At 45.9% G+C, this 140,327-nt stretch overlaps 2 protein-coding genes across 2 annotated transcripts in view; one reads left to right on the top strand and one right to left on the bottom strand.

Annotated features, from left to right (window-relative positions):
* CLEC3B (C-type lectin domain family 3 member B) overlaps positions 1-847 on the top strand; it is a 13,986-nt gene extending 13,139 nt beyond the window's left edge. Inside the window, exon 5 of the mRNA XM_038761489.1 lies at positions 408-847. Coding sequence (XP_038617417.1) covers positions 408-808 — 401 coding nt within the window. The 3' untranslated portion in view covers positions 809-847. The remainder of the gene's footprint in view (positions 1-407) is intronic.
* Positions 848-19,009: 18,162 nt separating this feature from the next.
* On the bottom strand, positions 19,010-79,924 carry CDCP1 (CUB domain containing protein 1). The gene is made up of 9 exons (XM_038761488.1): positions 79,795-79,924; positions 54,050-54,256; positions 49,624-49,980; positions 45,773-46,138; positions 36,631-36,852; positions 33,492-33,872; positions 30,664-31,029; positions 24,376-24,463; positions 19,010-21,505 (listed from the first exon to the last, which is right to left on the bottom strand). Exons 1-9 carry the CDS (start codon positions 79,922-79,924, stop codon positions 21,079-21,081), a joined length of 2,544 nt encoding a protein of 847 aa, XP_038617416.1. The 3' UTR covers positions 19,010-21,078.
* Between the last annotated feature and the right edge of the window lie 60,403 nt (positions 79,925-140,327).

The raw sequence follows: 140,327 nt of genomic DNA, 5'->3' as shown, positions 1-140,327 counted from the left end.
GTGTTTTAGCTGATTTTGTTGGCACGGCTTTTTTCCACCACGTTCGTTTTCAAAGGCCTGCAGCTCATCTCTTTCCCCTCTCAGCTCACTCAAACTGGGCGCTGAGGGCAATTTGCCAGCCCAAAAGGACACACTCCCTTTCACGGGCTGTTTTTTGTGGGAGGGGCGATGATGGCGGGACCCGAGGCTAGTGGATTAAGGATCCTAGCTTGGGTCAGGGGCGTGACTGGAGAAGGGGCAAGAGACCTCGGTGTCAGGGATTGGAGGGGCAGAACAGCTGACCAGGGGCCCAACCAAAGCGGGCAAACCCACTGGCACCCCTCCGGGCAAACATTCAGGTCTCTGGAGACTCTGGGCGTCCCAAGTGACCTGAAAAGCGGTCCGCTCCTCTCGCCATTCTCCCGCAGTTTGCCTGAAAGGCACCAAGGTCCACCTGAAGTGCTTCCTGGCCTTCCCCGAGGCCAAGACCTACCACGAGGCCAGCGAGGACTGCATCTCACGGGGCGGCACCCTGAGCACCCCTCAGACCGGCGACGAGAACGATGGTCTCTACGACTACCTGCGCAAGACCGTCGGCAACGAGGGGGAGATCTGGCTCGGCATCAACGACCTGGCCACCGAGGGCAGCTGGGTGGACATGGCAGGCGGCAATATCGGCTACAAGAACTGGGAGACGGAGATCACCACCCAGCCCGACGGAGGGAAGGTGGAGAATTGCGCCGCCATGTCCGGGGTGGCCGTGGGCAAGTGGTTTGACAAGCGCTGCAAAGATAAGCTGCCTTTCATCTGCCAGTTCATGATCGTGTAAGGCTCTGGGGGGTCGGGGTGGGCGGGGTAGAGGCGACGGAGGAGGCTTCAGAAGAGATGATGACGGGGTGGGTAGGGGTGGGAGGGTAGGGGTGGTGCCCAGGATAGGACTGCTGCTGTGGCTACAGGATGGCTACCACGCCCAGCACCAAGATGCTCTCCAACCTCTCCTACCACTCATCTCTACATTTCCTATTTGCAAATAAAGTCTATGCAACTTGGTAACTGGTCGGCCCCGAGGAGATCCATGTTTAGACAGGAAAAGAGAGAGAAAGAGCGAGAAAGAATGCGTGAGTGTATTCACTGTACTAAGCGCTTGGGAAGTACAAGTCGGCAACATATAGAAACGGTCCCTACCCAACATCGGGCTCACAGTCTAGAAGGGTGTGTATCTGTGTGTGTCAGGGGAGAGAGTTCAGTGTGTCTCACTTAAGAGGGACGCATTTTGCTTGAGGGGACCAAAACGTTTTGAGATACAGTCAAGGAATGGGTGTTCTACGGAAGGATAGGAAAAGGAGGCATAAAATGATGAAAACACTTAGAATTTTATCTGAGCTCTTTATCATTTGAACTTCCTAAGGAAACAGTACCACAGCAACAGTCCAGGAAAAGGTAGGGAGGCGATGAGAAGGGGGATGGGGAAAGAGAGACAGGGGGACAGAAAGGGGAAGTGGAAGGGGGTGGGAAAATGAGGGTGTACTCATAAGCCAGCTGCTTCAATCTGGTGAGTTGGCTATGATCGGAGGTAGTTTTTCTACGGCTCCTTACCTGCTCCCTGCTAATTTCCTTGCCACTATTCACCAACCCTCTCCTGGTTGAGACAAGTTTCTGGTCCATTAGGTGTTCTACATCTAGCAATGGCACCAAAGGATGTTGGGAGGGACTACTAATGGTCACCTTCCAGGAGATCTATCCCAATGGGTAGAGATGACTATCTACCTGCCCTTGCTTTCCCTCTAGTCACCAAAATGGCCACCACTCAGGACTCCCTTCTGACCAGCTCATCACCTGCATCAGTCCCGCCCATCAACAGCCCTTGCTACTCCCCTGAGCCAAGGTCAGACCACGGGATTACTCTGCCCCTCACAAGCCCACCCCAAACTGGCTGAAGACTCACCTGTCAGATGCAGGCTCCAGGCTGGGGGGTGGGGGAGACCATCAAGGCCAACATCTCCAAGAGGGCTGCCAGGCCTTTCCCCTCCAAACTTTTGAGACCGGAGAATGGAATCTGCGGGGGGAGAGGAAGCAGAAAGGGAAGAGGATGTCCGGCTCCTTTATTGAAATTTCCTCATTTCTCACCCATATTTCAGTTTCTCCAGAAATCACTCAATATGCCCCCCACCCACCCCCAATAAGCCCCAGTTTCACCCACCTCAGCCCTCAGCAGAGACTGAACTCTGGGGACCACCATTATGTTTCCCACCCCTCCCATATGGCCCTGGCAGGTGGAACTCAGCCCCCATCACCCAAATGGGGCTTGGGTCACCCCGGGCAGAGGAGACAGTTTCGGCCGAAGGCATAATCACAGCCTTTCCCATAGGCCCTAAGGAGCCAAATGAGGACGTGGCCGGTGGCCATCAGCACACCTGGACCCTGCAGACCCTCAATAAGGTAGCCAGGGGCAGGCAGTTGGACCTTGAAATGCTCTGCTGTGCGTGTGCCTGTGTGTTTGAGTGTATGCATGTCTGCACACACATGGAGAACCTCACCAAACCCTTGGCTGAAGAGCCCAGAGAACAGCTTACACTTAGGTCCTGTCAACAGGAGGGAGCAACCTTATTTTGATTGTTGAAAACTCCTTTGCCTCCCATCCCAAACATCGATCAATCCTTGTTCGACTGCTCTTAAGTGTACAAACAACAAGCACTGGTCCGGGGGCTGAAGAGTCCATCCTGTGCCTGGAAGCAAGTGCCTCAGAGGGTCGATTTTACCCATCAACACTCTCACTGGCCATAGGATCCTGACCACATGGGAAAAGGGCTAGAAGTTTAGGTAACTCGCGTGCTTCCCCTTGGTAGATAGGGCAGAACAGAGACTGTGCCAGCCCCCGCCATTTTCTGTCTTTTCTCTGTCCCCCACCACCTCTCTCCCCAAGCCCATAGCCCTAAGGCACGGAACTGAAGAAAACGGACGCTGAAATGGACCTGACCTTCGCGTCTCCCTTCCCTCGCTGGCCTGTGCCAAGCACAGGGAGAGGCCAGCAGAGAAGCGATCCAGCCCCAGCAGCGGCCTGCTCCCTCGAACAAATGGTTGGCTTCCCCGGTTGGCCAGGATTTCTCCCGAGTATGCCGGAGGGCTGGGGTTCTTTTAAGTCAGGAGCTCTGGCAACATTCTTCTCCCAACATTTTTGGACCAAGAGCTCTCCAGGACAGATGGGTTCCATCTGCGAGGAACGGACACCCTCCCTCTCCTTCCCCGTTTGATCCCTCCATGGCACACGAGGAACCAAACACCCCCAGCACAGGAAACAGCTGCTCTCTGTGCGGGTTTCAACCCAAGGACACTGACAAACAACAATTTCTGCCTCGAGCTGGAAACAAGCAGCATGGCCTACTGGAGAGAGCACAGGACGTGGGTTCTAATCCCGGCTCCGCCACTTGTCTGCTGTGTAACCTTGGGCAAGTCACAACTTTTCTGAGCCTCAGTTCTCCCTCCTACTTAGACTGTGAGCCCCAGGTGGGACAGGGACTGTGACCAACCTAATTAACTCGTATCTATCCCAGCACTTAGAACGGTGTTTGACATACAGTGAGAGCTTAAATACCATTAAAAAACAAAACAAGGAGCCAGCAAGTCTGCTTAGACCGGTTCACAGCGATGCTAGAAGTTGTCACGATACTTTCCGTGATGCTTACCTCTGCAGGGCTCAGTCCTTCTGTGAGGAAATAATCCTCTGAGTTTTATACAGGAACCATAACTGGCACCACCTTCCAAGGTAATGGCAGAACTGAAAGACAAACCAGGTGTTCAGGTTCCCAGGGCAGTCTAAGACAGATTTTGGACTTCTGATGGGTCTCCCTGGAGAAGCACGGTGGCCTAGGATTCAGGGCAGGCTCAGAGGGGTGTCGGGGGGGACTAAGGCCTGCACCCATGGGGCTCCCCAGCTCCTCCGATGCCACTTTGATGCCTCCCCTCAGGCGGGCGGGCGGCCCGGCGGAATGCTCCATCCCAGCCCACATCCGGCCCGCGGCCCCCCGGGAACAGCCGGATGTGGATGACAAGACCCGTTGCCCACAGACTGGGCGGAGGAAACGTTCTCTCTCAGTTCATCGTGGCTGACTCACTCACTCTTTCCTCTCAGCCCATTCGCTTCCTCCCCAGATCAACACATACAAAAACCACACAAATCATTCTGCCCTTTGGAGGGAAAGTTGCCCAAGTGAGCATTTTGAGGGATTGCTCTCTCCAGGACTATTCACTGTGGGCAGGGAATGTGTCCGTTTATTGTTCTACTGTACTCTCCCAAGCCCTTGGTACGTGCTCTGCCCACGGTAAGCGCTCGGTAAATACCACTGACTGGGTTGAGACATCAAAAGATTAATAGGGAAAAGCCCCACACTTGAGCAATCCTGAGTGAGCGTGTGATGGATGAGGTAATAATAATAATGATGGCATTTGTGAAGTGCTTACTCTGTGTCAGTCACTGTTCTAAGCATGGGGTGGATACAAGGTGATGAGGTTGTCCCACGTGCGGCTCACAGTCTTAACCCCCATTTTCCAGATGAGGTAACTGAGGCCCAGAGAAGCGAAGTGACTTGCCCGAGGTCACACAGCTGACAACTGGCAGAGCCGGGATTTGAACCCATGACCTCTGACTCCCAAGCCCGGGCTCTTTCCACTGAGTCACCCTGCTTCATGAGATGGTGAGGGTTGGAGGGAAGAGGCCCGGCCTAAGAAGTCATAGCCTCCCAGAAGCTATTAACAGCCACCTGAGGGAGGAATCTTGATGTCAACGCTGTTCAGCCATTCGGGAGTTCGGTCTGAGTAGCTCATTTTGGTGGATCGCGGATAGTCTTCCCCGACTAGGCTCTCATTTCCTCTTCTCCCAGCTGCCTTCTGTGTTGCATTTGAATTTCAATCAATCAGTCACATTGGTTGAGGACTTACTGTATGCACACCACTGTACTAAGCGCTTAGTAGAGCACAATGTGGCTATAAAACAGACATTCCCTGCCCACAACGAGCTTACAGTCTAGAGATCTGCACCCTTTATTCACCCCTCCCTCTTTCCCTCTATCCGTAATTTATCTATATTAATGTCTGTCTCCCCTCTACGCTGTAAACTCGTGGGCAGAGACCGTGTCTACCACCTGTGTTATACTGTACTCTCCCAAGCGCTTAGTATAGTGTTCTGTACACAGTAAGCGCTCAGTAAATATAATTGATTGATTGGTGCAGTTGCCGATCGTCTAAGCTACTCGCTCTCCTTCTCTTCCTCCCACTCCGGTTTGTGTGTGCTGGCACCTGCGCTGTGCCTCCACCTCCAGATAGCAAGAAGGGTCGGAGAAGAGAGGAAATAACTCATCGGAGCAACTCGAAAATGTCTGGTGAGGAAGAAACTGAAAAATCAATTTCTGAATGTGGCTTTTTTGCACTCATGTCATGGGAGTCATTGGCACAGCTCATTCTTCTTGGATTTTGTATAAATTTTGACCCCCTGGCTTTTGTCCCTTCTGTTTTATGAGTATACTAGTAGCATCAGTCTTTATTGAGTTCCCTCTTCCGGCAGTGCAATGTACCAAGAGGACATTTGGACGGTACAAATAAAAACGTGGCACATTCCTGCCCCCAAAGGGCTCTCCTTCCAGTGAAAGGAACACCTGAGCCCACTACTGTTTTGTGGGGTTTATGGTGGAGGCTTCCTTCTCTTTCCTGCTGCTTTCCCCGCCTAGGATCTCTTTGCTTCCCTTCCCCGTGGGAGGCTCTTTTTCTTAGTTATCCTCACACCCCCAAAATAATAACAACAATTATTATCATTAATAACAATAATTGTGGTACTTGTTAAGCACTTATATGTACCAGGCACTATACTAAGCACGGGGGTAGATACATGATAATGGGGTTGGATACAGTCCCTGTCCCACATGGGGCTCACGGCCTTAATCCCCATTTTACAGACGTGGACGGGGAATGTGTCTGTTTGCTGCTGTAGTGTACTTTCCCCGGCGTTTAGTACAGTGACCATAAAACAGACAGTCCCTGCCCACAACGAGCTTACAGTCTAGAGATCTGCATCCTTTATTCACCCCTCCCTCTTTCCCTCTGATCTTATGTACATAGCCTTAATTTATCTATATTAATGTCTGTCTTCCCTCTACGCTGTAAACTCATGGGCAGGGACTGTGTCTACCAACTGTGTTATATTGTACGATATTGTATATTGTATACAGTAAGCGCTCAATAAATGCGATTGAATAAATGAATCGAATGAATGAGGTAACTGAGTCCCAGAGAATGAAGTGACTTGCCCAAGGTCACACAGCAAACAAGTGGCAGAGCTGGGATTAGAAGCCAAATTCTCTGATTCCTGGGAGCAGGCTGTTGCCACTAACCCACGCTAGATCTTCCAGAGAAAATCAATCAATCGTATTTATTGAGCGCTTACTGTGTGCAGAACACTGTACTAAGCGCTTGGGAAGTACAAGTTGGCAACATAGGCGTTGAGAAGCAGCGTTGCCTAGTGGAGATAGAGCCTGAGAGTCAGTAGGAACTGGGTTCTAATCCTAACTCCACCACTTATCTGCTGTTTGAACTTGGGCAAGTCACGACATGGCTCAGTGGAAACAGCCCGGGCTTGGGAGTCAGAGGTCATGGGTTCTAATCCCAGCTCTGCCACTTATCAGCTGTGTGACTTTGGGCAAGTCACTTCACATGTCTGGGCCTCAGTTACCTCATCTGGAAAATGGGGATTAAGACTGCGAGCCCCATGTGGGGTAACCTGATTACCTTGTAATCAGCGCTTAGAACACATAGTAAGCGCTTAACAAATACCAAAATTATTATTATTATTATTATTATTATTATTATTATTATTATTATTAACTTCACTGTGCCTTAATTACCTCATCTGTAAAATGGGAATTAAGATTCTGAGCCCCATGTCGGGCAGGGACTGTGTCCAACCTGATTACCTTGCATCTACCCCAGGACTTAGTGCCTGGCATACAGTAAGCACTTAACAAATATCACAATTATTATTATTATCCCAGCTCTGCCACTTGGCTGATGTATGACCTTGGGCAAATCACTTCACTTTTCTGTGCCTGTTACCTCATCTATAAAATGGGGATTAAGACTGTGAGCCCCATGTGGGACAGGGACTGTATCCAACCCAACTTGCTTGTATCCTCCCCAGTGCTTAGGACAGTGCCTGGCCCATAGCAAGCACTTAACTAATACCATTTAAAAAAATGTGATCCACAACTTAGCTAGACAACAAGGCATAGTTGGATTACCTCTCTCTGTTAGGCATAATAATGATGGCATTTATTAAGCGCTTACTATGTGCAAATCTCTGTTACAAGGAGATCAGGTTGTCCCACGAGGGGGCTCACAGTCTTAATCCCCATTTTACAGATGAGGTAACTGAGGCACAGAGAAGTTACTTAACTTCTCTGTGCCTCAGTTACCTCATCTGTAAAATGGGGATTAAGACTTGCCCAAAGTCACACAGCTGACAATTGGCAGAGGCGGCATTTGAACCCATGACCCCTGACTCCAAAGCCCGGGCTCTTTCCACTGAGCCACGCTGCTTATGCTTCTAGACATAATAAAGGCCCATAATTCCAGGCCGCTGGGCTGAGAATCAGGGGGAAGGCTACCCAGACATTGTACTCTCTCAAGCGTTTAGTACAGTGCCTTGCACACAGTTAGGGCTCAAATAAATAGGATTGAATGAATGAATGACGTTTAAGGGGCAGGATAAAGGTGGAGTTTGCTAGCCAATACCTGCTCTTTCCTTCCCAGGCCACTAGCCAAGCTAGTGCCAAATGTTCTCCGAAGTAATCCAATCCTGAGATCGATCGCGGGATGTGACTGTAGAATATACAGTGGCCCCCCTGGGCTCCTCCTTGCCTTTCACCTAGAGGCACCGGGGAGAGACTGAGTCAATGAAGCGAACACCCTTTCTATCTCCTTTTAGACTGTGAGCCCACTGTTGGGTAGGGACTGTCTCTATATGTTGCCAACTTGTACTTCCCAAGTGCTTAGTACAGTGCTGTGCACACAGTAAGCGCTCAATAAATACGATTGATGATGATCTCCCAGAAACAAGATTGTGGAAGCAACTAAATCTCCCAGAAACAAGATTGTGGAAGCAACTAAATCTCTCAAGGCCTGAAGGGAGGGGGAGCACGTCGTTCCTCTTAAGGCAATCTCATACTTGGAACACGTGAGGGCACTCTGGTTTCACACAACACGAGGTCGCCCCTCGGCCTGGGCATTTCACGCGTGCCAGCTCTGGGCACCCCTGCCCTCTCAAGGCTAAAGCCAGTTTCACCCCTGCACGCAACCCTCCGGCTCGTTCACTAATTGCCTTCTTATAAAAATGATCCCTAATTACCCCGGACACGACGCCCCGAGACAAAGGCGTGACTGATGATGCAGCCTTCGGAATGACGAAACCCCGGTTGAACACCTCGGTCCAAAAAGTAAGTTGGGAAATAGGACGATGCCTCATTTAGTCGCCGGCCTGACCACTAAAGCCTTCCAGAAGAACTGTAGGTGGACTGAGCCTTGTTGTGTGAACTTGGGCAAGTCGCTTCACTCCTCTGTGCCTGTTTCCCAGACTGAGCCCCTTCCTTCCTCTCCCCCTCGTCCCCCTCTCCACCCCCCCATCTTACCTCCTTCCCGTCCCCACAGCACCTGTATATATGTATATATGTTTGTACATATTTTTTTTTACTCTATTTATTTATTTTATTTGTACATATCTATTCTATTTATTTTATTTTGTTAGTATGTTTGGTTTTGTTCTCTGTCTCCCCCTTTTAGACTGTGAGCCCACTGCTGGGGAGGGACTATCTCTATATGTTGCCGATTTGTACTTCCCAAGTGCTTAGTACAGTGCTCTGCGCACAGTAAGCGCTCAATAAATACGATTGATGATGATGATGATGTTTTCTCCTTTGTAAAATGGGGCTATTTGTCACCCCTCCTCCTTAAAATGTGAGTCCCATATGGGTCCGGGACAGAAGCAGCACGTCACGGTGGATAGAGCACGGAAGTGGGAGTCAGAAGGTTATGGGTTCTAATTCCACCTCCGCCACTTGTTTGCTGTGTGACCTTGGGCAAGTCCCTTCACTTCTCTGGGCCTCAGTTCCCTTATCTGCAGAAAGAGAAGCAGCATGGCGGAGTGGGGGTCAGAAGGTTATGGGTTCTAATCCCGCCTCCGCCACTTGTTTGCTGTGTGACCTTGGGCAAGTCCCTTCACTTCTCTGGGCCTCAGTTCCCTTATCTGTAGAAAGAGAAGCAGCATGGCACAGTGGATAGAGCACAGGAGTGGGAGTCGGAAGTCATGGGTTCAAATCCCTGCTCCACCACTTGTCAGCTGTGTGACCTTGGGCAAGTTACTGAGCTTCTCTGTGCCTCAGATCCCTCATCTGTAAAATGGGGATAAAACTGTGAGCCCCACGTGAGACAACCTGATCACCTTGTATCCTCCCCAGCGCTTAGAACAGTGCTGTGCGCATAGTAAGTGCTTAACAAATGCCATCATTATTATTATTAACTTGTATATACCCCAATGCATAGAATAGTGATGCTTAACAAATACCATAATAATCATCATCATTATTAATGATAGCATTTATTAAGCGCTTACTATGTGCAAAGCATTGTTCTAAGCGCTGGGAAGGTTACAAGGTGATCAGGTTGTCCCACGGAGGGCTCACTGTCTTAATCCCCATTTTACAGATGAGGGAACTGAGGCACACAGAAGTTAAGTGACTTGCCCAAGGTCACACAGCTGACAATTGGCAGAGCCGGGATTTGAACCCAGGACCTCTGACTCCCATGCTCTTTCCTACTGAGCCACGCTGCTTCTCACGCTGCTGCTTATTAGGCTGGGAGAAGGAAGGCCAGGAGCAATTTTCAGAAGGGCATTCCAATGGTGATGGGAGACAGAGCCAGGTTGTCTGAGGCTATATTTTGCTGATACCCAAATACCAGAATACCCTTGATCTGGGTGCTAGGAGTGAGCTAATTATGCCTGTTAAGCACTGTGAGCTCCACAGAAGGATGTGCTTTCCGAAAGAAGACGACTTCAGGAAATGCCTCTAACCAATGCCCTTTTCTACCCATCTTGGCAAGGAACATCCCCTCGAGCTCAGGATGGGTTTGCCAGGGCACGCTGGCGTCTAATGCAGCGTCAAGACTTCTTCAGCCCTTCTCGGGGCCAGAGCCGGCCCTTCCGTCGGGCTCACAAAGTAGGAAACGTGACTTCACACGTATTTCTCGGATTCTCCTCTCTGGGACTCGCCCCTGCACTGCTGCGGAATCTCCGCCCAAGGCCCTGACAAAGATAGAAATACTGGGGACAACCAGGCAACTGAGAAACCCGGAACAGCCAAAAATACAGTCAGCAAACATTTGCATCCCGGGCATGCAAGAGGAAAGTGCTAAAATGACTTGCTAGTTTAATCAATAACTGATTTCCCGGGTGTTTGCAGTTGACCATCTGCCCTGCTTTCTGGGGGGACGTTTAATTTTCCAGCCTCCTCTCCTCTCGCCAAAGACCAGACGGGTCTCTGAGGAGACCCAAGTTCTCTGGGCTGCCGTTGGCTTGCTGCCCGCTCCTCTGCCCGTCATCATCCAAACCTCATCGGTTGAGTGCCTTCCGCAATGAACTCAGAAAGAGAAAAGGGTCTTCGGGAGCCTGTAATCCAGCTCACTCTTGCTGGGCTGCCTCAGCAAAAACATCCCGTGGTTTTTCACCTTCTATTATCAGAAGTTTGTTTTCTGCTCCTTTCGACAGCTCCACTTGGATGGAGCAGGGAGACCGGAGAGCGTCCAGTGGGCTGTGCCCCCGGGACAGATGGCAACTTTGAACACCCTTTTTGACCCGGGCTTCTTGAACAACTTAGCCTTAGCTAACCGACCCAGTCTCCTCATCTGTAAAATGGCAACTTTGAACACCCTTTTTGACCCGGGCTTCTTGAACAACTTAGCCTTAGCTCACCGACCCAGTCTCCTCATCTGTAAAAACGGGGTGACCCAGGCGAGGGGAAAAATACTCAAAATGAGCACAGAGTGAACTGACTAGACTCCTTTAGACTGTAAGCTCCCTCTGGGCAGGAATCCTGGGCCTCTGCAATAGGATGTAGTTAAAATGCTACCAGAAACCACGATCTCTCAAGTAGGCAAAAAGCAGACTCAATACCACGCTAGGTCACTGTGAGAAGCAGCATGGCCTAGTGGTTAGAGCACGGGCCCGGGAGACGGGGATCTGGGTTCTAATCTCTGCTCCGCCACTTGTCTGCTGTGTGACTTTGGGCAAGTCACTTCATTTCTCGTTGCCACAGCTATCTCATCTGAAAATGGGATTAGGACTAGGAGCCCCATGTGGGACATGGACTGTCCAACCTGCTTAGCTTGTATCCAGTCCATTGCTTTGCACAGTGCCTGGCACATAGTAAAAGTTTAAATACCATAAAAAAAAATCAAAGCATTAATAGTTTAAGAAGTACGTACTTGCAGCAGGTTGATGATTGCATCTTAAAAATCAATTTCACACTTGGAGAGAAAAATCAAAAGAAAGGTTTTTGTTTACTCGAAAGGGAACACCTCTTATCTGAGAAGCAGTAATGTAACTTCAAAATAAGCCAACCTCCATTCTCACATAGAACACTTTTGACCCATCAACACTTGTCTGACTTTCAAAAACATCCTGTGGTTTTTCCACCTTCTATTATCAGAAGTTTGTTTTCTGCTCCTTTTGACAGCTCCACTTGGATGGAGCAGGGAGACCAAAGAGTGTCCAATGGGCTGTGCCGCCGGGACAGACGACAACTTTGAATACACTTTTTTGACCCAGGCTTCTTGAACAACTTAGCTTCAGCTCACCGACCCAGTCTCCTCATCTGTAAAAACGGGGTGACCCAGGGAGGGGAAAAATACTCAAAATGAGCACAGAGTGAACTGACTAGACTCCTTTAGACTGTAAGCTCCTTTTGGGCAGGGATCGAGTCTACCAACTCTACTGAATTGCGATCTCCCAAATGCTTAGTACAGTGCTCTGCACATGGTAAGCATTCAATTAATATCACTGAGTGATGGAAAACCAGACCTGGCAAGACAGAGTCCTGGAATTGATGATCCCATATTCAGAACATTAATCCTGTAGGCCTATCTTTCATTAGCCCGCTCCTCAGTTGCCAGTGCAATAACCATGATAGCCATGGGCAGCAGTTGCCTGAAGAGGTTTAGGTAAACCGTTCAACAGCATAAAAATACCAGGACCTCAAAGAGAGCCTGCATGGCCAACTTAGGGGAAAAGAGCACCCTTTTTTCCAAGCAAATCTGCCTCCTGACCCATCGCCCACCAGAGGAGAGGCACCCCCGGGCCTGAAGCCCCCACACCACACGGACTCCAGGCCCCTAGCAGCCTCCCCACGACACACCACATCCATAGTGGAGAAACCATGGATGCTGCTCACTTTGAAGAATGGAGAGGCAGGAGGCGTGGAAGGGATGGAAATTCAACCCCTACTTTCGTAATAGGCAACCATTTAAAGAAAGGAAACTGGGGAAGGTTGAAGGATGACCTTCGTATAGCTACCTAGCCATCTGGCTCTACACAAAGCCACTGAATTCACAGTTAAGCATTTTAGACCGACTCACGGCTAAGGATTTTCACATTTCTCTGAGATTTTCTGCTACGTGAAACCTGTCTCTAAAAGATGCAAGTTGAGGCGTAAATTAGGGATTGTCCTGAAGGAGAAGTGGGGCTGTGCTCCTGACAGACGGGACTCCGCACCGTCCAACTCCCACTCAGTACAGGGGAAATTCATTCATTCAGTCGTATGTATTGAGCGCTTACTGTGTACAAAGCACTGTACTAGGCTTTTGGGAGAGTACAATATAACAACAGACACATTCCTAGTCACAACAAGTTCACAGTCTAAAGTGGGAGACAAACATTAATGTAAATCATAAATAAATAAATTACAGATATATACATATGCGTTGAGGGGATGGGAGGGAGGATGAATGAAGGAGCAAGTAAGAGCAGAGCAGAAGGGAGTGGGAGGAGAGGAGGCTTAGTCAGGAAAGGAAGGAACTTTGACATGCACTCAGGAAGCAATATGGCCTAGCAGAAAATCACAAGCCTGGCAGTCACAGGACCTGGGTTTGAATTCTCACTTTGCCACTTGCCTGTTGTGTGACCTTGGGCAAGTCACAACTTCTCTGTGCCTCAGTTTCCTTATCTGTAAAAATGGCTATCCAATACCTGTTTTCCTTGAGCCCCATGTGGGACAGGGACTGTGTCCAACCTGTTTAACTTGTATCTACCTCAGTGCTTAGTAAAGTGCTTGGCACATATCGTAACATGCTTATTACAATCATTACAGACTACTACTGTACAAACAGCAGAGGGTCTCAGTCCCTGCTTTGAGCAGTTTCTCTTTCCCGGAGACACAGTGAGGTTATACGGGTGTGCTTTATGGGTTATTTTTTCAAGTTTGTGGAGAAATGGCAGGGATGCAGCTTTTTCAGATATGTCCCAAGATGAAAGTATCTCCAAATTCTGCTTAATCATAGAGGTGAGGCCTGGGGTGAGCTCTAAGCAGGGAGGAGAGGGAGTTGTGAAACATGACATCCAAAACAGCCTCCTCTCTTCCCACAGTTCCACCCTCCCTCCAGAAACCTATATGAAAGGTAGAACATGGATACTTACACTCTCACTCTCTCTCTTTCTTGTGATTTCTAAAGATGCCATTAAAGGGTGAGCGGTACTGAAAGACATTTGCAGGTCTGGTTTCTAACGAATGAGCTGTCTTGGTGCTCTAGTTTCAGCAAGGGTGGGGCGGCGCCTTGTTCTTATTCAGTAATGTTGCTTTCGGTTTCCTTGGAAATCATGCCATCACAGGTGAAAATATGATTCACTCCAGGTTTGGGGAATGAGCCTTGGGGCTTCCAGGACTTCAGAACTTTGCTTCCGGGAGGGCACGGCGGCTAAAAGGGGGAGACCAGAACACCCCGGTGAGGCTCTCCGTTCCAGGAGGGGCAGGGAATTCTCCACCCATCCACTCCCAGCATCCTTTTCCGACAAAGCCCCTCTTACCCTCCTGAGGCCCCCCAAAAGTGCCATTCCTGAATCAGGTCAATGTTCCCTCCAGCCCAACCTGTTGGGAGGCAGCCAAAGCGGTAATTACTTTCCTTTTGTTCATTAACCAAATGCTTTGAAAGTTTCTAACATCTCTAATTACCCATAATGGACGTATGATCCAGGAAAATGACCCTAACCTTTTATGAGAAGCAGCACGGCATAATGGATAGAGCACGGCCCGGGAATCAGAAGAACCTGGATTCCAATCCTGGCTCTGCCACTCGTCTACTGTGTGACCTTGGGCAAGTCATTTCACTTCTCGGGACCTCTGCTGCCTCATCTGTAAAATGGGGATTAAGACAGAGCCTGTGTGGGACAGCGATTGGGTTCAACCCGATTTTCTTGTAACACCCCAGCGCTTAGTACAGTGCCTGGCACATAGTAAGTGTTTAAACCCAAACCAGGGAAAGAGACAGAGTCTTTACAGTGTCTGTGCAGGGTGTGAGCTGGATATGACATGGGATGGGGAGGAGGAATTCATGTGGCATGTCCCCTTGGAGTGGGGGGAGCCCCTGGAGGACAGGGACAAGGACCATGTCATGGGAAAGGGCTTGAGAAGCTCCCAGCACAGAGATTAGAAGTCCAGCTCTCCTCCAGGGGAGGTTTGGCCCCTCATCAATCACAGAACAATCTGATGGATGATGGGCCCCAACCACGCCGGTCTAAGTCTGAGCTGAAGTCACCCCCGGCCTAAGCAGGACACCGTTGCCCACCCCCACGGGTAGGCTGGCAAGAGCCCTCGTGGTGGGGAAAGGGGCTGAACCCAGAGATCACAAGATCCAGGATGCCAACCTCCTGCCGCACAGGGCTGCGTCCGCATCCGGGGGACGGAGGCGAGAAGCCAGGGTGACTGGCGCCTTCCAGGAAGGAAGAGGAAAAAGATCAACACAGTCCTGGACCTACCTTGGCTCTCCGCAAGCCCCGGTCAGAGTCCAAAATCCATCTGGTCACTGGGAGATCCAAACGTCTGGGGAGACAGTTCTGTCCCAGCTTCCTGCTTGGGTGGAGTTGAAAAGCATCTAGTCTGACAGTGTGGTTCTCCTGATGGAAACCCTCAGAGGTGGGGGAGCTGACAGGCCCAGGCTGCACTCTGTAGAGCAGAACTAGGATGGGCACACAGTCAGAGGAGGAGGAGGAGGGATGAAGGGCTCTGGGCAGCCCCGAGGTGGCTAGCTGCCGTGACTATGTGGCCTCCCACAGAGCGGTCTGGTCTCCCCTCCTCCCAGAGGCCGGTTCCAGCCCAAGTCAGGCCTGGCACATCCCGTGGAGGCCAAGACCCCCTTGAGGGTCCGGGTGCTCTGAGACAGGGCAGAGAAGGGATGAGCCAAGAGAATCTGCCAGGGCCAACATTAGAACTCACAAACTCCTTTGGCTTAGCCACAGTCACTCTCCACGATCCTACCCAAGACGGCAAGTCAGTGTCATGCTTTGTAAAAGCATGGAGCCTTCGGGGTTGCTCGTTCCTCTGTTTGGGACTGGATCTGAAGGGATTTGGAAGGGAAAAGTTAAAAAAACCTGGCTAACCATGGCCCAGGAATGGGCTATTTCCCCAAACCCTGAAATATACTGAATTTACTTCAGGCTGGAAGCAGCAGCAGCTATATACTAAAAATCCCTCTGGCTGCCTGTGGGCTGACTTAGGGCGGGTCCCAGGTTATCGGCTGCCCTTTGGACTCGGACCACTGCAGGACTCAGAGAATAAAGACTTCGTTCAGAGCCCATCTAGACCATTTCAGCCGTCTCCAGGGACCACAGCGGAGCAGACTAATGGCAGGGGCTCAAAGACACCACTTATTAGGCCAAGGTAAAGCTGCTTTTCCACATGGGGAAGCAGCGTCTGGCCCCTCCCTCCTGCTCTGAGCCTCAGATCACTCATCTGTAAAATGCAGATTAAATCCTACCTTTTTTATTATTAATGGTACTTGTTAAGCACTTCCTATGGTCCAGGCACTGCATTATGCACTGGGGTTGATACAAGCTAACCAAGTCGGACACAGTCCATGTCCCACATGGGACTCACTCACAGTCTTAATCGCCATTTTACAGATGAGGTAACTGAGGCACAGAGCAGTGAAGTGACTTGCCCAGGGTCACACAGCAGACAAGTGGTAGAGCCAGGTTTAGAACTCTGTCCCTTCTGATTCCCAAACCCAAGCTCTATCCACTAGGCAATGCTGCTTCTCAGTTACTAAGTACTCCTACTTAGACTGTGAGCCCCATTTGGGGCAGGGCCTTGTCCAACCTGATAACCTTGCATCTGCGCCACTGCTTAAAACAGTGCTAGGCACCTAGTAAGCGCTTAACAAATACCATAACAACAAGCAGCAATGACCCACCTTATTGACCCCCTCAAAGAAATCCAGGCAGGCCTAAGGGACAGCAGCTCGAGGAGAAGGGAGGGATTGAGCTCCTGTTTGTTAATACAGGCCAATGCTTTGTTCCCTTGAAGTAGTTGTTGGAGGAACAGAAGGAGCAACCTGATTAGTATGAATCTATCTCAGCTCTTAGTACAGTGCCTGACATACAGTAAGCATTTAACAAATACCATAAAAAAAATAAAAAGGGGCAGGGGGGGATAGCTAGGAGAGGGAAGGGGAGGAGTAGCATGGATAAGCGTGGGTGGGGGGGTCAATGAAAGCTTAATTACCCAGTGGTTTGGGAAGAGAGTTTACCAGAGCGGCTCCAACACTCACACAAACACGGGCTCTTCTAGCGACGGTCGGGGCGGCGGATCTCAGCTGTCACTGTGGCTCTGGGCTTGGAGGTCTCCCCGCTGCGGGCGGCACCGCACCTAGAAGGGACGAAGCTGACCTCCCGGGCTGGGACTCGGGGGGGGACCAGCGGCCGAGCGGCCCCTTGGCGGGAACCGCGGGTCTCACCTCCTGGCCGGCATCCACAGCTCACAGCGATTCTCAATCCATCAGCGGTATTTACTGAGCACTTACGATATGCAGAGCACTATATTAAGCGCTTCGGAGAGTACAGTACAACAGAATTAGCAAACACTCCCTGCCCGTAACGAGCTTACAGTCTAGGGGAATGAATGAGTGATTGGTGTCGGAGAGATGGGCAAGTTTAGCTGAAGGCCTTGCTCTCTGACCAGGGCTGGCCACTGCCTCATGTCCTTGGGAAAACGGGCTAGAAATGGTTACTGTAGTTTTGCCTCTGAGGGTACTTCTAAGACGTAGCCAGCTTCTCAAATGCAGTCATCTCAGTGGCCGCTTCCCTGTTGGCAGTAAATTTGACCATCTCAGCCAGGTCTGGAGTTTGGCCGGATCAACTTCGGGGCCACACACATCCTCCAGAGGCTTCAACGTCATCAGCCTCGGACGCCCCGGGGAGATGGTTTCTGCTGGTCCTCTCCCTGCACCAGAGGCGGCCCAGGGCCAACACACATCCAGAGAGCCAGACGCCAGTCTCTCCCCTGGGTTTCCAAAGTGGACAACTAACACCTTAATTCAGGGGTGAACGGTCACTCTCCTTAGCTCCTTCCACCCCATCAGGCAGAAGCTTGCTTTAACCAGTGTGAATAAGTAAACGTGTTCTTGCCCAGCCTGGGTGGGCTCTGATGAGCTGGAAGAGCTGTAGAGACGCCTCCACCTTGCTTCTGATCCACTGTCTTGCAGAGACAGGGATGCTCTTGATGCTCTTCAGGTGTGGAGCTTCAACTTGAAAGATCAATAATAATAATAACAATGGTATTTATGAAGCCCTTACTATAATAATAATGATGATGGCATTTATTAAGTGCTTACTATTTGCAAAGCACTGTTCTAAGCGCTGGGGAGGTTACAAGGTGATCAGGTTGTCTCACCGGGGGGGGGGGGGGGGGGTCACAGTCTTAATCCCCATTTTACAGATGAGGTAACTGAGGCCCAGAGAAGCTCAGTGACTTGCCCAAAGTCACACAGCTGACAATTGGCAGAGCCGGCATTTGAACCCATGACCTCTGACTCCAAAGCCCGTGCTCTTTCCACTGAGCCACGCTGCTTCTCTCTGGGTACTATGTACCCAGCCCTGTACTAAGGGCTGGGATAGATACAATACAAGCAGATCACACACAGTCCCTGTCCCTTAAGGAGCTCACAGTTAAAGGGAAATGGAGAATGGGTATTGAATTCCCATTTTACAGATGAGGAAATGGAGGCACAGAGAAGTGAAAAGACTTGCACAAGATCGCACAGGTGTCCTGACTCCCAAGCTTCTGCTCTGTCCACCAGGCCCTGCTGCTTCTCAGTTTTCCGATCCCAATGAATCTCCCATTTCCCTGAAAGGGGCTAGGGCTCCCAGAAATGAATGTGTAGTGGGGCTGGGGTTAAGGAGATGGAGAAGAGAAAGACGGAGAGAAGTGGGAGAGAGAAGTCCGATTAGCTGCTTAGAATAGAAACTTCTCAGGGTTAGACTAGGACCACCTGTGATTTTTTTACCCCTCCTTTAAGTTGTTGAAAATATAGCCTAGTAAATGACACAATGCCTTTGTCACTTTATTTCATTAACAAAAGAGAGAGCTTCTCACACGGCGAGTTGGCGGTGGAATGAGCTTGGACCTGGGAATCAAGTCTTCCCGCCTCCATCGCCTGCCTGCCGTGCGACCTTGAGCAAGTCACTTAACTTCTTGGTGCCTCAGCTATAAGCCCATGTGGGTCAGGGACTGTGTCTGACCTGGTGACCTATCTATCCCAGTGTTTAGTATAGCACTCCGCACATAGTAAATGCTTAACGAATACCACAATTTTTATTATTGTCTGTCAGGCCTTGAGAATCACTCAGAAACTGGGGCCCAGGGAAATCTAGGGAACACAACAGCTGAAACACTCTATCCACCAAAACACACACTTGGTCTGCATGTTTCTTTTTATTAAAAAAACTAAAAGATAAGAAAGGAATAACATGCCACCCTAAAAAACAAGACATATGTTACAGCAAATAAGTTACTTTCTGTCTGAACCCCGGAGATTCATGGGAACAGGACGTGGAGCCAGAACTCGCTCTGCCACAGGAGATAGAAAGAAACACACATATCCTGTAAGGAGAGAGCCTTTCCCCTCTTTAAGAAGGCATCTAGGCCACAAGTAGGACCACCTAATTTGTGGGAAGAGGGGACGTGGGCGTCAGGATCCGGGATCCGGGACCTTAAGAACACGGACTGTCCCCAGGTCCAGGGAGCAGGAGGCCCTGGCATAGGATGGCATCATGCCAAATGGGAAAAAATGATCGCCAACCGCTCTGAAACCCAAACACCCGAACACTTCTGAGTGGGTGCTAGGTAACTTTGCCAGTGTTGGTCAAAGAGTGACAAACAGAACTGTGATAATGTTGACTACCTAACCCAAGATCTACTGCAAATTAATGCATTGATGGTTACTGGAAGGCCATTAAAAAAAAAAGAATTGGCTCCTTTCCTTGGCCAAAGTATGAAGGGAAAAAGTCTGTCTGAACAACATGGGAGCGAGCAGAAATTGGCCGACTGCAGAGTTCTCTTTGTGGAAATAAAACAGGCTCCTGGGAGAAGTCAAGGCAGAGCCTGATTTTCCAGATACCTGACTTATGCTGCCTCTGCTTCTTTATATGTTTTCACAAAGTGCCGACAGAAATACGGACAAGAGGCACCCTTAAAGGCGGATGAGTCCTTCTTGGGGAACAGGGCCAAAGCACACTCAGAGACATTCCACAGGGGACAGGCTGTTTTCTGAAAATGCAATTCAAGTTGGACATCAACATGGAACGAACTGGTTTCGGCAGAACTCACTCTACCCATCACCAATAATCTGAACTGGCTTCAAGGTGGCAGAGAGCCGGAGTTCAGCCACCATGGAGTACACTTTTTTCTCCGCCTGCTGGGTTTTCATCAATCTTGTCCCTTTAGAAATAGGCCACGATAAATCCTTACCCAGTGAAGACTTAAAGACACACTAAAAGACCCACTGGCAAAGACAAGCTGAGTTCCATTTTCTGAAGCTGTCCTTTCAGTAGACATTCAGGCTGAAGCAGTTTCCTTGAGTAACTGGTAGTGCTGGGAGGAAAGTCAGGGAATCAGGTGGGAGAGAGAGAGCGCCAACTCAACATCATGTTTGTCCCTCAAACATTTCATTTTCTTATTTTTAAAGGGGAGGGGGAAAAAGCGTGCCTCCCTTAAGCATGACAGGGTTGGAACAAGCCGCCATCTCTGACACCAAACCAAAGCAAAATAAGAAGTGGAGGGCATTCAGTACATACTTGGGGAGCACAAAAGCCACGGTGACTCTTACATGAGGAATGCGATGAAGGAGTTCTGGAGCAATTTACTCCCAAGGCGATGTGGGACATCTAATCCCACATCTTGCTGCAAACAAGGAAGCCCCAGTCATGTCTCCATCCCAGGAGAGCTGAAATCTTGGCTCTTCAGTATTCCCTTCACCAGAACAATTTGAAGAGTTCTCTCGTCAGATATGCTGCTTTTTCTAGCGTTGTTCACCCTGTGAAGCGGAGGCACCTCCCTGGAAGTTAGCACGTGGAGGGCCAAGCTGCCAGAAGAAAGTTGGGCGGCAGGTTCTCGCCTCTCTCTCTCTCCCCAAGGGAACCAGCGGCTGGCAGGATCACCACTCTCCTGCAGTTCGTCCCTCCTCTGGCTGGGCTCCATCATTCAAGCCTCGGTCCGGGGGCTGCTGCTTTTCCGCCCACAGAGGTTCATGATACAAATCGGGGATGGGCTCTGATGGCCACTTCCCGGGAGAAAATATCTGCAACAGTGGCAGGCACCAACCGACTGGAGTTCTCACAGTTCACTGCGAAAGCCAAAGCTTGAGGTGCTTAAGGGAAAAGGATGAAGCTGCATCCACAAACACACACACTCACAGCCCCTTCGTTGCCTAGAGAATTCTCTCCCCTCGGTTGCCTCCAGGCCCCGCCGGCCCCGCGACATGCCAGGCGGCTCCCTGCCAAGGAGTCTGTGGTCCGGCTCCGTGTCAGTGCTCCGTCGGCTCCCCCTGCTCCTTGATATCCAGCAAGGGCACCGCTGTGTCCCCGTTGACCGTGTGCTCGACGGGCTTGGGATGGGAAAAGGTGTACGGCTCGCTTTCCGAAGCGGGACGGGAGGGAGGATAGTCCTCGGTGCTAGGCCTTTTCGTCCCAGCCCTGGAACAGATGGGAGGCGGGGAGGGGGGCACGTTCCCCGTGGGTCCCTCAAAGGGGCGGTACACGTCCACCTCGGGGACCGAGCCATTGGATCCCTTGAGCAGGTTCCCGTACACCATGGTGTCTTCGATCACCGCGTAAACGTGAGAATCGTTGTCTTTCCGTCTCTTCCGGAATTTCTGGGGGTGCTCGGGTGCCTGGGTGTTGACGTTGCTGTTGTAGATGCCCACGGCGGGGTGCTTATTGAGGTCCTTTTTCCTGTTGGAAGGAGTTGGTGGGGGGAGGAGAAGCAAGCAGACAAGTGAGGAACTTCACTTCATGTCGGAAGGCAACAGTGAGGTCCGGGCCTCGCCCCACCGGAGGCTATGGAGCCATTTGCCCCCCCCCCACGCACCCACCCACCCACCTCAGTGTCCAACCCACAGTCCCTGTTTGAGGGAGACAGCAGCAGTGACATGGTGGGGAGGAAGGTGAAGATGAGGTGGGGGCAGCAACTCACACCTTCCCACATAAACCCCCTTCCAGGACCTCTCTAGGCCCTCCTCTCACCAATCAATCAATCATTCGTATTTATTGAGCGCTTACTGTGTGCAGAGCACTGTACTAAGTGCTTGGGAAGTACAAATTGGCAACATATAGAGACAGTCCCTACCCAACAGTGGGCTCACAGTCTAGAAAGACAAGCTGGGGTCTCGGCTGACACCATACACAGGCCCATCTTTGACCACTGCCAACCCAAGGGCTATCGATATCAACCCCATCCCTCCCGACCAATCCAGCGGGTCAACCTGCACTCAGGGAAGGCTCAGAAATCAGAGGAATACCTTTCCTCAAGAGCAATTTTTACAGAGGAAGCCGAGAGAATACTGAAGCGGGGGTAGGGCAGGGGGAGGGGAAAGTGAGGTGGGAGCTGGTTTTGACTGGAGCATTTTTGGGATGATTCATTCTTCATTGCCTTTGAATGGTCAGGTGTCTGACATTTTGGAGGAAGCTTCTGCCTTAATTTAAATGACAACCAGAACTAGTTTAACTCGCCAGACCACTGAGACTAAAAAAACTTCTGTGAATAAATCCCGACTTGCTTTATATTTTACACTGTGCAAGAGGTCTGAACGGCTGAAGTTCAAGTAACAAAGAGAGAAGAGGCAAAACTAAGGAAAAGGAAGAAGACGACAGCTGACCGGGGCTCAAGAGTAAAATATCCCTTCTAGGACTTGTGCCCTTAAAGCATGTCAACTGGGATGACACCCTGCCTGGAGTGGCTCCTTGGACCTTGCTGAAGTTAGAATAAATTGCCTCTATCTAGTGATTGAAAGGGTGCACCCAGAGACGCCTCAAAGTCCACTCCCCAATGGATGGTGGCAACCCCTTCCTCCTTGGGAGCAAGAAGTCCAAGCTCCACACACTGCCAATGACACGCCCAGTGGCACTGCAAGTTTGCAAAACACCAAGTTGGTTCCACACCCACAGACTTTTTTTTATGGCTTTGGCTAATAATAATAATGGTATTTGTTAAGCACTTACTGTATGCCAGACACTGTACTAAGCGCTGGGGTAGATACAAGTAATTCAGGTTGGACACAGTGCCTGTCACATGGGGCTCACAAACTCAATCCTTATTTTACAGGTGAGGTAACCAAGGTACAGAGAAGTGAAGTGACTTGCCCAAGGTCACACAGCAGACAAGTGGTGGAGCCGGAATTAGATAGAACCCATGGTCTTTGGACTCCAAGGTCTGTGCTCTTACTCTTACTCTGTGTCTATTACTCTATTTATTTATTATTGCTCTATTTATTTATTATTACTCTATTTATTATTACTCTATTTATTTATTACTCTATTTATTTTACTTGTACACATCTATTCTATTTATTTTATTTTGTTAGTATGTTTGGTTTTGTTCTCTGTCTCCCCCTTTTAGACTGTGAGCCCACTGTTGGGTAGGGACTGTCTCTATATGTTGCCAACTTGTACTTCCCAAGCGCTTAGTACAGGGCTCTGCACACAGTAAGCGCTCAATAAATACGACTGATTGATTGATTGCTCTATCAGCTACGCTGTGTTAAGCACTTACTATGTGCCAGCCATTGTTCTGAGCGCTGGGATAGATACAAGCAAATCAGGTTGGACTCAGTCCATGTCCCACGTGGGGCTCACAGTCTCAATCTCCATTTTACAGATGAGGTGGCTGAGGTACAGAGAAGTTAAGTGACTTGTCCAAAGTCACACAGCGGACGAGTGCCGCAGCTGGGACTAGAACCCAGGTCCCTCTGATTCCTAGGCCCATGCTCTGTGAACTAGACCATGCTGCTTCTCCCCTTCAACCCCTGCCAGTTTCTCTAACTGGGGCTGCCACCTATTGCAGGACAGCCCTGATGGACAAACAGCAGGGAAAGCCCAGCAGTCAGACACCTTAGGGACTGTGACAGTCAAAAAGAAGGAGTTTGAAACCATCCTTCAGAAGCAAGTCTGAGTAACCACTCCACTGCAGGACAGGCACATACAACCCAACCGATTCCTCCGAACGCCCGGGAGAATCTGATCCTGGCGTAGGCTCTCAAAGACCAAGACAGAGCTATTTCCCTCGTGTAAAACAGAAGCTGACAATGTGAGATAGTGGGAGACTCACTGACTGACTCATTCAAATGTGAGTTTCCCTCCGTCTGCCTCTAATGAATAATGACCGTATGCTCCCCCAGGTTCGTCTGGTGCTTCTGGGGTGTGGGCTGGAATGTAGGGAATTGAGAACAATCGATCTTTTTGAGGAATTGGAGGAAGACAGCCAGGTGGTGAGGAAGCAACTGTTTTCCAAAGCCACAGGCCGGCTTCACCGTCGACAGCCAGGACAGTGAATGCCTTCAAGTGGCGGGGTTCTGTGCCAGGAGGGCCTTCATATTGATAACTAGTAAATGATTCCCAGGACCCAATCTAAGACTGATAAGCAGTAGCGGGAGGTTGCTGGCTTCTCAGAGTACCAGTTTTTCCCCCTTCCCTGTTCACTCCCCTTCTGAAGTACAAAGTTCAATTTGCAGTGCTCGGCCAGGAAACGAGCCAAGAAAAGACAACCGAGAATCGGGATGGGCGCCGCAACGGGGCCCTTCAGCCACCTAAAAAGGAACTGGACCTACTTCCTCTTGGCGTAGCAGATGACGAGTCCGAGGGCAAACAGCAAGGTGGCCCCGCCGCCGACAGCCGCGAGAATGATGACAGTCAGGTCTGTAAACAGAGACAAAGAAAACAGGAATGGATGCCTTCACCAGGCTCCACCGAATGATAAACTGAGGTCCAACCCGGAGGGGCCCCGAAAAGATCCGCCCCAGGAGCGTGTGCCTGGCTTTTCCTCAGCCACGCTGAACTTGCCTGAACTAACCGGGCCTGGGCCTTGGCCGAGGAGCACGCAGAGAGAAAGGGGAAATGATTCCAAAGCAGAGAAATGAAGGGTGGGGTTTCAGGTTTGCAGAACTCCTTCTACAGGAGAGCAGAGGCAGAGGGAAACTAATTGGAGAGGAACTGATATGCTGAACACGCTTAGGCAAGTCAAAGGAGAAAAAGAAAGATCTAACTTGGCCACTAAGGAAAGCAGAGATGGGAGGAGAGGATTATAGGAAATTAAAGGACAGGAAAGAAGAGGGATTATTAGCTGCATAATAATAATTATTATTATTTCCAGTTATAAGGGAAAGCTGATTAGGGCTTGAGGATGGGATATCTAGGTTTGTGAGGGGCTGTGAGGTTGGAGAAGGAATGTAAGGCCTATGCAGGCCAAGGCTCCTAGGACCCTCAGAGGATAAGAGGATCGGATGTAGAAATTGGTGGGCAGAATGTCTGGGAGTTGGGGATTGTTCTCCTCCAGCTCCATTCATATGACACACAGACTCTTCTCTTGCTAATTCCCAGCTCACACTCTTGGCCCAAGCTCACTCTCCCACCTCAGTCCCCTTGCTCATGCTTTTCCCTCTTGTCTGGAACTTTCTCCTCTTTGGAACTTGTCAGACTACAGCCCTCCCCATCTTTAAATACCATCCCCTTCAGAAAATCTTCCCTGATCAATTCCCAACACCCCTAGACCTAATAATAATAATAATGATGGCATTTATTAAGCACTTCCTATGTGCAAAGCACTGTTCTAAGCACTGGGGAGGTGACAAGGTGATCAGGTTGTCCCAAGGGGGACTCACAGTCTTCATCCCCATTTTGCAGATGAGGTAACTGAGGCACAGAGAAGTTAAGTGATTTGCCCAAAGTCACACAGCTGACAATTGGTGGAGCCAGGATTTGAACCCATGACGACTGACTCCAAAGCCCGGGCTCTTTCCACTGAGCCACACTGCTTCTCTTGACATGTCAACCCATCACCCACTCTCAGCTCTTAAGTTACATACATACTGCAGCACAGCCTACTGGATAGAGCACGGGCTTGGGAGTCAGAAGGATCTGACTCCACCACTTGTCTGCTATGTGACCTTGGGCAAGTCACTTCACTTCTCAACCTCAGTTACCTCATCTGTAAAATGGGGATTGAGACCGTGGGCCCCATGTGGGACAGGGACTGTGTCCAACCTGATTTGTTGTATAATAATAATAATAATGATGGCATTTATTAAGCGCTTACTATGTGCAAAGCACTGTTCTAAGCGCTGGGGAGGTTACAAGGTGATCAGGTTGTCCCCCGGGGGCTCACAGTCAATCCCCATTTTACAGATGAGGTAACTGAGGCCCAGAACTTAGTACAGTACTTGGTACAAAGAAAGCACTTAACAAATGCCACAATTACTACTACATTGTTTTGCATACATTTTATCTATTCATCTTTCCAGACTTCTGGTGCTCCCAGCTTGACCCTTGATCTTCCACCTCCTCCAACTCTTTTATAAATAACATGTTTGCTTTTCTCCCCCATTAGACTGTAAGTTTTTCAAGGGCAGGGATCGTGCCTTTTGTTTCTGTGGCATTCTCCCAAGTGCTTAGTTCTGTGCTCAGCATACAGTACACTGGTAATATCATTGACTGATGGGCCAATCAATTCATTATTAAGCTCCAGGATGTTTGAGTCCCAGGAGGAGAGTTGGGGAAAGGCTAAAAGGGGGATGGTGCAGTGGTTCTGCGGTCCTCACAGTGATCTTCAAGGCTCTCTCCATCACCTCGCTCCCTCCTACCTCACCTCCCTTCTCTCCTTCCCCAGCCCAGCCTGCACCCTCCGCTCCTCTGCCGCTAATCTTCTCACCGGGCCTCGTTCTCGCTTGTCCCGCCGTCGACCCCCGGCCCACGTCCTCCCCCTGGCCTGGAATGCCCTCCCTCCGCACATCCGCCAAGCTAGCTCTCTTCCTCCCCTCAAAGCCCTACTGAGAGCTCACCTCCTCCAGGAGGCCTTCCCACACTGAGCCTCCTCCTTCCTCTCCCCCTCCCCAGCACCTTACCTCCTTCCCCTCCCCACAGCACCTGTATATATGTTTGTATGAATTTATTACCTATTTTATTTGTACATATTTATTCTATTTATTCTATTCTGTTAATATGTTTTGTTTTGTTCTCTGTCTCCCCCTTCTAGACTGTGAGCCCACTGTCGGGTAGGGACCGTCTCTATATGTTGCCAACTTGTACTTCCCAAGAGCTTAGTACAGTGCTCTGCACACAGTAAGTGCTCAATAAATACGATTGAATGAATGAATGAGCTGTGAACCCTTAGAACCCCAGGATCCCCAGCCTTGTCTCACTCCCACAATGGCTCACCATTAAGGCCACATCTCCTCCTAGCTGGCGGAGAGACAAGGGATTGGAATGACTGTGCCAGGCCATGGAATAACCTGCAGGATTTCCTCCCTGTATCCTCCGCTGGGGCAGTTGTCACCACGGACTGTGCCCAACTTCAGCTGGCCTTTCCACAGCCGGCCTTGATGGCCCTGGCCTTCCCTTAGCAAAGGGCGAGGAACCCTTTTTTTTTTATGGTACTTGTTAAGCATTTAGTATGTGCCAGGCCCCGTAATAAGCGCTAGGGTAGATACAAGCTAATCAGGTTGGATTCAGTCCATGTCCCACATGGGGTTCACAGTCTTAATTCCCACTTCACAGATGAGGTAGCTGAGGTGTGGATAAGTTAAGTGACTTGCCCAGCAGAAAAGAGGCGGAGCCAAGATTAGAACCCAGGTCCTTTCAGCTCCCTGGCCAGTGCTCTATTTACCAGACAATGCTGCTTCTCAGTCAGACTGCTTCAACCACCCCATGACACCTTTGGTCTTCAGGTGTCACCTGCACAGTCAGCGCTCAATAAATACCCCCTGAATCCACACATCCACCAAGCTAGCTCTCTTCCTCCCTTCAAAGCTCTGAGAGCTCACCTCCTCCAGGAGGCCTTCCCACACTGAGCCCCCTTTTTCCTCTCCTCCTCCCTATCCCCCCACCCTACCTCCTTGCCCTCCCCACAGCACCTGTATATATATTTGTACAGATTTATTACTCTATTTATTTTACTTGTACCTATTTCCTATTCAATTTATTTTCGTAATGATGTGCATCTAGCTTTATTTCTATTTATTCTGATGACTTGACACCTGTCCACATGTTTTGTTTTGTTGTCTGTCTCCCCCTTCTAGACTGTGAGCCCGTTGTTGGGTACGGACTGTCTCTACATGTTGCCAACTTGTACTTCCCAAGCGCTTAGTCCAGTGCTCTGCACACAGTAAGCGCTCAATAAATACGACTGAATGAATTTATTACTCTATTTATTTTACTTGTACCTATTTCCTATTCAATTTATTTTCGTAATGATGTGCATCTAGCTTTATTTCTATCTATTCTGATGACTTGACACCTGTCCACATGTTTTGTTTTGTCTGTCTCCCCCTTCTAGACTGTGAGCCCGTTGTCGGGTAGGGACCGTCTCTATATGTTGCCAACTTGTACTTCCCAAGCACTTAGTACAGTGCTCTGCACACAATAAGAGCTCAATAAATATGATTGAATGAATGAATGAATCAATCAATAGGATTGAAAGAATGAGATAGGGCTGCTTTGGGGGGTGGGCTGGTGTTTTAATCCCGGCGAGCTAGGCCCAACTTGAGTCCCTGAGAGAGAAAAGCAAGCAGCACTGGAAACACAAGCAACACAAGAAGTGTGAACAGTGCAAGAACCTTGAGCAATGAAGATGCCAGCAGCCTTTCAAGGCCCAGCTATGAGCCCCATGGCCCCAACAAGCCATCACATCACTGAAATGCTGGGATCCCACCAAAGGGCAGCCAGTGACCGCAGCAGCATCCCCGAAAAAGCCACACTTGACCCCTGCTTTCCTCTCCTCCCACAGTGGGCCAAATGGGGTGGGGAGAGATCGCAGAGACAGCAGCACCTGTTCTAATTTCGGAACTGTAGGAAAGATTTGGCTGTGGCTGTAGTGACTACGGGTCTCTGGCAACACTGCCCAAGGGGTAAAGAAGCCTGAAAATGAGTCCTTCAAGCAGCACACTGTGGAGATCTTTTGGTATTTTTCAGTCTCTTTTGGCACTTTTTTAGGGTATCTGTCAAGTGCTTACTATGTGCCAAGCACTGAACTAAGTGCTGGGTAGAAGCACGATAATCGGGTTGAACACAGTCCCAGTTCAGTATAGGATTCACAGTCTTAATCCCCATTATATAGATAATTTAGGCATCGAGAAGTGACTTGGCTAAGGTCACAAAGAAAACATGTGGAAGAACCAAGATTAGAAGCCAGGTATTCTGACTCTCAGGCCCACGATCTTCCCATTAGGCCACGCTGCTAATCTAGTGCTATGTGATGAGTACATTTTATACCTAACCTGAGCCAGATTCTCAACCTGTGAAACTCCATGGACTCTGGCCAACAAATTCTCCAGGAGAGTTTGCCAATCCCCTCCTTAACTACAGATCTCTCCTCCAATTGCGAAACTGCATTTCAGAACAAGGAACTGTCTGGATGCCAGCCATGAAGAGATACAGTCACACTCACAATGACTGCCACTAGTGTGGCCCAGAACCCTAAACAATGTCTGGATTTGGCCCAGTCTCTGTTCTGCTTTGGGTGGGACACTCCTGGGAGGCTCTGGAAGTCACCTGAGCAGAGGCTGTACTCCAGCTCCAGAAATTTTCGATGCTAGTTATGTCACAGAAACTTTAATGGTCTGTTTATGAGCTACAGCTGGGTAACCAGTTGATCAATCCTTACCTAGCCGGTGAAAAGATGTCGTTATGTGCTAAAGGGGAGAGGGAAATCAAACTGCTTCTTTTGCAAAAGGCAACAAAATGAAGAAAGGAAACTGAGGAAGGATGAACTGCTTAGATCTACTCTTCTCTGAACCACTGAATTCACAGTTAACATTTTGGACCAGATCATGGCTAGGGATTTTCACATTTTTGAGACTTTTCTGCTAAATGAAATCTGTCCCTCCCTTTAAAATATGCAGATTGAGGTGCAAATAAGGGATTGTCCCGAACTGTTGTCGCACCAAGGGAGAGGGGAGTTTTGCCCCTCACAGGCAAGACTCTGCACCATCCATCTCCCACTCAGCACTCGACAGCTCCATCTACTCACTTCACTACTACTTTCTCGAAAGACACAAGGAACTAACTGTTCAAAGGCTGTTACCAAAATAGAGCAGGAAGTCTTGAAAGACCTTCCTTTCCCTATCCTATGAATGAAAATCCAAAAAACGAGGAGACTCATATGAAGATGTGAGAGAGTGAAAGTGTATGTGCTCCTAGAGGGGCTGACTGTCGAAACTTCCTAATCCACTGAAGCAACGTGGCCTAGGGGAAAGGGCCTAGGTCTGGGTGCTAATCCTGCCTCAGCCACTCGCCTGCTGTGCGACCTTGGGCAAGTCAGTTAGCTTCTCTGTGCTTCAGTTTCATCATCTGTGATGGGGTTTCAACACCTGTTCTCCCTCCTGCTTAGACCAGGAGCCCCATGTGGGATAGGGACTGTCTGATCTGAGGATCTTATCTCTATCTCAGTGCTTAGTACAGCGCTTGATACACAGTAAGCACTTAAATACCACACACTTCAGTCCATGGCCAAGGGGGGCTTCCGAACAGCCCCCCCAAAAACATCTCTGCATGCTCAGTTTGATCAAACATACCTACGATAAAGGGATTTCTAGATCGCACATAGGATGGATGATTTCCCATTGTGGCTTGGGGAGGTTGGCGATTCCATTCCATCGCTCATGACCTAATGGCAGACCTTGTGGGGGAGGTGGCATGGAAATGTGGCAAGAGATTGGGGGGAGAAGGAAGAGGGGTCAGGCAGAATGTGTTTTATGCCTAATGGCCAGCAGTTTGCAGATTATTTCATGCATGTGAAAATAACCGCATCAGGCTAATGCCAAAAGGAGTGCCCCTCTGCCAGCCCACAGTCCCAGCAGCCTCCCAGCCACACGCCATTCCCGCTGCGAGAACTCCGGGCAACTTACCGGCTTTCCTCGGGGAAAGTGTGACCCAGAACAGCAGATCCAGCTGTTTGCCTTTCATTGGGCTGCAGTTGGAGACGTTGACCCAGAAGCTGTGATAGAGGTCCCGAGGCTTGGGCAGCAACTCGTCCTCCCGGGTGACCATCTCCTCTGCCTTGGGGATCTGCTCTCGGATGATCATGTAAGCCCGACCCGTCTCGCAGGCCACCCCCATCCGCTCCTTGGAGAACTCCAGCCGGGCCACCTGGTTTCTGGGGACGGTGATGTTCCAGGACGCCGAGGCCAGTGGGGGCAGCCCCCGCTCCCAGTTGGGGGTTCTCAGGTAAACTTTACCCTTGGGGTCTGGGATCACGGTGAAAAGCCCCTCGTCTGCAGGAAAGAAGGGAGTAAAATCAAAGTGGGTATTTTGCACCTCCAGAACTTGGGGATATTTGATTCTACCATTCTCCTTCTGGACGGGGACTCAGAGTTGTGCTCAGACCAAAAGCGTGGCCTAGTGGAAAGAGTGGAAGAGATAAAGTTGATTTACCTGTGCTGTGAAGCAACAGCATGGGAAAGAGTCAAAGGCCGACAATCAAGTGATCAAACAATGACCAAAGACAATGGCAGAGGCTCAAGTTTTTACTGCACGAAACATGGCAATGGTAATCCACTTCTGCATCTTAACGAAGAAAACTCTAACGATACGCATACCAGAAGATGGGATATACTGCCGATGGTGTATACATGGAGTTGCTTTGGGTCGGTAACAACTTAATGGCATTTGAAGAATAAGAGTGGAAAGAGCACAGGGCTGGGAGTCAGAAGGACGTGGATTCTAATCCTGGCTCTGCCACTTGTCTGCTCTGTGACCTTGGGCAAGTCACTTAACTTCTCTGTGCCTCAGTTACCTCACCTGTAAAATGGGGATGACCACTGTGAGTTGCATGTGCTGCCTCGAATTCCTCAACACCAACTCTCTCCTTGACCCCTCCAATCTGGCTTCTGTCCCCTACATTCCACGGAAACTGCCCTCTCAAAGGTCACCAATGACCTCCTGCTTGCCAAATCCAACGGCTCCTACTCTATCCTAATCCTCCTCTACCTCTCAGCTGCCTTCGACACTGTGGACCACCTTCTTTTCCTCAACACGCTATCCAACATTGGCTTCACAGACTCCATCCTCTCCTGGTTCTCCTCTTATCTCTCTGGCCGTTCATTCTCAGTGTCCTTTGCTGGTGCCTCCTCCCCCTCCCATCCCCTTACTGTGGGGGTTCCTCAAGGTTCAGTTCTTGGTCCCCTTCTGTTCTCGATCTACACTCACTCCTTTGGTGACCTCATTTGCTCCCACGGCTTCAACTATCATCTCTACGCTGATGACACCCAAATCTCCATCTCTGCCCCTGCTCTCTCCCCCTCCCTCCAGGCTCACGTCTCCTCCTGCCTTCAGGACATCTCCATCTGGATGTCTGCCCGCCACCTAAAACTCAACATGTCCAAGACTGAACTCCTTGTCTTCCCTCCCAAACCCTGCCCTCTCCCTGACTTTCCCATCACTGTAGACAGCACTACCATCCTTCCCGTCTCACAGGCCCGCAACCTTGGTGTCATCCTCGACTCTGCTCTCTCGTTCACCCCTCACATCCAAGCCGTCACCAAAACCTGCCGGTCTCAGCTCCGCAACATTGCCAAGATCCGCCCTTTCCTCTCCATCCAAACGGCTACCCTGCTCGTTCAAGGTCTCATCCTCTCCCATCTGGAATACTGTATCAGCCTCCTCTCCAATCTCCCATCCTCTTGTCTCTCCCCACTTCAATCCATACTTCACGCCACTGCCCAGATTGTCTTTGTCCAGAAACACTCTGGGCATGTTACTCCCCTCCTCAAAAATCTCCAGTGGCTACCAATCAATTTACACATCAGGCAGAAACTCCTCACCCTGGGCTTCAAGGCTGTCCATCCCCTCGCCCCCTCCTACCACACCTCCCTTCTCTCCTTCTCCAGCCCAGCCCGTGCCCTCCGCTCCTCTGCAGCTAATCTCCTCACCGGGCCTCGTTCTCGCCTGTCCCGCCGTCGACCCCCGGCCCACGTCATCCCCCTGGCCTGGAATGCCCTTCCTCCGCCCATCCGCCAAGCTAGCTCTCTTTCTCCCTTCAAGGCCCTACTGAGAGCCCACCTCCTCCAGGAGGCCTTCCCAGAATGAGCCCCCTCCTTCCTCTCCCCCTCCTCCCCGTCTCCATCCCCCCTGCCTTACCTCCTTCCCTTCCCCACAGCACCCATATATATGTATATATGTTTGTATGTACTTATTTCTCTATTGATTTTACTTGTACATATCTATTCTATTTATTTTATTTTGTTAATATGTTTTTTGTTCTCTGTCTCCTCCTTCTAGACTGTGAGCCCACTGTTGGGTAGGGACCATCTCTATATGTTGCCAACTTGTACTTCCCAAGCACTTAGTACAGTGCTCTGCACATAGTAAGTACTCAATAATAATAATAATAATGATGGCATTTATTAAGCGCTTACTATGTGCAAAGCACTGTTCTAAGCACTGAATAAATATCACTGAATGAATAAATTCTCTGTACCTCAGTTACCTCCTCTGTAAAATAGGGATTAAGAGAGCGAACCCCATGCGGGACAGGGACCGTGTCCAATCTGATTAACTTGCATCTACCCCAGCGCTTAGAACAGTGCTTGACACACAGCCACCACTCAACAAGTAACATTGTTATTATTGTCCCTGTACTCCGATAAGCGCTTGGTGCAGTGCCCTGCACAGAATCAGTGCCCGATTAGCTCGATGGACTGACTGACTGGCTGAGTGGAATGGAAAAGCACCTCACCTTTGGAAGGAGCTATAAACTTCACCTCCAGGCTCTGCTTGGAGGACTCGTTGGAGAAGCCTTCCCTGAACTTCCGCAGCGTCACAGAGAAGTTCTGCTTCACCTGGATCTTCGCCACCGAGCCGCCGGGGCAGTAGGAGCCGAAGCGGAGATCCTGGCTGGGGATGGCGCCGGCCAGGATGTAGCCAAAGCTTGTGGTGCAGGGCTTCTCTTGGGTGTGCTGCTGCAGTCTCAGCACCGGGGTCATCTCGATGCTGACCTTGTCTTTGGGGGCCAGCAGCTTCCAAGAAAAGTCACGCAATTCCACTGGCAGCTGGATGATGTCCCCAGGCACACGGAGGGCATAGCTCTTTCCCAGGCAGTACCTGGCATCTGTACAAGCTCCAAGAAGAAGCAAAGAGGAGGGACTCAGGATGGCTCACAGAGAGGCTAACAGAAACCTCACTTCGTTATAAAAAATGGGATTTTAGGGGACAGGGAGGGGGAGCAGTTGGAAAAGAATTACAACTGAGAGCTCGGTTTTGCTTTGGGCTGAAGTCTGAACTAGTAAAGATCACACCCTGCAGGCATTATAATAATAATAATAATAATAATGATAGCATTTATTAAGCGCTTCCTATGTGCAAAGCACTGCTCTAAGCGCTGGGGAGGTGATCAGGTTGTCCCACGGGGGGCTCACAGTCTTAATCCCCATTTTACAGATGAGGTTACTGAGGCACAGAGAATAATAATAATAATAATAGTAATGATGGCATTTGTTAAGCGCTTACTATGTGCAAAGCACTGTTCTAAGCGCTGGGGGGGGATGCAAGGTGATCAGGTTGCCCCACGTGGGGCTCACAGTCTTAATCTCCATTTTACAGATGAGGTAACTGAGGCGCAGAGAAGTGAAGTGACTTGCCCGAAGTCACACAGCTGAAAATTGGCGGAGCCGGGATTTGAACCCCTGACCTCTGACTCCAAAGCCCGTGCTCTTTCCCCTGAGCCAATCAGTCGTATTTATTGAGCGCTTACTGTGTACAGAGCACTGCACTAAGCGCTTGGGAAGTACAAGTTGGCAACATATAGAGACAGTCCCTACCCAACAGTGGGCTCACAGTCTAAAAGATATGATCAAGTCATTCAACCCACCCTCTCCCTAAAGGCCACCTGGAGCTCTGCTGTTGAAATGGAATTAAATAGGGCAGAAAGTTAACGACCCAGGGCCAATCCTGTGGTGAGCCATGTGATTAATGAGAATCTGCTACTCCATTTTTACAGATTACTAGGGAAGTATTGCACACAATCTCCTGGGCTAATTTGTTCAGGGTTTAACAACCGTCACCTGCTGAAAGTTCTTTCTGATGGCCAACCTTGGTCATTTTCCTGTGATTTGCTCTCAGTGAAGATAAAAAAATCACTATCAATGGTATTGAACATTTAATGTGTGCAGAGCACTGTACTAAGCGCTTGGGAGAGGACAATACAACAGAGCTGGTGGACGCTGTCTCTGCCCACAGTGAGCTTATTATTATTATTATCATGACGATCGATCTAATATCATACTGAGTAAGTTTAGGTAAACCATTTAAATCTCCAATATTCGAGATTCTGAGAAAGAATAGAAGGTGATCCAAACTTCTTTGTTTCCTGGATAAATGTGCAATGCTGAAAGAGGCTTTTACAGTAAAATGGTAGGGGCACAATAGCACCCAGAGAGAATAGTTCCAAATCACTCCCTTGGTATAGGAACGGTTTAACTGTGATTATAGCCGTGAATATTTTTAAAATATGAAAATCATAAGAGCATCAGAATTAAAAGTTCAATAAATTCTTAAAAACAAGTTTGTTTAAAACGCACATTTTACTCAACAAACCAACACTGGGTTAAAAATGACATTTCTCCCAAAGTGAAGATATAATCTAATTTCAGGACAAGAAAGGGATACAGATTTAGCTGCAAGAAAGAGCTTTCAGATGCTTGAAAATACACACAAACGTCTAGTCTCTAACCTCTAACCTAGACTGTGAGCCCATTGTTGGGTAGGGACCATCTCTATATGTTGCCAACTTGTACTTCCCAAGCGCTTAGTACAGTGCTCTGCACACAGTAAGCGCTCAATAAATTCGATTGAATGAATGAATGAATTAAAAGACAAATGTACTCCTTGTACACATGCAACCAACCTTTCTCCAAGGGAGGGGTACCAGTATCAATTTGCTCATTTGCTAACTGGAAGGTTGGATGAAAGTTTTAAACCTTGAAATGAACCCTTTAGACTGTAAACTCATGGTGGGCAGGGATTGAATCTGTTATCCTGTTGTATTGTACTCTCTCAAGCACTTAGTACAGCGTTCTGCACACAGTAAGAGCTCAATAAATATCACTGATCGATTGACTGAATTTGCTTTTGCAATGCATTCGAAAAGCAGCACGGCCTAGGAGAACAGAGCACTGACCTTCGAGTCGGAGAACTTGGGTTCATTCATTCATTCCTTCAATCGTATTTATTGAGCGCTTACGGTGTGCAGAGCACTGTACTAAGCGCTTGGGAAGTACAAGTTGGCAACATAATTTTAATCTCGGTTCTGTCACTCACCTGCTGTGTGACTTTGGATGTCATTTAACTTCTTCGTGCCCCATTTTCCTCATCTGCAAAATGGGGATTCAATACCTGTTCTCCCTCCTATTCAGACTAAGAGCCCCATGTGGTACCTGATTAAGTTGTATCTTCCCCAGCTCTTAGTACAGTGCCCTGCACATAGTAAGCACTTAACAAATACCCTATTATTATTAGCTACTCCATTCTTAAAAGTTGATTTAGTTCTGAATACTCCTTCCAAGTGCCCAGTTCTGGGTCACATGCCCCGTAGCATGCAATAAGTACTTGAAGAAAACCATGAATCTTTATGAGTGTGAATGTTCTCTTTGGCATCTTGGCTGGGATCTCATCTTCACTGTCAAAGACAGCTCTAATCTACCTGCATACTGAACCAGCAGTTTGGTGGGTCAAACTATTCTTGTACATCCAGGTGGTTCCTCAAAAAGGGGAAAGGGAGAGAGAGGGGCACTAAAGGATGGAGGAGAAGGGGAAAGGAAGAGCTCAAAACCCCAGAATCCCACCAGAGACAAATGCATTGCTCCCCAGCCCAATCATACTTATGTTTTTTTCAGCTATCATCCACAGACGCCTCAGATCGTTGCAGAGGAAAGAGATTGTGTGTTTGGAGCCTGATTTTAGTACCAAACTGGGACTGCAGATCCTGGGCCCCTGGCAGATTAAGCAGGCAGGGACGTAGTTCCGGGTCATCGGGACTGGCTTTGGTTCTATGGCCAATATCATGGCTCTTTCAGTGCTCAAGTCGATTTCGTAGGTCACATCTGGAAAACAGCGCAAGAAGAAGAGGAGGATAACATTCGCTCTCAGTGCTGGGAATGCATCTGGCTTTCCGGTAACCTGCAAGGGGTTGAATTGTACAGGGTTCCCTTTATCCCAGCTTCCCCATGGGCTTCCAATGTTGTCTGCTGCCCCTGTTCTCTCCATCTGATAAGTGAGGACACCTGAGGCTTCTCCTGGGTCCCATCCTCAGAAGTGGTTCTGGAAAAGGGGACCAACATATCCACCCAGAGATGACATAACACCCATGCGAGTTTTGATTGTGAAAACAGAGTTTTCCCTGTGAGACCCCCTCTCTAAACAAATCCTTTCTCCCCCTTTAGCACCTCTGCTCTACAAGGCATCAATCTGAGTGGCTTGGATGGCACCTTGGAGATGGTAATGTCAGTCTTGAAAACCTAAAATCTCAGAACCATTTCTTCCCCAGAAAAATCCAATTACAGCAAAATGCCCTTTCATTCAGTCTTATTTATTGAGCGCTTACTGTGTGCACAGCACTGTACTAAGCACTTGGAAAGTACAATTTGGCAACAAATACAGACAATCCCTACCCAACAACGGGCTCACAGTCTAGAAGGGGGGAGACAGACAACAAATCAAAACAAGTAGACGGGCATCAATAGCAGCAATATACATATAATTATAGATACACATCATTAATAAAATAAATAGAATAATAAATACATACTGTTCATTGTGGTACCCATGAGCTGCCTTGTTGCAGCATATTTATAGTTTGGGAATTTAGCCTTGCAGAATAATTGGGTCTTTCAATCTGGAATATGGCCTACACTATCATCAGTATTCACTGAACACCTACTGTGTGCAAGGCATTGAAGTAAGAACTTGAAGGAAAATACTGAAGCAATAAGAGGTGTGATCCAGCCCTTTAGGTACTTAGAAATCTAACCCAAAATGCTATTGACCTTCAAAAGTTCCACTAGTCCAGTCCAGACTAGCCTGTGCCATACCCTGACATAGAGGTAGTGGAAATGCAAATTTTATTCATCCACAACTGGCTTTTACTAGTTTCATATGATGTTTTAGGCTCCTGGCCTTTTACTAAATTGCTTGAGCGTCTAATAGAAAAATCGTATCGCTTAAGTCACAGATGGATCTGAAGAGCTGAACCAGGAGCTGGAATGAACCTAGAGAATCAAAACCGAACAGCTCAGGGCAGCTAGCGGCCCATGGTAGGGAAAGGCCAGTGAATGGGTTGGAAGCTAGGGGGTGGATGGGGTGGTGGTCTGGGGGTGCAGATGGCACCCCTGGAACTATCCCCCCTGCTGCGGACTCAGCCCCTCTGCCCAAATGCACAGTTAGTGCCCACGGTTATAAATGCTGTTTCCAAAGCTCTCCAGGGATGGAGAGTCCAGTCTCTCATGCCAGAATTTCCCAGCCTCACCAGGATGTCCAAACATTGAACTTGCACGGTAACCTAAGGAAGAGCCTTCCTCTTCTTCTCCTCCTCAGACACATGACAGTAGTCGTCCTTCCGTTTGAAGAAGACAATGACCAAAAATAATGATAAAGGACCATGGAGACCTGCCTTTCATTCATTCAGTCGTATTTATTGAGCGCTTACTGTGTGCAGAGCACTGTACTAAGCGCTTGGGAAGTACAAGTCGGCAACATATAGAGACGGTCCCAGAACTGGGCACTTGGAAGGAGTATTCAGAACTAAATCAACTTTTAAGAATGGAGTAGCTAATAATAATAGGGTATTTAAGTGCTTACTATGTGCAAGGCACTGTACTAAGAGCTGGGGAAGATACAACTTAATCAGGTACCACATGGGGCTCTTAGTCTGAATAGGAGGGAGAACAGGTATTGAATCCCCATTTTGCAGATGAGGAAAATGGGGCACGAAGAAGTTAAATGACATCCAAAGTCACACAGCAGGTGAGTGACAGAACCGAGATTAAAATTATGTTGCCAACTTGTACTTCCCAAGCGCTTAGTACAGTGCTCTGCACACCGTAAGCGCTCAATAAATACGATTGAATGAATGAATGAATGAACCCAAGTTCTCCAACTCGAAGGTCAGTGCTCTGTTCTCCTAGGCCGTGCTGCTTTTCGAATGCATTGCAAAAGCAAATTCAGTCAATCTATCAGTGATATTTATTGAGCTCTTACTGTGTGCAGAACGCTGTACTAAGTGCTTGAGAGAGTACAATACAACAGGATAACAGATTCAATCCCTGCCCACCATGAGTTTACAGTCTAAAGGGTTCATTTCAAGGTTTAAAACTTTCATCCAACCTTCCAGTTAGCAAATGAGCAAATTGATACTGGTACCCCTCCCTTGGAGAAAGGTTGGTTGCATGTGTACAAGGAGTACGTTTGTCTAATTCATTCATTCAGTCGTATTTATTGAGCGCTTACTGTGTGCAGAGCACTGTACTAAGCGCTTGGGAAGTACAAGTCGGCAACATATAGAGACGGTCCCTACCCAACAGCGGGCTCACAGTCTAGAAGGGGGAGACAGACAACGAAACAAAACATGTTAATAAAATAAAATAAATAGAATAAATATGTACAAGTAAAATAGAGTAATAATAAGTATAACAATAAATAGTAAGCGCTTAACAAATGCCATCATTATTATTATTTGGGGTTTCTGAGGAGTTGGGCCCAAGACAAGGGCCTCTCCCACCCCGGCTGCCTTGTACCCAAGCACCCCCCACAAAAACCCTGCCCTGCCTAGGCCAACTCCTTGGGCAGCAAATCCAGTAAGAGAAGGGGGTAGATACAGGGGAGGTGAGGGGCCATTCCCTAGAGTTGCCTCCCAGGTTCTGATCTCCAAGGCTCCACTTGTCTCTGAAGACCAGGAAGAAAACCTCAAGTGGGCTCATGGGAATCCCAGAAACTGCCACCTCAATTTAATAATTGTCCTCTGAATTAAAAATTGTTTCTGAGCAAAGAGCACAGGGGGATTGGCCGTTTTATAGAGGATTTATTACGGTGGAAGTGGGATGGAAAGAAATATGTTCAAATAATCAAATCCAAACACATGCCGATATCTCCTTCCTACCGACCTTCAAATCACTAGATATCCAACTGTGAACTTGAAGTAACGTACAACTAAGTAGATATCAACTGACAAACAACTTTCAGTCCTTTCTTTCCCTCTCTTATTGTTGCTTCCTTCTCCTCCTTCTGTTCCTGACAGATTTGAGGGAGAGGCCAATAAAACTTTCAGATATGGTAACAGATTTCAAAAAAAGAACAAAGTTTCAAATTCCAAAATGCTCTCAGACATCTTGAATGCAATTACTACCTGTTACATACAGAGCGCCTTTCTAGGCACCTGGGAACATAAAACAGAGTAAAAAGTAAGTTCACTGCCCTCAAAAACTTACATTTACCTGACTTTGATGGGCTTTAGTTTTCTTTAATAAAGTGCCTTTAGATGGAAGAATCTAAAGGGATGCAATAATATACTTCTTCAGACTTATTCTGAATGGCTGTTTCTGACTGTGAGCCCCATGTGGGACAGTGACTGTGTCTAATCTGATTAAAGCTATATCCCCCTCAGCGCTTACACAGCGCTTCGCAAAGGGTGAGTCCTCAACAAATGCCACAATTATTATTATTACTATGAACAATGCAGACTTCATCAATCAACCCAGGAAAAGAGAGGCAGCTCATGGGCAGCTCCACCTGAACATGAATTGAAAAGGATGATTGGTTCTTTTGTGCAGAGCTAAAATTACATGCTCCTAAGGAAAAAAAGAAAACACAAAAGTATACTTAGGGCAGAATCTCTCTTCCAAGCACCCTACGGGTTAAGATTTTGGCATTATAAAGACTTTACAGACTTGAGGAGTTGCTGCAGTAGAGTGAGGATGAGGAGAAGCGGCAGGGAGGGAGATGGAAGATGCTTCTGCTCTGGGGCTGGGGCTGTACGTCCTTGATGTCAGCATTCCTTCCCCCTCTTGCTTTAGCCCCCACTAGCTCCCAGCGGGAGGTTCCCTAGGAATTGTCCCTGGAACCACTGGGATTGGCTGGGGACAACCCCCCACCCCACCTTTCCAGGAATTGGGTTGGTTCTATCCAGCAGGAGTCAAAGGAAATTCCCTCCTCCCTACAAAGTTAGCTCATCTGTAACAGAATGGAGGTGGCAGACGGGGAAGGAGAAGAGAAAAATACAAACGTGCCCAGGCCTGATCTTTATGGGGAGAGCATAACTGAGTTAGCAGAGTGTTTCTTGAAATGGATGATTTCTTGAAATGGGAAACAGGGAAAACAGAAGAAACAGTGTAGGAAGCAATGTGGCTTAAAGGAAAGGGCCTGAGGCTGGAGGTAGCAGACCCTTTTTTAAAATGGTATCAGGTGCATACTATATGTCGGGCACCACACTAAGCGCTGGGGTAGATACAAGATAACCAGGTTGGACAGTTACAGATGATGTAACTGAGGCACAGAGAAGTTAAGTGATTTCCCCAAAGTCACATAGCAGATGATTGGTGAGCCCGGGATTAGAACCCAGAACCTTCTGACTCACAGGTCTGTGCTCTCTATCCACTGTCACACTGCTTCTCTTCTCTTGTAGTTGTTGCTGGTGAAAAATCTTTAAGAAGCTGCCTGGGATTTCTGAAGTTTGACCAGATTTCAGTCAATGATAGTTATTGAGTTCCTACATGCAGAGCAATGTACTGAGAACAATAGAAGAAATGAGCCGCGACCTCAAGAATAACAGTAACATGCAAAACAAACACAAAGTAATTTAAAGATAACAGGAAGAAGGGAATGGGAACGTGGATATGTGGACATGGGTGCTGTCCCTCTGTGTTTTGGTGACAGTGTGTTTCTGACATTAGCCTGTTGAGATACAAAGTGATGTGGTTTAGGAAGAATCAGCTTGTGCACATACGCATGACATGGGAATGGCCGTGTAACACTCCAGCATAAGTTTCAGGCAGGAATTTGCAGGAATGCAACTCCTGAATCATAAAAAAGAATTAGATGAATCTTTATTAAGGGTCTACAAAGTGTACAGCACTATATATTAAGAGCAAGGGAATTTACAGGCATAGTAGCAGTAGCCTTACCCTTGAGAAACTTGAAATCTGAGAGTGAGCACATGAAACATGAGGAGGTACACAGAGGTAGGGCAAACAAATTAAAAAACAACAACAAAGGCACAACAAAATACAGTCCATCTATATTACGGGGTTACATTCTTGACAAATCTTCTATAAGGCAACACTTGCCTTGACTAATGTCACATAGAAACACAATCAATTCTTCCAATATTGCATCACTTTGTAACCAGACAGGTAGATGTTATCTGAAGGAACATCCCTGATTCCACAATGATATTCTATCAAAAACATACAATGAAAATATGTGTTATGGGAAAACAGGCTGTTCCTACAAAGACTTCTTTCTCCCAGGGACTGACCCAGTTGGTGATGGGGGGCAATAGGGGAAGGTGAGGAGGTAGGGCACATCTCATTGCAGTGAAACATGAATACTGTTCTATCTTCACTTGTAAGAGAAAAATAACCTCACAGAACATCATTTCTAGTACAACTAAGGCCAAACACAAAAACTTGCTACTGAATTCAGTGCAAAATACAGCAGCCCTACAGAATTCCATTAATGTTTCCGAATTGTGTATCTCCTGAATTGAGGAATTTTGACAACCCTTAAGGAACAACGATGAAGAGGTGCCCTGAACATTCTGCCATGAAGAACGGATTACCAATCACAAAAAGACACATTAGACTGTTTAACAAATTACAATAGGATATAGAAGGCCACTCATTTTTTTTTAATATAATCTGAATCAGCAATAACCTTCTGCGGGGTTATGCCAGTCCTTAGATAAAGAATCTTTCTGAGTTGAGTCGAGCCTTTGATTGAAACTGTCATGCTAAACTTCATAAGTTATAGGAACTGAATAAAACAGCGAGAGAAGCAGCATGCTCTACTGGATAGAGCACGGGCCTGGGAATCAGAAGGACCTGGGTTCTAATCCTGACTCCACCTCTTGTCTGCTGTGTGATCTTGGGCAAGTCACTTGACTTCTCTGTGCCTCAAGTTACCTCATCTGTAAAATGGGACTTAAGACTGGGAGCCCCATGTGGGATATGGACTCTGTCCGATCTGACTAGCTTGTATCTACCCTAGTGCTTAGCATGGTGCCTGGCATATAGTAAGCACTTAATACCTTAAAAAAACCCAAAAATGAATAAATTCTAATATCTACAATATGAGAACCAGATCTTGTTTTTCAGTAACTTGAATCCTTGCTCAAAAAATAAAAATTACTCTGTTTAAAAAGTAAATTGAAAAATTATAATAAAGGGGGGGAAAGGAGAGGAAGAAAATATTGAGTGCTTTCCTCACAGTGAATGTCATGTACTAGAAAAATTCACTCCCTTTAACTCTCCAGATGTTTCACTGTATTACAGGAAAGTAATAATCATGTCATTTGGGTATTTTGGGGGTGTGGAGAGATGGGAAGTGGGTTAAAATAAAAATCAGACTAACATCATCTAAAACATACTCTGGGTGGTTTCCACCACATACTCAAACGTAATGATTACTGCACTAATAAGTATTCTTAAAGGTCCTAGATGGTTCTGGTTTTCAAACCAAGGGGCAAAGATCACCCTAAAAGAGTGTTCCTGCTCCCCTTAGTGCAATGCTACCTGATAATTTTTCACACATTTGGGGAATATACTTCCACATTACTTGACACACCCTAACTCTGGAGTATAAATTTATATGATTGAATGAATACAATATAGGAGGGGTATGTTAAGTCAAATCCAACATTTAAGGCCACCAGAAGAGAGTCCAATAGTGGCCTGCCACAAGGAGGTGAATTTCTGGACCACTCCTCAGAACTGGGGAGACTGGAGGGAGGGGAAGTTGTGGGATACCTGCAGTGAGGGAAGGAAAGACAGAAATGGGGATTATCCCTGGAAATGGGTGTTCTCTCACTCTCATCTCACTCATGCCATGGAAGAACTAACCTAAACCAAAGTCTGTACCCATCCAACTGATTCACCCACTTTTAGATGTTGACTAGCCTACATAAAACAATTAGGTGAGTTTCAGATAAACAGTGTTGACGGCAGAGGATTCATCATTTCTGTGGAAACACAGACTCACTCAAGTTATTTTTAAAAAAAAAAACAACTCCCCAAATCAGATTTACAAAATCTAACTCAACATCCTTTCCAAAATTCCCCTCATCTGCTTTCAACGACAGCCAGCTTGTGAAGCTGTGGAAGTTGATTTTTAAGGAAGAGAAAAAAGAAAGAAAACGTCCTAATCATGAGATTCCGGACTGTGGCCGAAGACTCTCCAGGAATGTTTAAAGGCGGAAAAATACCTTCTGTCTGCTCTTATTAAGCTGCTACTTAAGCACAAAATTCAAAGGGAAAATTTCCACTTCCTTATTTACAATGGTATTTACTATGGGTTTACTATGTGTCAAGCACTGTTCTAAGCGCTGGGGTGGATACATGATAATCAGGATGGAGAAAGTCCCTGTCCCACATGGGGCTCACAGTCTAAATAGGATGGAGAACAGGTATTCCCGGCTCCACCACTTGTCTGCTGCATGACCTTGGCAAGTCACTTAACTTCCCTGTGCCTCGGTTCCCTCACCTGCAAAACAAGGATTCAATACCTATTCTCTCTCCTACTTCAAATGATTATCTTGTATCTACCCCAGAGCTTAGTGCAATGCTTGAGTGTGGCTTAGTGGATAGGGCATGGACCTGGGAACCAGAAGGGCCTGGGTTCTAATCCCAGCTCCTCCACATATCTGCTGTGTGACCTTGGGCAAGTCACTTACCATCTCTGTGCCTCAGTTATGTCATCTGTAAAATGGGGATAAGAGTGTGAGCCCCATGTGGGACACGGACCGTGTCCAACCTGATTAACTTCGACCTATCCTAGCACTTAGAACAGTGCTTGGCACCTAGTAAACGCTTAATACCACAATCATTATTGTTAATAAACACAAACACTACAATTATTATCATCATTATTAATAAGTCCACCAAAGAAAGCCTATTGGCTTCCCGGCTTATTGGCAGCTTTGTGAACCACTCTGGTTTTCGGTGCCCGGTGATTTTCCATGCCTGATACACTGGTAGTGGTGCCTCAAACCCCATCACCCCAAACCCAAAATATCTAAAAAACAGCCAATGGAAGCCAGCCACACAAACCTCCACACCTTCCTGATTTTACAAGATGTCTTTCATCGTTGCAAATAAATAAAAATGGTCTTCTGACTCAATGTAGTTTCTGACCTAGTTTCCCTTCACATAAAGGATTCGCAAGGGAAAAAATATTAGTAAAGTTTATCAACCACCTTGGTTGTACAACTGCAGGCAATATTGCCTGTTAGAGGTATCTCACCCACCCTTTGCCAGGCTGCTGAGCATTTATCCAGCACCTTGCACTCCCTCTATTCATACTGCTTTCCACCTTCATTAACTTTTACTGGATCGTGCAATGAGATAGGCTCGAGTCCTGGAAACCCCGTTTCAACGGAGAGCAAACCAGAAACAAGAGGTTAAGAGACTTGCTCAAAGATAAGGGGCAAGTCCCTCACCAATTAGAACTGGGACAATTTCAGAAGGTGCCCAACGCTCCACTCCTGAATTCAGATCTCAAGGACATGTCATCTTCCTGTTCCCCAAACAGTTACAAAGAGACCCACACTGCACCTGAGACTGCATCACTGGGTTGTCAGCGTCGCCTAGCAACTCACTCTCTACAAATCTCGATGGGTCCAGGGTCTAAGATGAGCTGTTGTGGGCCACCAGAGAGATCCAGTAGGCTGTCATCTACCCGCTTTTCCCATTCACACCTGGCTGGATCAGGGGTGAAGCAAGTGGAGAGAGGGGGGCATTCAAAGGGGTTGCTACTTACTGCTTTCGTTCTGGGGATGCTGAACCAGAACCTGGAAGAGTAAACGGAGAGCCCCGGGATTCAGAATGTCCTGGTCACAACCCAACAGGGAGATGTTGAAATTTCCGGCGATGTTGCCTGGCTGCTTGTCTGAGAAGGGAAACACCTCGGGACTTGATGAGCCCGGTATGTGGTACTCCACTCGCTGCTCCTTATTGGCACAGTTGGCGAGGGTGTAGTTTAGGAAGGAGACGCTGGCACGGAGGTGTGGGGGAACGGTAAACGCCCAGGACATGAGCTCGTCCTCCGGAAGTCCGCCCGGGTAGTTGGCCGACATCAGAGTTGCCGCTCCTTCACCCTCAAAAACAGACTCGATGATGCACAGTCCTGTCCGGGGAAGGAAACAAGATGATGAGGGTACAGGTCATGGAGGGCAACCACCACCCCCTTCATCCAAGCACCCTTCATTATCTCTGGAGAGAGAATCCAGGGCTAGATGAACCCCCACCAAAAAAATTACAAGGTCACCAGAATGTAATAACAATGGCATACCCAACAACCATAGCATGACTGACCCTTTTTAGGGCCCAGTTCAAACCTGAACTACCTCTACAGTAGTTGGGATAAGAAGAAAAGCATGCCAGTTCCCCTTGGCACTTAGGAGGAAACCAAAGAGTCTGCAAAGGGGCCCCAAGGTAGCGGTGGTGGGTTCGGGCAGCTGGTTGTTCAGCCACTGCTTCCCCTTATCAGTGTGGAGGAAAGATCTAAATCAGGGAGAAGAGAAGCAGCCATGTAGGAAGTGGCTACTTGGGCATCAATTCTTTGCGGGAAACAGACGTGCCCCTGGCTTCAACAGGTAGGCAAGGGGAAGAGAAGGGAGGTTGCTTTCTGCTCCTGGGTCCCATACATGGAGTTGCGGTGCTTGCGGAAACCTTGGATTCCCTTCTGCGTCATCGATGCACCTAGATCTGTGTTCTTTAGGCATCTGGTATTCACCCTACCCTCAGCCCCACAGCACTTCTGTACATCTCTGCAAATTATACATTATAAATGATCTACTTATATTAATGCATATTAACTTAGATCACTGTCCCCCTTTAGACTGCAAGTTTGTTGTGGATAGGGAATGTGTCTAACAACTCTGTTATATTGTAATCTCCCAGGCACTTAGTACAGTGCCCTGCACAAGAAAACGCTCAATAAATAAAATTGATTGGAAAGGACAGCCAGGGGTCAAACATGCAATGACTATCAGTCAGTCAATCATATTTATTGAGTGCTTACTGTGTACAAACCACTGTACTAAGCACTCACGAGAGAATGATATAACAGACACATTCTCTGCCCACAATGAGCTTACGGTCTAGATAGTCTATGACTGCAAGTGGATCATTATCTTACGCCTCCGCTTGGCAAAAAGGACCATATGGCACGGAGAATTTAAACGACTGGTCACGGGTAGTACCGTGTCACAAGTGGCTTGGGAATAGAGGTCAGACCTCTCAGTCGAGATTCATGGGAGAAGCAGCGTGGCTCACTGGAAAGAGCACGGGCTTTGGAGTCAGAATTCATGGGTTCAAATCCTGACTCTGCCAACTGTCAGCTGTGTGACTTTGGGCAAGTCACTTCACTTCTCTGGGCCTCAGTTCCCTCATCTGGAAAATGGGGATTAAAACTGTGAGTCCCCCATGGGACAACCTGATCACCTTGTAACCTCCCCAGCACTTAGAATAGTGCTTGGCACATAGTAAGCGCTTAATAAATGCCATCATTATTATTACTATTATTATGGGAAATTACTGAGAACAAATGGAGTTGTTTGACAAGATCATTCAGATAGTGTTTTTGGAAGTTTCCTAACAACTGCTGCAACATCTGAGGAAACTGAAAGTGAGACATCCTTCTGCTCCCCAGTAAGACACTGTGCCTAGCCCATTGGCTGCCAGACTAATGAACAGGGGTGCCTCTGCCTTGGAATTGCCCTCTCCTTGTTTAATATAGTAATGCTATTGCCCAACAAACATCTCAGAATGGGCAAACACAATTAGACACCACGTTCATACCTTAAGCCTCAAAAGTGTCACATGAAATGAATTCCATTCTTCCAACATCTGAATTAGTTCCATGTAGTAAGTTTAGGACATTCATTCTTTCTAATCACTACACAGCTCAGAGGAAAGAGTGTCTTAATGGAAAGAGAACAGGCCTGGGAGACAGAAATTCTGGATTCTAATCCCAGCTCTGTCACTTGTCTACTCTGTAACCTTGAGCAAGTCGCTTAACTTCTCTGTGCCTAGTTCCTCAACTTTAAAATGAGGATTCAATACCAGTTATCCCTCCTACATAGTCCACGACCGATCTGATTTACTGATATCTACTCTAGCACTTAGAACAGTGTTCGACACATAGTAAGAACTTAAATATCATTATTTAAAACAGCATGGAACTAGGAGTCAGGAAACCTGAATTCTAATCCCAGCTCTGCCACTGGTTTGCTATGGGCAAGTCTCCTCAGCTTTCTCTGGAACTTTGTTCCTCATCTGTAAAACGGAGATCAGATAAGATACTTGAACTCTCCTGCCTTTTAGTTTGTGAACCCTGGGTTCACAAGTACTGTGTCTGCTTTCATTCACCTGATATCTAGCCCAGTGCTTAATAAATAATAGAGTTAAAAGAAAGACAAAAAAAAGAATAAGGTGAATTGGGCAGTGGATTTGAGATCTCACCTGATTAAACCTCTGAGTTATTTTGGATTAGTTCAGCAGGGGAAATGGCTTCATGGGTTTTGGCAATTAGACTCCATTGAGTCTATCCCAGAATCTCTTGAACCATCTTGGAAGAGTTTAGGGAAAGCCACCCAGTCTCTGTGGAACATTTCTTGCCATACCCCAATACAGCCTACTGGCTACCTACTTATTTCCATAGCCATCTTGGACTCTGGAAAGAAACTGTAGCAGTGAGGTCACAAATATTAGAGGCCATGAAATAGGAAGATTAAAGCAAGCAACAGAAAACCCCATGGGTAAAAAAAAAAAAAATCTTAATGGCAAGCTTACTGTACTTGGAAATGGGAAAACAGTGGTAAATATAGCTTTTAAAAAAACAGGTACAAAGCGGGCAGCCAAAGTCCTGGGGAAAAAAAATTGGGATTCTCTCACAGAGGGTTAGGAATGGTAGATAATAGGAATTCCATAATAGAAAGTTTAAAAAAAGATGAACAAAGGAGAAAATAACAATTATGGTAGATCTAGAGACTTTTCATTCTAAAGATGAAAAGTTACCAATCACGTAAGGAAAGCGGGAGAGAAGAGCCACTGTTCATTCATTCATTCATTCAATTGTATTTATTGAGCACTTACTGTGTGCAGAGCACTGTACTAAGCGCTTGGGAAGTACAAGTCGGCAACATATAGAGACAGTCCCTACCCAACAACGGGCTCACAGTCTAGAAGGGGGTTGTGGAATGCAAAGAAACCCCTCAGAATAGATGGAAAGGGACTGTGCATCCCACATGAGAAAGGGACTATATCTGGCCTGATTGTTTTATATTAAAGTCATAAGACGAGCAGCATGGTCTAGTGGAAAGTAAATGGTCCTGGGAGTCAGAGGATCTGGGTCCTAATCCTGGCTCTCCCAGCTTGCCTGCTGAGTGTGACTTTGGGCTAGCCATTTAACTTTTCTGTGCCTTAGACATTTCATTTAATAATGAAATTTAATAATAATAATGATAATAATAATAATGATGATGACGATTAAACACAAAAATGGATTCTGGCAGGAAGCAATACAGGCTCACTATAGCAGCAGCACCACTTCTGAAATTCACTCCTGTACAGCAATTCTCTACAATTTAAGGACAACTGAATGCTTACGTTTTATGGGAGAGCTGTGTTTAAAACTGAAGCCAGCAGAGTTGCGGTTTTCATTCCACGGTAATTTTAAGTCCACGATCACTCCCCCCTGCACCTTGATTTGCGACACTGTGCCGTTGCTGCAGAAGGTCCCAATGTTTACCATCCGGGTGTCAACAGAGCCTCGAATGCTGTAGCTCACCAAATCCGGGCAGGTGGTTCCGGGCACAATCTGCTTTAGGCGAGGGGAAGGGAACTGCAATTCCAGGCCGATCCTCTTATCGGCTTTTACATGCCAGGTGAAAGTCCTGTTCAGGGCAGGCAGTTTTGGAGGCTGAAGCATTACGTTTCCAGAGGGACAGCGTTCTGCTGTACAATCTAAATCATACACAGAAATGAATGTGATAAGTAAGGAAGAGTGATCATAACACCTTAAAGGAAGAAAAAAAAAGCTTCTTGCTTCAATCCCTCTTGTCCAAAACCTCCCTGCTTCTCTCTTCCTCACTTCCCCTCCAGCAGCCTAACTTCCCCACTTTGAGATACTCGCACAAAAGTGGAGCTCAAAATGTGCCTCTATTAGGCTCCTTGTGGACAGGGAACATGTCTACCCACCCTGTTGTACTGCACTCTCCCAGGCACTTAAAACGGTACCCTCAACAGTAAGTGCTCAATAAACACCACTGATTTATTAAGTACTCAGATCCACGCCCACCTGACAATCTCGTCAGAGCTAGTTTCATAACACTTGGAGCACAAAACCAGAATTTCCTCCTAAACCCAGCCTACTTCATCAGTAACCAAATTTCCTGAGGATACGGTTACCTCTAATGAAGAGAAATGAGGTGACTATTTTTTTTTTGCAGCATTGTAATTCTAATTATTTCTTCACCAGTTTTGAAGGCGGTTCTGAATTCCATGCAGTACTTTATTGGGCTTAGGTCCTGAGACTGCAACCCACAAGAGAAATTGTTTTGTTTTGATGGTGTGCAGTCTCTTTTTGTTTGAATTGTTTTTGGAAAATTCCTCTTGTCATAAACCTATGATTTGACTGCATTTGTTTCGTGGTTGTTTTTTTTTTTTTCCAATTCCCATTTCATCCTTTCAGGGAAAACTTTTGCTTTATATGGTTGCTCTTTTTCCAATAAAATTGGCTGGGGGATTGATCGAGTTTTAGAAAATGGAAAGGCTGTGAATGAGAGCAAATGTGTGGGAATATAATCAAAACTATTTATTTAGTGCCTACTCTGTGCAGAGCACTGTACTGTAGTAAGCACTTCGGAGGGTACCACAGGGGCAAGACACACATTTCCTGTTCTCAAAGAGCATAGAACGGAGAAGGTAGAAACAAATTATTTGCAACTTGCTGAAACAGGAGGAAGAACAAGGATATGACTAGTAGAAGCAAAAGTAGGAAGCCTACTTTGATGGATATATACCTATTGGAGGGGACCTATCCTGCTAAAATACCTGCAATGGAGAAGCTATAGGAGCACTTCGCCAAACCAGTCATTCAAATGGCACAAAAGAGATGTGCAATCTGGTCAGAACCAAAGAGTGAACTCTGACTGAGTACTTTGAGGAATTATACAAACTCTGATTACACATGTCTGGCTAATAAATAATATTTTAATCAATTAATGATATTTATTGAGGGTGATATGTAGAACACTGTACTAAGTGCTTGGGAGAGTACAATATAACAGAATTAGCAGACATGCTCACTGCCCATAATGAGCCCACAGTCTAGAGATCTAGACAGACATTAATATGAATCATTCATAATATATAATTTAAAGATATGTACATATGTACATAAGAGCTATGGACACTGTCCTAAGGTCACAGATCTAAGTGCACAGACAGGAGAGCAAGACAGGGAAAAGAGGGCTTAATTGGGGAAGGCCTCTCAAAGGTGATGTGACCCTAATAAAGCTTTGAAAGTGGAGAGAGTGGTGGTCTTGAGTAAATGGAGGGGGAAGGAATTCCAGGCTGGGGAAAGATGTGGAAAAGGGGTCAGCAGTCAAACAGACAAGATCAAGGCCCAGTGTGTACGCTAGAGCTAGTATCTCCGTAATTTTAACAGGAGATACAATTGAAAAGAATGCAAGAGTGTAAATTCATATAGAAATTCAAAGGCTTACATAAGTTCAAAAGAATTACACCAGAAAACAGGGAAGCAGCATGGCCTAGTGGACAGAGCATGAGCTTGGGAGTCAGGAGGACCTGGGTTCTAATCCTGCCTTTACCACTTGTGGGCTTTGTGACCTTGGGCAAGTGACTTAACTTCTCTGTGCCTCAGTTTGCTCAACTGTAAAATGGGGATTAAGACTGTGAGCATCATGTAGGACAGGGGTTGTGTTCAACCTGAGTAGCTTGTATCTACCACAGCACTTAAAACCGTGTTTGACACATAGTAAGCACTTAAATACCATCATCATCATCATCATCACTATTATTATTAAGCTTCAAAATAGATCACATCAACCCTCACATCCCTGCCCTATCTTCCCTCCATCTTAAATTAGGGGATATGGACCTCCTCCCCAGATCTTCAGAGGTAGATGCAGAATCCTTACTCCAACAGCACCAAGAGGAAAAAAAAAATCTTTCCCTGTCCCTACCAAGAGAATTTGGGGTGGATCCACCTAGGGTCACCCCTTAATGTAAAGCAAAAAGGTCACAAGTCAGCACTACTGGTTCCTGGGAAATGTAGTTTCTCCTTTCCTTCTTGGCAATTCCCTTGCCAGTATTCAACAGGCCATTTAGGATGTTTTGAGCTCTGACTAAAGACCAACCCCAGTAAAGCAGTCTTACAGTTCCACTTGGCTATATTTATATGAACATGGCTACAAGTGTTGAAGCTTAAATGAAATACGTAAGTGCTTAAGAATGATGTTGGGTCAGTCCAACCTGGAATGGTGGGAACTGACAGAGAAAGGCTTCTTTGAAGAGATGTGATTTCAGGAGGGCTTTGAGGATGGAGAGCACTTTGGTCAGGAAAACCTGAAAGGGAAGGAAATTCCAGACAGAGGGAGGAGAGGGACAAGAGGTTGGGGGCAGGAGAGTTGAGATCAAGGTTCAGTTAGATCATTCATTCAATCATATTTATTGAGCACTTACTGTGTGCAGAGCACTGTACTAAGCCCTTGGGAAGTACAAGTTGGCAACATATAGAGATGGTCCCTACCCAACAACGGGCTCACTGTCTAGATACTGAGCTCAGGAGCAGAGAGCGTTTGCTGGTAAAAAGAGGATGAAGATTGTATTGTACTCTCCCAAGCATTTAGTTCAGTGCTCTGCACACATTAAGCAGTCAATACACACCACTGACTTGTGGATGGACAGAATAAATAGAAAGGAATTTATGCTTGATATAGAGGGAAGTGGGTAGCCATTGGAGATTTTCGAGAAGGGGAGAGAACAACATTTTTGAGAACAACATTTCAGGAAAGTGTACTGGACAGGAGCGTATAATATAGAAAGGGATAGAGGCTGGAGGCTGAGAGGCCAGTCAGGAGGCTGTCACAGTTGTCTAATTATGAGATAATACGAAATGAAATCAGGGTGCTGGCTGTTTGGGTAAAGAGGAAAGGGTGACTCAGGAAAATATTAGCAATGAAACCAACCAAATTTTGTGAAAGATACCTGACAGCAGGGAGTTGAAAATGGCACCCAGAGCATCTGGGAAAGAAAGGATGGTGGTGTCAACAGACATGGAGACTTGAGGCAGGGGAAGATGAGTTCAGATTTAGGCACTATTTGTGAGGTGCTGGAGAGATACCTTTGTAGAGATACTCCAGAGGCAAAAGGAAATGTGAGACTGTAAAAGGAGAACAGCTGGAGTTAGTGATTTAAAGCTTTTTTTGAGAGCAGGGAATTTTTGTTTTTTTTTCTTTTGCACTCTCCCAGCTGCTTACTACAGAGTTTTCTACATGGTAGAAGTTAAGTGACTTGCCTAAGGTCACATAGCAGATGTGGGGGAGCCAGGATTAGAACCCATGACCTCTGACACCCAAGCCCGTGCTCTTTCCACTGGGCCACACTGCTTCTTTATCCTAATGCATAAGAACAATTCAGTCAATGGTATTTATTGAGCGCTTACTGTGTGCAGAGCACTGCACTAAGTTCTTGGAGGAGTACAATACAACTGAGTTGGTGGAAACATTCCCTGTCCTCACTGACCTTACGGTCTAGAGGGCGAGACAATTTACTTTTATTAGGATGACTCTGGTCCTTCTCTTCTTTGTACTTACTTGGACTTTCCCCATCAGGCTCCTGCTTCAAGAAGGGCAAAACCATTCAGGTCACCAGATATTTCTGAGAATCTCTATTGCAGACTGGACCAGTTTGAGAACCACTGTCCTACAGCAATTGAGGCAAGGTGGGGTGGAGGGGAGGGAAAGAGGAGGGAACGATAGTATTGAAAAGGAATGTCTAAAAACTTTACCGATTTTCTTCTGGATTTCGAGGACAAAATATTTCTCTGGGTTAAGGCAGTTAAAAGAGAAGGTTTTTTTTTCTCCAGATTTGACTGTCATCACAAACACACAGGATAAGTGAAAACATATTTTACAGTGCTGCCCGGTCCCAACTTGAGGTCCAAGTTTTATGGTAACTGTGATGTCTCCAGGAGGCAGAGAGATTTCAGAGTGTACTGGAATGAAAGAGAAGAAACAAAAATGCAATGAATGGAATGACATAAAACAGTAAATAAAAGCAGAGATAAACGTTGCTTTCCATCTCTTCTTCCTCTGGGAGGATCCAACTCTTTGAAGACAGCAAATTAGTCTTTGATATGAGAGAAGAATCAACCAAGAGCAAACACAGATGTGAAAATTTTGCAGTCACTAATCTGAATGGCCCAGCATAGTCCTTTTAGAAAACACACCTAACAAATGAAAAAAGGGCAAACCAATGAATTGTGCAGTAACTAACATCCTCAATTATCCTATGTATGGACGATACCTGAGAGATGATCTATTACTTCTAGAAAATGCAGGTTCTACCTGCCCTAAAAATGTGTGTGATTGGCACATGTGTAGGGTGGGAAGCACTGAGGAGCTGAAACACGAAAGAGATGAAGGTGGGTAGAGAGGGGAAATTTCACACACACAAAAATGCTATGACCGTTTCCATGGTATCTGCCTAAATATCTAGACTACGAGCTTATTGGGTGAAGGAATGTGTCTGCTGTTATACTGTACTCTCCCAAGCGCTTACTATAGTGCTTTGCACAAAGTAAATGATCAATAAATACAATTGAATGAATGAATATCACTTGATCTTTGAATTCAGCATTGTGGCTACTAATGTTATTGCCTATGTGTGGAATTTGGTGAAAGACCAATGCAAGCCCAGTAGCACCTTCCACTCCGCACAGCAAATGCAAGCCAAACGTATCAGTTGGTTTGCTGAAGTTAGTCCCCACTGCATTCTAAAGCACTTCATCCATTCCTCATTTCCAGAGTCAGATAAAAAGAAATAGCCTAGATGACAAATTCACAGCTAATCTCCAAACCTCATTTTGGGCAAGAGCATCAACTTATTTTCCCAAACGTTACACTCTGCCAGAGATGCCATCAGGGAGCGAGGGACACTGATTAAGATTCACTTTTCATGGAAGCGTTTAGTCAGAATGATGACCGCATTCACCTTTCGTATGGCCAAAGATCATTTTTAAGAGATACCTCAATGCCAACTGCCTGAGGGGTGACAGGAGCCACAGTCTCTGTGGGCTTCTAGGGTGGAAGTGAATGCATTCTTATCACCCTGTCGGCTTTTTAGGATGCAGTTCCAGGCTACCTGAGACCTGGACCTGAGACCTGAGAGCATGGCTGAACACTTCTCACCCCCTTAGTGGCCCAAAAATTCTTTCTGGCCTGCCATACCTCTAAAGCCAGCCTGCGACTCCCAAGCTCCAACCCACTTACTCCTACCCCCATTCAGATCTGCGCTCTCAAAGTGAAAAGGTTGGCATCCATGCCCCTCAGCCTTCTCTTCACCGCTTCTGATTATTACTCAATCTTTTTTACGGTATTGAAGTGCTTATTCTGTGTCAGGCACTGTTCTAAGCACAGGGGTAGATACACAGTCCATGTCCCACATGGGGCTCACAGCCTTAATCCCCACTGTACAGACGAGGCAACTGAGGCACAGAGAAGTGAACTGCCTTGCCCAAGGTCACACAGCAGACAAGTGGAGGAGCCAGAATTAGAACCCAGGTCCTTCTGACTTCCAAGCCCATGTTCTATCCACTACGGCCACACGTGCTTAGCAGTGCCGACGTTGGTACATGATAATCAGAGGTAGGGAGAGATTGATATATTATCGCCCCAATTTACAGATGAGGAGACTGAGGTACGGAGAAGTTAAATGACTTGCCCAAGGTCTCCCAGCAGGCCAGTGGCAGATTAATCTGAAGTCTAATCCGGCACAGTTCTGACAGATCTGTGTAAATAACAGTGATAAATAATAATGATGCACCACCCCCTCTAGACTGTAAACTCCAGAAAACTCTGTCTTCAATTCTCCTGTACTGTACCGTCCCATGGTCTGCAAATAGTAAGCACTCAGTACATATCATTGATTGATAAAATGAATGTTTTCACTCTGTGTTTGGGCTCGGAGCTTGAGAACTGGGGAACCTTCCACCCAAAAAATGAACCTGTTGGAATACAGCACAATGTAGGAAAAAAATGATTTGTGTTCAAGTGTACAGAACTGGACATTTAAGAAAAACGTGCATTGAAATCCTCAACCCAGTGTTTTGCAAGAAATTCATCCCTTTGCTATAGGAGGACTGGCTGTATTAATTGCTCCCCATAAGCCAAAATCATTATTAAGCACAGGTGTTGGTACTTGATAATCAGAGGCAGGGAGAGTCTGATATATTCCCCCCTGGTTTACAGATGAGGAGACTGAGGTACGGAGAAGTTAAGTGACTTGCCCAAGGTCATCAAGCAGGCCAGTGGCAGAGCTGGGATTAGGTTCTGATCATGCTCTTCTGACTTCCAGTTCCAAAATCATTCCACTAGGCTCTGCCGTCGTCCTAATGCCTCTCTTAAAAATGTAGAGAGGACAGTGAATGATTAAAAATGAATTTCAATTAATTCTGGGTTTGAAGTACACCTACCCTGCCTCATAGCACACCTTTTCTTAGAAGCCTGTTCATATTTGTTTTGCAATATCAAATGAAAATCAGGGTGCATTCTTTGTTACCACCCCAACAAAACACAAAGGACTGAACATTGGTTACAACTTTGAAAAGCCTTTTGAGGGCTGATCAGGGAAAGGGAGAGGGAGGAGGAGTCGGAGTCAGTGAAGGTTAATTTATCATCTGACATGTTTTACTTAAGTAAAACTGAACGGCCTAAAAAATGGACACTTTTCATTTATTTTAAAAAAATAATCTTTGCAAGCGCTTCAAAATTATATTAGGTTGTAGTTAAGTTGTAAGAGTATTCACACTTAGGGAACAAGAAAGGGCTGAGTGGTTGAGAAACACACCCAACACAGAAACATGTCAGTTCATGTAGAAATGAACGCTTTAATAAATAACTCTGCACAAAACTGGTTTTCCTCCAGATTTTAAAATGTGATTTCTGTTGGAAATCAAGAAATCTTGACCTTCCATGGTTACTATGGCAGGAAAGAGAAATCTATATATACACATTTGTTACAAACTTTGCTATTCCAATATGTGGCTCCTAGTGAAGGGCTAACTTTACTCTTCTTTGAAACTAATTTTTGAGTTTACTGCCAAATTCCTGGAACTCTAAGGTGGAGAAGAGCCTAGTCTAAAATCTACCCTCCAAATAGCAAAGCACACTCTCCGGACACCTCTAAAACTACAATGGACCTAATTATCACTATAATAATTATCCCTCCCCCTTCATATCTGACAGACTATCACTTTCCCCATCTTCAAATTCTTATTAAAATCACATCTCCTCAAGAGGCTTTACCAGACTAAATCCTCATTTCCCCTACTCCCCCTCCCTTCTCTGTCACCCCTGAACTTCCACCCTTTATTCACCCAACCCTCAGCCCCAAGCACTTAATGTACATATCGGAGTAACAAACAGCTATCTTTCCCTCTAGTCTGTAAGCTCCTTGTGAGCAGGGAACTCATCTACCAACTCTGCTGAACTGTACTCTCCCAAGTGCTTAGTACAGTGCTCTACATGCAGTAAGCACTCAACAGTAGATTATGATTTCTTAATGGTTGAACCAAATACGAAAAGAGAAAATCTGATTTTCCTTGCCACTTATAGTATCAAAAGATGTAAACCTAGTTTAGAAACCGAATATTGTTTCCATAATCTTCTTATTCTTCTCTATCCAGTATTAATCTGCACAGTCTCCCTATTGCACCCCACCATCACTGAGCACCTAAAATCTGACACCCAGAATACAATTCCTTGATTTGTGACTGATGTGTTCTCATAAAACCCAATCCTTTAACCAGTGCTGTACCTATCTCCTCTCACCTCTTAATTACTTGCTCCCAAGGTCATCTTTTCTACACATATATTACATATTTTTTAGAAGATATAACCTATACACTCCAAGGAATGTAACGTACAAATCCTACATATTTTGCTAGTTATCTGATTAAGTTTAGAGCATCACAAAGCTTAATTCTCATTTGGTTGGTTTTGTTGACCAAACCAGATATCTACAGCCATCAGACAGCAAACTAGCACTGATATTCACGTGACAAATCAATAATTGAACGCTTATTGTGTGCAGAGTATTGTACTATTGTACTAAGCACTTGGGGGAGTACAGTATAACAGAGTTGGTAGACACGTTCCCTGCCCACAAAGAGCTACTTTGCTGTGGTGCTTAAGAAGACAGCAACAATGGTCAACAAAAACATCAGATGTTTAAGATGATTTCTGAAACTAAAAAAACAAGTTTAGATATATTGGATATTTTCCTCCAACCAACAAGTATAATTACCTCCTGATCAGAGCTTTCCACACTCCCATGAAAACTTTTTAGAACTTAGTATTTTTAGAAAGACCAAAGGGCTTGACTGAATCCATACTTTTATATGGTGGGATGCCCTTTTACTGGGCAGAGTGCCCACCCACTTGTTTTATACTGGACAGTCTGGTTCTCATCTGGCTTGCCTCCTGTCCAGTACCAACTGGGAACCAGATGATTTTATGTCTAGGTAGGGATTCAAGAGTTCCCCCAGAGAAACACTTTGCAAAATCACTATACCTCTGCAAAATGGCACACATGTGACATGATCATATTATTTGACCAACATTCACAAAAGTGGCTCAGTGGTCACCAGGGCCGTAAGTGGCCAGCCTATTACGCGGTCAGACCTATGATTCAACCAAACCAATAGTCCCCTGCTGAGAGCGAACAGTTAACAGGATGCTTGAAAGGGGATTATGATCATTTATTCACCCTAGGAAATGCTCGTTGTGGGAAGGGAGTGCGTCTGCTTATTGTTGTATGATACTCTCCCAAGCACTTAGTATAGTGCTCTGTACACATTAAACATTCAATACATATGACTGAAAGAATGAAATATTTGTAGATGCACTCAATCAGTTCTCTCCCTCCTACCTTACTTTGCTGATCTGCTACTACAACCCGGTCCAGTCACTTTACTCCTCTAAGGACATCATACTTTGTACTTCGTTCTCATCTCTTTCATCACTGATCCTTTAACCATGCATTCCCTTGGGTCTGGAACTTGTTTCCACTTCATATCCAACAGACCACCATCACTCTCCCCGCTTCCTAAAAGCAACATCTCCTCCAAAACGCCATTCCTGTTAAGCTCTCATTTTCCCTACCAACCCTCCACTCTGCACTACTTAGGCACTTTGACACTCACCCCAGCACCACAGCATTTATGTACAGATCCATATACTCTACAAATTCCCTTATCTCTATTTTAATGTCTTTCCCCGCAGACTGTAAGCTCGCTGTAGGCAGGGAAAATATCTACTAAATCTATTGTGCTTTCCCAAGTACTTAGTACACTGCTCTGTCCACTGTAAGTGCTCAATAGTTACCGCTGATTGATGCAATAATAATACTATCCTAAACTGAATAATTTTCAATTCAAGTACTTTAAATTGTTTCAATGTAAGTGGCTAGAAATGAGGGCAACAATCACCCCAGAGGCTTATTAGGATCAAGGGGCTTCAAACACATTCTAGAATGATTAAGAGTTTAAGCTAAAGTCACTTCCCAGCTTCCAAAGCAGAACATTTTTTTCATGATTCCTATGGCTCAGCCTTCTGTCTTACCATCAGACCTCACCCCACCCCCAACCAACTCCTAATTAGGATTACCCAGAACCTTACATGAGGTGTTTTGGGTGGGAATTTCCAGTGGTTCTTCACATCACTCACCCATGACACACAGGATATTATTACTATTACACAAAAGCCCTGTCTGCTCTTTTATCTCATCCCTTTTCCTTTGGCATTTTAAGCGGGAGAGATTAAGACAGACCTCTTCACTGGTTTAATTAAGACACTTATCAGGGCTAGTTTGACACTAGATTAATATCACTGTCCAGCAAAAGCATTTTCCCCTTCACAAGAGCATTCACTCAGCCTGGCAGCCCTAACAATAAACACGTGAAAAATATCTAATCAGTCAGTAGTATTTCAGATCAATCAATCAATTGTATTTATTGAGCGCTTACTGTGTGCAGAGCACTGTACTAAGCACTTGGGAAGTACAAGTTGGCAACATATAGAGACAGTTGTGCAGAGCACTATACTAAGCATTTGGGAGACTACTATTGATTTGGTAGTTATGATCCCTGTCCTTGAGGACTTTACAGTGTACAGTGTGCAAAGCAATGTACTAAGTGCTTGGGAGATACACTAGAGTATTCCGTACGCATGATTCTTATTGCTCCTAATGATTAGTGATAATTTAATACGAATCCAAATATTACCATTTGAGCTTTTGGAGTTTATGGAAACAATGTATCTACCAATGCTTTACTACTGAACTCTTCCAAGTGCTAAGTACAGTGCTCTGCACTATGGTAAGCACTCAATAAATACCACTGATTGACTGGGAAACAAGTATTCATGTCAGGAAAGTATTTTTTTTTTTGAAAAGTTCTAGCTTTTCTATAGAGGCCTTACCTAATTTCAAAACATGCATACAATGCCGGAGTTAGCATTGGAGCTCCTTCCTTTACACCAGTATTTACATTTTTTAAAAAAGGTAAGACTCAAAAGAGGAGTAAGAATCAAGCTTAAGGAAAAATTTAACACATGCTGACCCTCTAAACTGCTCATGATGGAGCTTTTAAGGCCTCTTTAGCAGGAGGCTGTTTGGGTTTCCCCTACTGACCCAGTTTACTATTCATTCATTCAATTGTATTTATTGAGTGCTTACTGTGTGCAGAGCACTGTACTAAGCGCTTGGGAAGTACAAGTTGGCAACATATAGAGACGGTCCCTACCCAACAGTGGGCTCACAGTCTAGAAGACTAGTTACCCAGAGGGATGGGAGTAGAGTGTCTACGGTGTCAAGAGCACTGAACTAAGAGCTTGGGAGAGTAAAATGCAATTAGTAGACATAATCCCTGTTCTCAAGGACCTTATAATTTAGGTCCTTGGGAAGTACAAGTTGGCAACATATAGAGATGGTCCCTACCCAACAGTGGGCTCACAGTCTAGAAGACTAGTTACCCAGAGGGATGGGGGTAGAGTGTCTACGGTGTCAAAAGCACTGAACTAAGCATTTGGGAGAGTAAAATGCTTAACTATCTATTATTAGCAGGGACATAATCCCTGCTCTCAAGGGCCTTATAATTTAGCAGAGGCAGCAGACACTACTTACAGGAGCAAGTTAACTGGATATAAAAGGTATATACCGAGTGCTAAAGAATTGTATTTGGGTAGCACTTCATTTGCTAGACTATGGGCAGGGATAGTGTGTATTTACCCTATTCTACTCTCTCAAGCACTTAGTACAGTTTTCTGCATCAAATAAGCAATCAAAAAATATCACTGACTGATTGATTTAATAGCCTTTAAGCCAAACTGACCTATTTGCAAAAGATGGGAAACTCAGCACCCACATGTTTAATTCTCCCCTATTTCTCAAATCCTCTCCAAACAGGAATGAAAAGTTTGAATGTGACATTTTCTGCATCTCCAACATTACCTACCCAGTGACCCAAGGCAGCAGAGAGGCAATGCAGAGACGGAGAACAAGGTTGCAAATTCAGGGACTGGCTGTGGGATTATCAAATTGCAACCTTTTCATTTGAAATAAAAAAAAGCAAAAATCCAATCAGCCCACTTTATGAATCCTGAAGGAAACTGACGCTTGCAGGTGATAATGTCCTGGGTCCCACTCATTAAAAAATACAATATAGCAGTCATTTGCCAAACACCAAATTTTGAAATGAAGTCCCACCCAAAAAAATCAAGAGACTATAAAAATGGAGATAAGAATCAGTGTTGTGTAGTATTTATGTAGTTATATAGAAGTTATTATTAAAGGCCTACTGTTCATTCATTCATTTGTATTGACTGAGCGCTTACTGGGTGCAAAGCACTGTACTAAGCACTTGGGAGAATACAATATAACATCAGACACATTCTCTGCCCACAGCAAGCTCAGAGTCTAGATGAGGAGACAGACATTAATATAAATAAACAGATAAACAAATTAAATTACAGATATAAGATATATACACCCCGCTGGAGTTTTCCTCCCTGCTGGAGCAGAGAGAGATGCCCGGAAATCCTGAAGGAGACAGACATTGATATAAATGAATAGATAAATAAATTAAATTACAGATATACGATATATACAGCCTGATGGAGTTTCTTCTCTGCTGGAGCAGAGAGGGATGCCTGGAAATCCTGAAGGAGACAGACTTTAATATAAATAAATAGATAAATAAAATAAATTACAGATATAAGATATATACATCCCACTGGAGTTTCCTCCCTGCTGGAGCTGAGAGGGATGCCCGGGAATCCTGAAGGCGAGGGAGTGGGCAGCCTCTCTCCCACACAGCAGGCCGCGGCAGTGTTATTCCCAAAGAAGTGAAGCTGTGGGTGTCCCTGCTCCAATACAGTATTTACCTGCCCCTGCCCTTCTAACACATGAAACCCTGGTGGTGGTTTGGAAATTACTGCTCTCTAGCACCTCATAATAGATAATAATAATAATAATAATTGTGGCATTTGTTAAGCACTAAGTGCTAAGCACTATGCTAAGCAAGCAGAATAATCAGACCGGGCCTGAGGCCCAAGTCATTATGAATCTTTCAAAATCCACCCCCTCCACCTAAGCATGACCCCATCAAAACACTTGCCCCCTCCCTTTTTCCCTCCCTGACCATTATCTTCAACTATTTGCTCTCCAAAGGCATCTTCTCCCCTGCTTTCAAATATGCTCGTGTCTCCCCATCATAAAAAATCCCTCCCTTGACCCCACAACTCACTCCAGTTATTGCCCCTTCTCCCTCCTGCCATTGCTCTCCAAACTCCTTGAGTGAGCAGTCTATACCCACTGCCTCCACTTTCTAGCCTCCAATTCTCTCCTTGACCCCCTCCAATCTGACTTCCGTGCCCTTCACTCCACAGAAACCGCCCTCTCAATGGTCACAAATTTTCTTGCCAAATCCAGTGGCCTCTACTCCATCCTAATCCTCTCAACCTCTTAGCTGCCTTCGACAGTCAACCCCTCCGTTCTCCTGGAAACTTTATCTAACCTTGGCTTCACTGAAACGGTCCTCTCCTGGTTCTCCTATCTCTCTGGCTGCTCATTCTCAGTCTCTTTCGCAGGCTCCTCCTCTGCCTCTGATCCTCTAACTGTGGGGGATCCCTCAAAGCCCATTTCTGTTCTCCACCTACACCCACTCCCTTGGAGAAAACTCATTCACTCCCATGGCTTCAACTACCACTGCTATGCGGATGATTCCCAAATCTACATTTCCAGCCCTGATCTGTCTCCCTCTCTGCAGTTGTGCATTTCCTCCTGCCTTCAAGACATCTCTACTTGGATGTTCCAACCTCAACTCAAACTTAACATGTTCTAATGAGGACTCATCTTCCCACCCAAACTGTCCTCCCCAATTTTCCTGTCACTGCAGACAGCCCATCATCCTTCTTGTCTCGCAAGCCCATAAACTTGGCATTATCCTCAACTCCAACCCACATATTCAGTCTAACTCCACCCTTTCCTCTCCATTCAAACTGCTACCATGTTAACCCAAGCAGTATCCTATCCCACCTCGATTACTGAATCAGCCTCCTTGCTGACCTCATTCATTCATTCAATCGTATTTATTGAGCGCTTACTGTGTGCAGAGTACTGTACTAAGCGGTTGGGAAGTACAAGTTGGCAACCTTTAGAGACGGTCCCTACCCAACAACGGGCTCACAGTCTAGAAGGGGGAGACAGACAACAAGACATGTGGACAGGTGTCAACAGAATAAATAGAAATAAAGCCAAAGAGAGCCACCCTGACACACTTCCAGACACAGAAAACTAGAGAAAAACTGGGGAAGGTTAGCTGATCTAGCTACGGACATCAAATCAAATTTTACCTAGAGCAACATTCAAACACTGCCATGTGCAAAAAAAGATGTGGTATCTTTGAGGAGTTTACAACCTAATGGGGATACTGGATGGATGAACAAATAAAAGGGTATGAAGATAAACTGCCCATATATGAATATTTGCATAAGCTGCAGTGTTATACTGTGCTGAGTAATGTGGGAACGATAAAGAATGCAGTGAGGCAAAGGGGAGCTGGGATGACTGAAGGGTCTGACAGGAGCCAGGTAGGGCACGAGAACCCCAGGGTCCCCAAGCTGTACCCATTAAATCCATGAAGTGAGGCAGCCTTCACAGAAGGCCTGGAAAGAGGGTTCCCAGCCCCGGGGCCAATGCCATCCTTGCCTGTGGGTCTCCCCATCTTCTCTCTAAACCATCCTCACCTGGGCCTGTCCAACCCTGATGAGAAATACTCAAGATTGTGACTTCTTAAGGCCTCTCAGGAACCCATTCCAAAATGATTCTTAAAGAAAAATGATTGCAATACATACCATGAGTCAACGATCAGTTAGATCACCCATTCCCCACCCCTCCAGGGGCGGGGACCATACTCCAATTCCCTCCTTGACTCTCATCCAATCTGACTTCCGCCCCCTTGACTCCAAAGAAACCACCCTTTCAAAGGTCACCAAAGATCTCCTCCTTGCCAAATCCAACTCCATCCTATACTCCTCGACCTCTCAGCTGCCTTCAGCCCTGCTGGCTACCCCTTTTTGGAAACATTATAATAATAATAATAATAATAATAATAATAATAATGACGGCATTTGTTAAGCACTAAGTATGTGGCAAAGCACTGTTCTAAGCACTGGGGTGGATACAAGGTAATCAGGTTGTCCCACGTGGGGCTAACAGTCTTCATCCCCATTTTACAGATGAGGTAACTGAGGCACAGAGAAGTTAAGTGACTTGCCCAAAGTCACACAGCTGACAATTGGCGGAGCCGGGATTTGAACCCATGATCTCTGACTCCCAAGCCCGTGCTCTTTCCACTGAGCCAGGCTGCTTCTTCATTATCCAATCTTGGTTTCACTGACACTGTCCTCTCCTGGTTCTCCTCCTGTCTATCTGGCCATTCATTCTCAGTTCTTTCACAGGCTCCCCTGCCTTCCACCCGGTAACTGTGGGCGTCCCTCAAGGTTCACTTCTGGGTCTCCTCCTATTCTCCATCTACACCCACTCCCTTAGAGAACTCACACACTCCCATACCACCTCTATGCAAATGATTCCCAAATCCACATCTCCAACCCTGATCTCTCTCCCTCTCTGCAGTCTTGCATTTCCTCCTGCCTTCTTAAATAAAAGATATCTCTACTTGGATGTTCTGCCATCATCTCAAACTTAACACGTCCAAAAGAGAACTCCTTACCTTCCCATCCAAACCCTGTCCCCCCCGACTTTCTCATCACTGTAGACAGCACCACCATCCTCCCTGTCTTACAAGCCCAAAACCTTGGCGTTACCTGACTCACCTCTCTCACTCAACCTACATATTCAATCTGTCATTAAATCCTAACAGTTCAACCTTCACATTGCTAAAATCTGCCCTTTCCTCTCCAAACTGCTACAACATTAATCCACACAATTATCCTATCCTGCCTTGATTTCTGTATCAGCTTCCTTGCTGACCTCCCTGCCTCCTCTTTCTGCCCAATCTAGTTCATACTTCATTCTGCTGCCTGGATCATTTTTCTGTAAAAACATTCAGTCCATGTTTACCCCCTCCCCATGAACCTCCAGGAGTTGCTGCCCATCCACCTCTGCACCACACAGAAACTCCTTACCATCAATTTTAAAGCCCTCAATTACCTTGCCCCCTCCTAACTTACCTCACTGCTCTTCTACTACAACCACCCTGCACACTTTGTTCCTCTAAAGCCAATCTACTCACTGTACCTCCATCTAGTTTATCTCTCCACTGACCTCTCACCCACATCCCACCTCTGGGCAAACTTCTCAAGGTCTCTCAGGAATCCATTCCCTCTTCTCCCACTCCCGATGTCACCCTTGCACTTGGATCTGCTCCCTTTATTCACCCCTCCCTCAGCTTCACAGCACTCAGGTATATATTCATAATTTATTTAAATTATTGTCTGTCTCTCCCTCCCTCTAGACTGTAATAAGCTCCTTGTGGGCAGGAAACGTGCCTACCAACTCTGTTATACTGTTCTCTCCCAAACATTAATACAGTGTTCTACACATAGTAAGTCCTCAATAAAAATGACTGATATACTGTGTCCAATTCCCAGAGCTAAGGAAGAGTGCTCTGCTCATAGTAAGTGCTTAAAAATACTATTACTACTATCACCACCACCATTATGTTTTCTCACCTAACACAGTCTCATAAAATCTGTACATTTGACTAGATCCTGTTCTCTTAATACTGAAAAAGTTTTTATTCTCTTGTGCCAATTCTTGAAAAAGCACAAGTCAAAGGATGTTGAAAGCAATTTCCCAGAGCCACAGAGCTGGAAGAGACTTCAAGAAGTCACTGATTCCCTCCCTACCTACCTACCCTCTTTCTTGTGTAAAAATCCCCAGATTACTTTGTTAATTCAGTATGTCAAAACCTTTCCAAACAGTTTTTTTCCCTTTCTTCTTGCCCAGATTTTCAAAAGTGAGACCATGAAATCTTGGCACTCAAGGGATTTTTTTTAATTACTTAGTTCATGATATTATGTACTCTATTGCAGAATTAGTCAAAACCTGTAAAAAATTGACAGGGTTTTTGGCATTTTCTTTGCACCCTACCTCTTTTCATCTCTCCTGGTTTTCTTTCTCACTGAGGTTTTCCTGTTCCTTTATTGTGATTTCTTTCTCTTTTTCTCTCTTCCGTGAACACTTTTTTCCCCTAAGCTCCCTTGATATTCAGTCCTCTGCAGAACAGACTCAAAAGCAAAGTCTACTTTATAGTTAAAGTAATCTAACAGTTCCATAGTTTTTTATGGTATTTATTAAGCACCTATTTGTCAAACACGGTTTTCTAAGCACTGGGATAGGTACAGATTAAGTAGGTGGGACAGGGTCATAGGGCTTAAAGTCTAAGTAGGAGGGAGAACAGGTATTTAACTCTCATTTTACAGTTGAAATTGAGGCATAGAAAGTGAAGTGACTTGCCCAAGATCATATAGCAAACAATTGGCAGAGCCATAATTAGAACCAAACTACTCCAAACTACGCCAAACTGCTTCTCAGGGGCCACAAGAAGGCTATTACAAGAAAACCTATACAGGATATGCATACCTTTGGGGTTAGAAAGCAAGTCATAAAAAAGTTGCTTCATTATTTATCTTCATAAACTAGAAACTGGTTGAACTAAAATGAGCTGTTTCACTAAATGATTCCTGTCCTTATTTGAAATAACCTCCTTCTATGAAACCACCCCATTCTCAATTAGCTTCAAAACTTAACACCAAGAAGAAAACACTTCAACAAGGAAAACAAAGTTCACACAGTTGAACAACTAAAAAAATCAATATTTGTTTGAAACCATAAAAGTTGGGAAAAAACTGAATTAGAAATAACCACATGCTACATTCTTTAGATGCACCTTCTTCCCTGTGACTAACCAACAGCTCATCACACAAAGACAGGATTACTTCTGCCACCTGAATATTGAGGAAGAAACCCAACACCAACCCCCCACTGAACAAGTATACCTTGCATTCTACAACTCTGCCCTAACATGCTGAGCTGGAGTGCTCAACAAAACAAACTGGGATGAGGGCATGTGATACAGCTAATGTGCATCTAAACCTGAAACTCCCATGCAAAAACATGATAAAAGATTGATATTAAAGGGAACGCCAGCTGCCAAGAACTTTTAGAAGTAGGCATTCTGCATCTGGGGCTATGTTTTTTGTTATATGTACCCAAGTCCCCAGTAAGGTCCCCTAGGAGACACTCAATAAAGGTGGTTGATAACCCTGCGCACATTTTGAAAGAGCAGTATACTAGAGGTAGAAGCGACCAATTCCAAAGGTGCCTCATATTATCCGGGGGGAGCAGAGTCAAATACATCGCTTAAGAATTTAATCAGAGAAAGGTTCCCTCAGAAATGCAAGATAAATGATCCAAAATGAAGATGATGGGAAACACGATAGGCTGAACCCACACAGCCCTCAGCAATTCTGGCCATAAAAATTCTCTGCTCTTTTGGAGAGAGGCTGTGAATGACCAGGGTGACGGGAAGCAATCCAATCCTCTTTCAGGTGTTGGAGGCGAAATCATCTTCTAAAACAGATGTGCTGAATGAGACCCTATCTGTAAAAGGGGATAATGACACCTGCCTCTTACCCCATAGTGATGGGGTGAGAAATAACGGGATACTGTTTTCTCCAGTGTTTGAACTCCTCAGAAGAGGATGCCACATAAGTAGTATTATTTGAAACCTGCCACTGAAAAAGCTGAGAAATGCTCTTGGGACAATCATGCAGAGAATTAAAACTAAACTACTGGCAGAAAATGCTGACCGTAATGTTTTGATTTCCTTCCAAGACAAGTTTACCACTTCAGCAAAATACGATATGGTATTTAGGCTACAGAAGATCTTCTGCCTAATGCTTTGAAAATACCAAACTCTTCCTATCCTTCCCATTCAGGAAGAAATCCACCCAATACATGTGAATATTTTCCTCTGCCAGGACTGGATGGAATATCCAAAAGAATATGGACGGCTTTCTTACTCCATCTCCAGCCCCTGAGGCAGCTCTAGGTCACACCACCAGACACCTTGAAGCTAGCCCAAGCCCCAAGAGTTCTCTGGGAAAGTGTGATCCTACAAAACTGTTCTGGGCAACAATTCCCACGTTTCATCATCTAAACTTCCTACAATAGGAAGACTGTAGACTGTAATCTCATTGTGGCCAGGGAATGTGTCTATCCACTCTGTTATACTGTTAAATTGTACTCTCCCAAGAGCTAAGTACAGTGCCCCGCACACAGTAAGTGCTTAATAAATACCACTAATAGATTGACTTGCTTTGCAAACTGTTGCAGACCATATCCTCTAATCAAAATATCACACACACACACACACACACACACACACACACCACCCCCCCCCCCCAACCTCCCCCCACCGCAAATACAGAAGCGATTTTCAGGGAACACCAAAGTGCAAGGTTTATAAAAATGATGATTCAGAAATGGGCTCAGGTTAAAAAAAAGAAGATTGAGAATTTACATTTATCTATTCATCAACTGCTTATTAGTTTAACAATTCAATTTGAATGCTCAGTTAGAAGTGTGAAATGAGCAGCACATAAACCTTAGGAAGAGAAGAACAGTCACCTAATCAAAAACAGGCCTTCTAAGTCTGAGACTGTTTCTGGAAAAAGGTAGCTAGGATATGGAATATGAGTCAATTCCTTTATCAGCCTCGATCCTGGCAGGTGTTAAAGCTTTCCAGGATGTTAGGATCATCTGGTGTTAGGGCCCAGATCTCCTCGTTGGTCAGTTCTCCCAGAGGTGGATTTTTCCCCTCTCTTTTTGCTATGATGCCTAACAACCAGTCCGATCTTTCAGTCCTTATCAGCCCTATGGAGGGTGACCTCCTCTTATTTCTGGAGCAGGACATTTTCACCATCCAATGACCAGCACTCTGCTTGCTAGCTATTTTAAAGGGATGCTGATTGTGGGGAAAAATCCAACGTGGGACACCCAAAAGCATAAGACCCCAAGCACAGCAGGCAATTTAAGGACTCTATCCCACTCCCAACCCATGCTTCTCCCTAGAATCAGGAGAAGCAGCTTGGCCTAGTGGAGAGAACACAGTCCTGAAGATCACAGGATCTGGGTTCTAATTCCAGCTGTCACTTGGTTGCTGTGTGACCCTATGCAAGTCACTAAACTTCCCTGTGCCTGTTACTTCATCTGTAAAGTGAGATTAAAACTGTAAGCCTGATTATCTTGTTTCTACCCCAGCGCTTAAAACAGTGCTACATACATAGTAAGCACTTAACAAATGTCATTAAAAAAACCAAAACCCCACAAACCTACTGGTAGTCTGAAGCAGGACCACGAATCCAAGTGGCCAGCCTGGGGTCGCTCAATGCTTAGCACAGGTCCCAAGATGGCACCCAAGGGGAATTGTCCAAAATGGTTGCAGAGAAACAGATGGGAGGGCAAAGCTCAGTTTTACTCCTCCCCAACTCCTCCCAGTCTTCAAGTGGAAATCTGAAAGTCTGGGGTGAAGCTGACAGGAAAGGTATGAGGCCTGAGGTCACAGAAAGTGGAGGAGTTGGTACTAAGCGGAGGAGTTGGTACTAAGCGGAGGAGTTGGTACTAGATGGAGAAAGAATGGGCTCTGATAGTCTCGTCTGGAATAGATTTCACTGAAAATAGATTGACCTTTCATCTTCAGATTCATAAATTAAGTGTAAAACAACCAGGCAGAGGTCCTGGGGTTACACCATATGTGAAGGTTTCAATACTGAAATGGATATTTCCAGTTACCACAGACCCCTCACTAACTGAATGGATTTGTGACCATGCAGATAACCAAGAAACTTGAATGCAAAACCAGAAGACATTTGCCAGAGGTTTATGCTTTCCTGAGACTCCCACATACTTCAGAGGCACTCCTTGCTCCTGCTGGTCAAATGCCCTAAATCTCTGCACTACATTTATAGCCAAAGGCACATTCCAGTTGAAACAGAAGAGAAGTCCTAAGAAGCTATCAGATATTTAGATCTTTTCTAGGTGGGAGTGTATGATTTCATAACTCTCTCTCTCTCACCAGACTTTGAAGTTCTAGTTCATTTTAATACTGGAAGGGCTACCAATCAGGTATTTAGACCTCTAAAATACTACAGTAACCATGTTGCTTTAACTCAGCAGGAGATGGTCACAAGAATAAAACCTGTCCCTGCTCAGAATCCCTCAAAAAGAATAAAAGCATAAATTTCTGGTGCTTCACATCACAGAGTCTCATTTATTAAAGTCTACAAATTAGGAAGCTAATCCTTAATTTATCAACATTATCTGCTCTATAGTGAGTACGGTCCGCCTTCCCCTGTAGTGTGCGTTTTTCTGTATAATAGCACACTTTAAAAATCAGACTTGCAAAAAAGTTCAAAAGTTTACAGCCCATCCTTTCCTCAGAAGATCACAATTCCGAACAGGAGTCATCCTTCCAGTCTCACATGTTCCTAAATTATTATTCACCTTGGAAGAGTGAGTACCAATCAGCCAATTGTTGATATTTACAGGGTGCTTACTACGTGCAGATTACTGAATTAAGCACTTGGGAGAGTATGGTAGAATTGAGAGTCACAATCCCTATTTCAAGGAGTTTAAGACACGATCCCTGTCCCTCAGGAGATTGACAACTGTTGCTCATATTGCTCGCTTAAAACAGTTACAAATAAATATTTTTTTTTACACTTGAAGTTTTAATAATAAAATTACTGGAGACTGAGAAATCAGTGAAAGAATGCTCAACCAGGTGGGGTACAAGACACAATAAACCTGTGGGATTATTTTAAAATTCAGATCCCCTGAGCTCATCCAAAGTTTGGGGATGTAGGGAGAGAGCAGGGATGCCCACCCTTGGCTGGTGCTTCCTTAAATTCAGTGGGGGAAGGAAGAAGGCATGGCATGTATGCGCATATCTTCTTTTTCTCTCTCTTTCTCTCTTCCCTCCCCTCTGGGGCTACTTAAACATCATTTATGCACCTGTTATAAACCACAGGACAATTGCAGAATCCATTTCTGAAAAGTAAAGAGTAAACTATTAGTACTTCCAAAGTGGGAAGGCAACACTTACACCTGATGAAGCTCAAGAGGCCAAAAGAAATGTTTGGACAACTGTCCATTTCTGTAACGGGGTCAATGGATGGTTTGGAAATAAGGCCCAGGTGGGGGATTGAGTGGTTCAATTGGCCAGCCCAGTTTAAACCCAACCGTTTTGCTGTCCAAGCTAAATTACCAGGCACAAACAACCTGCAGCCACTGTCATTATCTAAGACACTCGATAGACACAGTTCTAAATAAAAGAATGCGCCAAGCTTTGCCATTACATTTGTGCCTGCCCAAAACAGTAGTCAACAGCAGCCTCTTTAAATGTGAAGGACCGTCTAGACAAACCTCAGGCTGTCCTGGAAAGCTTCTGGCAAAGAGGGTGGTGTGAGGGCAGGCGAGAAGACCATGGTTAGAAATCATAAAATGGAGAGTCAGGGAGCAATGCAGAGAACCTGGAAAGGGGACAGCTACCTTCCCTCTCTTTGAGGGCCCAGACTCAAGGATCAATCAATTGTATTTTTAGAGCACTGTACGAAGCATTTCGGAGAGCAAAATATAATAAGTTGATAAACACATTCCCTGCTCACAAGCTTACAGTGTTCTGCCAGTCCACTCAGCACTTAGAACAGAGCTTGACACATAATTCCATAATTCCACTCATGCCCTCCAGTTCAGTCACCATCCAGATGGGAATGTAAATCATACCCACTTCAGCAACAGACAAAAAAAGGGGGGTACACCAGTGAAGAAAGGGATTCCAGATAGCATTAGACTAATAAGCTCCTTCATAATAATAATAATGATGGCATTTAAGTGCTTACTATGTGGCAAGCACTGTTCTAAAGCGCTCAGGTAGACACAAGGTGATCAGGTTGTCCCACATGGGGCTCTCAGGCTTCATCCTCATTTTACAGATGAGGGAACTGAGGCAGAGAAGTTAAGTGACTTGCCCAAAGCCACCCAGCTGACAAGTGGCAGAGCTGGAACTTGAACTCATGACATTATACTCTCCAATGCGCTTAGTACAGTGGTCCGCATAAAGTAAGCGCTCACTAAATACCACTGATTATTTTCAGCATCAGTACCTTCCCCAGTCATTCTTCCCTGCTGCTAAGGAAGCACCCAAGAAAAGCAGCCAAGAGGTGGAGAACAGCTGTACCAGAAACGCAGTTTCACTTGGTCCAAGTGACCTTTGGAAAGCAGGGAGCTTGGGGCTTTAACAAGGGAGAAATCATGTGCCAGATCTGTTCACAACAGGCCTGAAAGGATAGGTGTACAAGACAAAATTGGCAACCCCCATTTTAGCCATTACAACTTTCTAGTTTTGTTTCAGGTTTCGGGAATGTGGGTATCCTAATGTTTCTCCAGAACCTCTCCTAAGTCCTCTCCACACCGAGGGAAATGGTACTTTCCAATATCCTACTGTACTAGATCTGGATTTTCTTTTTCTTTCAAAAGAGTATTCAGTAATAGTCCCTAAAATTGCAAAGGCAAAACTCTACTGTGTGAAGGTACCCTTCAAAGCGGCAATATACTGCAGACGTAATAGTTCAACTGCTTATAGCATCACTGATAGAAGCACTCAATCCTCAGGATACCATCTCTACAGTGTCAAAAAAAGCAGCAAAGGAAGAGAGACATTAAAGTGGTATTCTAAGGTGTGTTTTCAAGTAAGGTGTTGAGGCAAGTAAGATTTACCAGCTCATTCTGACACTGTCCCCAAACTAAAAGGCATTTTGGCCATTTATCATCATTGACAAATCTGAGCTTCCTTATTCAAGGAGCCACCCTAGTGCACTCATTACCAGCTTTCCATCTCTAGAGTAAAAGGATGCTTCTCTTGGCTCAATCAATGGTATTTACTGAACACTTACACTGTACTAAGTGCCTGGGAGAGTACAATGCAATAGAGTTGACAGGCACGATCCCTGCCCTCAAAGGTTTTAAAATCTAGTGGGGCTGGGGTGTCAAAGAGCTTAAGGGGTGGGTACAAAGCCAAGTACATAGGCAACACAAAAAGGAAGGGAAATGAGGGGTTAGTCTGGAAAGGCCTTTTGGAAGAAGATAGGATTTTAGCGGGGCTTTGAAGACTGGGAAAGTGGTGGTCTGCCAGATCTGAGCGCTTACTTGGCCAAGCACTTGGGAGAGAGAAATAGCGTTAGGTCAAATATTCCAGTACCATAATTACCATGGGTTATTACTGGCATTATCACTAACAGTACCTGTATAAGGTCTTGAAGGTAAACTCAGTGACAGTACCTCCACCTCTTCCAAAAAAAGGGAATATCCCTCTAAAGAGTGGATGATACGTTTTCTTTTCTCCTTCCCCTGCCTCACATGAACCCAGTCATAATTCTGCCAATATGGAAAATTGTGCAACACAGTGGGGCTTTTTCCATAGTCGTTTCTGGGGGCCATAGCAAAATTATATTGGATGTTCCAGTGACCTTTTTTAAAGGGGGCTAGAGACGAATGGAAAAGCACCTGTGATATTCAGAATTTGATAAAATGCATGGGCATATGTAAGGAGGTTTGAAAGAGTACCCAGCAAACTGTGATAAACACGCAGTCACTTGACTGCAGGCGATCACTGTAAGTCGAGTTTTACCTCACCTAAACAAGCTTCGAACTTGCACTGACCTAGAGGCGTTCAACTCACTCACTACAAGTCCTGCAAGTTCATAATGATACTGCAGTGTCAGCCTATCCTCCTGGGAGAAAGCCATTTGGAATCGCAGATTTAATGATGTCAACATGACAGATCATAAGTCTTTTGGATTATTAAAAGCAGTCTTCTTAGATAAGTATTAACTTCAGCTCAGGACATTTCCAAAGCACTGGCCCACAACCCACCCTCTGCAAAGCAGTCCAGATTGACACAGTTGTACCTCAAGTCAAAGGAAAAAAGAGGAAAGCGGGACAAGTATAAATGCAAGGAAGAGAAAGAAGAAAAGTTATGAAAGGGTAAGAAGAGGCAGCGTTGGTAGGACTTGAAGCAGACGGGAGTATCTAGATTTGGAAGCGAATACAGGGCCTGGAAAGTTAAAGAATGGCTGGGACACGAAGTGGAAGATGGTTGTATGTGGGTAGAAGCAGCGCAGCCTGATGGATAAAACACGGTCCTGAAAGTCCGAAGACCTAAGTTCTAATCCCCTCTCTGCCACTTGTCTGCTGTGTGACCTTGGACAAGTCACTTAACTTCTCTGTGCCTCAGTTACCTCATATGTACAGTGAGGATTTAGACTGTGAGCCCTACGTGGGACAGGGATTATGTCCGACCAGATTACCCTATATCCACCACAGCATTTAGTACAACATCAGTCATACAAAAAGTGTTTAAATGCCAGTGTTTAAAAAGCGGTACAAGAAAGGGTAGATGTCAGAGAACTGGCCAGAGGTTGCTAATATCAGGAAGTTACAACCGAACCCATCTCATTAAAGTATTAATGACATTTGCTCCCTAGAAATGATTATCTTTATGTAATCCATAAGAATAAGACACTTTGCCCTTGTCTAACAGCCCCTCATAATGTTCTAGATGTTACAATCATTTAATAATCCTAGGAAGCTATCTGGATTTTGATATTATTACCATTTGGAAGCAATTACTCCTTTGGAAATCCCACTCCAAATTTACAGTTCACCCCCCCCTGCTCAAAAGGAACTTAACTCCCGTTTTCCAGCGAAACCTGGATTTGAACGACGCGAACAAATGTTTCTCCTCGGCCTACGCCTCAAAGAGTTTCCACTCATCACCTATTTTCGGGCAAAGCAACAAAATCTAGGGACAACACCCAGTTCTTGGGCGCAAACTGGTGGAAACACCTGGATAATGACGGGGCTAGCCATTGAGACCCAAACTTCACATTTAAAATAATTTTTAAAAACCATGATTGGGGACAACCATGTTTGCTTTCACTTTCTAATGCAATTATCACCTGGCAGGGAGCACATCTCTGACCTAGAGTGGGTGGGAATCTGGGAAGAAACAGGGGGCCGAAAGCCAGATTTACCCTACCTTCTCCCATTACCTACAGGTTCATTCCATCCTATTTATTGAGCACCTACCGTGTGCAGGGCACTGTAGTAAGCACTTGGGCAAGCACAATTCAGCAGTCAAAAGAGACAATCTGTGCCCCCAAGGAACTCACAGTCTGGGGGTGTTGGAGACGGGCATTAATACAAGTAAACAGGCATCAATACAAGTAAAGATGAAGCAGTGTGGACAATTAAAATTACAAATGGGCACGGGCCTGGCAAAAAGTGGGGATGGAAGTCGGTGCCAAGATGGAAAACCGGGCCCTTTCCCTGGGTCCAGACCTTCCCAACCCAAGGCCACATTGCCGGACATTTTCCTCCTTCCCGAGTGGAGAGGGCGGGATGCTCCCACCCCACCGGGGGAAGGGAAACTCTTCTCCCCGCAGACCCGGGCCCAACCCTCAACCTCATGGGCGTGGGCCTGGGAAAAGTGGGGGGCGGCTCGCTCTCCTCCCCGTGCTCCGCACACTCCTCTCGTGCTCCGTTCACACCTCTCCGTGCTCCCCTTACTCCGCTCGCTGTGCTCCCCGCGCTCCTCTCCCTATACTCCTTGTGTTGTTCTCTCCCCGCACCCCGTGCTCCTCTTCCCATATTCCTCATATTGTTCTCCCCGTGCCCTTATCCCCGTGCGCTCCCCTCCCCGTAGTCATCTCTCCGTAGTCCCCGCGCTCCTCTCCCCGTGCTCCGCTCCCCGCGGTCCCTGCGCTCCTCTCCGTGCCCCCCGCGCTTCTCTCCATGCACCCCGTGCTCCTCGCCCCGCGCTCCACTCCATGCTCCCCTTACGCCCCACTCCGTGCTCCCCGTACTCCTCTCCCCGTGCTCCCCGCGTTCCTCGTGCTCCCCGCGCCCCTCTCCCCATATTCCTTGTGTTCCCCTCCCCGTGCGCTCCCCTCCCCGTAGTCCTCTCTCCGTGTTCCCCGTGCTCCTCTCCGTGCTCCCTGTACTCCCCGCGCTCCGCGCTCCCCTCCCCGCGTTCCCCGTGTTCCTCCCCCCATTTTCCCTGTGCTGTTCTCCCCGTGCTCCCCTCCCCGTGCGCTCCCCTCCCCGTAGTCATCTCTCCGTGGTCCTCTCCCCGCGCTCCACTCCATGCTCCCCTTACGCCCCGCTCCGTGCTCCCTGTACTCCCCGCGCTCCCCTTCGAGCTCTCCGCGCTCTCTGTACTCCCCGCGTTCCCTGCGCTCCTCCCCGCGTTCCTCGTGCTCCTCTCCGTGTCCCCCGCGCTCCTCTCCCCACATTCCTTGTGCTGTTCTCCCCGTGTTCCCCTCCCCGTAGTCATCCCTCCGTGCTCCCCTCCCCGCGTTCCTCTCCGTGCTCCCCGCACCCCTCTCCGTGCTCCCCGCGCTCCCCTCCCCATACTCCTTGTGTTGTTCTCCCCGATGCGCTCCCCTCCCCGTAGTCATCTCTCCGTGCTCCCCTTCGAGCTCTCCGCGTTCCTCTCCGTGCTCCCCGCGCTCACTCTCTCCTCCCCGTGCTCCCCTTCGATCTCTCCGCGCTCCTCTCCGTGCTCCCTGTACTCCCCGCGCTCCTCCCCGTGCTCCTCTCCCCGTACTCCCCGCGCTCCACTCCATGCTCCCCTTACGCCCCGCTCCGTGCTCCCCGTGCTCCCCTCCGAGCTCTCCGCGCTCCCCTCCCCACGTTCCCTGCGCTCCTCTCCATGCACCCCGTACTCCCAGTGCTCCTCTTCGTGTTCCCCGCGCTCCTCTCCCCATATTCCTTGTGCTGTTCTCCCCGCGCTCCTCTCCCCATATTCCTTGTGGCGTTCTCCCCGCGTCCCTCTCCCCATATTCCTTGTGGTGTTCTCCACGTGCTCCCCTCCCCATATTCCTTGTGCTGTTCTCCCCGCGCTCCTCTCCCCATATTCCTTGTGGCGTTCTCCCCGCGTCCCTCTCCCCATATTCCTTGTGCTGTTCTCCCCGCGCTCCTCTCCCCATATTCCTTGTGGCGTTCTCCCCGTGCTCCCCTCCCCATATTCCTTGTGCTGTTCTCCTCCCCGCGCTCCCCTCCCCCTATTCCTTGCGCTCCTCTCCCCATATTCCTTGTGCTGTTCTCCCCGTGCTCCTCTCCCCATATTCCTTGTGCTGTTCTCCCCGTGCTCCTCTCCCCATATTCCCTGTGTTGTTCTCCCCGTGCTCCTCTCCCCATATTCCCTGTGCTGTTCTCCTCGTGCTCCCCGCGCTCCTCTCCCCATATTCCTTGCGCTGTTCTCCCCGCGTTCCTCTCCCCATATTCCTTGCGCTGTTCTCCCCGTGCTCCCCTCCCCTTATTCCTTGTGGCGTTCTCCCCGCGCTCCCCTCCCCATATTCCCTGCGCTGTTCTCCCCGCGCTCCCCTCCCCATATTCCCTGTGCTGTTCTCCCCGCGCTCCCCTCCCCATATTCCCTGTGCTGTTCTCCCCGCGCTCCCCTCCCCATATTCCTTGTGCTGTTCTCCCCGTGCTCCCCCTTCCCCGTACTCCTCTCCCCGCGCTCCCCTCCGTGCTCCCCGCGCTCCTCTCCGTGCTCCCCACACTCCTCTCCATGCACCTGGTGCTCCCCGGGCTCCCCTCGGTGCTCCCCGCGCCCCTCTCCCCCTGCTCCGCTCCCTACGCCGCGACTCAGTGGCAACAGCCCGGGCTTTGCAGTCCGAGGTCATGGGTTCAAATCCCGCCACCGCCAATGATCAGCTGTGCGACTTTGGGTAAGTCACTTCACTTCTCGGTGCCTCGGCTCCCTCATCTGGAAAATGGGAGTTCATTCATTCAAAAGTATGTATTGAGCGCTTACTGTGTGCAGAACACTGCACTGAGCGCTTGGGAAGTACAAGTTGGCAACATCTAGAAACGGTCGCTACCCAACAGCGGGTTCACAGTCTAGAAGGGGGAGACAGACAACAAAACAAAACATATTAACAAAATAAAATAAATGGAATAAATATGTACAAATAAAATAAATAAATAGTAGAGTAACAAACACGTACAAATATACATACAGGTGCTGTGGGGAGGGAAAGAAGGTAAGGCGGGTTAAAACTGTGAGCCCCCCGTGGGACAACCTGATCACCTTGTAATAATTCATTCATTCAATCGTATTTATTGAGCGCCTATTGTGTGCAGAGCACTGTACTAAGCGCTTGGGAAGTCCAAGTTGGCAACATATTAGAGACGGTCCCTACCCAACTGCGGGTTCACAGTTTAGAAGGGGGAGACAGACGACAAAACAAAGCATATTAACAAAATAAAATAAACAGAATGAATATGTGCAAATAAAATAGAGTAACAAATACGTACAAACAAATACAGGTGCTGTGGGGACGGGAAGGAGGTAAGGCGGGTCAAAACTGTGAGCCCCCCGTGGGACAACCTGATCACCTTGTAATAATAATAATAAAGTGCTTACTATGTGCAAAGCTCTGTTCTAAGCCCTGGGGAGGTTACAAGGTGATCAGGTTGTCCCGCGGGGCGGGGGGGGGGGCTCACAGTCTTCAACCCCATTTTCCAGATGAGGGAACGGAAGCCCAGAGAAGTCACCCAGCTGACTATTGGCAGGGCCGGGATTTGAACCCATGACCTCTGACTCCAAAACCCGGGCTCTTTCAATCAATCAATCAATCGTATTTGTTGAGCGCTTACTGCGAGCAGAGCACTGGACTAAGCGCTTGGGAAGTCCAAGGTGGCAACGTTCCACCGAGCCACGCTGCTTCTCCTAACCTCCCCAGCGGTTAGAGCAGTGCTTTGCACGTAGTAAGCGCTTAATAAATGTCATCATTCTGATTATTGGGCCCCCCAGGCTCCTTCCTCCGGGCTCCCCTGGGCCTACGCGGTCCCCGGGCGGGTGGTCTTCGGGGCAGGGCTTACCTTGTCCGGAAAGGAGCTGCGCCGCGGCCAGCACTGGGCCTCCCAGCAGTGCCAGGGCCAGTGCCAGGGCCAGTGCCAGCCAGGCCGGTGGCCCTGACCCCCGGGCCCTGACCCCCAGGCCCCCGGCCATGGCCCCGGCTCGGCCACCAATGCCCTCACCGCTCCGCCCTCACCTCCTTTCCTCCTCCTCCTCCTCCTCCTCCACCACTTCCTCTGCTCCTCCTCCACCACCTCCTCTGCTCCTCCTCCACCACCTCCTCTGCTCCTCCTCCTCCCCCCACCATGCCTCTCCTCAATCAATCAATCAATCAGTCGTATTTATTGAGCGCTTACTGTGTGCAGAGCACTGGACTAAGTGCTTGGGAAGTCCAAGTTGGCCACAAAGAGAGACAGTCCCTACCCAACAGTGGGCTCACAGTCCTCCCTCTCCCACATATAATAATAATGATTCTGGACTGTGAGCCTCCTCAATCAATCAATCAATTGTATTTATTGAGCGCTTACTGTGTGCAGAGCACTGGACTAAGCGCTTGGGAAGTCCAAGTTGGCAACATAGAGAGACAGTCCCTACCCAACAGTGGGCTCACAGTCCTCCCTCTCCCACATATAATAATAATGATTCTAGACTGTGAGCCTCCTCAATCAATCAATCAATCAATCGTATTTATTGAGCGCTCACTGTGTGCAGAACACTGGACTAAGCGCTTGGGAAGTCCAAGTTGACAACATAGAGAGACAGTCCGTACCCAACAGTGGGCTCACAGTCCTCCCTCGCCCGCATAGAATAATAATGATTCTAGACTATGAGCCTCCTCAATGAGTCAATCAATTGATCGTATTTATTGATTGCTTACTATGTGCAGAGCACTGGACTAAGCGCTTGGGAAGTCCAAGTTGGCAACATAGAGAGACAGTCCCTACCCAACAGTGGGCTCACAGTCCTCCCTCTCCCACATATAATAATAATGATTCTAGACTGTGAGCCTACTGTTGGGTAGGGACCGTCTCTATATGTTGCCAACTTGGACTTCCCAAGCGCTTAGTACAGTGCTCTGCACACAGTAAGCGCTCAATAATAATAATAATAATGGCATTTATTAAGCGCTTACTATGTGCAAAGCACTGTTCTAAGCGCTGGGGAGGTTACAAGGTGATCAGGTTGTCCCATGGGGGGCTCACAGTCTTAATCCCCATTTTCCAGATGAGGTAACTGAGGCACAGAGAAGTGAAGTGACTTGACCCAAGTCACACAACTGCTAATTGGCAGAGCTAGGATTTTAACCCATGACCTCTGACTCCAAAGCCCAGGCTCTTTTCCACTGAGCCACGCTGCTTCTCAATAAGTACGATTGATTGATTGATTGATGATGGCATTCGTTAATCAATCAATCAATCGATCGTATTTATTGAGCGCTTACTGTGTGCAGAGCACTGTACGAAGCGCTTCGGAAGTCCAAGTTGGCAACATAGAGAGATGGTCCCTACCCAACAGAGGGCTCACAGTCTAGAAGGGGGAGACAGACAACAACACAAAACATGTTAATAAAATAAATAGAATAAATATGTACAAATAAAATAAATAAATAGAGTAATAAATACGTACAAACATATATACATATATACGGGCTCACAGTCTATGTGCAGAGCACTGTTCTAAGCGCTGGTCCTGGGGTACCCTTGCTTGCACCCCCACCCCCCCCACCTCCAAGACATAATAGAGAAGTATAACAAATACCACAGTAATAACAAATAACATAATAATAATAACAATAATAATAATGATGGCATTTGTTAAGCGCTAACTGTGTGCAAGCACTGGGGAGGATACAATAATAATAATAATAATAATAATAATAATGGTATTTGGTAAGCGCTTACTATGTGCAATTACTCGTATTTATTTTACTTGTACATATGTATTCTACTTATTTTATTTTGTTAATGTGTTTTGTTCTCTGTCTCCCCCTTCTAGACTGTGAGCCCACTGTTGGGTAGGGACCGTCTCTAGATGTTGCCAACTTTTACTTCCCAAGTGCTTAGTACAGTGCTCTGCACACAGTAAGTGCTCAATAAATACGTTTGAATGAATGAATGCAAGTGCCAGGGAGAGTACAATAATAATAATAATAATGATGGTATTTGTTAAGCGCTTACTATGTGCAAGCGTTGGGGAGAATACAATAATAATAATAATGGTATTTGTTAAGCGCTTACTATGTGCAAAGCACTGTTCTATGCGCTGGGGAGATTACAAGGTGATCAGGTTGTCCCATGGGGGGGCTCACAGTCTTAATCCCCATTTTACAGATGAGGTAACTGAGGCCCAGAGAAGTTAAGTGACTTGCCCAAAGTCACACAGCTGACCAGTGGCGGAGCCGGGATTTGAACCCCTGACCTCTGACTCCAAATAATAATGATGGTATTTGTTAAGCGCTTACTATGTGCAAAGCACTGTTCTAAGCACTGGGGAGGTTACAAGATGATCAGGTTGTCCCACGTGGGGCTCACAGTTTTAATCCCCATTTAACAGATGAGGGAACTGAAGCATAGAGAAGTGAAGTGACTTGCCCAAAGTCACAAAGCTGGCAGTTGGCAGAGCCGGGATTTGAACCCCTGACCTCTGACTCCAAAGCCCGGGCTCTTTCCACTGAGCCACGCTGCTTCTCCTCATATACAAGGCTTATACATACAAAGTGATGATTGTCCCAAATAGGGCTCAGAGTTTTCATCCCCATTTTACAGATGAGAGAAGTTATGTGACTTGCCCAAGGTCACACAGCAGATGTGGGGGAGCTGGGATTAGAACCCATGACCTCTGACTCCCAAGCCCGTGCTCTTTCCACCGAGCCATGCTCCTTCTCTGATGGACTTTGTATCCACCATAACACAACCCTCCCTGTTTTCAAAGTCCTCCTGAATGGAGGACTCCTGAATAACCCTCTTCCTTGGTTGGGCTATTTCATCAGCCTCCCTTTGCACTTATGTGCATACTGGTTTATTTATCCATTCTTTCAATCCATTTAGCCTACTTTTGTTTTTTCCAGTTGTATCAACATTTTTCTTCTTATTCCCGTTGTATGCTTACAATCGGTGTTTGCATGTTTTCCTGTTAAGATCGTAAGCTCCTCAAAGGCAGGACCTTGTTTTCAACTTTTATTGTATGTCACCGGGTTCCTGTATTCTGCACACCATTGGCGCTTAGTTAACACTGATGAGGAGGAGGAAGAGGAGGATGATGAAACTAAAATTGCTCACTAGGAAGGCAGGGAGCTCTTAGTCTCTCCCCTCATGTGAAAGCCTTGAGACTCCCCAAGGAGGCGGTGGAATGGAGACAGAAGACTTGGGGGTGGAAAAGTCCAAAATGTAATCTGTCATTCAAGTGATGTGCTGAAGGCGAGGCTCCAGGTAGGATGGAGAGAAGGAAGGAAAGAAAAGGAGGACTCTGGATATCCACCCCTCGTCTGAAAGGCGCACTCCCTAAAAGTGCAGGTTCAGGTCAAAAGATAAATTTTTCACTAGCAAAATCCCCTTTACCTCAAGCAGAACCACTGTATGCTTTCCACCTTACTGCCAGGGGAGTTGCGATTCCATTCTTCTAGACTGTGAGCCCACGGTTGGGTAAGGACCGTGTCTATATGTTGCCGACTTGTATTTACCAAGCACTTAGTATAGTGCTCTGCACACAGTAAGCGCTCAATAAATACGACTGAATGAATATCATTGCACTTCTAGACTGTGAGCCCGCTGTTGGGTAGGGACCGTCTCTGTATGTTGCCAACTTGTACTTCCCAAGCGCTTAGTACAGTGCTCTGCACACAGTAAGCGCTCAATAAATACGATTGAATGAATTGCACTCCTGTGGACAGCCTCTCTCTGTGCAGAGGCAGGTGCTTTGTGAGATAGAGTATTTTGGCTTAAGGAAAACGCGTCAGGAGTACAAAAAGCACCCAGGCATGAAGTGAGAAACAAACATGTTTTTACCAACATTTTAAGGTGAGCAAAGTTGGGTTTCCTCTTCTCAAGAAATCCATTTAGTATTAGCCTCCTGATTCACTAGGGAAGCACTGCAACCTAGTGGAAAGAGCACTGGCCTGGGATCTGGTTTTCTAATCCAGCCTGCACGACCTGCTGTGTGATCTTGGGGAAGTCACTCAACTTCTCTGTGCCTCAGTTTCCTCATCTGTAAAATGGAGATTCAATCCCTGTTCTCCTTCCTACTTAGATTGTGAGCCCCATGTGAGACCTGGACTATGTCCAACCTGAATAACTTGTATCTACCCCAGATCTTAGAACACTGTCCGACACTAGGTGTTTAACAAATACAATAGTCATAATTAGAGCCAGAGAGAGCTTGCCAGGCCTAGGACAACTGAACAGGCCAGGGTCTCTTGACATCATTGGATGCACCCCTGGGAGATGGGTCAGTCAGTCAGTCGATCGTGTTTATTGAGTGCTTACCGTATGCAGAGCACTAAGAACTAAGGGAGAGTACACTATAACGTTGGGTAGGGACTGTCTCTATATGTTTCCAACTTGTACTTCCCAAGCGCTTATTACAGTGCTCTGCACGCAGTAAGCGCTCAATAAATACGATTGATTGATTGATATAACAGACACTGCCCACATTGAGCTGGTCTGAGGAGCTGCCAGACTGCTGGTTCGTCAGGCCCTGCCTGGGATTTGGAGCCCAGGTGTGGTTCTGTATTGGTTTTGCCCAGATCCTGTGGGTCAGCACAGAGCCACAGCAACCACCCTGGTTGCCTGTTCCAGGGTGAAATCTCCTGAACAGTCCAGAAGCTCTTTTTCATATCAAAGCAAACTCTTTTTTGGCCCTGTAACTCCAAGAGGCTAAAGGGCTTTGATTCAGACTCGTCAGTACAGTTTTGTTGCTAAGACTGTAGCCGATGTCTCTGAGTGCCTTTTCAAGTGAGGAAATTACAGCTGCCAGATGTCCCTGGATGACCCTGGCCTGTGTCTGAGGCATCAACGGAAGACCACTGGCCTCCAGCTTCCTGGTCGACTGCAGGCTCTCCTGGCACCCTGGGAATGGTGTGGGGGGAGAGGAAATGCCGAGCAGGGGCCTTCCTCTCTCCTGCCTTAGAAATTGCAAGAGATTCAATCCCTGGTCTCCCTCCCACTTAGACTGTGAGCCTTATGTAGCACAGGGGATGTGTACAACCTGATTATACTGTATCTGCCCCAGTGCTTAGAACAGGGTTTGACCACATAGTAAGTGTTTAACAAATATAATAATAGTAGAGAAGCAGTGTTCCTAGAGATTAGAGCACAAGCCTGGGAGTCAGAAGGACATGGGTTCCCTTCCCATAATGAACGTCTAATGAAAGTCTAGAGGAGGACAAGTTTACGTTAGAGCTTCTTAGTGGTGAAGCCACCTTCTAGAAGATGTGAGTTCACTTCTCTAAATGTCTACTCCTCTACCAGGAAAGTTTTGAGTCTTGAACCCTCTGGCTCTGCCATGTTTTTTGGGAAACAGTGCTGTTGCAAACTTGAAGTGATTCACACAGCGGGATGTTTTCTAGCAGTCAAGGATTCCCCACCCTCAGCTCTCCGTCAGTGGGGGCTAAACAGGTGGAATTCATTCCCACAGGAAGTTGAAGTAAAGAAGTTTCCAGAAGGGCTTGGATAAATTCATGATGAGAAGTCAGAGTTGATGGATGTTTTTCCTGTCCACAAGGATCTTGCAGTTTCGAGGGGGAGACAGCGTGGCTCAATGGAAAGAGCAGCATGGCTCAATGGAACGAACACGGGCTTGGGAGTCAGAGGTCATGGGTTCAAATCCCAGCCTTGCCAATTGTTTGCTGTGTGACTTTAGGCAAGTCACTTAACTTCTCTGTGCCTCAGTGACCTCATCTGTAAAATGGGGATTAAGACTGTGAGCCCCACGTGGGACAACCTGATCACCTTGTATCCCCCTCAGCGCTTAGAACAGTGCTTGGCACATAGTAAGCGCTTAACAAAAACCATTATTATTATTATTATTATTATTAAAATAAATTACGGTTACTTTCATAAGGGCCGTAGAGCTGAAGGCAGGGTCAATATCAAGTGCTTACAGGGTACTTATTAATCCAAGTGCAAGGGCGACACAGGAGGGAGAGGAAATAGGGGAAATGAGGGATTAGTTGGAGAAGGCCTCTTGGAGGAGATATGGTTTTAATAAGGCTTTGAAGGTGGGGAGCGTGGTGGTCTGTTTCAGTGAAAGGGGAGGACACGGCAAGGGTTCACTGGTCAGATGTACAGTGGGCCTCAGTTCCTTCATCTGCAAAATAGGGAGTGAATACCTGTTCTTCTTCCTACTTAGACTGTGAGCCTCATATGGGACTTGATCATCTTGTGCATAATCCAGCACTTAGTACAGTGCCTGGCACAGAGTAAGTGCTTAATAATTATAATAATAATAACAATAATTGCATTTGTTAAGCGCATACTGTGTGTGAAGCACTGTTCTAAGCGCTGGGGGGGATACAAGGTGATCAGGTTGTTCCACATGGGGCTCACAGTCTTAATCCCTATTTTACAGATGAGGGAACTGAGGCTCAGAGAAGTTAAGTGACTTGCCCAAGGTCACACAGCTGACAAGTGGCGGAGCCAGGATTATAATAATAATAATGATGACGGCATTTATTAAGCGCTTACTATGTGCAAAGCACTGTTCTAAGCGTGGGGAGGTTACAAGGTGAGATGAGAGGCAATGAAATAGAGACTAGAAATAGACATGACCTCTGACTCCCAAGTCTGGGCTCTTTCCACTGAGCCATGCTGCTTCTCTAATAAGTACCACTATTTACTATTAAATACTCTTACCACTTAATGCGATCATACTAAATACTATTATGATTATTATTATGTAAGGTGGGGAGAGTTGTGTTGGCATTAGACAAGTGAAGTGCACCGGGTGGATTGTAGCGGGAAATCAGCGGAGTTTGCTGGACTAAGATTGTGAGCCCTATGTGAGACGTGGACTGTGCCTAGCTTGTGTCTACCTCAGCGCTTAGTGCAGTACCTGGCACATAATAAGCACTTATCAAATACAATATTGTTTTTAAAAAACGTCTGTAGAGGATTTCTGAAGGTACGAAGTGGGCAAAGTTTAGGGATACTAAATGATTCCTCGGTAAACATTAGAATGGATGTCCGAGAAAGCCACCGCCCGGTTTCTGTAAGAGTCCCACTTCCACTGTCAGACACCATTGTTCTTGCTCAGAAATGGTATTGTTTAGGGTCTGATGTGTTAATCCTCAATCCTGTGTGGAAGCCAGGGTATCTCCCACTACTGGCACTGGTCAGGAGAAGGGACTTCCCAGCTCTGGGCACACACCACAGCAGGGATTCACTTCTCTTCTCCCCACATGGGAACTGGGCAGTCGGGGGGACCCAAGGGAAGGGAAAGGGGGAAGTGAAGGGGAAGCTAACCTCAGGTGTTCCCAGTGAAATCTCCAAACAGAGACATTCAAATGTTGTTTTCACCCAATCAGGTGTGGAGACCCTGTAGCTTTCTCCCCTTGCTCTTCCCTTTCTCTCACTGTCCCTGCTCTTCCTTCCTTCACCTGGCCTCTCTTCTCAGTCCTACAGGACTCCAGGATTACAGTTAAAGAAGATGACGCTGCATCTGGGAGGTGGTCAGCACTCAATCATGCTGTAGCTGAACTAAAGTTCAACACCATCTCGTTGAAACCGGTTCTACTGGACAACTTTTGCCCTACCTACTGATGGAGGTCAGAATAACACCCACTGAAATGGCAATAATGATCTATGACAGTAAATCACTTTATGGTGCCCCAGTGGATTGAGTAGGCCTCCTTAAATACTTCAAAGCTTCCAGGGCGGGTCTTAGCATTTAGTATTACAGAAGGCCTGAATGAAATCACTAGGTGTTTGTGTAAGGCAAAACTTGCATAGGTTCACCAGCCTGCAATGTTTTTTTTTCTTTTTTTACTCTCCTGCATGCTCCCATCGCTTCTTTTCCTTTTCTTCTCTGTCCAGGAAACATACAGATATAAAATACATGAAATTAATATCCTTTACAGCTCATCTGCGATAAATCATTACTCATGCAAGTTGAGTAGCTCTTTGCAGGGTCAAATGCTGATAACAGACTACTCAGCTGTGAAATAAGCAGAGCAGGGAATTTCCAGGAAAAGACCCGAGAGAGAGAGAGAGAGAGAGAGAGAGAGAGAGAGAGAGAGAGAGAGATGAACAGGTGAGAGAGATTGGTAAACAGACCCACAAATTGGAGAAATATAAGCCCATAAAGTCTTGTTACATTTTCAGTAGTAAAGAGTCAAATAAATGAAGTTATCCTCCCTATCAATGCATTTGGTGAGACTCATTAATCTCTCCCTTCTTACATTTTCCTATTTCCAATCAATCATTCGATAGCATTTATTGAGTGTTTACTCTGTACAGAGGACAGCATTAAATGCTTGGGAGAGTTCAGTAGAGTTAGTAGACACAATATCTGCCCTCAAGAATCTTACAGTCTAGTGGGGGAGACAGACACTAAAATAAATTACAGGTAAGGGAAGTAACCAAGTGTACATATGCAAATAAGTGCTGTGAGAAAACAGTGGGATGAGTAACACAGTGTTTAAGGGGTATAGACTCCAGTGCATAGGTGATGCAGAAGGGAGGGCAAATGGAGTGGGAAAATGAGGAGTTAGCCAAGGAAGCCGTCTTAGAAGACATGTAGGACTTTGAAACAGCAAGATCCTAAATCCGATTCTGTCATATGCCTCCTGTGGGACCTTGAATCATGTAACTTCCCTGGGCCTCAGTTCCTTTATTCATTCAATCGTATTTATTGAGCGCTTACTGTGTGCAGAGCACTGTACTAAGCACTTGGGAAGTACAAGTTGGCAACATAACCATAGTTCCTTCATCTGCAAAATGGGATTCAATGCCTGTTCTTCCTCCTACTTAGACTGTGAGCCCCAAATGGGACCTAATCATCTTGTATAGACCCCAGAGCTTAGCACAGAGCTTGTCACAGGGTAAGTGCTTAATAAATACTGCTATTGTGATTATTATTGCATGAGTTGGGGGAGAGCCTCAAAGCCCACTGTGAGGAGCCTTTACTTGATTGGATGGAAATGGGAAGCCACTGGAGTTTTTATGGAAAGCATCATTATAATAATAATCAGAATCAGAATAATGATGGCATTTGTTAAGCACTTACTATGCGCAAAGTACTGTTCTAGGCACTGGGGGGGGATACAAGGTGATCAGGTTGTCCCACGTGGGGCTCACAGTCATAATCCCCATTTTACAGATGAGTTAACTGAGACTCAGAGAAGTTAAACGACTTGCCCAATGTCACACAGCTGACATGTGGCGGAGCCGGGATTAGAACCCATGACCTGTGACCCCCAAGCCCAGGCTCTTTTCACTGAGCCATGCTGCTTCTCCCTAATTATGTCACTAATCATTCAGTATGATGGGCTTTCTGAGGTAAATTGGGTTTTGGATCACTAAAGGAGTACATAATGGCCCACATAATATCTTCTTTAGAGTCATTAAAACGTTTTGGCTCAAATGAGAGTATAAGACTGATACAAGGTGTTGACTCCTGGGGAGTCATTTTTCTTGATAGAAAGAAAGAAGGGGAGGAGAAAGGAATTTTATAAACCTTTTTTTAAAAAGTTACACAAGACTTCCCATTTAAGTCGCTCATCTGTGGGGCTAATGGAATGTTAAGCCGTGCACATCTGCTCACCAAGGATGACTGTACAATTCTTGGATGTGAGCCGTAGGGATTTCAAGTCTCTGCTTGCCAGACTCAGGGTTTTTTTTTCTATTTCGGGGACCTAACTTTGGAGTTTGCTTTCTCTGTGTGAGAGAGGTAAGAAAGAAAAGGAACAAAATCGAGGGAAGAAAGTATTTGCTTTATTTAAAAAAAATAAATGTCATTGCCAAGTTTAGGAAGCCCTCGGCTGTAAGAATTTTGTCCATTATTTTCTTGAAAAAACAGATAAGCAATTCAGCTGCCTTTGATGACTGAAAACTTAAAGCAGGTCTTGTCCACCAACACCTTGATTCACTTTTCCACGTATTTTTCATCTCTTTCCCTCCCTGAATCGTTCTCATTCTTGCCCAAGCTGATCTTCACAGTGCCCCTCGGCAGTTTGTCAGTTCCTCTTCTGCTTGGGTTATAAACCACAGAATGGACTCATTCGATCCATTCTCCCTTGGGGCTTGGGCTGCTGCAGACTGAGGAACCTCCCTGAGTCATCAAACCATTGTCAGGGTGGGAGGGGTTATCAAGTTGTGTTCAATCTATACCTCTGGGTTTTGTGCACGTTTGAACACTTCCCCTTCCTGGCCTAATGAATTCCCTTTGTCCAGAGGAACTGGTTGAAAATTCTTTCTAGAGCATTGAGTGCTATTGCTTTGCACACAGTAAGTGCTCAATAAATACGAATGAATGAATGCTCGGCATACAATAAGCACTCTATAAATACAAGTGACTGATTAAATGTCTCTGCAAATCCAGCTGGACACCCACTATATATTAATATTCCCCACTGGTGTCAACAAACCCTCTTTTATTTATGAGGAAAGGTGGCAGTGCAAATCTTTTCCCTTCCTCGGGAAATTTTCTATTTGTTCTTTCTCTTGTTCCCTCCTTCTCCATCCCATTACAGCCAGCCCTATTCCTTTCTATTTTCCTTGTTGAGGAATTTTTTTTCATGGTTTCTCTTCCTTCTTTCTCTTTGAAACTCTGATGTACTCTCCCATGTGCTTAGCATAGTGCTCTGCCCACAGTCTAGCCTCAATAATCAGTCGATTGTATTTATTGAGCGCTTATTGGGTGCAGAGCACTGTACTAAGCGCTTGGGAGAATACAATACATCAGGGTTTGTAGTCATATTACCTACCCACAACAAGCTCACAATAACACCCTTATTAATTTCATTTCCTTTTGTTGAAGGTGACTGTCCTTCCTCATTCTCTTTCTCAGTTTTCAAGTAAGCACTCAGTGAGTAAGAGCAAATGAATAAGATTTCAGTTCTTCCAATTTCCCACGTCAGTCTTCTGTTTCTTTCTCCTTTGTTCCTCCTGCAGTTTCTATCTGAAATAATCTCTTATTAACGTGCCCTATGAATATGCTTCTGGAACCAATTGCTTAACCGTGATGGTCCTTAAGGTACCGTTTAGTTGAGACAATTTAGAGAATTACTCAAGGAACTTAAAATAAATCACATCTGTATTTCCTTCTGGCCAATAGAATCAAAACCATTATTTTTTTTTTTACTTCGTATCATCTGTGCATTTCTGTCAGGATAAAGAAGAAAGAGTTCTAAATAAGAAAGTCTGTTTTCCTGTGATTTCTAAAAAAACCCCAAACAGTTTTTCTTTTGTGATTTTTCCATGAGATAGTCAATCAACTTTTCAGATTCAGATGTGTAGTTTGTAAAACTCATAAATAGCTACACTTTTTATGTAATATATCTAATAAGGAAATTCAAATTGAAACAGAGCCAAGTTCCTTTAGCATCCTAAGACTTGCAAATCTGGAGGCTGAATCCATTAAGTAACATGAAAAATAATGACAACTTGTAAGAATGGAAGTAAAGAAAATACTGAATAATTTAGAAAAAAGTTTGGAAGACACCCCAGGAACTTTACCTTCACCTATCTTCAGTGCCCAATCAAATGAACAAGACAAATAATAAAGGATGTGTTTATACCTGCCGGGAAATTAATGAGAGATTTCACTTCTCACTTTTCTCTTTCTTAAGAAGAATCACTCAGCAGGAGATGTACACAAAATCTAGTCCTAAACTCCCACAACTTCTCAGGAGGAGAGGAAATCATTTCACTGACCTAATACTGCGAATCACAACTATTTGCTACCAATCCACTAATGATAGAAGAGTTCACTCTCCCAATTTTCAAGTTAGTAGAGATTGAAGTACATTAAAGTTACTCTCCCTTCCTCACCAAAAGAAACAAAAAATCTTCTCAGAGGCCCTGTTTCTATCCCAGAAATTTCCCAGAGTATTCAGTAATTACCCAGGGAATTCAGGAGTGACCTAATTATCAGATTTATTGGAGATGAGATAGTGAGCATGCGATGCTTGAGGGGGTTGTTTTGTTGGAGGAGTGTCCCTACTTGTCTCCTCTTGTTAATGTGGGTGGTCTTACTGGAAAAGGGTTAGGAACTCCTCACCTGTTAATATTTACAATAGCCTCAAAAAAATGAACCTACTGTTTTGGATTACTGTGCACTTTTCTGTATTGGCTGCAAACAAACATTCTTCAGGGTGGGGCTGTGGGTGTGGGCTGTGGGCCCAGATGGGTCTGGAAAAGGCCATGAGGTACTTTGGTGGCTTGCTAAGCTACACCGTACACCTCTAACGTAGGTTTTGGGTGATCTTTCTGGGTCAGATTACACCATTTAAAACATGGCTTTACGAGTCGCCCTCCTCTCATTGGTTCTCTCAGGCAGAATCTGAAAAACAAGAAAAATTCAGTCATTTTCTACTTAGCTATCCCTGTGTCCCTGAATACTGAGGAGGGAGTTTGGTCTGGATAGACACCTCTTAGGTCATGGGCTCTTAGAACCAGAAGGGCATCCAGACCAGATATCATCTGGCTTATTTCCAGTGCCACTGAGCAGGAGAGTGGCTAAACCAAGCAGGACATGTGGGTGTTTATTCTCTCCTTAAGTATCTTCAACAGTGGACAGTCTAGCACTATATTCCATAGACCATTCAAATATTTTTACCACCCAGATCATCGAGAAGTTCTTTCCTATGTCCAATCAGAATTCCTCCTACTTCGGTTTAAGCCCATTTCCTCTTCCATCGTCATAAATACCCTTCAGATTCTTGAAGACAGGGATTCATTCATTCATTCATTTGTATTTATTGAGCGCTTACTGTGTGCTGAGCACTGTGTGCAGAGCAAGGATTAATTCCTCCTAATCCTTCTTTTCCTCATTTTCCATCCCCTTAATCATTTTTGCCATGCTTCTCTAGATCCTCACAGAATTTTCTACATTCTTTGTAAAGTGCGGTTAACAAAACCAGACCTAATATTTTAATTCGAGCCTGGCACAGTTCAGAGAAAAGATTGCTCCCTGGCTGGATCGTACATGAGATACCCATATTATTGCATCCTTGTTGCAGGTTGGCATTTTTTTATTTGAGTACTTAATTGTTTGCTCATATTTCTATACCAGTCAATTATTATATGCCACCAGAGAGGAACTTGTCATTATTGTTACCAGTCCACATACCTCCTTTGCACAATTCTGCTGCCACTCACTAGGACATTCCTTATGCCAGTGTTTACCAAACACAAATGCCAGAAGCCATGGTGTAGCTGAAAGAGAAGAGGAGCTCTTTATGTGTAAGGGTGTGACTGCTCCTTTGTGAATCTCTGCCTGTTCACCACCCCCTATAATTAAATAATTGCTTGCAGTTTGCACTCTCTCTCTCTCTTCCCTATCCTCTCTCCCTCTCTTCCCTCTCTCCCTCATTGACAAACCAAAAAACCGAGCACAAAGTTTTCATAAAATTAGCAGAACCTTGTTGTGGTTTTGAAGTTTGGAAGATTATAGTTTACTTCACACTTCCTCCCTCTCTCCAACAATGTTTAGAAAAGGGATATATAAGAACCACACACACTATCATTTGCCCACAGAAACAATCTACTTCTTCTTTGTTAATTGTTGCTTTCAATGAGAGTTTTCACTACTTCCCCAGTGATGCTGCAACCAAATCCCTTCAGGACAATAGGGCCCTATTTAGTGCGCTAAAGTTGTAACTTACTAAATTATCTAGGAAGAGCTAAAAACAGCTTCCAAAAGCATCTGTACTCTCAGAGAGACTCTAGCTCAATAACTTTTATGTTGAGAAGCTGCATAACCTAGCAGAAAAAGTACGGGCCTGGGAATCAGAGGACCTGGATTCTAATTCTGGCTGTTCGAATTGCTTGCTGAGTGAACTTGGGCAAGTCAGTTATCTTCTTTGTGCCTCAGTTGCTTCAACTGTAAAGTGGGGATTAAATCCTACTCCCTCCTACATAGAATGTAAGCCCCAAATGGGACAGGAACTGTGTCCAACCTGTTAAACTTGTATCTCCCCCGGCGCTTAGAACAGTGCTTGACACATAGTAAGGGCTTAACAAATACCATTAAAAAAATTTGAAGAATGTCTGAGAGGTTAAATGAAGTTTTTCTAAAATGGATTTAAGTGGAAGACAGAGCTACACTTTACTAATCCACGGTTATTGAGGATAGATTTAGTGGTATTGGCATCTATTTGGTGGATTCCAACTATGTGATGGCACTTCAAAGTTTTGGCCGTCACACTCTCCCAGCTACTGACTTTCAATGGAAGACATCTTTACCTCACTCAGGTCCCAAAATAGGGAGGGATAGCTTCAGAAAGAGCTCTTTCTAGAGCGGGAAGAAGAGTAACGAGGTAGCTTTGGAAGAGGGAGAGGAATGGAGAGGAATGAAATGCTAATGGAAAAGCTAAATGTTCTCCCAGTGACCTGAAAGACTTGTTCCTGAAAGACTTGTTCTGCTAGATTTTAAATAGGCTCAAGGGCAGGGATTGGAATTATTTACTCTATTGTACCCTTCCAAGCAGTGGAGTGCCCTGCATGGAGTAAACATTTAATAAATCCATTGACTGATGGATTGACTGCCATTTCCCAGAGAGAAGTGAGGATCCTGGGCACATCTGGCTCACTATGTACCTGCTCTGCTCTATTTAATCCTCCAACTAAATAGTCAGGGCTTGTTTCTGCAATTTCACTTCCATTTTTGTGCTTCAGCCAATCTCTTGTCTATTCCATATGCATCATCTTCATTCACTTTTATTGTGATATCTCCAGAGATTAATCTCGTTAGAAAAACATCAACTGTGTAGCTACCTGTTTTTCCAGGGTGAATTTCCAAAGACTGGTTTGGTCATTAATAAGACTTTGGAGCAATGTAAGGAAGAGAAATTGAAGGGCTCATTGAAATTGACCCACCAATGAAGACACTTCCAGGAAAATAGTGGTTTGTTGCTCCTCTCTTACAAACCCTGGTTTGTCCAAGGTAAACAGCGTGGCTCAGTGGAAAGAGCCCGGGCTTTAGAGTCAGGGGTCATGGGTTCAAATCCCGCTCTGCCAAATGTCAGCTGTGTGACTTGGGGCAAGTCACTTCACTTCTCTGTGCCTCAGTTCCCTCATCTGTAAAATGGGGATTAAGAATGTGAGCCCCCCCATGGGACAACCTGATCACCTTGTAACCTCCCCAGCGCTTAGAACAGTGCTTTGCACGTAGTAAGCGCTTAATAAATGCCATCATTATTATTATTCTCCTTTTATCATTGCAAGAGGAAAATGCAAAATGTAGTGGACATGGTACCAACTTTTGATCTTGAGTGTCAGGGGCCTTGAGATGGAAAGTGAATGGAATGGGCTTTTAGGAGTGTTGGGCAGGTTTGAGAGAGCTAAAAGCCAGAAAGCCACCATAAGAGGTCCTTTCAGCCCCGACAAGAAACTCTCCAGTAGTCTTGTCAGACTCCTGGGATAGGCAAGGCTGGGATTCCAGCTCAGAAAGCAGAGGGGGTCATCACCCCTGTCACCATCTTTGGAGTTGTCACCTCAAGTCCTGGGCCCTTTCCCAGAAGTCTTGCTGCCAACAAACTCCATAGAGCTTACTGACCATCTAGTGGATCGAGCCGTGGCCTCGGAGTCAGAAGGACCTGGGTTCTAATGCCGGCTCTGACACTTGTCTGCTGCGTGACCTTGAGCAAGTCACTTCACTTCTCTGGGCCTCAGTTACCTCATCTGTAAAATGGGGATTAAGGCTGTGAGCGCTTTGTGGGGCAGGGAGTGTGTCCAAACTGATTATCTTGTATCTACCCCAGCATTCATTCATTCATCAATCCTATTTATTGAACGCTTACGGTGTGCAGAGCACTGTACCAAGCGCTTGGGAAGTACAAGTTGGCAACATATAGAGACGGTCCCTACCCAACAATGGGCTCACAGTCTAGAAAGGGGAGACAGACAACAAGCAGTGCTTGACATATAGTAAGCACTTAACAAGTACTATTATTATTGTTGTTGTTGTTGCCACCTGTTGCACTCAGGATTTGAACCATCTCTCCGCTTATTTGGAAAGGAGGCTGGAATTTGATGGTTTATCAGTGCAACTATTTCCTTGCTGTTCTCTTAGTTGATCTGAAAAGACTGTATTCTGTATTCCGCTTTGCATAGTCTGAATGCATATAGCCAAAGCAAGCGGTCATTAAAAGCAACATTCAATGAGTGGCAGCCTTTATTGAGCCTCCATTAACTGTGCAGCACTGTACTTGGTTCTTGGGGTACAGGGGAAGCAAGACAAACCTTCTCTGCCCTCAAAGAGCTTGTCTTATGCTATCAAGTTGTTTCCGATCCATAGCAACTCCATGGACACGTCTCTCCCAGAGCACCCCACTTTCCGCCTGCAATCATTCTGGTAGGGTATCCATAGAGTTTTCTTGGTAAAAATACGGAAGTGGTTTTACCATTGCCTTCTTCCACACAGTAAATTTGAATCTCCATCCTCAACTCTCTCCCATGTCGCTGCTGCCCCAACACAGGTGAGGTTTGACTTGTAGTAGATTGCCTCCTGGAAACTGGAGAGTGTCCAGAAAAAGCAATGAAAATAACTAAATGGTTAAAATACAAGTCCTCTGGGAAAAGTTCAAATATTGGTGGTCTTGAGCTTGGAGAAGAAAGGATTGAGGGATGTATTAATGATTATGTTTTGGATTGGATTGATGCATTAATAAAGTTTTGATGGGGCAACAGGTACAACTTCCTGCCTGTCACGGTGATAAAAAGCAAAGTTGCAGCATCTCCAGCACTGCAGGTCTTTTTGGAAAGGATAGAACACCCATTTTTCCTGAGTATTTTGTCATGCACTGGAGGGAGATAAGGGGTTGGACCAGAAAATCTTTTAAATTCCTCATGATTCTCTGTTTCTCTAATTTCTTCTCGGCCTCTGGCCCAATGCTAATTTGTACGGTTGCATTGAAGATGTCTGGTCGAAGTGGCAATATGCCTCTTTCCGAGATCAACCAAGTTGATAATAATTATGACATTTATTAAAACACCTACTGTATGCTAGCATGGCGTAGTGGAAGAGCATTGGCCTGGGTGTCAGAAGGTCATGGGTTCTAATCCCAGCTCTGCACCTTTTTGGCTGTGTGGCTTTGGACAAGTTGCTTAACTTCTCTGTGCCTCAGTTGCCTCATCTGTAAAATGGGGATGAAGACTATGAGCCCTATGTAGGACAGGGACTGAGTCCAACTCGATATGCTTGTTTCCACCTCAGCGCTTAGTACAGTGAGTGGCACATAGTAAGAGCTTAACAAATACCATAATAACAATAATAATAATAACAAAATAAGGGCTGAGGTAAACACAAGAATACCAGGTTGGACACAATTCCTGCTCCTTTGTGGCTCACAATCCATTTTGTCTCTACAGATGAGGAAACTGAGGACCACAAAGTTTAAGCAACCTGTTCAAGAACTCACAACAGGGTAGCGGCAGGACTGAGACTAGAATCCAGGTGTCCTGACTCCCACCCCCAAGTTATTTCCACTAGACCCTAACCCTCCCTTACAGGGCATGGCTTGAGATTAGAGAATAAATTGAGATTACTCATAAAAATTACTTGTGTTGCCTCTGCCCAAAATAAGAATAAGAAATGAATGTTAAAATAGCCACTTTCTAATGATTTTGCTTCTTGCTAGAACTGGAAAGAAAGCATCATTGCATACTTCCCCAAGTCTCTTGGATATCACTTTCAATCTTATTGCTTAACCTAGATTTCCTGATGAGATCCATACTGGATCAAGTTCAGCTAGCCAGCTCTTCCATCACAATTGTGTGTTTTCATAATTATTTCATTTGCCCTTGGTGAATTATTTTTTAGGAAGTCACCGTGTCTTCAGGAAGATGTTTTTAAAGATCGCTCGGAAACTAGGGCACCAACGAAACAGCCGTTAGAGAACAAGCCATAATATTAGAATGAAAACAAATCAGTGGGAAGAGGTAATTAATGAAGAACTGATGCAGTGTAGGTAATTAGCTGCAGGAACTGATTAGCCAGTGAGTATGCAAAAAAGGAGTGGGGAGAGAAAGTAAAGTCTAAAAATACACGACTCAGCTAAATTGTTGCTCAAACTTGAACAAGCTGTAGAAAGGACAGACAGGGAGTAAACCTCAAATCTCTTAAGAAGGCTAAGGTCAGAGGAAACAAAGTTTCCAGGACTGCAGAGAGCGTCCACCTGCTCAGAGCTGTATTAAACTGTTCCCACCTGGAAACTCTTGGGCTGAGTCCATTCTAGGGAAGTACAGTAATACCACTTTCTAACAATCCTCAATTAATTCCCAACACCCCAAACCATGTCAAACCTTTTTTTCTTTTGGTCTTTGTTAAGGGCTTACTACGTACCAGTCTCTGTACTAATTGCCGGGGTAGATACAAGCTAATCACTTGTCCCCCATGGGGCTCACAGCCTTAATCCCCATTTTACAGATGAGGTAACTGAGGCACAGAAAAGTTAAGTGACTTGCCCGAGATCACACAGCAGACAAGGGCAGAGCTGGGGTGAGAACTCTAGTCCTTCTGACTCTCAGGCCAATGCTCTATCCACTAGGCCATGCTACCTCTCATGTGTATTTACCTTCATCCCCATGGATATATTTCTATAATCAATTGTACATTCTATTAGTCATTCAACTATTTCCTTCTGACATTCTGATACTACTTCTGCACCTCTGCCCCGCTACTTGCTTATTGCACTCTGTGCCTCAGTGGGAAAAGAGAACCTGAGCCGTGCTATGTAAACCACTATAATCAATAATTGCTAATGGGTGACCTGAAGCCTCAGATGCAAGACACTTTCCCTGTTCTTGTCATTCTTCACCATCACCATCAAGTGTCATTTCCTTATTCTTAATAATAATTAATAATAATAATAATGATGGTATTTGTTAAGCACTTATTATGTGCCAAGCACTGTTCTAAGCACTGACTCCTGCTCCCTCTCTTAGTATGCTCTACAGTTTATTTCTGCCTGCCTCCCTAACAGATTGCCAAATCCAATTAAATATATACTGTCTGCTCCCTATTTTCCTCTGTCTCCTCTTCACAGTCTCCCCACCTTCTATTTCTCCCCATTTTCTCCTTCTCCCTCTTCTCTTCCCTCTTTCTCTTTTCCAACATCATGTGGATTTACTCCCTCATTGTAAGTGTTTATTTGGGTATATTCTCAATCAAGCACTACTGAGCACTTACTGTGTGCAGGGCACATAAGTGCTCAGAAGCGTACGGTCCAATAGAGTTGGTAAGCATGTTCCATGCCCACAAGGAGCTTAGAGTCTAGTGGGGGAGACAGAAGGGAGGGGAAATAGGGGGATGAGGGCTTAGTCAGGGAAGTACTCTTAGAAAAGAGGTGATTTCAATAAGGCTTTGGAGGTAGAGAGTGTGGTCGACTGTCAAATTTGTAAGGGGAGGGAGTGAGAAGTAGCATGGCCTAGTGGAAAGAGCACGGGCTTGGGTGTCAGAAGGCTATGGGTTCTGGTCCCAGCTCTGCCACTTGTCTGCTGTATGACCATGGGCAAGTCACTTCACTTCTCTGTGCCTTAGTTACCTCGTATGTAAAATAGGGGTTAAGACTGTGAACCCCATGTGGGGCATGAACTGTGCCCAACTTGATTAGTTTTTATCTACCACAGTGCTTAGTACAGTGCCTGACACATAGGAAGTGCTTAATAAATACCATTCAAAAAAATTACAGGCCAGAGGAAGGACATGGGCCAGGGGGTGGTGGTGAAACAGATGTGATGGAGAAAAGTTGGCATTAGAGGATGTGAACTGTGCGGACTGGGTTGTACTATAGTATAGTATAGTTATAGTATCCTTCGCCTCAAATTGAACCAGAAGAGATGTCCAACACTACCACTGCCAAATACAGGTCAGACAGATGTGGTGGGGAACTGGAATCATGACATTTTTCTTGACAGAAATTCCTCCCCACTAGATATATCTATATATTCTATATTTCTTCTAGACTGTGAGCCCGTTGTTGGGTAGGGACCATCTCTATATGTCACTGACTTGTACTTCCCAAGCGCTTAGTACAGTGCTCCGTACACAGTAAGTGCTAAATAAATATGATTGAATGAATAAATATTGGGACAAAGTGGGGACTCTACTTGGGAGTGCTGATGGGAAATGGGCCTTACCAGACAGTTGTATGTTTTGCTTTCATTCTGGTTATTAAAAAAGACAAGCCTAGAGAAATGTGAAGGATTTTTGCCCAAGAGTAAACATCCTTTACTTTTCAGAGCGGAGCCACTTGGCTGCAGGTGATTATACAGGCTTTAGCATGGAAGGACATCATGGTGTCAGCAATATCCACTGGGCCCTGAACCAACACCTCAGAGCCAATTGCTCCAGTGTATGATTATTGTCCAGATTACATTTCACGGCCTGGGTCACATGGAAATAGGGCTGGGAACATGTTCATCCAGTTCCATCTCAGGGTGCCTTGGCTCCTTTCCACCCCCAGGAGAGGTGGCAGACGTGGGATTGAAGCATATCACCTACTTATTATGCTATTTGTAAAATCACTTGCCGCTGCCCGCCCCCCACCAAGTCCAGGAAGGCTGAATCCAGCCAGAGTTACAGGATTATTGTTATAAAATAGCTTCCTGCAGCTTCATTATGCTGGCTTATCCTTCCCGCTTCCATTCCCAGGTTTTCAGTTTGCCCGAGAAGCAAACTGGGCTCATGTTAATGTTTATTATGTAGAGGGAAGAAAATGGCACTACTGCTTAATTTGAATTGTAGTCTCCAGGGAGTTTCTGATTACAGTATCAGTGTCACCATCATCACATCAGTCCTCTCCTAACAAGCCCAATTGCCTGATTAGGGAATAAGCAGCAATGCCTTCAGGGCCTTCTGCTTTGCATTCTGGGCATCAGCTCAGCATCATTACTCCTACTTCTGCTATTATTTTCTCCAGCAACATGTGGCCTCTCAGTCGGTGTGGGCTTCTTGCCTAAAGAGAAAGTCATGTAAGTTAAAGTGTAACCACTAGAATGAATCGGTATTTCCAAAACAAACTGCATGATTTATGCCCGGAGCAACCTCAATTTTTTAACTAAGATTAGTCAGGCCTGGTCCAGATTGGGATAGGGGCCTGCTGCTTTGTCGTGCAAGGTGGAACTTATATGTGAAGCGGGGGCGGGGTGTGTGTGTGTCTCTCTGTCTGTCTGTCTCCAAGGGCTGAAGTGTTTTGGGCTCGGGTTCCATTTTGAAATTCTCCATTATTCCCAAGGAATCAATGGGAAGGTGTGATTTTTTAGGGTAATGTTACCAAAGGCCCGAAGTTAACCCCATGAACATTCTGCCCGCCCAGATCACTGCTGGACTCACACAGGGTCACTCTGATCTGGCCAAGAATTCTTGGAAACTGTGCTAGGCTGAACTTGCAGTTCTGCCACTCTGGGTGAGCTCAGTACAATGCTCCTCAGAGCCCAGAACTCAGCCAACATTGTGGCTGGACCGCACGCGGTAAAGGCCTGCAAGTGAGAGGACACAGTCCCGGCATGACCAGGACTTCCCTCTCTTTCAAAACTGAAAAAGAACTGGCATCAGGCAGTTCAGGGTGGATAGGATTAAGTCACTTGGCCATAAGGGCAGGCAGTGGCAGAATGACCACTCGGGCACCCAGGCAGAAGCTCTAGAGTCTCAGAGACTTGAGGAGGCTCCTCAGTCCTTTAAGACTCTATGAAGAATGGTATGTCTGCTATCCCTTGAGAAGTGTCCAGCCTTCTAGATTTGGACATGGGGCATGTACCCTGACAACTTAAATTCCCAAATGCATGCTCTTTCTCTCTTTCTGGGAACTTTCTGTGCAGAGTGTTACAAAATTACACTGGGGATGGCATAATGTGGAGGACAGCCCTACGTCACCTTGCTCCCCGAAGCCTCGGCTTGTTTCGTAGCAACAGCTGTTGCTGCCGGAGTGGGTAGCTCTATCTTGTCATCTCCACCTTTCCCATCTCCCAGCCCCAGTTCCCATCTGTCCCTGTCTCCAAAGATTCATTCAATCATTCAATCGTATTTATTGAGCACTTACTGTGTGCAGAGCACTGTACTAAGTGCTTGGGAATTACAAGTTGGCAACATATAGATACGGTCCCTAGCCAACAATGGGCACTCGCAGCCATTAGGGAGTATGACAGAACATATTTTGTTAGTCGGGGCATGGAAGGGAGGAGAGATAGGGGAGACAGGGAGTGAAGTAGGGAAGTAGCTCCTTCCTGCAACTGAGCCGGAGGCATTTCCTTGGGAAGAGCTCAGCTCCAGAGCTCTTGGCATGTTACTTACCTCAAATCAGTCATGTCTTAAAATTAGCCTTGTTATCACCTTTTAAAAATTGACTCCAACATGAAAATGGTCTACCAGTTCATCCTCCTCCAAGGGGACACCTAGATAGTAAATTGAATAGCATCAGAAATCCTTTCTCCTGTCCTTTCATAAATCAGTACTTGCCCACGGGCAAGTAAATGGATACTATGTCATGATTTTGGCTGTTAGCCAATCATTAAGTTTGAAGACCAGTCAGACCACTCTTGGTTCTGTCAGTCGCTGGAATAATGCATGCATTTGGAAAATTCACCCTGAAGCTTGGTGGATACTTTCAGTAGCTCCGTAGGATGCCAAGTTCATGGAAGATAATAACAATTATGGCATTTGAAAAGAGTTAACAGTCCAGAGGAGAAGAGCAGCACAGAACAGGTATTGAACCCCCATTTACAAATGAGGTATCTGAAGTACAAAGAACTTAAGTGACTTGTCCCAGGTCACACAGTCAGCAAGTGACAGAGTTGAGGCAAGAACCAGTTCCTCCGACTCCCAGTCACATGCTCTTTCCACTAGGCCATACTGCTTCTTCGTGAGCTTCTGGCTCCCACCCCAGGACTAGGTCACTTTGAAGCCCAGGCAGATGGGCCGCTCAGACTCTCACCAAAGCAGCCAGCTCGCTTGTTCCCTAAAAAGCAAGGTGGCCGTGGGGCATCTGAACAGGTTGGACTAGCAGCCCAGTTCCACTTCTGAAGGGCTCCCTTTGTGTGTCTGGGGAAACAGGACATTTTCCTGCCCATGCACTGCTTACACCAAAGTAGCCCGTGTTTTATTGATCACTTAAAAACATATACCCTCACTACCTTGCTATGTGTTGAGTTTCAATCCCACAGGCTGATCATTAATTTGCTGGGACAGGCAGTGGGGGTTGGATCTGTGCCTCATTAATTTATGAGCCTACCTTTTCTCCCACACTTCCTCAGTTCCAGAAAAATCTGATTTACGTCATCAGCCCTGTTTTTCTGCCCAGAAGGGAAATTCTGCTGAATATAAGAACCCTGTGGACAATTTTTTTTTAAAAAAGTCTTGCCTAGGGACAAACAAGATACACATTACCAACCTGTCAGCCTGCGATCCTTTGAGATGACCCAGAAATCCCCAGAGGAAAACAGACAGAAACAAATAAATATTCTTCTCCATTTCATTGTATTGTACTCTCCCAAGTGCTTAGTACAGTACTCTGCATGAAATAAGCATTCAATAAATACAATGATTGATTGATCAGGGAAACTCTGAGGCAAGGTTAAGTAGATTCCTCAAAAGACTTCTGTCCTTTTCAGAAATCTGCAAAGCAGAGAGAATCAATCAATTAGTGGTATTTATTGAGCACTGACTGTATGCAGAACACCATACTAAACATTTGGAGAGAACAAAAGAGTTGGTAGAAATAATCCTTGCCCTCTAAGAGTAGACAATCTAGTGGGAAAACACACACACACACGCACACAAGCACCCCCCCACCCCACCCCTTCACCAAGAGCAATTAGAGTAGGACAGGCAGGCTTTACAAAGTTGAAGTTACAGCAAACGACACTTCAGACTTTCCTAAATTTATACCTAGTTTCAACTGCATCTTCCTTGTACGGCTCTCTCTTCTGGTCCTAGCCCTGTTTACTGCCTCCAGTACAGCATTTCATCAAAGATGAACTGGACGTGTTAACCTTCACTAGTGACTCTGTCTGGTGATCAGCTACTCCCGCCTCTTACCCATCTTCCTGACAGTTACCACTCCCCACAAAACTTCATCAATCAACTGTATTGATTATTTACCATGTGCAGACCACTGTACTAAGCTCCTGGGAGAGTACCATATAACTGAATAGGTAGACACGTTCCCCGGCCACATGCCCACAAGGAGCTTAGCATCTAGAGAGGAGCTTGCATGGATTGTGGTACCTAGTCATGACACATCTATTGAATTGAATTGAATCTGAGCTACAGGAACTCTAAATACCAAGGGTCTGGATGGTCACATTTCTAGTTTTCTTACAGCACAGACTTAATCCCCTTCCTCCCCATGCCCGGCAGGTCTTCATCATCATCATCATCATCATCAATCATATTTATTGAGTGCTTACTATGTGCAGAGCACTGTACTAAGCGCTTGGGAAGTACAAATTGGCAACATATAGAGACAGTCCCTACCCAACAGTGGGCTCACAGTCTAAAAGGGGGAGACAAAACCAAACATACTAACAAAATAAAATAAATAGAATCAATCAATCATATTTATTGAGCACTTACTGTGTGCAGAGTACTGTACTAAGCACTTGGGAAGTACAAGTTGGCAACATATAGAGACGGTCCCTACCCAACAGTGGGCTGTGAGATAACCAGCGAGTAAAACTCACTTTCTCCCTGGAATAAAATCTCCCGAAGGCTAGTGAAAGAGGGCGTTTAGTCCAGTGCTCAGCACAGAGTAAGTCCCCGGAGCCCGACCCCCGTCCCGCCCAGCAGGTGTCCGAGCGGGCACCCGGCCTGGCCGAGGAGGAGGAGCGCTGCTGCTTTCTGAAAATTTTCCCAAATTGATAAGTGAAATTGGGCTCATCCGAGGACACGAATGGGGTCACGGAGAGTTCGTGGAGCAGCGTGGCACAGTGGAAAGAGCCCGGGCTTTGGAGTCAGAGGTCATGGGTTCAAATCCCGGCTCCGCCAATCGTCAGCTGTGTGACTCTGGGTAAGTCACTTAACTTCTTCACACTCACTACATCATGTGGGTGCCCAAAGCTAGCAGCAGAGCCCACAAGGAGGGTGTGGTTTGGGTGGAAACAGCGCAGGAGGGTGACTGTATCCCCTGTGTTAGAGAAAGATATTGGTCGAGCCAAGAGAGGTGAGCCGTATAGAACGTAAGCGGAGAAGGTATGCACTTAATCATTGTCTGTCTCAGACTCACAGTAAGGGAATGAAGGTAGAAATCAGAAGGTATTCTGAAGGTCTATAAATAAAATAGAGCTGAGAGTAAAACAACTTGGAGAACTCGAAGCTAATGGAAATCTTAGATTCTTCTTTCTCTCCACCCCCGTCCAATTAGGAAGATAGCATTTTGTCCTGTTAGTCATCCAAGGAACTAAGGAACTCTTAACACTGCATAGATAGTTTCTGATTTGTCCTTGGGGCACTTTCCCAAGGTATAGGAGAGAAGCAGCGTGGCTCAGTGGAAAGAGCCCAGGCTTGGGAGTCAGAGGTCATGGGTTCTAAAGCCGGCTCCGCCACGTCTACTGTGTGACCTTGAGCAAGTCACTTAACTTCTATAAGCCTCAGTTCCCTCATCTGTAAAATGAGAATTAAGACTGTGAGCCCCACGTGGGACAACCTGATCACCTTGTATTCCCTCCAGCGCTTAGAACAGTGCTTTGCACACAGTAAGTGCTTAACAAATGCCATCATTATTAATAGATTTCATTTTTCCTATCCAGTGAAGGCATAAATCTAAGTAAAGAGCCTATGGTCTCACACTGATCTTGACTCTCCTCCCCACCAGGCTTGAGCTCTGTGTCTTAACATTTAACCTGACTGCTGTTCTCAAAGATTCAGTCTAGACCAATGCAGATTAAAGACGAACGTTGGAGTCATTATACTCCAACTCCTCCGCCTGTCCATTTAGAGCAGCAAGCTAATGTCGGCATGTAAGCTCAGAGGTGTGTCCACATTTGGAGAACCTCTGCGTGTGCTTGGCAAAATAAAAATGGCACAGTGTGGAGATAGGGGAGGAAGAAGAGTGGTTTGCCCTCACAAAAAACAAGGGAAGCAGCACCAGGCTAAAGGCACATAATGGTTATGATTTTTACTGTTATGAGTAAAATAATGGTTATGATTATGATAACCATTAATGGTTATGATAACCATAAATAATGGTTATGATTTTTTAAAGACAGAGAAAGTTGCCAAACAGGTTGCCTTGGCACACCATAGAGTTCTCCAAAATTTGAAATAGACTGGCTGCAATTCAGGGATAAAGTGCCACCTTCAGAAGGAATGCTGATGAGATTTTCTGCACTCAGTGCCCCACTGGCTCTTTTTAGGAAGCAGGATCATATTAGATTGTGTCCCAGTTGTGGCAGTTGCCAAGAATAGTTTCAGAAAGGAATAGTTTTGAGAAGCAGCATGGCCTAGTGGAAAGAGCACAGGCGTGAGAGTCAGAAGAATCTGGGTTCTAATCCCGGCTCTGCCACTTGCCTGCTGTGTGACCTTGGGCAAGTCACTTAGCTTCTCTTTGCCTCAGTTGCCTCATCTGTAAAGTGGGGATTAAGACTGTGAGCCCCATGTGGGCATGGGCTTTGTCCAACCAGATTACCCTGTGTCTACCCCAGCTCTTACAACAGTGCCTGGGACATAGAAAGTGCTTAACAAACATGACTAAAAAGAAGAACAGAAGTAGGAGGAGAAATCAGTGCTAGAAACTTCCTGTCTCGTGCATTGGGTCATGGCAACACACAGGGTTACCAGCCAATCCGTCTCCCAGTGCCTAGCCAAGCCTAAGACCAACCTTGCCTCATGACCAAGAACAGTTTTAGTTTGCCACTCTTCCAAGCTTCCTGAGATCCCCTGGATGAATTATTTCAAACTTGGAGTTCTCAAGGGCACATAAACTAGATTTCTGTTTTTCCTCCAGTGATCTGGAGGCCAGGATGTTCCTGGGGTTAATTTAGCCCCATTTAGGTCATTCTAGGCCTAAATTCTAAAGTATCGCCAAGGCTTCCCGCCCTTCTCATCCCACTTCTCTCAGGCCAGTTCTGTTTGAACAATAAGAACCTGAGAATTGAGCCTATTATCTGGGTGGCACAGGGAAAAGTGGAGACTGAGTTGTACAGATAATTGCTCCAATTCTCCATTTTGCTGGAGGAGACCTGGTCAACCATTGTTGTCGTCTTACGCTGTTGAGCCGCCTCTGACCCATAGCGACTCTAGGTGTCATCCTTCGGGGGTAGGGGGAGGCTCAATCTTTACACTCCTTAAATAGCTAGAAATATTGGGCTTGTGCCTCCCCATTTAATCAATTCCAGGTCCCCTGGTCCATTTAAGTTCTTCAGTCATTCCTCCTCCGCCAGTCACTCTAGCTTACCTTCTCTGAACTCCTGGTAATCAATCAATGATATTTATTCAGCACTCACAATGTGCAGAGCACTCTACTAAGATCTTGGGAGAGTACAGTGCATGGACATCTTTCTGGTACCAAGAGGGTCCAGACCAAATCACTCCTGCCTGAGGTGTATAGTGAGAAGAGGAATCTGGTTCTCCCCACATCCTCCCTTAGCAAGATGCATTTGATACACGACTCCAGCAGCCCTAATTCTTTGCTTGGCTTGTCATGCTGTAAATTGGTATCATCTTTGCAGCCCAAGATCACCCTGGGGATGTGTTTAGTGTTGCAGTTCACATTGGCTTCCTCTAACTCAGTACCTGTCAACCTCCTAGGCTAGTGTGTATTTTATTGCACCGGATCTTATTTTATTCTATCTTTGACCCCATAGAGAACCCTATTTCTCTGCCCATCCTGATTTTTATACAATGGCTCACAACTGTCATCCTCAGTGGAGCCACACTCTATATTTCCTGCTCTCGCTAATGATTGTAAAATGAAACTATGTCCTAAATCCATGGCACCGTAACAAGAGACTTCCGGTTGCCCTGGACCATTATTTTGCGTTAACTGCCTGCATGGTACAATCATTTGTTCATAAGTCAAGTTAAAAGCAATCCGAAGTAAAATAGCTTAAAAATCACTGCCATGGGCTGTTATATAAAATATCCAAGGGAAAAGCCAATGACTCAAATATAAATGTCTTTAGATCTCCTGCCGGTTCTCCTACTTTAAAACAGTGGGTGAATAAGATGTCCTCACATGTGGCAACAGTAATCCATCAGAAAACATTGACTAGACCAATTAGGATACTGGATGCTGGAACTCCTCTGCTTTCTTTGCTTCAAGCACTACATGGAACAAAAAGATATAAATAATGAAGAGGGAGATGAACTCAGAGAAAAGGAACAGATACTGGGTAAGTATTAGCCAAATCCTCCAGTCTGTAAGCTTGTTTGACATCGGAATGTGCCTACCAACTCTGTTATATTGTTAATAATAATAATAATAATAATAATAATAATAATAATAATGGCATTTAAGTGCTTACTATGTGCAAAGCACTGTTCTAAGCGCTGTGGGGATACAAGGTGATCAGATTGTCCCACGTGGGGCTCACAGTCTTAATCCCCATTTTACAGATAAGGTAACTGAGGCTCAGAGAAGTTAAATGACTTGCCCAAGGTCGCACAGTAGTTATGTGGCAGAGTGGGATTCGAACCCATGACCTCTGACTCCAAAGCCCGTGCTCTTTCCACTGAGCCACGCTGTTTCTCTAGCCATGCTGTTGTTCTCTGCCAAGCTCATAGTATAGAGCTCTGTGCACAGTGAGTGCTCAATAAATACAATTGATCGATTGTTCTGCAAGCTTATATAACCCAGTTAAGGAGAAATGTGTCTGTCAAAACAGAAACCATGGAATATAGATTCCATATTGAGTCAGAGCAGTGGTCTATCCTACCCTGGGCTCTTACTTCATTTGGAGTGTAAATTCCTGGTGCACAAGGAACATGTCACTTCTCTGTTTCATATGTCCCAAAAGCTTGGCACAGTGCATTGTACCAAATGGGTGTATTTATTACTACTACAACTACTACTACTTCTACTACCGCTACTACAGGAACAATAAAAGAAAAAGAGAAGGGAAAAATAGGGAAGAGAGGTTGTTTAATCTGCAAGTTCAGTCCTTTCTGGTCGTTCCATAATGTGACCAATTTGGATTGCGATTGGGTCTGAGAGTACCATCATCATCAATCGTATTTATTGATGATAAATAGTCATCCCTCCTGGCTCAAGGATATTCCACTGCCCACCATCAGGCCTTCTCTGTCTGGGGTGAGACGGTGGGGAGGAAAGGAAAACAGGGGTTCCAGTACCCTGGTGATACTTTGGTGGTAGGGAGGGAGCTACAGTGTCTGATTCTACCCCGGGCACACCTAATGGCAGGTTGAAAGAGCTTCATGGACAAACCTGGGTTTTAGCGGTACAAACGGTCTGTGACTCCTCAGTCAGCTAATGATAGGGGGCTGGGCTATTAATACTTTTGTCCCATTTAAGGGCCAGGCAGCTAGAGTTAAGCCGACAGGGAAGTGTATCTTTGGATGCCTCCTGACTAGCCTAGGTGCTTGCACCTTGACAATTTCTTCCTGGTGGTATAAGGTATTATAATAATAATAATAATGATAATGGCATTTATTAAGTGCTTACTATGTGTGAAGCAATCAATCAATCAGTCAATCGTATTTATTGAGCGCTTACTGTGTGCAGAGCACTGTACTAAGCGCTTGGGAAGTACAAGTTGGCAACATATAGAGACAGTCCCTATCCAACAGTGGGCTCACAGTCTAGAAGCACTGTTCTAAGCCCTGGGGAGGCTACAAGGTGATCAGGTTGTCCCACAGGGGGCTCACAGTCTTAATCCCCATTTTACAGATGAGGTAACTGAGGCACAGAGAAGTTAATTGACTTGCCCAAAGTCACACAGCTGACAATTGGCAGAGCCAGAATTCAAACCCATGACCTCTGACTCCAAAGCCCGTGCTCTTTCCACTGAGCCACGGTGCTTCTGTGTGTCCTCCCCTGACCTACGTCACCCCCCCTTCTGTCCAGCTGCCTGGCCCCCGGGGGCAGCCCTGAGATCTTGGGGAGACAGAATGGCGGGAGATAGTGTTGGAAAGCCTGAAACAGACTGGCTGACTCCAAGTTCCTGGGTAGACCTGGCCCATGGTCCTAGAAGCCAAGCTTTTGTCTGCAAAATGTCAGCCCCGCTCCCATCGGTTTGGTCAAGATCTCTGGGTCAAGATCTCAGGGATCCTGTGACCAAGAGACCTTTTGGCTGAACTGAAGAGATTGACGTGTGAAAGGAGCCAAGTACGAGGTATCAGGTGGTGGGCATTGTTTCCAGAGTTTGCAAAGCACTGGAATGTCTGCAGGTGGAAGAAGGTTTCCGATATCCAAAGATCTGGTTTTCGTCATTTTGTTTAACCCTCCTACAGCTGAACTGTTTTTCCTTCCCACTGTTGGGGCTATTTGGACGGCCCTTTTCTCTGAGCTGTCTTTGCCCAAGGCAGTCAGAGAACTCGTGGTCTCTCAGGGGTTCTGGAGATCCTGGTTCTTGTGGCATTCGTGAGCCCATCCTCTAGACTGTGAGCCCGTTGTTGGGTAGGGACCGTCTCTATATGTTGCCAACTTGCACTTCCCAAGCGCTTAGTACAGTACTCCCGGGCTTTGGAGTCGGAGGTCATGGGATCAAATCCCGGCTCCGCCACTAGTCAGCTGTGTGACTTTAGGCAAGTCACTTCACTTCTCTGGGCCTCAGTTCCCTCATCTGTAAAATGGGGATTAAGACTGCGAGCCCCCCGTGGGACAACCTGATCACCTTGTATCTCCCCAGCGCTTAGAACAGTGCTTTGCACATAGTAAGCGCTTAACAAATACCATCATTATTATTATTATTATTACAGTGCTCTGCACTCAGTACTTGCTCAATAAATAAGATTGAATAAATAAGAGGCTAACACCTTCCCTCATCCATGAGGAACAGCTGACACTGAATCTACATTCCAAAGTTCTGTTGATTCATTAAGAGAATTAACTGTATTTTGTTTCTTTGCATTAATTATCCCTAGACTGGAATCACTCTCTGGGCTGAGGGGCTAGGGAGGAACTCATGTAGATTTCCTGTCTCGCTTGCGCCAAAGGCTGTCTTTCATGCAGAGCCATGATGGTTTTTCTTTTTTTTTTAAGACAAGAAGAAATGTTCCATGTTATAACTGACCATCCTTTATGGTAGTCAAGAAATGAAGACTTGTTGCCCCAGTAACTACCATAATAAAGAATACAGAATCTATGCCTCTGTATCCAAAACCAAAGGGTTTCCTTCCCCTATCCTAGAACTAGACTTTCACTCTTAAGCAACCTCAGTGGTACATGGTAATTATAATGTACCTTTCCCTGCCTCAGAACTGCCACCTGAGGACTTCTGATTTTTACAAATGCAGAATGAATTTAATTCTAATTTAATTTAATTTAATAACCATATTTATTAAGGGCTTACTACGTGGCAGGAACAGCATTCAGCGCTGAGGTAGATACAAGATAATTAGACTGGAGAGAGTCCCTGACCCACAGTGGACTCACAATCTAAGACATAGAGGAAGGAGCTATCCTATCCCCATTTTAAAGATGAGAAAACCCAGAGAGGTTAGGTGAGTTACCCAAGATCTTACAGCTGAGACTAGAATCCAGATATCCTGACTCTCAATCCTATGCTGTTTCCAATAGGCCAAGCTGCCTTCCATTATGGTTCCTGGACCACCTCAAAGGTGGTCACTGAATTACATTTTCCGCCTTCTTAGCCTGAAAGCTGGGGGCTTACAGTTTCATCAATCAATCAGTCAATCAGTGGTATTCACAATGCAGCCCACACACTTCGCTCCTCTAGTGCTAACTTTCTCACTGTGCCTCAATCTCAAGCTTGTTGTGGGCCGGGAATGTGTCTGTTTATTGATGTTTTGTACTCTCCCAAGTGCTTTGTACAGTGCTCCGCACACAGCAAGTGCTCAATAAATATAATTGAATTAATGAATGAATACGTGCGCAGCACTCTCCTAAGGAGAAGCAGCGTGGCTCAATGGAAAGAGCACGGGCTTTGGAGTCAGAGGTCAGGGGTTCAAATCCTGGCTCCGCCACTTGTCAGCTGTGTGACTTTGGGCAAGTCACTTAACTTCTCTGGGCCTCAGTTACCACATCTGTAAAATGGGGATTAAGACTGTGAGCCCCCCGTGGGACAACCTGATCACCTTGTAACCTCCCCAGTGCTTAGAACAGTGCTTTGCACATAGTAAACACTTAATAAATGCCATTATTATTATTATTATTACGTGCTTGGGAAAGTCCAATACAACAGAGTTGATAGACAGTTTCCCTGCCCACAACGAGCTTACAGTCTAGAGAGGGTCTTGTGTTGTCCTATGCTGTTGAGTCATCTCTCATCCATAGCAACTCCATGGACATATCTCTCCCAGAATATCTTAAGAGAAGCAGTGTGGCTCAGTGGAAAGAGTACGGGCTCCGGAGTCAGAGGTCATGGGTTCAAATCCCGGCTCCGCCAGTTGTCAGCTGTGTGACTTTGGGCAAGTCACTTAACTTCTCTGTGCCTCAGTTACCTCTTCTGTAAAATGGGGATTAAGATTGTGAGCCCCCTGTGGGACAACCTGATCACCTTGTAACCTCCCCAGCGCTTAGAACAGTGCTTTTCACATATTAAGCGCTTAATAAAAATTTTAAAAAAAGAATGCCCCACTGCCATCTGCAATCATTCTGGTAGTGTAATCCATTGAGTTTTCTTGATACAAAGGGGAGGCAGACATTAATATAAATAAGTGCTTTATTATATATAATTTAAAGACATAAGTGCTGTGGGGTCGAGGGTGAGGCGAATATCAAATGCCCAGAGGTCACAAATCCAAGTGGATCAGCGCTTAGTATAGTGCCTGGCACATAGTAAGTGCTTAAATACCATAATTATTATCTTCAAGAGCGAGCTTTGGGGAGAGAATGAAAAGGAAAGCCCTAGTGGCACAAGGGAGGTGGACTGTCTCTGGGTCCCTGCCACTGACCTGGCCCTACTCGTTGCTCTGCTGTGGCCGCTGCGCTATTACCTGCACTGATGAAGGCCGGGGACTGTGCTACTCCGGGCAGATATAGCTGTGGGTGTCCGTAGAAAGGGAAGAAATCTGGTGAGAAGGAAGGAGGAAAGAATCATGAATGTGTCTACCAACTCTGTTATACTCTCCCAAGCACTTAGTACAGTGCTCTGCACACAGTAAGTGCTCAATAAATACCATTGATTGATCTATCACAAGCCCCCAGCTCTGCTACAGAAAGCGCAGGAATCGAAAGCCTCAGCTCTGGCGCCTGGGAGCCGACACTCCTGTTCCCTGACTCTGCCCCTCCCAGGTCCCTCCAGCAGCCTGCTTTCTGCTCTGCTGGAATTTGTGGGAGCAGTGTCCGCATCTCCGCTCCGTGTCTCTTCCCAGCGTTTGGCAGGTAGATCGCTGTGGGCTGTACTAGCCTCAACTTTCAGGTCCATTCAGGTGGGGGCACCTTGGAGAAAGGGTCTGGAATAAACCTCGTTTTCAGTCATCAGCCACGTACTTTTGTTAAGTGCCCACCACATCCCAAACATTCAATAGTAAATTCTAACATGCAGCAGAGTAGGGTCTGTGGGTGAGGAGCAGAGCCTTGATAACTAGTATTTATTAGGTGCTTATTATGTTCCAAGCACTGTCCTAAGCGCTATAGTAGTACAAGATAATCATGTCCTACATGGGGCTCAAGGTCTAAGGAGGTGGGAGAACAGGTATTGTGTCCCCATTTTGCAGATGAGGGAACTGAGGCACAGAGAAGTTGAGTGATTTGTCCGAAGTCAACCAGCAGGTATGAATAGGAGCCAGGATTAGAACCCAGGTCCTCTGACTCTAAGGCCCACACTCTTTCCACTAGACCATGCTGCTTCCTTGTCTTAGAGATAGATTAATCAGAATCAGTAGAGCTGGAAGGGACTGCAACAAGGCAGTCATCCCCCTGACTCGAGTTACCCCAAAATTGTGGTGGCTGCTCTTTTTGTTCCAGGTCTTCCCACATTCTCCCAGTCAGCCTTTACCTAATGCATACCAGTATTCTGTTTCTCCACAGATGCTTTTCCTTATTAAAAGCACATCTCCTCCAAGAGGGCTTCCCTGCTAAGTCCTCATGTCCTCTTCTCCCACTCCCTTCTGCGTCACCCATGCACTTGGATTTGCTTCCTTTGGTCACCCCTCCCTCAGTCCCACAGCACTTATAATAATAATTGTGGTATTTGTTAAGTGCTTACTATGTGCTAGGCAGTGTTCTAAGCGCTGGGGTAGATACAAGACAATTGGGTTGGGCACAGTCCCTGTCCCACGTGGGGCTCACAGTCTTAATCCCTGGCCTGGAATGCCCTCCCTCCGCACATCCGCCAAGCTCGCTCTCTTCCTCCCTTCAAAGCCCTACTGAGAGCTCACCTCCTCCAGGAGGCCTTCCCAGACTCTTTCCTCTCCCCGTCCCATCCCACCCGCCCTACCTCCTTTCCCTCCCCACAGTACCTGTATATATGCTTGTACAGATTTATTACTCTATTTATTTTACTTGTACATATTTACTATTCTATTTATTTTGTCAATGATGTGCATCGAGCTTTACTTCTATTTATTCTGATGGCTTGACACCTGTCCGCATGTTTTGTTCTGTTGTCTGTCTCCCCCCTCTAGACTCTGAGCCCGTTGTTGGGTAGGGACCGTCTCTATATGTTGCCAACTTGTACTTCCCAAATGCTTAGTACAGTGCTCAGCACACAGTAAGCACTCAATAAATACGATTGAATGAATGGATGAATGAATGAATTTTACAGATAAGAAAACCGAGGCATAGAAAAGTGAAGTGACTTGCCCAAGGTCACAGAGCAGACAAGTGGCGAAGCCAAGATTAAAACCCACATCCTTCTGACTCCCAAGCCTGTGCTCTATCCATTCATTCATTCAATCATATTTATTAAGCGCTTACTGTGTGCAGAGCACTAGACCACACTGCCTCTGTGTACATAACCATAATTTTTTTTATATTAATGCCTGTCTCTCTCTCTAGACTGTAATCTTGTTACAGGAAGGGAATGTGTCTACCAACTCAGACTGTACTCTTCCAAATGCTTAATACAGTGCTCTAAACACCTTAAGCGTTCAATAAATACTATCGATTGATTCCCTTTATTGAATGAGACAGGACTGGGCAGGACCAGGAGGGTGACTCCAGATGTACCACTCCCTTCACTGAATCAAAAGACAACTCTACTCCAACTCTTGGAAAACAGAAAACGAAATCATTAACAACAAAAACCAAGGCCAAAGCCAGTCGGGGGAAAGAGCATGGAAAACTGGGTGGGCAGGGAATGTTCTCTTAAGGGATGGTCTAAAATTGAGATTGGGAAAGGGAAACAGTTTATAATCAGGTAGTAAAACTCATAGCCAACAAGTGCCTGGGGCTTCCTCTCTCCTCCTCTGCAAATGGATTTCCCAACAGCGCTCTGGATTGATAACTCATTCCCACTGAATTTCCTAGAGTGAAAGCACTCTCTGTTCCTCCCCCTTCTCCCTCCTTCCCCCTCTCCAACCTCCCCCACTTTCCACCCCCTTCAATACAAACCCAAATACTAAAGTTGGTCTCCACTCCCCAAGGACCACAGCCGTGAGTCATTCCACGCTGAATGCTGCGGCTCTCGGGTGCCATTCCTCCATCCATAATCATTTCCCTTCTGTGGAAATGTGCTTGTCCACTGGCTGAATCAGCAGGGACAACAGTGGGCTCTGAGGTCAAACTCTTTTTGTAGCTACCTTGGTCTTTGAGGGTAGAGCTGGGGACACAACTGACCATGGCTCCAAAACAATATCCCTGCATGTGGGGTGTCCCCCCAGTACTCTGGTTTCGGGCCCCAGGTTCAGTTTTCCCTACTCGGATTGGGGATCCCAAGAGGAATTTCCCTTCTTAAAAGGTGCTTGGCTCCAAGCAGGCCTGCCCTCCTGGCTGTGAAAATCCAGGCAAAGTGCAGGGGAGAACTAAGCAATTATCGGCTTGCTAAATTGGATCAATGGCAGATGCCTAACTGGATCACTCAGATGAAAAAAACATTCTAATCCTTACTCCACCACCGATCTGCTGCGTGACCTTGGTCAAGTCACTTCACTTCTCTGTGCCTCAGTTCCCTCGTCTGTAAAATGGGGATTGAGACTGTGAGCTCCACATGGGACAACCCGATTACCTTGTATTTACCCCAGAGCTTAGAACAGTGCTTGGCACATAGTAAGTGCTTAACGAATACCGTTATTGTTATTGTTATTATATTTATTGATTGCTTATTGTGTGCAGAGCATTGTATTAGGTGCTTGGGAGAATACAATTCAATAGTAAACAGGTACATTCCCTGTCCTGTTCAGTCTTCTGCCTCCTTCAAGAAGGCTGTGGTTACTGTTCAGCTGGACTAAGGCAGAGTAGGATTACTGCCCTGGGGGGCGAGGGGGGCAGGGGAAGGGGCAGTGGAGCAGAGCTTTCCTCTTCTTTTTTCTCCTCCTGCAGCCCCACACTATCAGGTCTGCCATTAGGCTGGAGCAGCGACTGCAGCCTGCAGCAGAGGTGAGATAGTGGGGAAATTGAGGCTGTTGGAGAGGCAATAGTGGGCTCTCTTGATGATCAAGGGAGACCCACTGAGGGGAGGAGGAAAAGCTGGGCCAGCAGCCCCATTTGGCCCAGTAGTTTAAGGTGACTTAGGTCTAAGTAAAGTCTCTGTTTAGGCTGAGCTAATCTAGGGCATCTAGGCCCTGCCAAACCCTAACCCGAGTCCTTGGGGAAACCGAAAACCAAACCTGGAGCCCTTGGGATCAAGCTCTTAGTCCAGTGCTCTGCACACAGTAAGCGCTTAATAAATACGATTGAACGATTGAATGAATTGGGCATGACCCCTTGACCCCTGAGGAAGGGTGCTCCCTGCTTCATACACATCCGTAGAGCAGCCCCAGGCCAAAACTGTGAGCTTGTTGTGGGCAGGAATGTGTCCTTTTATTGTCATATTGTACTCTCCCATGAGCTTAGTACTGTGTTTTGCACACAGAAAGCGCTTAATAAATACGATTAAATGAAATCAAGCCCAATCTGAGCCAGAGAATAGAACCAGGCATTGAGAATTAGGTTCTCAAAGCAGATGTGAACTCCTGGAGGGACTGGAGGTGGTGTGAGGCCAGATATCCATCTAAGCTGCCAATTGGTACCACAGGAGATTAAACCAGACTGCCCACCCTATGTAAAGTTTATCTTCAATCAATTCATTCATTCAATCGTATTTATTGAGCGCTTACTGTGTGCAGAGCACTGTACTATCCACCAACCACTCAAATCAATGGAATTAATCATGTGACTACCAAGCGCAGAGTGCTTCAGGGAGTTCAACAGAAGGATAGCACAAGTTCCCTGTCCTCAAGAAGCTTACAATCAATGGTATTTATTGAGTGCTTAATGCAAACAATACAATAGAAGCAGTAGATACCATCTTGCCTTCAAGGAGTTTACAGTCTAGTGGACAGAGGCAAGCAGACAAAAATTATTCCCAAATAGTGGGAGCAGGAGGGAGAACAAACATAAAATAGGTACTGCAGATATGTCAGAATGATATAGCTAAAAAGAAATGGAATCTACCATTAAATGCACATGTTTTCATAAGCACAGAGGAAGAGCACTTTCCCAAGCTGTATTTTCCCAAGCACTTAGTACAGTGTTCTGCACACAGTAAGAACTCAGTAAATATCATTGATTGATTGATGGATGGGTAAATAAATACCATATCCTGAGAGTGGCTGTTGGGTTGATGTGATTTGAAGTGTTGGGAATTCATCAGGAAGGGAATCCTGTAAGAGACAGGTTTTTAGCGTGGCTCAGTGGGAAGAGCCTGGGCTTTGGAGTCAGAGGTCATGGGTTCAAATCCCAGGTCCGCCAATTGTCAGCTTTGTGACTTTGAGCAAGTCACTTAACTTCTCTGGGCCTCAGTTCCCTCATCTGGAAAATGAGGATGAAGATTGTGAGCCTCCCGTGGGACAACCTGATCACCTTGTAACCTCCCCAGCGCTTAGAACAGTGCTTTGCACATAGTAAGTGCTTAATAAATGCCATCATTATTATTATTATTAAGATGGGGCAGTTGATGGTCTGGCGTATTTGTGAGGGGAGAGTTCCATGTTCAGGAACAGCGTGAGAAGCAGTATGGCCTAGTGGATAGAACATGTGCCTAGAAGTCAGAAGGGCTGTGAGCCCACTGTTGGGTAGGGACTGTCTCTATATGTTGCCAACTTGTACTTCCCAAGCGCTTAGTACAGTGCTCTGCACACTGTAAGCGCTCAATAAATACAATTGATTGATTGATTGATTGACCTGCGTTCTATTCCTGCCTCCACACTTGTCTGCTGTGTGAACTGGGAAAAGTCACTTCTCTGTAGTTACCTAGGTACCTCATCTGTAAAATGGGGATTAAGAAATGGGGATTAAGACTGTGAGCCCCATGTGGGACATGGACTTTGCCCATCCTGATTAGCTTGTATCTTCACCAGGGCTTAGTATAGTGCTTGGCACACAGCAAATGTTTAACAAATATCATTAAAAAAAAAGAAATTGTGAGCAAGGGACTATGGGGATCAGAGAATCCTGACCTGGAAGCTGCCAGCATAGACTGAGAAGCAGCGTGGCTCAATGGAAAAGAGCACGGGCTCTGGAGTCAAAGGTCATGGGTTCAAATCCCGGCTCCACCAATTGTCAGCTGTGTGACTTTGGGCAAGTCACTTCACTTCTCTGTGCCTCAGTTACCTCATCTGTAAAATGGGGGTTAAGACTGTGAGCCCCCCGGGGGACAACCTGATCACCTTGTAGCCTCCCCAGAGCTTAGAGCAGTGCTTTGCACATAGTAAGTGCTTAATGAATACCATTATTATTATTATATATTCTTAAAGGAAGACAAGCTGGGCTGACACTCATTGCCAGACCTACACCCAGCCCAATTTAGGGTGGACAAAGGATGACAAGAAATTACGTTGAGGATGAGGGAGGAAAGAAGATTGGGTTCAGGTTTGTCGGGCACACCCTGGGTAACATTCAAAGTAGTCGTGCAGATAAGTCCCTAAATCAGTCAACCTGTCGTCTGACCTGGTCTCCCAGGGGAAAATTATTTACCTCAACTGCATAGGGAGCGTGTGTATATCTGCCTCTCTAGTGGGCCAACAGTTGAGAAGTCCTGGGAGGTCAGTAAGAATTCTTTATCCTGACTTTACAAGGTGCCCGCTACCCGTTATTACAGTGCCAATTCTACCACCTTGTGGCAGATCCCAGACTATGACTTACTCGGTCTTGCTGAGGCAAAAACTGGGGACTCCCAGGCTGTTTCTCAACAACCAAAATCAACAGATTCCTGGCAAAAATACCCAAGAATTCACTACTTTTTACCCAGGCAAGGCCCTCTTGTAGGCTCATCATACCTGGAGAAGAAGCAGAAGCAGTGTGGCTCAGTGGAAAAGAGCCTGGGCTCTGGAGTCAGAGGTCTTGGGTTCAAATTCCGCTCCGCCACTTAGCTGTGTGACTTTGGGCAAGTCACTTAACTTCTCTGGGCCTCAGTTCCCTCGTCTGTAAAATGGGGATGAAGACTGTGAGCCCCACGTGGGACAACCTGATCACCTTGTATCCCCCCAGCGCTTAGAACAGTGCTTTGCACATAGTAAGCGCTTAATAAATGCCATTATTATTATTATTAGTGCTTAGTACAGTGCTCTGCACACAGTAAGCGCTCAATAAATACGATTGAATGAATGAATGAATGAGAAGTATTTCTGCAAAACCCTTGCCATTGTAGAAGCACTAAATCTGCTGATCGGGAGCTAATCGTGGGCAGGGGACGTGTTGCATTGTGCTCTCCCAAGCTCTTAGTACAGTGCTCTGCACATAGTAAGCTCCCAGTAAATGCCATTGATTGATCAGCTGAATGAGTGTGAACTGGGGAGCAAACTCCCACTCCGGCTGGCACTGAGGCTCGCCTAGTGGGTAGAGCAGAGAATCAGAAGGACCTGGGTTCTAGTCCTGGTTCCACCGCTTGTCTGCTTTGTGACCTTGGGCAAGCCACTTAACTTCTCTGTGCCTCAGTTACCTCATCTGTAAAATGGGGATTAAGACTGTGAGCCCCATGTGGAACAGGGACTGTGTCAAACCTGATTGGATTGTACCTACCCCGGTATTTAGAGACAATTACTCTCCCCCACTTCCAAGCCTTATTGAATGCACATCTCCTCCAAGAGGCCTTCCCAGACTAAGCCTCCCTTTCCTCTTCTCCCACTTCCTTCTGCGGCATCCTGACTTGCTCCCTTTGTTCTTAGCCCCCTCCAGCCTCACAGCATTTATGTACATATCTGTAATTTATTTATTTGTATTGATGTCTGTCTCCCCACCTCAAGACTATAAGCTCATTTATGGGCTGGGAATGTGTATTTATTGTTGTATTGTATTCTCCCAAGGCTTAGTACAGTGCTCTGCACACGGTAAGCCCTCAATAAATACGATTGAATGAATTGAATGAACAGTGCTTGGCATATAGTAAGTGCTTAACAAACACCATCATTATCACTTCCACAGACGTTTGAAACAACAGAAATGACACCACTCCTCAGGTCTTAGAGACAGTATGGAGATCAGCAAGAAGGTTGCCATTCTTCAAGCAAGTCACAGAAACCTAGTGGCTTTGGATATTTGGGCTTTCCACAGAAAAGTGACAGTACTGGAGATGCTCACTCCATTGTTTCCCAGGCTTTCCACAGAAAAGTGACAGTACTGGAGCTGCTCACTCCATTCTTTCCCAGTCAAACCTGCTCAGCTCACTGGGAGGTCTGGAATTCACTCCAGCTTCCCCTAAGCCATTTGCTTTTTCTGCCTCCAGTGTCACCTGCGAGAACAGACTCTGGAGGCCCAGCTCAGCTGGTCGTTGGGGTTGACAGTGACCAGGGCTGGTGGAGACTGGTAGCTCCCTTTTCTGGAGCTCGTCTGGTTCCACATCATCAGCAGAATGGGGCAGCAGAGTGGTTAGTGAGGGCTGTGACTCACGGCTTCACAGAGAAGCAGACGTGAGGCATAAGGCAAGGCCAATTTCAAAGTTCCCTTTCTACCAATAAGCACACCCCAAATGGGGAAGCTCCACAGATTCATATCCTCACTTCAAATCAGAGCAATTCTTTCCATAGTCCAAAAAAACTACCACTTTATTTCTTTTAAAGGAAGGCCTACCGCATAGGATGTAATGGACCGTTTTGAGCCCAGCCCAAGGTTGTTGGATTTGAGCCCCTTCATCTCTTAACCAGAAGGGGTGGGGATGCTGACAAGAATAGATTTGTGGACACCAGCCCTGTGCTGGCCGTTGATCCAACTGAATTCTAGACAGTTCATTTTTCAGCTCGTCCTTCCCCTCTCTGCTTCTGATGCTATTTTTATTTTAAATGACCAGCCTGCCTCCTGCTTGAGGCCTGAGAACAAAGCTCGGCTGTTCCCTGGGATCTAGAAGAGGAACATAATGGTTCTGGAGCAAAAAAGGGTGAGAATCACCCCAGAGATACATTCTAGGTTCTGCAGATTTCCCAAAAACTCCTTTATGATGTTATTATGTTACAAAGCAGAACCAGCCAAGCACAGGCAGAGCAACATTCATTCATTCATTCAATCGTATTTATTGAGCTCTTACTGTGTGCAGAGCACTGTACTAAGTGCTTGGGAAGTACAAGTACAACATGCATTTGTTCTTTCTGGGTTGGCAAAGACAAAGCTGGTATCCATGTGTGCCCACCACACCTTTTTTTTTTTTAAAAAAAAGGTATTTGTTATGCATTACTATGTGCTAGGCACTGTACTAAATGCTGGGGTAGATACAAGCAACTCAGGTTGGACACAGTCCATATCCCACATGGGGCTCACAGTCTTAATCCCCATTTTACAGATGAGGTAACTGAGATGCAGAGGGGTTAAGTGACTTGCCCAAGGTCACACAGCAGACAAGTGGCAGAGCTGGGATTAGAACTGTGGTCCTCTGATTCCCAGGCCCGTGCTCTTTCCACTAGGCCATGATGCCTGTCCAGGGCACTTACCACTGACTGCCTGTCTGGAACTACTGACGCCCAAACCTTTTCCTCCATTCTTTGGTCTTCTAAGTCAGTTCAGGGCCTCAATCCAGAGTGGTGGATTCTTCTCAGCCAACTAGGCCCTCTGTATCCTTCCCAGACTAAACCAGGGGCAGCTGCTCTGCTCACTTCATCCTTGTACTCTTAAGCTAGGTTCTGGTTCCAAAGTGATTACAAGAAGAAGGCTGAGCCTTGCCGATGCTTTATTTGATGATGATTATGGTATTTGATAAGCAGTCATGTCAAGCACTGTTCTAAGCGCTGAGGTAAAAACAAGTTAATCAGATCAGACACAGTCCCTGTCCCGCATGAGGCTCACGGTACAGAACAGGTTTTGAATCTCCATTCAACAGGTGAGGAAACAGAGGCCCAGGGAAGTGACCTTCCCCTGGTCACAAAGCTGGCAAGTTGCAGGGGTGGGATTAGAACCCACGTCCTCTGATTCCCAGATATGTGCTTTTTCCACTAGGCCATTTTGTTGCCCAGGGGTAAAGAAAACCCGTTTGATATACCCAGATTACTTTGGAAGATAATAATGCCAGTTACTACGCTGGTATCATTAACTGTAAGCATTCGTATTGCGTTAGTGTTTCAATAAATTCACATATTTCATATTTTTAGTCACGTCTATTTTGCAACAGCTTACAGTGGTGCCCAATATGCAGGAATTCATTAGATTATTGCATGGTAAAATGGTTAACCAAAAGGATCTCTGGACTTCAGCATTGTAGGGCGCAGGGAATGTATCTGTTTAATGTTATATTGTGCTCTCCAAAGTGCTTAGTTCAGTGCTTTCATTCATTCATTCATTCAATCGTATTTATTGAGCGCTTACTGTGTGCAGAGCACTGTAGTAAGCACTTGGGAAGTACAAGTTGGCAACATATAGAGACAGTCCCTACCCAACAACGGGCTTACAGTCTAGAAGGAGGAGACAGACAATATAACAAAACAGGTGGACAGGTGTCAAGTCGTCAGAACAAATAGAATTAAAGCTAAATGCACATCATTAACATAATAAATAGAATAGTAGATATGTACAAGTAAAATAAATAGAGTAATAAATCTGTACAAACATATATATAGGTGCTGTGGGGATGGTAGAGCGGCGGGGATGGGGAGGAGGAGAGGAAAAAGGGGGCTCAGTCAGGGAAGGCCAATTGGAGGAGGTGAGCTCTCAGTAGCTCACCTTCTTGTAATTACTTTGCATGCAGTGAGTGCTCAATAAATATGATTGACTGCTTTGCACTAGCTATGGAAGTCAGACCACATGGCTGCTTGGAAATGAGCCGGATTAAGCCACTTGGCTGTCATTATGTGGCATAATGGGATGGGTCTGGATAAATGATCCAGATTTCTTTCTGTCTAGACCACTCTAATGTGCAGTGATGCCAACGCTTTTTAGGGAATCTTGAGATTTTAGTTGGTTCTGGCAGGTGCTAGGCTTAGGTTGAAAACTGCAGTGAAATTCAATCTCATTTTATCCTGGACCCAAACGCTAATTAAACATGATTTTGGTGCATATGAATAATGTAGTAATGAGTAATAACTGAACGATAATAACAGGTTCATTCAAACACAATAGCGAGGTTAGTCATGTTACAGATGTAAATGGGATTTTCTGGGCTGTGATTAAGCAGTCACTAAAATGGCAATTCCGGTGATAAATTATTTCCTCCTGCTGCTCTTCATATCAACCCACGCCCGATGCCATAAAAGGGTTCGTCCGATTACAATCACATTTCTCCTTAAACCTTACGCCAAGCAGGGTCTGGAAGGCCAAACCTGATACTCACTTGGAGTGGCCTCACAGTTATGTTCCCCCAAGGAGTCTCTAACTGGACTCCACTGAGAGACCAACATGGTGTCCAGGCCAACCCCAAAGGCCATAAGGACAAGGTGAGGCTAAACCCAGTCCTCTTCAGATGCCCCTCCAGCCACAGAAAACCGCCATTTGGGTCCATGTGGGACTGAGGATGCAATGCTGCAGTAGCGGAGGTGCCGTCAGGCAGGAAATGACTTGGACCTCTTCCCAGATATGCCTAGCTTCTCAAAAAGCAGGAACATCCGCAGCATCCAACAGCCCAGGGGGTCAAGGGCCCAATCCACTGGCAGTGAGTGAGGCTGGGTTTATTCATCAATCATATTTATTGAGCGCTTACTATGTGCAGAGCACTGTACTAAGCACTTGGGAAGTACAAATTGGCAACATGTAGAGACAGTCCCTACCCAACAGTGGGCTCACAGTCTAAAAAGTTTATTCCTGGTCGTAGCCTGGACTCTTTGGCCCAGGACCCCCCTTAGGCTGGGCTAGGCAAGGATCAAGCCCGGGGAAGGTCAGGGAAGGGTTGACCATTGACTTCCAACCTTTTCAGGGCTCTACCTTGCCATCTCTTTTAAAAGATGAGTCGCAGAACGACATATAACCCTGGTGACATCCCTCCTGGGTTTTCCCAAGGCTAATGAGACCTAGACGACTAAGTTAAAAGTCATATAACATATAAAATCAAGGACTATGCTCAGTTACAAAAGTTTATTTGAAACACGTTGCCCTTTCCTCCATGACGAGCAGGAAAGAGGAGCTGACAATAGATGGCTCTTAGAAGAAGAATGCTTTTAAGGTTTTTCTACAGGAAAGGTGTGAAACCAAGCCCCACATATAATGGAAAATTGAAAAGCCAAACTGCAGTAGAAAGAAAAACACTAAAAAATGCCATATCGGACTAGCCTAGATGAATTTAAATCAGCAGGGTCTAATGACCTGTCTCCTGGCTAATTAATTAATTGCTGACCATATTTATTAAGCACTTATTAGGTGGGAAACACTGTGCTAAACATAAGCCTTCCTAGACCAGGACCACCTTTTCCTCAGCTTCCCTCCTTTCTGCATCACTTAGACGCACTTCCTTTGCTCTCCCCCCTGTCCCTGCCCCACTTATGTACTTATGTATATATCCATAATTCTATTTATTGATATTGATGCCTGTTTACTTGCTTTGATGTCTGTCTCCCTCCCTCTAGACTGTAAGCCCAGTGTGGGCAGGGATTGTCTCTCTTTATTGCTGAATTGTACTTTTCAAGTGCTTAGTACAGTGCTCTGCACTCAGGAAGCACTCAGTAAATGAATACGATTGAATGAATGAATAGGTGTAGATAGGGAATAAACAGGGAACTTAAGGAATTAGCAAGTGACATTGCAGAACCAAAATACATTATTTTCAAGATGTAGCTAGGGAATAAACAGGGAACATAAGGAATTAGCAAGTGACATTGCAGATCCAAAATACTTTATTTTTAAGATGTCTTGGAGGGCAGATGTCCCTGGGAATTGGAAAAGTATGAATTTGCCCATTTTGTATAGGTCAAAAATGAATACTAATACGGGGAAACTGAAATCTTGTGAAATATGCTGACATTATCAACAGACCTATAATTAGGAAACAAGGTTGGAGGATCAGGAAATTCTGAGATTTGGCCAAAAGTGAAAATTGATTTGCCTGCATTTGAGGAGACAGATTACATTTTAACTATTGATTACCAATATTTTAGTTATTAATTGCTCTTTAAACTTCCCAGAAATTGCAATGGTCATCGGCACAAGTCGCAGAAAAACAGGGCCGGACACACACTCGTGTGAAGTTAAAATCTAAAAATAAAAAATAAAATAAAATACAAATAAAAATGTCTACCAAAACTTGCAGGGACCAGCTTGAACATCAGCGGAGCTACCCAACGGTTCCATCCAGGGAGTAAGGACCTGGATAACTGTAGATAATATATCAGCTAAGTGTGAATTCCTGGGAAGTTATGGGAACAAGATGACCATGCTATTTCTATTGAATCCAGGTTAATAGAGCACTGTCTTAGTCTTACAGGCTATCCTTTCCTTTCAGTGACTACAAGAAGAGAAAGTGTGGGGATTCAAGTCCTATATTAGGACATAAAAATAGAGAATGTCTTGCATGTAGAACAACTGCTCTGTTGAAGTTCATGCTTTGAGCTTTTTCAAGAGCGGTGGGTAGATTCATTCATTCATTCAATCGTATTTATTGAGCACTTACTGGGTGCAGAGCACTGTACTAAGCGCTTGGGAAGTACAAGTTGGCAACATATGGACATGGTTGGACTGATTGGGTTAATTCATTCATTAGTTGAGAAACAGCGTGGTCTAGGTGCAAGAGAATGGGCCTGAGAGTCAAAGGACCTGGGTTCTGATCTCGATTCCTCCATTTGTCCCCCATCTCAACCTGGGTGAGTTGCTTAACTTCTCGACTTTTCTGTGCCTCAGTTTTCTCATCTGCAATATGGGGATTCAAAGCTTGTTTCCCCTCCCTCTTAGACTGTGAACCCCATGTGGGACCGGAACTGTGTCCAGCCTGATTATCTTGTATCCACCCCAGTGCTTAATATAGTGTTTGGCACACATTAAGCACTTAACAAGTATCACAATTAATATTATTAGTTGGGCTGGTTGCCAGGCCAGAAAACAGAACCAGATTACAAAAACTAGAAATGGAGCATCCCTGGCAGAGAGCAGTGGGCTCAGTCTGCCCAGAGCACAGGTCCTTTGGAGGGAGAGCGGGAAGCAAACAGGGAAACCTAATGCAGTGGATACAGTTCAGCAAAGCGTAGAGTTTGAACAGGGCTCTCTGGAACACCTCCTCCGGAAGATTTCTGTCCTGTTCCCAAAGCTTAGCATGCAAAAGGGTGACCCTGCTGCCCTCCCCTCTGAGCTGACTTATTGGAGCTCCTGAAGAAAGTCACAAATCTCCACTGGCAGGGTGGGGAGTCCAGGGGCCTTTTTGCGGGGTAGCTTCATTTGGCAGACTGCAGGTCCCCAGCATTATGCCTTCATGAAGATAAGTGTAAAGCAGTGTTGGGCTTCCCATGATGGGACCCCTAGGGTATGGAAGAGGCAGTGGGAAGAAGGGGGCAGGAGCCCCCTGGCAGCGGCGATTGTGGAGACTAGTGACCTATCCAACCTGACCCAACTATCTACCCACATCACTAGTTTGCTTGTTGCTTTTCATTTCTTTTCCCTCTCTCAGTCTTTCTCCCAGCAAAGGGACTGGTGATGATGTTGATGGTATTTGTTAAGCACTTACTATGTGCCAAGCACTGTTGTAAGCACTGGGGGGTGGGGATATAAGGTAATCAGGTTGTCTTACGTGGGACTCACAGTCATAATCCCCATTTTACAGATGAGGTAACTGAGGCCCAGAGATGTTAAATGACTTGCCTCAGGTCACACAGCGGACAAGTGACAGCTGGGATTAGAACCCATGACCTCTGACTCCCAAGCCCGTGCCACTGAGCCACGCTGCTTCTCGAACTGAAGGGAGTCCGAGACCTTCTCCCTGGATCTCTCTGGCATAGAGAAGCAGTGTTTTCTAGTGGCTAGAGCGTGGGCCTGGGAGTGAGAAGGTCATGGGCTCTAATCCCGGCTCAGCCACGTGTCAGCTGTGTGACTTTGGGCAAGTCACTTCACTTCTCTGTACCTCAGTTACCTCATCTGTAAAATGGGGATTAAGATTGTGAGCCCCCCGTGGGACAACCTAATCACCTTGTATCCTCCCCAGCGCTTAGAACAGTGCTTTGCACATAGTAAGCTCTTAACAAATGCCATCACTATTATTATTATTATTATTATTATTATTAATCCTGGCTCTGCCACTTGTTTGCTGTGTGACCTTGGGCAAGTCACTTCACTTCTCTGGGCCTCAGTTCCCTCATCTGTAAAATGGGGATTAAGACTGTGAGCCCCACTTGGGACAACCTGATTACCTTGTATCTACCCCAGTGTTTAGAACTGTGCTTGGCACATAGTAAGCGCTTAACAAATACCATCATTATGATTATTATTAACGTCTACCCCAGCTCTTAGTACAGTGCCTGGCACATAGTAAGCGCTTAGCAAATACAATAAAATGAAGTCCTCATTGGTTGCTGGGTTGGCAGTTACCCGGGAGGAGGAGGAGGAGGAGGACCTGGGACCTGATAACTGGCCCTGTTCTCTGTCTTCTGACTGACAGTTGAATGACTGACTGGCATGTCAGTGCTTTGGCTTTTCAAAATATTTTTTAACCCAGGTTACTGCCTCATAGTGAGTTGGTGCAAGATCGGCACAAATTCATAATAATCATTGATAATTGTATTTGGTAAGTGTTTCCTGTGCACCAAAGCAAGTACAAAGTGCTGGGGTTGATATAATACAATCAGATCAGACACAGACCCTCTCCCACATGGGACTCCCAGTCTGAGTAAGAGGGAGAATAGGTATTGAATCCCCACTTTACAGATGCAGAAACTGAGGTACAAAGAAGTTAAGTGACTTCCCCAAGGTCACATAGCAGGCAAGTGGCAGATTAGAAACCCTGGTCCTCTGACTTCCTGGGGGCCCGTGCTCTATCCACTAGGACACAAATGGGGTCAGAATGATAACAGGGAGCCAGCTTGGACCGTGGGGTGAACAGAGGCTGAGTGGACTTAGGCGCTAGGATCACCATCATTATCATCATCATCAATGGTATTTATTATTATTATTATTAATAATAATAGTGATGGTGTTTGTTAAGCACTTACTATGTGCAAAGCACTGTTCTGAGCACTGGGGGAATACAAGGCGATCAGGTTGTCCCACGTGGGGCTCACAGTCTTCATCATCTAGACTGTGAGCCCAATGTTGGGTAGGGACTGTCTCTTTATGTTGCCAACTTGTACCTCCCAAGCACTTAGTACAGTGCTCTGCACTCAGTAAGTGCTCAATAAATACGATTGAATGAATGAATGAATCCCCATTTTACAGATGAGGTAACTGAGGCCCAGAGCAGTTAAGTGACTTGCCCAAAGTCACACAGCTGACTAGTGGTGGAGCCGGGATTTGAACCCATGACCCCTGACTCCAAAGCCCAGGCTCTTTCCACTGAGCACTTACTGTGCACAGAGCACTGTATAAGCACTTGGGAGGAGTACAATACAGCAGAGTTGACAGACACACTCTCTGCCCACAACTGAGCTTACAGTCTAGAAGTGGGAGATAGACGTTAATATAAATAATTTGGCCCACCAAGTCCACGTCTTTGTTAGCTCCCTCATGAGTCCAAGTTTGGGTCTGGTCAGCAGGTCAGGCTCATGATTCCCCTAATGCACCTGGAGAAACTGAGGGCAGGCGTGGTGGCCAGGGTGTGACCTGGATTTGCTGAATCTGACTCAGTCTTCTCTGACATATCTCACAGCTACCCGGGCCACTGAGGCAGCAGTTATTGTTATCCCCGTTTTCCAGGTGAGGGGAAGCACAGAGGTATGTCTCCGTCCATTCATTTGTCCTTACTTATCTGCTGGCTAGGGCATGAAGGGAAAGACAGCTCCAACTGCCTGACAATCTGGCTGGTATAATCCTCTTCGGCAGGGTCTGCTACTTTCTCCTGGGTTGTGCTCTTTGATACTTTCTCTGTCCCTCTTCCTATCTCCCACTCTTCACTGTCATGCTGGCTGACAAGCAGTCTGACTGGAAAAATGTATTCAGTTTTCATTCCCTCAATTCCCCTCGTGGTCATGTCTTTAAAATCCCCTGGAGCCATGTCTGGAAGGCAGCTCCGGTGGAGAATTCAGTGTTTGAGGGCCCCCACGATAGAACAGCATTAGGCTAGTGATATTTGGGATGCATTGCACCCTCTCCTCTGTTCTCTAAGTGAACGAAGCCCCCAGCAGCGCGGAAACTTGACAAGTGGTGTGTATCTTATTCACGGCTGAATTTCGGGTATTCAAAACCAAGATGACAATTCCACAGAGGCTCAGAGCAGCCACCGTTTATGTATGCACTGTGCCTGGGCCCGGAGGGTGGATTGTCTTGGCAGTAGCAGTCCTGGCTGCTGAGCTAATGTGTTTACAGGATTTCCTAAATAAATCACAACTGTGAACTCCAGCAGGAAAATCTGCCAAGCGCAATTGGGAGGGGGGGAATGAAAATGACAAAAACAAATATCAGGAGAGTGGGACTGTGGCTCTCAAGTTCCAGGTAACTTGGAAGGAGAAGGGTCATTTTTAAGCTGGGTGGGGATGATGGGGAGGTAGGGATAGGGAATTAGACTCACTGAAACATGCCAGTATCACAGCGATTTTAAAGATAGTTCCAGCTTTCCTGTAATTTACATGCAACCTTTTCCGTGTATCCATGAAGCTGAGAAGCCGCTGGGAAAGTTTCCTGGAGCCGGGACTTAAACCTCCATAGATGTTTGACTTTTGAATTTAGCCCCAAAGATTCTGATTTTGGTATCTTCATGGTTTAACACTTTGCAGAAGGGAACTCAATATTAGCGGAACTCCAGTATTAGCCCTACATACTTGGGTTTCCCCCGACTGACTGAGCTACTACTTCAGTTTTGCTGTAAGCAGCGCCCTTTTGGTTCCTTAAAGCAGAAGGAGACAAGAGGCTTAGGATGGGGAGGGGAGGCGTTGGTTCAGTCATCTCCTCTTCCTTCCACCCAGAAGGTTTGAGGAGGGAGTGAGAGGGGGAAGCAGGAGGAGAGGGACAGGAATGGTTCTGTGTGCGTGTGTGGGGGTAGAGAGACATTTGGGCACCCTTCTCAAATGCCCCCTGTGATTCACCTAACTGCTTTAAACAACACGTATGCCACCCAAACACATGGAGTTTTAGACATTCTGCAATCTGTACGTCTCCCATTTCCAGAACTGCAGCATTAAACATCTCAGTCTCACACCCTTTTGGTAATAGCCATGCACCTCACCAAGCGCCAACTCTGCTGGGGCGGGCCCTAATGGTCCCCGTGGCCTGCAGAGCTGGCTCCCAGGCTTGCTCATCCCAGGTCTCTGAGAATACCCCACCGGGGCAGAAAAGACCCCCCCTATGGTGGCTTTCTGACCTGTAAGAGTTTTGAAGTTATCCCCTCCTTGGTCCTCATCCCTGCTAAATTCTTGACTCATTTTCGCTCCCTCCTTCCATATGAAAATTTGATACCCTAGGATGCACCTTACTCTCTTTTTCCACAATCCCTCTGCCAACCAAAAATATGACCTCCTCTCTGGACTACCTTCCCTTCGAAGGGAAATGAAGAAGCCCGTTTCCTGGTGGCTGAATTACAGAGGAGGTCGGTCCCCTGCCTGACATCAGTGGGCTAGAGATAAGAGTCAACCAGGCTCATTTCTTTGGATGGAAAGAAGATAAAGCTCAGGCCTTCCTGGCCCAACTCACCTTACCGGCTTTCCCTGATCTAGTCAATTACACCAATTCATGTATCCCAAGTAGACAAAATTGAGTTTTTCTTCTTGATCCTCAGCCCATTCATGGATCACAAAAGTAGGATCACACTGAGGTTGTGGCTTTAGGAGGTAAATCAGCTTTCAACATCTCAGAGCCCAGTGATCATCCTAAATTGTGATTGCTGTCTACATAGCATCCCACAATAACAATATCCATCCCCAATTGATTGAATCTCTGAATTGGTTTTAGTACCAGGAAGCATCAAATAAGCTCAGATAGCAATGTCGAGGTGACAGGGTAGTTGTGACGTAAGAAGTGAATCAGGATTTTTATCTTCTAAAGTTGAATTACACTCTTTCTCTCATCCGCAATTGCAGAAACAAGAGTCAGTGAGATTTCTGCAAGGAGAACGGAAAGTTTCGTCTGGTTACTGTGTGTCTCTGGGGATAATAAACTTGGAATGGAAGAGTTTGTAGGTTTTCTCACATACCCAAATCCTTTGTCATTTCAAAATATCCGTAATTCCACAGATCTTCAGAAGGCAGTGTTTTCTATGACCTCTAATGGCCGTCTGCTATTAGCCTCTGATTTTCTGAACCCCATAGGTGCTTCCTTGACTATTTTCCTTTTCGGTCCCTTTGTCCTACAGTTTCTATTGCTCAAATTGCTTTCCTACACATACCTTATTTTCTAGTGCCACTCTTCCATTAACTGCAATTTCTTTTCCAATGACAAGAGAAATCCTCATCTTACTCTTTAACAAGATGACTTCAGCTATGTTTTGGCCTTTTTTCTTCACTGCAAATCATTGTTCTCCTCCTCCTCGTACTGCTTTCCTTTCTCCTATCTTGCCTCCTCATCCTCTGTTCCCAAAAGGAGGTGCCTGAATATTTCCAATTTAGCAACTTCAGGTTACTTAGCAACCCAGCAAGTACATCAGGGTAAAGTCCAAGAAGCTTAGAGCAAGATAATCAGTCAAGAACTGAAAATATAATTTTAATTCCAGTCAATGAAATCCACCCTACAAATAAAAATATGCTTAGATCCTAAGGGGGGCCCTATGAAACAGAAATTCTAGATCACTGTCCTGATCTGAGCCAATGGCTTCTACATGCAAATCTAAAATGGAGCCTATGGGAAAAAGCCTAGTCTACCCAATTATTCATCTAGAACAGGACGCTGAGTGACCCTGTTCTGTTGGGTTTCCTTTCATTCCTCTGTTCTCCTTCTTAGGCCAGACTTGCAATAACCCCCTTTTCCCCAACTACATGCCCTCAATCAATCAATTGTATTTATTGAGCACTTACTCTGTGCAGATCACTGCTACTGTGAGCTTGGGAGGAAAAACTATGACAGAACCTCCAACTACTTTACTCACAAATGTAGTAATTCCTTACATATTGAATCTTACCTAATTACTTTGCACTTCCTTGTCAACTACCCAATTGCTTAAGCATAGAGTAACAGCTGATAAGTCACTAACACAGTAAATGCTTAATAAACACCATTAGTTGATTGATATTTATTAAGCATTTACTGTTTGTAGAGCATTATATCAAGTACTTAAAAATACCATGATTATGATAAAACCCTTGGAAGGAGCACAGGCCCTGGGAGCAGAGGGATTCTAGTCCCAGATCCCCCCACTTGCCTGAATATGTGACTTGGGCAAGTTCAGTTCACTTCCTGTGCCTCAGTTTCTTTATCTGTAAAATGGGGATTAAATATCTGTTCTCCTTTCCATTTTAGACTAGGAGCTCACCATGAGGGGCAGGGACTGTTTCTGGCTTTCTATCCCTTGTATGCTGCCCCCTGCACTTCGAAACAGTATCTGGCATCTATGAAGCACTTAAACAAGTGCCCACTGTTATCATCTGGCTTGAATTAGTGGCTTAGACAGGGTTGCTTGTCTAAGCTGTGAACAATATTGATGTTCCCAAAATGTCCCTAAAATAATTACTCATTAAAAAGCATCCTTGAAATGCACTGGGCTCACTAATCCAGGAAAAAAAAAAAATACTCTATCAGACTAGTGGAAAAGAGCACACTCATTTGACTTCCTTTTTCCCTCCGGTTTCCTAGGTGGAGAGGTGAGGCTGGTAGTCATGTTTGCCCGGGATAGTACCATTTAACACTTTAATAATAAAAACGTAATACATTTTTGCCCAATATATGCTGAATATCCTATATCCCCTTTATCTTGCTCCTCTCTTTTTAGCAAAAAACAGTGCAATACATGAACTTTCCTGCTACTCTCCTGGGGATAGGAGAAGGGAAGGAAAAGGTTTAGCTTTTCCCTTTTCTAGGTTGTGAGGCTCCCTGTGGATGGGGACTGCCTCCAATTTATATGTGTTTTGTATATTCCCAGTTGCTTAGAACAATTCTAGGCAGCACAAAGAAGTTCCTTAACAATTACATCAACAAAATGATGGGTTGAGTTTAACTTTTTCATTGTGGCCAGGGAATTAGTCTGTTTACTGTTGTATTATAATAATAATAATGTTGGTATTTGTTAAGCACTTACCATGTGCCAAGCACTGTTCTAAGCGCTGGGGTAGATACAAGGTAATCGGGTTGTTCCACGTGGGGCTCACAGTCTTCATCAGCGTGGCTCGGTGGAAAGAGCATGGGCTTTGGAGTCAGAGGTCATGGGTTCGAATCCCGGCTCTGCCACGTGTCTGCTGTGTGGCCCTGGGCAAGTCACTTAACTTCTCTTTTCCCTCTTCTGTAAAATGGAGATTAAGACTGTGAGCCCCACGTGGGACAACCTGATCACCTTGTATCCCCCCCAGCACTTAGAACAGTGCTTTGCACATAGTAAGCGCTTAACAAATGCCATTATTATTATTATTATTCATCCCCATTTTGCAGATGAGGTAACTGAGGCACAGAGAAGTTAAGTGACTTGCCCAGCAGACAAGTGGCAGAGCCAAGTGCTTAATACAGTGCTCTGCACATAGTAAGCGCTCCATAAATACGATTGAATGAATGAACTTCCAAGAGCTTCCCTGGCACAGCCCCTAATTTGCTGAAGACTGTGAGACTCGCCTCTGGCTACTCTGCAGAAAGCGTAAGCTCCATGAGGCTAGGGATCACGATTACCAACTCTATTGAATTGTTTTCTCTCAGGCACTGAGTACAGTGCTCTGCACACAGGAAGCACTTTATTAATAATAATAATGACATTTATTAAGCGCTTACTATGTGCAAAGCACTGTTCTAAGCGCTGGGGAGGTTACAAGGTGATCAGGTTGTCCCACGGGGGGCTCACAGCCTTAATCCCCATTTTCCAGATGAGGTAACTGAGGCACAGAGAAGTGAAGTGACCTTGCCCAAAGTCACACAGCTGACAGTTGGCAGAGCCGGGATTTGAACCCATGACCTCTGACTCCAAAGCCTGTGCTCTTTCCATTGAGCCACGCTGCTTCTCTTATAGCATTGATTGATTGATTGGTCAGGGGTGAGATACCCAAATTCACACCCCGCTCCCTCTACCCCGTGCCCTTGTTGGCCCTCACCAAGTTGCTCCACAAGAGGTTTGTCTGGGGTCCAAAGTGAGAGCTGGGGACCTGACCCCTCCCTGTTCATCACATCCCCCACCCCCGGTGCCATCACAGGGAAGCAGCGTGGCTCAGTGGAAAGATCCCGGGCTTTGGAGTCAGAGGTCATGGGTTCAAATCCCGGCTCTGCCAGTTGTCAGCTGTGTGACTTTGGGCAAGTCATCTAACTTCTCTGTGCCTCAGTTACCTCATCTGTAAAATGGGGATTAAGATCGTGAGCCCCACGTGGGACAACCTGATCACTTTGTATCCCCCCAGTGCTTAGAAAAGTGCTTTGCACATAGTAAGCGCTTAACAAATACCATTATTATTATTATTTAACTGCTCTGTGCCTCAGTTACCTCATCTGTAAAATGGGGATGAAGACTGTGAGCCCCCCCATGGGGATGACCTGATCACCTTGTAACCTCCCCAGCGCTTAGAACAGTGCTTTGCACATAGTAAATGCTTAACAAATGCCATCATTATTATTATTACCACAGAAGTAGGAGGGAGCCAAGAAGGCAAGAGGGCAGCCTGTAGGCTTGTGGAAAGACTTGCTGTCTCCATTCTGAAGGCATCCCTCTCCAAACCTTCGGGGTGCCATGCTACTGCTCTTTGAGGAACGGGGTGGCCAACAGGCTAGTCTTATTCTAGACTGTGAGCCCACTGTTGGGTAGGGACCGTCTCTATATGTTGCCAACTTGTACTTCCCAAGCGCTTAGTACAGTGCTCTGCACACAGTAAGCACTCAATAAATACGATTGAATGAATGAATGAATGAATTCTGCTAGTTTTATTCAGTTATGCTGTCCCCTGTTCAGTACTCTTGATTTCTATATGTCCAGAATTTAAATTTTGCTCACTGGATTCGAGCCCACCTTGGCTCTGTCCACTGTGTCCCGTAGCTCAGAAGTACCGCCCGTGGCTTAGAGACCTGAGAAGCAGCATGGTGTAGTGGCTAGACCACAGGCTTGGGAATCAGAAGGTCATGGGTTCTAATCCCGGCTCCACCACTTGTTGGCCGTGTGACCTCAGGAGAGTCACTTCACTTCTCTGGCCCTCAGGTACCTCATCTGTAAAATGGGGATTGAGACTGTGAGCCCCACGTGGGACAGGGACTGCGTCCAACCTGACTGCTTGTATCAACTAAGCGCTTAACAAATACCATTATTATCATTATTATCATTACCTGGAAAGGGAACACAAAGGCTAAATAGAGAGAGAAGGGGCCTGGAGACCCACCGTCTTTGTCATCCATTAGCCTTCCCCAACTCCATGATGCACTGTAAGGGTCTGAGGACTTCTCCAAAAGATTTCGTGTGATTTCATCACGTTCCATTGTGTGGCCTGTGTTTCGTTGGTGACTAAACATATGTTTGTTACTTTTGGGTCATCAGAGGAGTGTCCAGGATCATCATGTGACCCCCCTAATGAGGGGGGAGCCCATAGTGCTGGTTGCCACGTTGGGTGGGAGGGCTGTCCAGGGTCAGAAGCGGAGAAGCTGCGACATCCTTGAGACCCAAACCCAGACAATGTCCTGACTCACAGTTTAAGTAGGAGGGAGAACAAGTATTGAATCTACATTTTACAGTTGAGGAAACTAAGGCTCAGAGAAGTTAAGTGACTTGCCCAAGGTCACATAGCAAACAATGCTTTAGAACAGTGATTTGGGCAGTGGAGTGAAGTAAGAGCCGGACAGGGGAGAGATGGAAGGCAGGGAGACCAATGACGGGGCTGATGCAGTAGTCAAGCCAGGATCAGTGCAGTGGCTACTACGAGAAAGAGGTAGGGACGGATCCTAAGCGTGTTGAAGAGGAAAATTGGCAGGATTAGCGACCGATGGAATCGGGAGGCTGAAAGAGAGGGAGGAATCAAGAATAATTCTCAGACTGTAGGTTTCGGAGGCGGGGGACAATGGTGTTGACGACTGTGATGGGAAAGTTAATGGGCGTTAACGTCATCCCCCGGGCCTGGAATGCCCTCCCTCTGCCCATCTGCCAAGCTAGCTCTCTTCCTCCCTTCAAGGCCCTACTGAGAGCTCACCTCCTCCAGGAGGCCTTCCCAGACTGAGCCCCTTCCTTCCTCTCCCCCTCGTCCCCCTCTCCATCTCCCCCATCTTACCTCCTTCCCTTCCCCACAGCACCTGTATATATGTATATATGTTTGTACATATTTATTACTCTATTTATTTATTTATTTATTTATTTTACTTGTACATATCTATTCTATTTATTTTATTTTGTTAGTATGTTTGGTTTTGTTCTCTGTCTCCCCCTTTTAGACTGTGAGCCCACTGTTGGGTAGGGACTGTCTCTATGTGTTGCCAACTTGTACTTCCCAAGCGCTTAGTACAGTGCTGTGCACACCATAAGTGCTCAATAAATATGATTGATTGGGAGGAGAAGTTTGGGGACGGAGGACAAGGAGTTTAGTTTAGACACAGTGAGCTTAAGGTTCTCCTGAGAGAACATCGATATGGAGATGTTCTAGAGGCAAGAGGAAATATCAGATTGTAAAGGAGATGAGAGGTTGGGCTGGTAAGGTAGATTTGGGCGTTTTTTCCCCAGCAGTGTGGCTCAGTGGAAAGAGCATGGGCTTTGGAGTCAGGGGTCATGGGTTCAAATCCTGATCCAACTGTCAGCTGTGTGACTTTGGGCAAGTCACTTAACTTCTCTGTGCCTCAGTTACCTCATCTGAAAAATGAGGATTAAAAACTGTGAGCCCCCCCGTGGGACAACCTGATCACCTTGTAACCTCCCCAGCACTTAGAACAGTGCTTTGCACATAGTAAGCTCTTAACAAATACCATTATTATTATTATTATTATTATTATTATTATTATTATTATTATTATTATTAAAGCCGAGGGACAGGATGAGCTCCCCTATCCTGGGGCAGCTGACCCTGCCTCCATCCCGACCCCCGCAACCCACCACAGCTTCTGACTTCTTTTTTTAAGTTGCTTACTATGTGCCAGGCACTGTATTAAGTGCTGGGGTAATTGTCAGGTTGGACACAGTCCCTGTCCCCCTTGGGGCCCCATTTTACGGGTGAGGTAACTGAGGCACAGAGTAGTGAAGTGACTCGCCTAAGGTCACACAGCAGACAACCCCATTTTCAAGCCAGCGGGGAATTGATGCAGTACCTAGAGATGGCTGGAAGAACCCAGAATGATTGTGGAGGAAGGAAGAGAGGAGATAGAGGTGTGGAGACTTGATAAATAGGCAGGGGGAATGTCCGCCCTGCACTGCTGAGGGTGTGATAACTGGGCAATGTTTACACTGCCACAGGTGACCCCCTCCCTCAGCCCCATCAGGGGATGCAGGGCAGTCCTCCTCATTAGGAGGTGGAGGAGTGGGTGGGAAGATCGTATCCATTGAATGCCCTCAGGCCTCAGGAGCTCAGGTGGCTCTGGCTCTGTGCCACTGCTGACCATGGGCTTTCTTGAGTGTCCTGGAGTCGGAAGCATCAGCTGCCCTGTAGGAGGGACAGGGACATGCCTAGGGTCCAGAATCCTGGCTGCTAAGACGAGCATCCAGCAATGAAAGACCTTTTTGGGAGCCCCGTGAAAGGAAAAGAGAGGCTGGAGTGGGAACTGGGTGGGCCGGAATCAGATACCAGCCCGGGAGTGATGAGAGGGAGGAAGGAGGAGGAAGAGGAAGTGTTGCTTGGATGGAAGAGAGGTGATCTGGGAGCAGTGAAGGAGGAAACCACACTCTCATTTGGCTATTGGATGTTTGACATTCCCTTATAGCAAGATAGATGCATTTCTTGCCATACCTGAATAATACGGTATGTTTCACCTAGATGGTAAACTCCTTGTGGGCAGAGAATGTGTCTACCTACTCCACTGCATTGTACATTGCCAAGCACTTAGTATAGTATTCTGCACACAATACTAAGAAAACTGTACTAAGCACTTGGGAGAATACAGTACAACAGAGTTGGTACACTTTTTCCCCGCCCAAATGGAGCTTACATTTTAGAGGAGGAAGAAAGACATTAATATAAATAAATAATGCACGGATATATACATAAGTGCTGTGGGGCTGAGGGTGGATTGAATACCAAATGCTTTTAAGATCAACAGCTCCTCTAAGGTTCTGTTTTTGCACAAAGTGCTCAATAAATACTATCCATTGATTGATTGCTCTTGGTTTCCCCTTTAAATTGAAAGTTGAGGGGAAAGACTCTCGTAGTCTAGTGGAGAGCAAGAACAGCTGGAAGACAGAGGCTAGGGTGTTAGTCCTGGATTTTCCACTGATCTGCTGTGTGATCTCGGGGTTCTGTGCCTGTTTTCTCAGCCATTAACAAAAAAAAAAAAACCCACCGAAAAAGCTAATAATGCCTGCCGGTCCCTACCTCGTGGGGATCGTGTGAAGTCAAATGAAATAGTTAATGGGACAGCACTTTGGAAAAATTAAAGTGCCATTTAAGGTGAAAATATGATGATTCCTTTGATGGTGCCCCTAATGTTTTGCAACCAGTGGGTGCACAATGCAATAAATACTGTTGTCAGACTGACTACGAAATCAGACAGTGCTTTGGCTAGCTCAAGCTAGCACTTGAGAGGGGCAGAAACCACTTGCAAAAATGGGACAGAACATCAGAGGAGCTGTTGGTCTGAAGAACATTTGGTATTCACTCCACCTTCAGCCCCAAACCACTTATGTACACATCCATACATTATATATATTAATGTCTGCCTCCCTCCTCTAAACGGTAAACTCCTTGTGGGTAGGGAATGTGTCTACCGACAGTGTGGCATTGTACTCTCCCAAGCACTTAGTACAGGGTAAGCACTCAAATACTATTGATTGATTGATTGATTGAATCAGAATTATGTAGCAACTAAAAAACAAATGCCACTGAGTGCCCCATTTAAAAATCAGTCATAATAATAATAATAATCAATTATTATGGTATTTGTTAAGGGTTTACTGTGTGTAAAGCACTGTTCTAAGCATTGGGGTAGATACCAGTTAGGTTGGACACAGTCCCTCTTCCAGATGGACCTCACAGTCTAAGTAGGAGGGAGAACAGGGATTGAATCCCCATTTTACAGATGAAGTAACTGAGGCACAGAGAAGTTAAGCGACTTGCCCATGGTCACACAGCAAGCCAGTGGTAGAGCCAAGAAGAGAATAGGTATTGAACCCCCATTTTGCAGATGAGGTAACTGAGGCACAGAGAAGTTAAGCGACTTGCCCATGGTCCCATAGCAAGCAAGTGGTAGACCCGAGATTAGAATCCAGGTCCCCTGAGTCCCAGGCCCATGCTTTTTCCAGTAGATCACACTGCTTCCCTAAGCCTTCTAAGAGCATCCCCGAAAAGACAAAGTAAGAGGCACCATTTGTCCTGGATACCGAACCACAGGGTAGCCAATCAGGTCCTGGAAACTACAAATTGAGGAAATTTCTGCAGTTCCTATGAGAACTCATTCATCAGAGGGGATCTGAGTGGGTGTTAGCTA

The sequence above is a fragment of the Tachyglossus aculeatus genome, chromosome 2, assembly GCF_015852505.1.
Source record: "Tachyglossus aculeatus isolate mTacAcu1 chromosome 2, mTacAcu1.pri, whole genome shotgun sequence".
Classification (NCBI taxonomy): Eukaryota; Metazoa; Chordata; class Mammalia; order Monotremata; family Tachyglossidae; genus Tachyglossus; species Tachyglossus aculeatus.
This window is presented reverse-complemented; position numbering and strand designations above follow the sequence as displayed.

What these genes read in the sequence shown, in the direction of transcription:
- CDCP1 (XM_038761488.1), bottom strand. Translation starts at nt 79,924, where the DNA reads ATGGCCGGGGGCCTGGGGGTCAGGGCCCGGGGGTCAGGGCCACCGGCC. An exon ending in GATAGCTGAAAAAAACATAA is followed by an intron (nt 33,873 to 36,630) that starts GTATGATTGGGC and finishes TTCTTCTTGGAG; the next exon opens with CTTGTACAGATGCCAGGTAC. An exon ending in ACTTTCCCCGAGGAAAGCCG is followed by an intron (nt 24,464 to 30,663) that starts GTAAGTTGCCCG and finishes CTCTGTTTACAG; the next exon opens with ACCTGACTGTCATCATTCTC.